Source organism: Protopterus annectens, chromosome 9.part0, assembly GCF_019279795.1.
Source record: "Protopterus annectens isolate FY-2018-M chromosome 9.part0, PAN1.0, whole genome shotgun sequence".
Lineage (NCBI taxonomy): Eukaryota > Metazoa > Chordata > Ceratodontiformes > Protopteridae > Protopterus > Protopterus annectens.
This window is the reverse complement of record NC_056743.1, coordinates 896,661,599-896,805,777: the sequence shown is the minus strand read 5'-3', so window position 1 is coordinate 896,805,777 and position 144,179 is coordinate 896,661,599. Positions and strand designations below refer to the sequence as shown.

At 38.6% G+C, this 144,179-nt stretch overlaps 1 pseudogene; it reads right to left on the bottom strand.

Annotated features, from left to right (window-relative positions):
- Positions 1-104,405: 104,405 nt before the first annotated feature.
- LOC122812416 lies at positions 104,406-104,532 on the bottom strand (annotated as a pseudogene).
- Positions 104,533-144,179: the final 39,647 nt, after the last annotated feature.

Here is a 144,179-nt window from a genome sequence, read left to right as displayed (position 1 = left end):
AAAGACCAAGTGAGACAGTGAAACTTTTTTAACTGAAAAAATAGTTGAACTTAATCAGGGATGCACTGCTACATAACATGCAAGGTTAAGAATTTCAGTTCTACAACAGGTTGCAAGATAGCACAAGTACCCCCCACAGGATGTGCACATACACATGCGAGTGCACGCGTGCACGTGTATACACACACACACACACACACACACACACACACACACACACACACACACACACACACACACACACACACACACACACACACACACAAACACACCTTGTATAAAACTGCATTTTGTAAATTGGCTGTCTTGGCTTGATTTTATAGTGGGGGTAGAAGGTGGCCTAGTCTGTCTTAGCTTGATTTTCTAGTGGGGGTAGAAGGTGGCCTAGTCTGTCTGAGCTGGAACTTGCACAGGAAGGCTTTAAGTCAGTCTGTTTGTTTGGTAAGAGAGTTATTTGCATTATTTAGTCAGTTTTCTCTGCATGCCAAGAATACCATATCCATGGGACCTGATAATATCTCTGGTTGTGTCCTACATGAGCTACAAAATGAACTGGCACCACATCTCTGTGCCCTGTTCAATCACAACCTTACCTCAGGCTATGTCCTTACTGAATGGAGCACTGCTACAGTCAACTGGCTCCATAAAGGGGGAGCAACTACAGACCCTGGGAACTATTGCCCTATTAGCCTGATGAGTCTGGTATGCAAAGCTATGGAGAGCATCATCATGGACCTACTTAACAAAGATATAGGCAATCTCCAAACTCTTGACCCCACACAGTTTGGCTTTGTCAAGTGGAGATCCTGCCTGCTGAACCTGGTTGACTTCTTCGAGGCAGTCACTAAGGTTGTGGATGAGGGTAAGGCAGTGCATACCGCCCTGCAACAACCTGGCCAAGGCCCTTGATACCATTCTCCACTCAGGTATCCTTCATAAACTCACCAAACTAGGCATCAATCCTTACATCACTAGGTGAGTAGCAAACTGGCTCAAAGACAGGACCCACAGAGTGAAAGTTGCAGATTACAAGTCAGACTGTTGACCAGTCATGAGTGGAGTCCCACACAGCTTGGTCCTGGGCCCTCTCCTGTTTGGCATCTACTTTTCAGAAGTCCAGGCCAACACAGAAGGACTCTGGCTGACCAAGTTCACTGATGACTGCAAGCTAGGAGTCATTATCAACTCCTCAGGTGATGCAGACATCCTACAAAAGGGCCTCTCTGAGACCAATGACTGGTGTCAGAAACATGGCCTGAAGTTTAATGCCAAAAAATGGATTTGTGACACCTGTGCACTGGCCAAGCAATCAAGGAGCCTCAATCCTCACCACTAACACCGGTGTGGGGCATCCATATAGGACAAGGATAATAAATACACACACAGTAAAGTACAATTTCCCTTAAGGGCACACAGAGATCACAGTCAGCCTGGGGCTGGTTTCTCCCTTCCTCTCCAGGTCCCCAGTAGGACTCCCCATTGCCACAGCTATAGGGTCCAGATCTCAGCCTAGTGGGCAAGCTAAAACCTCCAGCACCCTCTCTGCCCAACCAGTGCTTTGTGCCCCTGCCCAAGTAGCTGACACACACACACACACACACACTTTGAGATAAGAGTTATATACAACCACACAGACACTCCTGGGGAAGCCTGGCACAGGTTCTCCAGCTGTGTCCTAACCCACACTATACGGTAGTACCACTTGCCACCACCACTAATATTTATCAGCTACCAAAAGACCCTCATGAAACTGTGTCCATTTATCCTGTGCAATATTATTATCCAAATGATAAGTGTAACTGAACAGTCAAGGCTTATTTGGAGTGACTTTGTACAGTATCACTATATATATATATATATATATATATATATATATATATATATATATATATATATATACACAATGTACTCTAGCGATTAAATTATCTCTACACAAAACAGCCATAGGTGAAAGGTTTAAAAATATTTAATAATAAATAATAAAAACACAACACAATACTTCTTACTACACAGTGCTAGTCAAGAGTTCAGAGATCACAGAGAAATACTTAAAATAATACATCAATACAGGAAAAAAAACTAATCTAATCTTCTTAGTTCCTAGCTATATCTAAGAGAAAACACAGTTCTAAAATAAACTTACACATAGAGCAAGACAGTGCTGGTGATGTTGGATGTTCTCAAGACAAATGATCAAATGCTCTGATTCTTTCTGTTCTTAAATTGATAGCACAGTACCACTAATTCATTTCAGATTACATCATTTCCTACTAGTTCCCAGGCTAACAGAACTCAGAGGTTAATAGCCCTTTTGATCTTGCAGCTGGTCAGGAAGCCAGAGCAATAAAAGAAATTATGCATGTAAATTCTAGCCATTAACCTCCTTTCCTTCTCAGAAACCATTAATAAAGCACGGGACTCTGGCAACATTGTTTCTACCCTGCTACTGGATCTCTCATAGGCCTTTGACACTATTTCTCACAAACTACTCTTAACTAAACTCTCCCAACTTAACTTATCACCTTCCTCACTGAATTGGTTCTCTAGTTACTTATCTAATAGATTTCAAGCAGTCAAATGGAAAAAAGCCACCTCCTCATTCCTTAATACCCCTACAGGAGTCCCCCAAGGTTCCATATTAGGTCCTCTTCTGTTTAATATATTCATAAATGACTTCCACAACTCTATTCCATTTTCCAATATCATTCAATATGCAGATGATTCAACAATTATCTGCTAAGCCACAACCCTCCAAGTACTCCAAAAACTTACACAAGACGCATTCTGAATCACTGAACAATGGATGAAAGCAAACCACCTAGCTCTCAATGCCTCTAAAACCAAATTAATGATATTTACCCCTTCTAAGCGCAACTCTTTCAACACAAACTCCTTTTCTATCACCAGCAACAACAACACATCCTTGGAACTGGTGCCAGAGACCAAGTTACTTGGGGTACAAATTGACAGTCAACTCAAATTCAACTCCCACATACAACTTAATATCAAAAAAACTCATCAAAAACTAGGCATGCTCTACCGACAAAATCACTACCTTACACCCTCAACTAAAATCACACTCTGTTCTACATTCCTTATCCCCTCTCTTCTATATGGAGCCCCACTCCTAACTAGCCTTCAATCTTCCCTCAAAACACAACTTTCCTCATGCTACAACAAAATAGCCAAATTCGCAAACAGTCACAAAGCATCTACCCACCACTGCTCTTCTCTCCACAAACTAAACTGGCTTGAACTAACCAATCAACTCATCTATACTCAACTTTCTCTAGCTCATAAGCTCATTTTCAAACCCTCCCTTTGTCCATCCCTTTCCTCTGCCTTTAAAATGCATCTTCCCAACAGAGCTCTCAGAACTAATAACCAAAACCTAATTGAGTTATACAAACCTACTTGTCCCCCAGGTAAAAACCTCCTATCCTGTGGTCTAGCATGTCTCTGGAACTCTCTACCTCCATCCATTCGTACCACTTCCAACCACTATTCATTCAAAAAATCTCATCATTCTTACCTACTAACCCAATGGGAATGCTCCTGCACCCATCCATCATATCTACTAACCCAATGGGAATGCTCCTGCACCCATCCATCATATCTACTAACCCAATGGGAATGCTCCTGCACCCATCCATCATATCTACTAACCCAATGGGAATGCTCCTGCACCCATCCATCATATCTACTAACACAATGGGAATGCTCCTGCACCCATCCATCATATCTACTAACCCAATGGGAATGCTCCTGCACCCATCCATCATATCTACTAACCCAATGGGAATGCTCCTGCACCCATCAATCATATCCACTAACCCAATGGGAATGCTCCTGCACCCATCCATCATATCTACTAACCCAATGGGAATGCTCCTGCACCCATCCATCATATCTACTAACCCAATGGGAATGCTCTTGCTCCCATCCATCTTAATACTACACTGCCTTACCTCCTCTCCCTCTTTTCCAACAACATGCTTGCTTCTGCCTCATAAGTAGGGACTTCTCAGTATTTTTTCAGAAATGTTTTCCTTTTTCTAGTCTATATCATCTGTAACTGTCTGTAACTGTCTTCTGAATGGTATTCTCTAACTGCATAATCTTGTAAATAACGTAATGTATACTTATGTATTTTCTGTAATGTTCACCACCAGTTTGATGCTCAAGCTGCATAACTTGTAAATATTGTCTCATGCTCACACTGCATAATTTGTTAACATTGTTTGATGCTCAAACTGCATAATTTTGTAAACATCGTAACACATATTGTAACCCTTCTTTCTGGAGCTTTTCTCCCCAGGACTCCATTGAAAATGGGTTCATATTGGCCCAATGGACTATCCTGGTAAACCAACTACAAATAAATAAATAATAAAATAAATAAACTCTGGCCACAAAACAATAGGCAGAATGCCTCCCTATAGACAGCTCAGCTCCGAGTTTTAGATCAAAGAATTTCACAATGCTTGACTTATCAGCTTTGTTTCAGCATAGTGCACTGTTACATTTTTGCAGTTTCACATCAAACAGCATTTTCTTCCATTTAAGAGAACAAGCCTGTGGCTTATATTAATATTTACAAATGACAGAATTATCTACAAAATTCTATCTGGCTAGGCTGGCAGCCTTCACCTATCTTCACAGCGTTATCATCCCCTTTGGAAAAAACTCTGTTCCCATGAATTACCACATTGATTGGAGCCCACTGAACACTGAAGGGGCCATGAGAGATCTGGGCACCCAGGCTGACAGCCACCTCACCTTCAACCACCACACATTGCCACTGTGGTCAGAAAGTCCTTCTATGTGGCACATCTTATAACCAAAGGTTTCACATCGAGGAAGAAAGAGGTCATCATCCCTCTCTACTCATCACTCATTAGACCAATCATCGAATATAACACCTTGTTTGACATGTACCTGACCAGACACCTACAATAGCTGGAGAGGCCACAAAAGTACCTCACAAAAGTGATCCTGGGCCTAAAGCACATGTCCTACATGGACAGACTCAAGAAACTTCAGCTGTTCTCAGTCTCTTATCGTCTACTTAGAGGTGATCTCTGCTTGACTTAGAAAGCCATGTCTGACCCAGCCCTACTTGAAATGCTACAGCTAAAGAAATCCCAATCCCCCATGCCACACACTCCAGAGATCACAATCTCATTACCACAATTAACAGAACATGCTGGTGGGACAGGTTCATCTCCCAAAGACTGCCCATGCTCTGGAATAAGCTTCCCATTCATGTCAAGCAGAGCACCTCGCTGGCCCTCTTCAAGAGAAATCTTGATGAGTGGATGGGTAACAGAAAGTTCACTCCAGGGATCATTCCAGTTGCCCTACTGGATAGGGCACTGTGAACTAACATCAGGTAGCACAGTGCCTGGGCAATTTTTTTGGGCTAGGCTTCTAAAGGCTCCAGGGCCATTAGTCTAGTACAGACCTGTGAAACTATGAACCTATGTATAAATTTGATGTATTTGCACAGTTCTTGGCTTATTTCCACAATGCCCAGCAAACACTTGGCTTGTATCTAGTCTAATCTTAGCAAGTATAAGTACTTTAAGTTAATTTTTTGTGATTTTATAAGATAAATAAGAGTAGTGCTGGAATACTTTTAAGTTATGTGTTGTATTTTTCTGTCCATTATCACTGTAAAGGGCCCTGCTTTTCACTGACCTTGCAGCTGGTTTCTGTATATTGTAGTCATTTGAAAAGTGTGTGCTCCTAGCTAATTTGTTGAATTGCCCTGTTTGAATTCACTTTGGGCTAATTGTTGTGTGGTTTTACACTAATAAGGTCTGGGGCTGCTTTTATAGTGGGAGTGGTAGGTGGTCTGGCCTGTCTAAACTGGGTAACACACAAGGAGGATTTGTGCCACATGAAAGAAGGATTGTAACTGTCATCCCCCTGCACAATGGCAGACCATCAACAGATCTCAGGAACTACAGACCCATTAGTCTGACTAGTCTCATATGCAAAGCCATTAACAATGACATAGAAAACCTTCAGATACTGGCCCCCACCCAGTATGGTTATCTCAAAGGCAGATCATACCTACTAAACCTAGTAAGCTTCTTTGAGAACGTCACCAAGGCAAATGGTGTATACTGCCTACCTTGCCCTGGCTTAGGCATTTGACACAAAATCCCACTTGGACATTGTGAACAAACATGGATTTAGGCATCAACCCCTATTTAACATGCTGGATAGACAGCTGGTTCACAGTTAAGACCCAGGAAGTTAGGATCAGAGAGACCACCTCCACAAAGAGGCTGGAAGTTAGGATCAGAGAGACCACCTTCACAAAGAGGCAGGAAGTTAGGCTCGGAGAGACCACCTCCACAAAGAGGCAGGAAGTTAGGATCGGACAGACCACCTCTACAAAGAGGCAGGAAGTTAGGATCTTAGAGACCACCTCCACAAAGACGGAGGAAGTTAGGATTGGAGAGACCACCTCCACAAAAAGGCTAGCCACTAGCAGAGTTGGCTCTGCTCTTCTTTGGCATCTGCTTCTCAGAAGTGAAGGCCAATGTCAAGGGCAGATGATTGCAAACTAGGAGCAGTCACAGAATCCCCCAAGATACTAATATCTTACAGGAATATCTAATGAAAGCAAATGATGGGTGCCAAAGCCATGACTTAAAACTTGATGCCAAGAAATGCATAATTGTACCTTTTGGGAAGTCAGACACTCTAGGAAACTTCTTCATCAGTAAACTACCCTAAGAGTACACTCAGTAGTCAGGGATTTGGGGACACATATAGCTGGTAACCTGGCTGTCAACCAACATGTGTCTAAGGTAGTAAGAAAGTCATTTTTGCTCATCTTAGCATAGGTCCAGGAAGGTCATTGTGCCACTATAGTTGGCACTCATCAGACCCATCAGTGAGTATAACACCCACTTTGGTATGTACCTGACCAGGCACCGGTAACAACTGGAATGTTCAAAGAGGTTTCTCACAAAAAGAATACATGGCATAAACAGAATGTCCTATACAGATCATCTCAAAGCCCTGTGTCTATACTCTGTTTACTGAGAGGTGATCTATGCCTGACATACAAAGTATTATTGAATCACACTCTGATGGACCATTTGCATGTCTCCAGAACAAACTGCATCAGGACTACAAGATTTAAAGATCTAAACTTTGCTTACAACATAAATAGGACATATTGTAGGTACAAGGATATATTTCAGAGAATTCCCATTTTCTGGAATAGACTTCCCATCTATGTGAAGCAGAGCCCCTTCTCTAACCTTATTTAACCATAACCTGGACCAGTGGATGGGAAATCAAAAATTTACCCCAGGTCTGGCATCTATGACTCCGATGGACAGCAGCAACCATTAAATCACACCCTAGCTAACATACACCTTTAGAATAACCTCTAAAGCATAATAACCCATGGTATGACTTTGATGAGGCTTATTAAGGCTCTAGTGCTCATTAGCCTATTATATACCTATAAACATATGAAATTATGAACACAGCTGTACTGAACTTAGAATTTATCAAACAGTATTTTTCCAAAATTATCATCCATATCATATCACAATCATATACTTACTGAGTTTACATAATCATTATTTTATAAACCTATCAACATTAAATCAGTAGACATTTACTAACCGATAAACCTACATGTCATTCCTTACTTTTTTATATTGCACCTTTTTCAAATCTCTACAACATCACTTTGCTCCCCATTGTGAAGGCAATAGTCTCATACATTCCATTTAAGAGTATGCATCTTGTTCAAAATTCTGATATAATTAAATGACTTTTACCTTTCTTGATCTTACACCTTGTGAAATGTTTCAGATTTGTAATTTGATGACACCAAATACCTCTCTAGCCTTTGTTTTGAACCACATGTACATTTTTTATGTAAAATGATCTATGTGTAGTATATGTAATATTTTGTATCTATCTTCCTAGTTACTTTCTCTGTGTTTCTGGTGCTGTTTTAATTGTAGTCCATGATTCCCATCTTAACCATTGTTCCATATTGCTCCCTTATAATATCTGTTTAGGAACATACCATAATAGACCTGGTTCTGTTCAAGTACAGTTTAAAACATCCCAGCAAAGAATTATATTTGCCATCTGGCTAGCAGGATTATGGTACTTTCTTCTCTTCATTTTGTTAAATTCAGATATTTTCTTTTCTGTGTTTGACCTGTTCTCATAAATAACCTATAAGCTGCTTTTGACATCTCCTTACATAGAGAACTATGATTGAGTCTCTGGTTATAATCGATTTATTTTGTGTTCAACACATGGATGCCAAGAAATTCACCTCAAGAATGAAACTTGAGAGCTGAAACTTGATATTCATGTTAAGAATACATAGTAAAGGGTTATGATCAATGAGATCCAATCATAATTGTTTGTAGTATGTGGAGCTACACCTGCTCCATGTATTACTAGTTACAGGAAAAAAAGTGGAGGAGTGCGAGTGTTTTACCAGCTTTTAAAGCTTTTGAAATCAGGTAAAGCACTTGTGCTGTCATATAGGAGGCAGAAACAAAGTGCTTCTCTGTAGAACTAATGGCTTTAAAACCCCTTAGGCACTCTGTTTTGCCACACATTTTGCAAGTTTGGCAGAGTGAAGTTCTAATAACTTTTAAAAGTTGTTTTACCTTCTTCTGCTGTTCTTTGCTTATGGACACTGTCCATTGTTCAACCCTAGCATGAGATCCAATCTTAGCAGTGCTTAGGGGTACTTAAATGTTTGTTTGTTATATACCTTTCTGACATCATAAAGGTACTTAACAAGCTTGTCTTTTTCCATTGTTATTGGAGTGCAAGCACAGCATTCCATGTACTACTTAAGCTTCTATTAGAACACGTGGTGCCATCCAGAACACACACACACACACACACACACACACACACACACACACATATATATATATATATATATATATATATATATATATTGCTAAAATAAGACACTCATTTAATGTCTCCTTAATAAAAGGAGTTCTATCATCAGTAAATAATATGCTTAAAGAAAAAAATATCTTTGCAAAGAATTCATACTGGTATGTTTAATATTCACCCCAATATTGTATGCCAGGAATTCCCTATTGCATACTATATTGATTTGTAATTTCAAGAGAAAATATTTTTTTCCCCCATTTCCATGATATCGGTTTATTTTGAAGGTGTACTCAGAAAAAGCTGAAAATTCCTCCATCTGTTGAGACAAATATTTCAGTTACAGTTCTGCTTTTTTTCTGTGTAATTAATTACATCATTTGTTTGAAGTCCTTCTAATATTCATTATCACCAATGTTTCTTCTCCTAATGGTTTGACTCAGTTGTACTCTCTATATCTGCTAATGGTCCACTACATAATGGAGACAGAAACAGAAACAAAAAAAAAACATCCGTGTGTAGTACCTCTTCCTAAAAGGAAAGTGCCACTCAAATTCCCATTAGCTTTAAACTGCACCAGTAGCTTTTCATAAACTCTAGCAACAGGCTAATAGGGCTAATACATTTCTTATGAAACCCAAAGCCATTTAAACTAGCATATAGAAATGGCCAAAGAACCTAATTAAATGCTTTTACTGGACATAACTTAGTAACAATTCTGTACCTGCTGTTCAAGAACAATATTTAGAAAAAAATGGTTTTAAAAACATAAAAGGCTGCTTACTAGTGTAGGGTATGTGAATGGCCAGAAAAGGGCATCTAAAACAAGTATCTGTGATGCATTACCTTTTATTGCTATCAAAGCAAACTGAGCAGATGAAATAAAAAGCTGCCATTTCACCCATTAGAAGGTTATCTATGATGGCCTTTCATATTTCCCCAAACAGAAAAGAAAAACAGGCAGACTGACATAGACACAAACTCACATGTGTACACAAATGTCCACACACACACACACACACACACACACACACACACACACACACACTCACACACAGACACACACACACACACACACACACACACACACACACACACACACACACACACACACACACACACACACACACAAGAAAATCATCTAATAGTTTAATAGCTTACTCATAACTGGCATTGCTTATAATGTACTTGTAATCTTTAGATCCCTAGTTCTCTATCATACATTTACGAGTCCCACCTCTAAACTTTTTCATTTCTGCTTTTAGAATAATGTTTTATCTAATACCTCATAAAGTAAACACGCTTGTCTCACCTGACTTATGATATATCAGTTTGACTCTTTTAGTAATATTTTATCTAACAACTCATAAATTAATCAATTTTCTGTTACCTGTCTTAAGATATGCTTCAGTATTTTACATTGTTTTGAAAGCAAAACATCTGCTGCTCAGTAGAGGAGACTGTTTCTATACAAATTATGGCCTTGTGATAACATTAAAAAAGTTACTAATTAAAATTAGCCTCATCCCATGTCTGCAGAGCTTTCTAAACAGCCATATTTAGTTCTCAAGTTTACACATAAATCATCTCTTCTCACTATAGCTATGAATTGCAGACTACATTAAATGCTACGAAACATTTACACAGAACTCCCAGCTTTTGCTGGTATGCATAGGCATTTCCCCAAATACCATAATTTTTTCATTTCTAGTATTTTTATTTAAGATTTTTAACATGACATTCAAATACTTTCTTTATGAATGATGCAAATGACTGCAGAAATTCTTGTGAAAAATCATTTTATTGTTTTGATATGAATCCATCTTTAGATGGTAACATGTTTCTAGTACACTACAGTGTTGGATCCAAGAATTTGCAAAGAGGGCATGCAGTCTGGTTAGTTGACTACCAAGGTGGTAGTGGGAAAGAGGGACACTGGCTTTGGTGGTTGTAAAAAGATCACCTTAAGAAGCTCTCACATCATGTGTGGAAAGACAGCAAATACATTCAATTGCACATGATTATGCTGTGGATGTAGTAGCAGAAACAGGTATCGATAGTACAAATATTTTCAATACATTCCTGGAAAAGATGGTTGGTTGCCCATACCAAGTCACAGTCTCCTTCCATGGCATGAGCCCCCCAAGCCCTTCTGTGTTGGAGAGAAGTCTTCTAGCTTAACAGTGGGAGTGGTAAGCACTAGGTAACCTATCTACCACAGGAGGAGTGGTTTCTGGTCCAGAAATTATAGTTTATTGGCCGTTTGGGAAACTTTTCCATCTCTTTCAACCTTCTGATTTAAAAGCCTGTGTCTGTGCTTGTTTCCCATCTTTCCTGTAACTAGTCTAGTCCAGGTACAGATTTGCTGTATCCAGGACTCTTTGTAAGCTTCTGAGCCCCCCCAAGCCTTTCCGTGTTAGAGGGAAGCCTTCTGGCTTATCATTGGGAGTGGTAAGCATTAGGTAGCCTATCTAACACAAGAGTAGTGGTTCCTGCCCCATAAATTGTAGCTATTGGCCGTTTGGGCAGTATTTTTCATCTCTTTCAATGTTCTAGCTTGAAAGCCGCACTTGCACTTGTTTCCCACCTTTCCTGTAACTAGCCTAGTCCAGATACAGAGTTGCTGTATCCAGGACTGTTGGTAAGCTTCTGAGCCCCGCAAGCCTTTCTGTGTGGGAGGAAAGCCTTCTAGCTTATCAGTGGGAGTGGTAAGCACTAGGTAGCCTGTCTACCATGAGAGGAGAGGTTCTTGGCCCAGAAATTGTAGTTTATTGACCATTTGGACAGTTTGTCCATCTCTTTCAACTTTCTGGTTTAAAAGACCACATCTGCGCTTGTTTTCCATCTTTCCTGTAACTAACTTACTGGGTAACACTAGAAAGCCTTAAACTGATACAAGCCTTCTAGCTTAGAAGAGAGACTTTGGAGTGATTAAGCATCAGTTTTCTGTACTTTCTTGCTGTACTTAACTGTTTTCCGCCTAAACACAGATTTCCCAGTGTTTATTGTGATTTAAAAGCTTGTTTTTCCACATATTGTACTTATTTGACAGCCTGCACTTTTAAAAAGTTGTTTTTTGTTTAAATAATTTGTTTAACTGTTGTAGGCTACACACTAAAGTGCGATAGCCTTTTCTGATCGTTTGTAGTCGTTTAAAGCTGTTTTAAGTGTATTTTTTACTGTTTTTGCCTTATCTTTTCAAAAAAAAAAATTCCTTGTTTCCCACCTTTATAAGATAGTATAGTCCAGTTTTCAGGCTAGTGCTGAATTCAGGGCTGTGATACTAGTTTCTGAGTTGCCCATACCTTACTTGGATAGAAGGAAGTTTCTCTGTTCACCTGTGAGAGAGGGGAGCTTTGAGCAACCTATCTGTCCCTGGAGGAGTGGTTCCAGCCCAGGAGTTAGTAGTTTATTGGCCATTTTGGGCTAATTTCTATCTCTTTCATTTCCCTGCTATAAAAACCACGTTTGCATGGTTTTGCAGACCGGTTAGCTACGGTTAAATTATTCCTCAAGGCTGATGTCCTGTTTGGATGCAAGTAGCACTCAAAAGAGGTCCATAAAAATGAAAAAGCTTTCTTAAAACAAATTTAATGAAAATGAATTTAAAAACAAAAAATAAAGTCCCTTTCTTTCAACAAACGATAAGCGCTTTCGAATTACTCTTCCTCAGATCGTAATAAGACATGGGACAGTCATTTGCTTAAATAAAACCTAACAATAATTGGTCATCCAATACAAATATGATAAATGTGGTTTAGACCAATCACTTTTAAGATAGTTCCATCTATTTTGCATAGCTAGAGCCAATGGCTTTCACTTGTTAGTGACGCACCTCCTATCCACTTTGAGAATCAAAAACCCTATATTGAATGTAAATTAGCTGATATGAATAGCCAATTAGGGCTCTCAAAATGCGACAATGGCCAATCACAATACGGCTCAACAGCAATTTCGTGTTGTTCCACTAAGTCAACATAAACGTTGACATATGGACATATACATTGATTATATAGCTTGTTATTTATTTAGTTTATGTATCTTAAAAAGTATAAGGACAGGACCAGATCCCCAGTCATGTTTCTCTTCACGTCAATTGAAAAGGGAAATTGTAGAATATAAATAGCCAATCTGGACTCTCAGAATATGGAAATCGCCAATCACAATTGGTGTAATCTTTTCAATAGCCAGTTCGCATCACTTGACAAAATCAGCACAAGCAAATATTTCCGTCTCTTACAAAACACCGTTATTAATCTCTCACAAGTCATTTTCTTTTTAGGGCACTTATATCAGCTTTCCATTATTTAATAATCAGTTATATAATTAATATATAGGAAGTATTCAGATCTCTCAACGTTGGATTACCAACAGTGAAGTGCCGTAATTTTTCTACACAGGTACGTCACATATTGGATGCAACTGTTAAGCCATGATCATCTTTCGGATCAGTTAAATAATGGAAAACTGGTATAAGTGCCCTAAAAAGAAAATGACTTGTGAGAGATTAATAACTGTTCATATGTCAACATTTATGTTGACTTAGTGGAACAACATGAAATTGCTATTGAGCCATATTGTGATTGGCCATTGTCGCATTTTGAGAGCCCTAATTGGCTATTCATATCAGCTAATTTACATTCAATATAGGGTTTTGATTCTCAAAGTGGATAGGAGGTGTGTCACTACAAGTGAAAGCCATTGGCTCTAGCTATGCAAAATAGATGGAATGATCTTAAAAGTGATTGGTCTAAACCACACTTATCATATTTGTATTGGATGACCAATTATTGTTAGGTTTTATTTAAGCAAATGACTGTCCCATGTCTTATTACGATCTGAGGAAGAGTAATTCAAAAGCGCTTATCATTTGTTGAAAGAAAGGGACTTTATTTTTTGTTTTTAAATTAGTTTTCATTAAATTTGTTTTAAGAAAGCTTTTTCATTTTTATGGACCTCTTTTGAGTGCTACCTGCATCCAAACAGGACGTCAGCCTTGGTGAATTTTCTGTCGTTGTTTTGCTGCTACTTTTCTTTAGGCAGTTTACCGCAGCAGTGAGGAAATTTACTTTTTTTAGTTAAATTATTCCTGGCTCCACTAAGTCTCCTCTTCATTTTTTTCCTTGAAATTAGTCTAACTCTCAACCTAAGAACTCAAAAAGCATCTTACAACCCATCACTTGCTCAAACCTAATAGCAAGCACTAATATACCCTGACACTGATTGTCCAGCAGGGCAAGGCTTTTATTCACCTCTCACCAACCAAGCGACTAATCAGCTCTGCTATTCAGGCATGACCAAAGGGCAACTTCAGGTGTACTCTCCAGTCCATTTGGTGAATCTGAGTATCCTGAGGCAATGTTATAACTGCCTCATGTACACAGACAACCCTCTCCTCCTACCACAAAACATTAACATATGCGAGAGATGCAATTATACAGCCAAACTGGAAGCTAAGCTGTCTCTACCCAAGACTGGAACAGGCAGTCAAGAGGAGAAGGTTAACACTTGCACCACAACTCCAGCCACACACAGACCTACTAAAACAGCACTGGCACAAATACACATAAATACACAAAATCATACTCGGAGGCTCTAAATAAAAACCTGCAAAAGCATCAGAGACCTCCAAAGCAGACACTGAAACAACCTGCACTTCCCGTCACAAACCAGTCAACACATAAAACACAAAATCAGTGTGCCGCACAATCACAGCCCTTAAGGCAAAATAACATACCTAACACACTAGTAATAGGTGACACTATAGTCAGGCACACTGACATCCCACTCACAAGGCTGGACAAGCAGGAGGTTACTGTTAGCTGCCTGTTGGGAGCCAGAATCCGCCACATAACACAAGCACTCAGGTCACTCCAGAGCAAGTACAAGTATGACTCTGTCATTGTTCATGTTGGTGTGAATGACCTGAGATGTACCTCCCTGGACTACAGAAAGAGAAACATGGAAGAGCTCTCTGATCATGTAGTCCAGGCTGGTATGACCCTGACTCTGAGTAGCATCCTGCCCTCACCAAGAATGATACCTCAATATAAAGAAAAAATTATCAATTTCAACAATTGGCTAAGCTTCTGGTGTCATTCAAAGGGGATCCAGTGTCTGTCAGCCTGGGATGACATGCTCGACAAGCCACGCTGCTTCACTAGAGACGGCTTGCACCTTTCACCCTTAGGCTTTCGAATACTGGCCAAGGCTCTTGCTGCCCCCATAGTGCCTTTTTTAGTCAAACCCACCTCCATAAACAGCACAATTAACAAAAAACTGAGGGTTATGCTACTGAATGCTGGGAGCTTAAATCTTAAAATGCAAGCGTTCGAAGCACTCCTCAGTATGGAGAATGTCATCTGTGCAGTAACTGAAACCTGGTTCAAGGCTCCAGACAGCACCCCAGCACTACCAGGCTACAACTCACCACACGTTTCGGCCACAGAATACAGACCGAAACACAAAAGGAGGGGGTGTATCCATATTCATCAAGGATACCTACACCTCCAGGTTAGTGGCGCAACATGATACCTCTAAGATCATCCATGTGCAACTAACATCGGGCAAATCTGCAGTGCAAATTGTGGCCTGCTACAGATCACCCTCCATGACCCAGGACCACCCTCCACCTTTCTGGAGACACTGGAAAACATGAAGTTCCTACTGAACACCTTGATATTGGGCGATTTCAATTACCCTACCATTCACTGGGAAAACTACTCGAGTACAAATTCCCAGGCCCAACGATTCCTGGAATTCATCAACTCAAATGCCCTGGATCAGCTGGTAAACTCCCCTACCAGAGGTGAAAACATATTGGACCTGGTCATCACCAACATGGGCGACAGGTGTTCTACCCTGGAGGTCAACCCATCACTGGTTAGATCAGACCATAAACTAATCACTCTGGATGTCCACACCCCACCACCACCCCCAACTAAGGAAACCACAGTGAAAAACTTTTCTAAAGCAAACTTCACCTTACTTAAGACAGAGGTGGTATGTTTCACAGCCCCCACACTAAAGGATAACGCTGCCCAAGATGCAGAAACCTTTACAAATGCACTCTCTGAGCACCTACAAGAATGCATGGATTGTGCCATCCCTAGAAAAACCAAGACTCACTCCTCTAAGAGAAGGAAACCAGTTTGGTGGACCCCTGCAATAAACAGGCTATACAATAGAAGGAGGAAACTAGTTCAGAAAAAAAAGCAAATCCCAAGAAGGAAAGACATCCCTGATCAGTATCAATAAGAAACCCAGGTCCCTCATAAAATCATCCAAGGCTAACTTCGAAAGAAAAATAGTCAAGGATTCAAAAGATAACCACAAAACCTTCTTTAGCTATGTTAAGAATCTAAGTGGCAACTCGCAGATATGCGCTGAACTAGTGCAAAATAGCGCAAAATATACTGAACCTACTGATATTGCCAACATCCTGGCAGATAGATTCAGTGCAAACTTCAAAACCCCTCTCACCTCCAAAAAGACCCACAACAATACCAGAAAAGTGTAGTGTCCCAAAAATCACAGACGCACAGGTGAAAAGAGCCCTTTCAAAAGCCAAAAACACAGTGTCAGTGGGACCAGATGGTGTCCCAGGCTGCGTCTTGCACAAACTACAGAACGAATTAACCCCCCACCTAAACACGCTGTTCAACCTCAGCATCTCCACAGGCTACGTGTCCATAGAATGGTGCACAGCAACAGTTATTCCTCTCCACAAAGGAGGGGCCACAACTGACCCTGGTAACTATTGCCCCATAAGCCTGACTAGCCTGGTCTGCAAGGCTATGGAGCGCATCATCATGGAACTCATTAACAAAGACACTGGGAACCTCCAATCACTTGACCCAACCCAGTTCGGCTTTGTTAAGGGCAGATCATGCCTACTAAACCTGGTTGACTTCTTTGAGACAGTCACCAAGGCCATAGATGAGGGAAAGGTGGTTCACACAGCCTACCTTGACCTCGCCAAGGCTTTCAACACCATTTCCCACTCAGGTATTACAGAAAAACTCAACAGCCTGAACATAAATCCCTGCATCACGAGATGGGTTGCCAACTGGCTTACAGACAGAACTCACACGGTAAGAATAGCAGGCTCCAGGTCCAACTCTAAATCAGTCACAAGTGGTGTCCCACAAGGCTCGGTCATGGGACCCCTACTGTTTGGCATATATTTCTCAGAGGTACAGGCAAACACAGGAGGACTATGGCTAACCAAGCTCGCTGATGACTGCAAACTGGGAGCCATAATTGACTCTCCGGCTGACACAGACATCCTCCAAAAGGGCCTTACTTAGACAGACACCTGGTGTCAAAGTCATGGCCTCAAGCTAAATGCCAAAAAATGCATAGTCATCCCGTTTGAGAAAAACAAAACACCCACAAATTACCACATAGATGGCAGCCCCCTTAATACAGAAGAGGTAATAAGAGATCTGGTGACCCAGGTAGATAGTAATCTCTCCTTTGACAATCATATTGCCAAAGTAGTTAGGAAATCCTTCTATGTGGCCCATCTAATTACTAAAGGATTCGCATCTAGAAATAAAGAGGTTATAGTGCCCCTCTACTCGTCACTCATTAGACCCATCATAGAGTACAATGCCCCATTTGGGATGTACCTCACAAGACACTTCTAACAGCTGGAAAGACCATAAAAGTACCTCACCAAGAGGATTACTGGCCTCAAACATATGTCCTATGCAGCCCGACTGAAAAAACTCCGGCTGTACTCAGTGGCATATTGCTTACTCAGAGGTGATCTCTGCCTGACTTACAAAGCCATGTCCAGCTCAGAATTGATGGACATGCTCCACCTAAAGAAATCCAAGTCACTGTGAGCCATGCGCTCTAGTGGGCTAGAGGGATAGATTCCTGTCACAGAGACTCCCCATGCTTTGGAACAAAATTCCAAATTACATCAGGTAAAGCCCATCACTAACACTCTTGAAGAGAAACCTTGAGAAGTGGATGGGTAACAGAAAATACACCCCTGGGATCACTTCATTGGCTCTGCTTTACAGAGGATCAGTTAATTAATCAATGGGGTGGCGAAAGCCCACACACTCTGGCTAGGCTTATAAATGCCCTCGGGAGATAGCCTAGTACCCACCTATGAACCTATAGTAGGCATATGCAGTGTTATAAACTAGGAAAGACTCCCACTGAAGGTGAAATTAGCCACAGTGAAAGATTTAAGTATTTTTTTTTAAATGAAATAACGATTTCTCCGGAAATCTATTCTTTACCTCCAGTAGATGTTCATTTTTTAATATTGCTCAGCTGAAATCTCACTGGCCTGGTCATTTTTCTTGTTTTGTGTAAGTTTAAACTTTACAGTGAGAATTGGATGGTCTCTGCCATAATTAGTTCTGCATCTTGATTTTGTTGACTGTATAGAACTCTTTCATCTCTGATTGACAAGGATATTGTTACTATTATTTTGGTAATGTCCATCTGATAATATCCATATGAAAAGCCACGTCTTAGGCTGTTGCAAGATAGAATTTGCTGTGGCTTCTGAATTACCTTGGCAGAAAATTAAGTCTTATGTCCACTTCATTTTATATACTGATGCCACACCTGCTGAAATTCCAATTGTAGTTTTTATAACAACTTTAGCATTTCGATCAGCTACAGTGAATGTAGTATCTTCTTTTTTTTCTCAGAAGGTGCATAAATCTGTGTTCATCTGTTCTTTTGCTGGTGTTGAAAACAGCACATAGTCAAAACAATACAGGCCATCCTCTTTGACTTGCTATATCACAGAATTCAAGTCTTCCAATAAGTGCTGACATTGCCATACAGAACTTTCAGATTTACTTCATTTTTCTATGAACACCTTGAGTGAACACTAGGAAGTGTGTGGTTTGCAATGTTGTAAGACAAGTTTCTACTTTCTGTAATACTGGTACATGTGATTTACTCATGAAGATCCTTCATTGAACAAGTAGTGTCATTGATTTCAACTGGATGCTTTATGCTGATTGAACTGCCATGACTGACTTCACTGAAGGTACTTCTCTGACCTTTTGTGTTGCCTGTGGAGTAGGTGACTGCTGTGATGGTAGTGTTATGACTGCCTCCATGTTCTTTTTTGACTTTCTATGCTGCGTGTGGAGCAAATGACTTAGGTTATGGTAGTGTTCTGACTGACTTCACCTATGGTACTTCTCTGACTCTTTAAATAGATAGCCTGTCGAGTAGCTAACTTCTGTGGTGGACATACCTCTCAACCTGTTAATGCAAAAAATCTGGACAAAGCTTGACAAAATGGGGGTACAAATAGGGACATATTTTAAATACTGCTCTTATAAACTTAGAAAGTTGCTAGAATAACAGGATTTGTTTTAATATACATTTTATGAAGGATTTGAAGTATTAAACTCAAATGTATGTCATTATTTAGTGGCTTCAATCCTTAGATCATTCCAGTGATTTGCCAGGAAAAAAGAGGAACAGGCCAAAAATTAGCCAAAAATCTGGACATTCAACAATAATCTGTACAGTTGAGAGGTATGTGGTAATGCTATGACTGACTTCAGTGGTGGTGCTTTTCTGACTGATTATGTGTTGCCTGTGGAGTAGATGATGTCTGTAATGGTAGTAGTCTGACTGACTTCACTGATGTTACTTCTTTGACTTTAAATGTTTTTTTTTTTTTTTTTACTGAAATGATTTTTATTTTGATGAAATAACACAATAATTTAATACATTCATAACATTCAATAACTATTTACAGTATTTACATTCAGCCTGACACAAAGGATTCATATAAAAACATTTGTAGTTAAATAATAAGTTAATATATAAACTATGATAGTTAGGAAGAGTTTGGTTCCATCTGTAGGGTATCAGTCAAATTCAAAACTCTCCTCCATGGACTATTAACCAATGGCTTAGGAAAAGTTCTTAACTCTTTAGTTCTTTTCTCCATTAGGATGAATTTCTTTAGTGATTATAGGAATTCCTCCATTGTGGGCACTACATTAGAGTTCCATCTTCTAGTTATACATTTTCTGGCTATTGCTAACATTGTCCACAACAAATATAGGCCATCTTTCTTTATATTATTACTATTAACAACATTCAATACAATTAAGGGCTTTCTCAAAACAAATATATCAGTATAGATAGCTTGACGAAATTTGTTAATCTCATTCCAATATGGTTTAATATTAGTACAGTCATAAAAAATATGAGACCAGTCAGCATTAGTGGACAGATGAGTTCTCCAACATAACTTGCTGTTTGAAGGGTTCATTTTTGAGTTTCTCAGGTGTCAAAAAGGATATGTGTAGAAATTTCCAATGAAAAATCCTCCAGAATTGTGAGTAAGAAGTTAGTTTAAAAATAAAATGTTTGTTTTATCTTCCATTGATAATGACACTTGAAACCCTTCAGTTAGGTATTGCCAGTAAGAATATTTAGGAGCTATCTTATAGACAAAGTGTTATATAGATATTATAATTCATTCTTAACATTGATATTATTATATAGAATTCCAAAAATCCAGTTTATAATTTTTGGTACAGTTTTGAAGGATGAGTTATGTATTATACTACACAGATCCTTAGTGTATGCTGTGACACTCTGAAGAAACAACCAGTCATTAGGGGATAGGCCATAAGTTGACAATATACTTTGTGTGTTCAAAGCTTGTTGGTTTTCAATACATTGCAACAAACAAAATAGGTTATTTTCCCATACACCAAAAATCTCTCTATGTGTTTTATCAGGGAAATCCCTTGTAATAGTAAATGGCATTAAAAATCTATGCCACAGTTTTATATCTAAATTTGTGTTAATGAATTTTCTAAACACATCAAAATATTGTTTATTAGTGTTAGTTTAGTTCATTTTATTGTACTATACTGTAAATTTAAACTTAACTAGTGCCATATCTTGTTATCTTTGTCAGTTACCAAAGCATTCTTTGATAAACAATTTTCATTCATTAGTATAATAGGTTCATAGGTTCATAGGTTTATACTAGGCTATCTGCCCTAAGGCATTTATAAGCCTACCCCAAATTTTTGTGGCTTACGCCACCCCTTATATGAAAAAATACTGTGCCCATTAGTTTGTTGTGCCTCTGTCCAGCAGTGACACAGAGATGATTCCCGGGGTAAACCTACGATCTCCCATCCACAGGTCTAGATTTCTCTTGAACAGAGTCAGCGAGGTGCTCTGCCTCACATGGACCGGGATTTTATTCCACAGCATAGGGAGTCTCTGAGTGATAAATCTATCCCTCCAGCACGTCCTATTTATATCCGTGCTAAGGTTTAAGTCGCTTGCTCTAGTGGTTTTGGTGGATTTGGATTTTTGAGGTGGAGCATGTCCATTAATTCGGGTTGGACATGGCCTTGTATGTCAGGCACATGTCACCTCTGAGCAGACGGTATGCGACTGAATAGAGCTGGAGTTTCTTCAATCTGGCAGCATATGACAGATTTTGGAGTACCTTTATCCTTTTGGTGAGGAACTTTTGGGGTCTCTCCAATTGCTGCAGATGTCGGGTGAGATACATCCCGAATGGGGCATTGTACTCGATCATTGGTCTGATAAGTGAAGAGTACAGGGGAACAATAACCTCACTAGATCTGGATGTGAATCCCTTCATGATCAGGTGGGCAATGTAGAAGGTCTTTCTAACCACTTTAGCAATGTGAGTGTCAAAAGAAAGGCCACTGTCAACCTGGGTCCCCAGGTCCCTGATAACCTCTTCTGTGCTTAGTGGATTGCCACCTATATGGTAGCTTGGGGTTACCTTGTTTTTCCCGAAGGGTATGACTATACATTTTTGGCGTTTAACTCCAGGCCATGGCTCTGGCACCAGCTATCTGTTTCCGTGAGTCCCTTCTGAAGGATATCCGTGTCTGATGCACTTTCCACTATGGCCCAGTTTGCAGTCGCCTGCAAACTTTGTCAGCCAAAGTCCTCCTATGTTGGCCTGTACTTCTGAGAAGTAGATGCCAAACAATAGGGGGCCAAGGACCGAGCCCTGTGGGACACCACTTGTGACCGGCTTGGAGTCTGACACAGCGCCAGCAACTCTAACCCTGTGGGTTCTGTCCTTAAGCCAGTTTGCAACCCATCTTGTGACATATGGGTTTACATTTAAGCTGGTAAGTTTTTCTACAATACCCGAGTGGGGTATTGTGTCGAAAGCCTTTGCAAGGTCAAGGTAGGCTGTATGGACTGCCTTTCCCTCATCAATGGCCTTGGTGACTGTTTCATGATCTTCCCTTGACAAAGCCAAACTGGGTCGGGTCCAATGTCTGCAAGTCCACTATATCTTTGTTTATGAGCTCCATTATGATCCTCTCCATAGCTTTGCAGACTAGACTTGTTAAGCTTATGGGGCGGTAATTACCAGGGTCCGTGAGGCCGCCTTTGTGGAGTGGGACAACAGTTGCCGTACGCCACTCCTTGGGCACGTATCCTGTGGTAAGGCTGAGATTAAACAGCTGCCTTATGTGCGGGTTTAATTCCTCATTTAGCTCGTGTAGCACACAGCCGGGGACACCATCCGGTCCCATTGATGCTGTGTTTTAGCTTTAGAGAGAGCAGCTTTCACCTGCGCATTTGAGATGTCTGGGAGGCTACACTCGGCTGGGATAGTTATCTCTCCTTTAGATGGGGGAGAGAGGGGTGAAGTTTGCACTGAACCTGTCTGCCAGTATGTTGGCAATGTCTGTGGGTTCAGTGATTTTTGTATCATTTTGGACTAATTCTGAGCATATCTGGGAGTTTCCACCCAGGTTCCTAACATAGCTGAAAAAGGCCTTATGATTGTCCTTTGAATCCATGGCAATTTTTCTCTCAAAATTGGCCTTAGTTGATTTTATGAGTACTCGTATATTTTTACTAATAATGATCAGGGGTGACTTCCCTTTTATGGATTTTGTTCTATCATGTAATAGCTTTCTCCTCTTATTGTAAAGTTTGTTAATGGCTGGGGTCCACCAGACTGGACGTTTGCCCTTTGTGGAAAGAGTCTTGGTTTTATTTGGGATTGCCTGATCCATGCAGTCCTGGAGGTGTTCATAGAAGGCATTTGTAAGGGCTTCAGCAGCTTGGGTTGTGGTTTCCACTGGCTCAGGGGCCTTGAAGGATACCACACCAGTCTTGAGTAGTGTGAAGTTTGCTTTAGAGAAGTTCTTCACTATGGTCTTTTTGTTTGGGGTGGGGGCGGGATGTGGATTTCCAGTGAGATTAGTTTATGATCAGATCTCACCAATGAGGGATATACTTCCGGTGTGGAGCATTTTGTCCCCATGTTTGTGACAATGAGATCTAGTATATTTTCTCCTCTCGTGGGAACAGTGACTAGCTGTTCCATGACATTTGAATTTATGAACTCCAGGAACCGTTGGGCTAGAAAGTTAGGGCTTGAGTAATGTTCCCAGTCTATATTCGGGTAGTTGAAGTCACCCAATATGATGTTGTTTGGAGATACATTTATACCCTCCAGTGTCTTCAGGAAGGCTGTGTGGGGTTCCTGAGTTTGAGAGGGTGGCCTGTAGCATGCTACAATTTGTAGAACAGTTTTGCCTATGGTTAGTTGCACCTGGATGGTTTCGAGCTTTGCGTTGCCACCAACCTGGAGGTGTGGGTATCCTTTATGAATATGGATACACCCCCTCCTTTTGTGGTGTGGTCCGGGTTTTGGGGCCGGAACGCATGATATGAGGTAAAACCTAATAGTGCCGGGGTGCTCTCAGGAGCCTTGAACCAGGTTTCAGTTACAGCACAGACATCGATGTTCTCCATACTGAGAAGGGCCTCGAGTGCGTGCATTTTGAGATTTAGACTAATGGAGTGTAACTGTTTCCAACTGGAAGAGCACCTAGGATTTATCCAATTCATCACTATTTTAATTATAGATGCCTTTATATAAGTTTCAATCTCTGGGAATTTTAACCCTCTTGTTCGCATTTTCTGAATATGATGAGAACATACCACTCTATTTCTTTTGGGGTACCATAGGAATTTCATCAGGGTTAAAGTGATTTCTTTAAGGATTTTTTTCCTGGTGGAAGTATAAGGGTTCGTGCTATATATAATACTTTAGGTAACAAAACCAATTTTATCAGTTGTGACCTATCATCAAATGTTATAAACAAATTATTCCATTTGCTTATTAATGTCTTGATTAAGTCTATGGTTTTAGCATAGTTAAGCTGTAAGGTTTCCTCTATATTCTTGCTTAGGACTATTCCTAAATAGTCTAGAGTTGAAATTTGGTTTCCAATAATATGATTAACTGGAACCTGTATGTTCTTTTTTATTTAATAATAAATATTTTGATTTAGATTTGTTGAAGGATAGTCCTGAGATTTTTTGGAAATTTGTTGTTACTATATCCACTTCACCTAACACTTTCTTAGAGTTGGGTAAGGTAAGTAAGACATCATCAACAAACATCATTATTTTAGAAGTATATTGGTCACGTATATTTATACCTCTTATCTTTGGGTTATTACATATTAAAATGGCAAGTATTTCTATGGCCAGAGCAAATAGGATAGGTGACATCCTTGTCTAGTACCTCTAGTGATTTGGATTGCTTTGGAAGTAAAATGACCTAATTTGACATATGCTAGATTATTTTCTTAGATTTTCTTTATCATTGTTATAAAAAAGGGGGGGAAATCAAATAACTGTAAGACTTTAAATAAATAACCCTAATTTAAGGAGTCAAATGCCTTTTAAATATCTAGAGCTATTATCAATGCTTCATGGTTTCCTCTAGTGAGGTAATCTATCAGAGTAAATACTCTTTTAATATTGTCCTGTGTATACCTGTTATGTATGAAACCAGTTTGGCCTTCATTAATTACTTTAGATATGGGTATTTTCAATATTTTCAATCTATTGACCATACTTGACATAAATAGTTTATAATCATTATTCAACAAAGAAATTGGTCTATATAAGTTGCAATGATTAGGGTCCTTATTCTCTTTTAATATAGGGGAAATTAGAGAATATCTCCAAGAAGGAGGAATATTTGCTAATGTTTGAACTTCAAGAAAGATTTTATATAGGAGAGAGATTATAGAAGAAGAGAACAAGCTATAAATTTTGATACTTAAGCCATCTATTCCAGGTGCTTTCTTAGACTTACTTCCTTTAATCCCATCTATAATTTCCTTTTGAGAAATGGGTTTTTGTAGCTCTAACTTAAGTTCCTCAGGAATTCTTGTTATGTTGGGAACTATATTCTCTAACTTCTCACATTCATTTGTACTTATTTTATCTTTATGATGGCCTGCATAATGATAATTAAAAGCCTCCAGAATATCCCCTATGTCTGAGACTTTTTTCCTTTTCCCTTCATGAGAGATACTATCAATGTTATTAATTTTGATTGTATCTTAACTTTCATAGACAGGTTATGAAGATGCTTAGGAGAGGTAGCATAATAATTTAATTTCAGTTTTTCCATAGCTAAATTAGTTTTATGGGATAATATTTCATTGTATTTCATATTTGCTTCTTCTATTTTCCTCTTATTATTTGTAGCAATTAAGTTTTTATTAGACTTAAGAGATATTTGATTTTGTAGTTGCTGCAACTCTGAGTTCCATTCTTTAATTTTATTTTTGTACCAGCTAATGGTTTTACCATATAGATAGGTCTTAAGAGAATCCCAAACCATAACTGTGTTTGCTTCAGGTTTATAATTAATCTCTAAGAAAAGCTGAAATTCAGAAGTTATCCAAGATTTAAAGTCTTTAATTTTTGTGATATATGAAGGAATCCTTGAAGTAATAACTAATTGATTGAATTCCAAGTTTATTGTTAACAACAGAGAATTATGATCTGAAAGGGGACAATGTTGTGTTGAAAAAATTCAAGATTTTAGAATAAAGATCTTGTGAGATATAAATTGTATCTATTCTAGTTTGTGTACCATGTCTATAGTCCCTGTGTGAGAATAGTAAAGCATTTGGTCCTAAAGCATTAAAGGTATCTTTTAATTTAAATATTTATGTCCATTTTTTCACTGTTTGGCTGAGGATAATAGTCTAGGAGATTTCCTACTGGTAGTTTCTGTAATACAATTGAAATTACCGCCTAGTATAATATTACCTTTAGAAGTAGTTGCAATAAAGTCTAAGTGTTTCTTAGCTAGTTCAATCCCCATTCCCGCGAACCAGTATAAATTAACCAGGGTCCAAATTCTATTATTAAACTTAAGTATAACTAAGACCATGAGTCCATCATTATCTACATGTTTGTAAATGATTTGGGGATTTAAGAAAGTCTTTTTCCATAGAATTGTTACTCCTCTGGTCTTATTTTTATAAGAAGATTGAGCAAGTATAATGTATTCCTTAGCGTCTCACATAAATGTGTCATTTATTTTAAAGTGTCTCTCTTGGAGAAAAACTACTTGAGCCTTGTTTAGTTTAAGATACCTTAGTAGGCTGGCTCTCTTATATGGGTTGTTTAAGCCATTAGAATTTAAGGATATCAAAGTTAAATCCATATCAGAATTCTTTAAAGATAACAAATAATAAAGGAACTTATATTAATAGAATCCTGTATACATAATACTCTTCCTGAATGGACAATCAAATATAAATTGTTGTATTTCTATTTATCTCAATCCAAATAACTTTCCCCATGAAAGATAAAAGTAAAACAATTGTGTCAGGCATTTAAAAACTAGAAAAACAGTTAAATAACAAAAAATTAGCATATTTCACTGTGATATAAACTTTAATACATCCTATACATGGAATGAGATAAATCCCTAATCTAGCAAACAAAACTAAATCTGCTAGACTACCTATCCCAACCATCAACCTTTGTTGGTTCGAGCCCATGAAAACAAAGTAAAAAATGGAGAATATATTATAAATTAAGAGAAAAACAGTAGTGATAAACAACTAATCAGACATTAATTCCAGTTAGGTTTTAGAGATGAGTTATATACACTATTATTAGAAACATTAAACATTTATACAGTAATTACAAGAACCAAACTAAGTATCACACCACAAAGGACAAACATGGAACTGTCCAAAATAAAACAATAAAAGCAAACAAATATCCAAGGGCAGTCCACGAACCTGGCAGGCAACACAAAAGTCCAAGCATATAAAAGTAGTAAATTTACTACTGCTCTTGGATATTTGTTTGCATTTATACAGTAATTATTCACTAAGGAAACAAGAGGCATATTAGGATATATATAATCTGAATTTAGTGTTTAATAGACTAAGGAAACATTAGCTTTATTAACAATCTAAATGAATACCCAAAATACCTAAGCATGTCATCTGTATTAGTTCTAATAAAAACTTCAAAACTGCAGAACAAATCAAAGAATCTTTTAGCATTTGTATTTACTCCCTCTGAATAAATCTTATCATGACAAACTCCCACTAAATAAAATCTTCATGAGAATTGGGTGTTAGCACATAGTGAGTGTGTGTCATTCCCAAAATATGTTAACATAGATTTTTAGAAATATTCCATAAGACATATTTGTCCTTAATTAACTCCTAAACTTTTGGAATAGCAGATGTTTAAATAACTAACTAAAATCAATAATAATTAACTGGCATTAGTTAGAATGACAAAAATTAGTAAAAAACATTATTTATATAAAACTTACTATGGATAACAGGTCTTAAAAGTGAATGACTCAAAGAAAAATTAAGATAGAGATAGCTGTAAATATCTCCCATAGTAATAGGGTAATACTGAAACTCATAACTTGTTTGTTGTGTTATCACAAGTCATAGATATTACTGGGCTCTTTCCCTGTCATAAAGTGCTAATATACTAAAAGACATGACTTTATAATAACTGAAAACATAACATCTGAAATATAAATAATATCTAGGATACAATAAGGAAATCAACATATTAAATGCAAAGTAATTATAGTTCAATCAAAATTATTCATACATATATTTGCTAGGATTTAGTATGGTGTCTGAGTATCCTTACAGTTATTACCATTAGTCATAAGCATTTCCTGTAAATGTATAAGCCTATACTAAACACTTGCTAACTGCATAGGAAAGTTATTTATAAAGATCTATTTATAAAAAACTCCAGTATATTCACTAGAAATAGTGGCTATAATTAACTGTTTACAAGAAAAAAATAACATTTCTGTATATATTTGATCACAAAATATAGTCTATTATAAAAGGGAACCTTGAATATGTTTGCAGACAGTGTAGCTCATAATTCTTGTAAAAGAAGCCTACTGTGCTATATTAACCAAAGAAAAGAACACACTGTGAACAACCACCAACACTTCACTCAGCTCGATGAAGAAATAAATATAAAAAGCCATTCTTATTCACTTTAATACCAAAACAAAATAAAATTAAGCACTTTTCGTTTGGGAAATATCCAAACTTCTTCAGATGTAGAGCAAGAACAAAAACAGTCAGCCCAGCAAAAATCATCTCAAAAAACTCCAGCTTTACTCCATAGCATATCACCTACTCCAAGGTGATCTCTGCCTAACATATAAAGCTATGTCAAACCCAGAGCTGTTGGACATACTACACCTAAAGAAATCCCAGTCCCTCTGAGTTACACACTCTAGGAACCTAAACCTTGTCATCATAATAAACAGGAAATGCTGGAGGGATAGATTCCTGTCCCAGAGACTTCCCATACTCTGGAACAAGCTACCCATCTATGTCAGGAAAAGTTCCTCATTAGCACTCTTCAAGAAAAATCTTGATAAGCAGATGGGAAATAGGAAATACACCCCAGGGATCACTTCTATGGCTCTGCTCGACAGGGGCACAGGAAAATAACTTTCTTGGGTGGCGTAAGCCAGGGGACCTTGTTGGCTAGGCTTACTTAGGCCCTTGGACCAATAGCCTAGTACCTACCTATGAACCTAAATGCAAAGTTTAACTGTCAGATACGTCCAAACAGTAAAATAACATTCAATGCCAATGAGAGGGAAAACATTACTTTAACATTAAACTCTACAGGAAACATAACTTGTAACCATTTAAAAACCTTGTGCCATAAAACATACAAGCATATAACTATCAGACAGACCCACTTTATGTCAAAAGCCAGTAAACAGCTTTTTGCTCACACAGGTACCAATATATATTCTGAAACAATCAGAAGTTATAAATATTAAAAAAAACTAGTTAATATATACTAAATCATAGCTATGCCCTATTATCTCATGTATCCAAAACAGTTTTGATAAATAATCTAAGCAGCGACTCTGCCTGTGTAATAACTCAGAAGAACATTTAGCAGGGCAAAGGGCTATATATTATTTGAAATAAAGCATGTCATCTTAAGGTCATAAAGCAAATATAGCTTACTGTTCAGTTATATCACTCAATAAACCAGTAATATTATACTAAAAGCATAAACAGTTATTTCATTTGTATGTGAACAAAAAAAAGTATAGAAATGAAAAAGCAAAAAGAGAAAGAAAAGCAATAAGAAAAATATTGTCATGACATACCTTACTTGAAGATTTAGCAAGTATAAAACAAATTAAAGTGCATTCTATGCAGAGTGGAATGTCACATTTCAGTTGGTCTACAAACATCCTTGCATTACACAGTGTTTTCTGGAAAAATAAACTTAAAAGGTATAAGAAAAACAAATGCAAATATTTTGCAAGCAAAGAAAGATATTACAGTGTGCAAATAGCAATGGTATAAGTAGGAAGTATTCCTTACTGTGATAATAATACATTCACAGTCTTTCTATAAATGTTACTTATTGTGTACATACACATAATTAGATTTTTGCTAAACTTTCGCAAACAAATTGTCATATCTTGAGACAGTACAACCTAGACATATATTGTTCAGTTGTATTAATCTGACATAAGTTATATCATGACAGCAAGAAATTCCTCTTTGAGAACAACATCATTAAAACTTTTTCAGACGAGTGATAACCCACCTTTGCTCAGTCTAATTGTGGTGGCTGCCAAAAAAATAATTACTGGAAAGTGGAAATCAAAGTCTAAACCAACTGTACTAGAACTAGTGAATATAGTAACAGAGATAAAACAACTGGAAATAAGATATTTAAAAAAGGGTAGGAGCAAATTACATAAGAAAAATGGGAATTGTGGGAACAATACATACATACAGAGGAGGAATGAAGTTTAAAAGAAGGCAGGACTTGAATGGGTTGTAATGTTTGACTGACAATGATTGGGTAGATTATAAGTAAAATGTTTGCAACTAGGATTGTGTCAATATGGTTTGTGATGTAAAAAGCTTGCAGTTGGGATTATGTCAATATGGTTTGTTAATATTTATATAAATGTATGATTTCTTATGTCGTAAGTGTTAATTTTATAAAGATGTTTCTTATTTAAAAAAAAAAACTCACCCCTCAACTAGGATTTAATGAATGTGTGTGTGTGTGTGTGTGTGTGTGTGTGTGTGTGTGCTTGCAAGTATAAATATGAGGTACCTCAATTGTACAGAATTTCGCAGTCTGTCCAGATTTCTGCCTTATATTTTTTATCTGATTCTCAAAAAAATGTCTTTTTTATGATAATTCACAGAGGGCTGAAGTCACTAAATAATGACATAGGAGTTTCATATTTCAGATCCTTTAATAGGTACATGCTAAAGCAAAAACTGTTATTCTAGTGACTTCAAAGTTTATAAGAGCAACACTTAAAATCTGTCCATGATTTGGGGCCTTAGTCCCTGCATTATCCTTGTATTTGTCCAAAGTCCTGCTCTGTGGCAGAGAGGTATTGTGTTCATTTGGTTTACCAGGTTAAAATATTGAATACATTTTTCATTATATATGCTATTTTCCAGCAGTTTAACATCTGCTTCTATGCTATGTTTATAATATGGTTTATAACAATTATCAAACTCTTTCCAAGATGAGCCTCCCCACCAATGTTCAATGTATGTGTACAGCTGAAGTTGAGAACTATGAGTGGCAGACAAGTTGATATAAACAGTTAATATTTATTTAATCTGGCATGACACAACTATTAGGAGTATAAGAAACATTTCCAGGCCGAGACTGAAACCGGTCTGTTAAGATTAGGGCTCTATCCAGGTCAACAAATTAAAATAAATAAACACGTGAATGCATTGCAATAATACATTTTTTTTCTCTTTTTGTGTGATTTAACTCCTGAGGTGACAGGCATTTGAAAAAGCAGCAGCAGCAGCCATGCAGCGAAGGCAATTATCAAAACAGTCACGCATTTAAAAATAAAATCACATTATCAATGACCAGATGTAATGAAACAATAAAAATAGTGAGAAAGACAAGTCACACCTTCTGGCTTCTAATTGAAATGTGTCATGGGCAAATGAAATCTAAAATTTTACAACTCCTGCGCAGTTTAGTTAAGGCAGAGAAACTGAATATGTTAATAAAAGGACTGATTATGCAACGAGCTGAAATGCAAGTATTTTGTTGCAAAATGGATATGTATGCCTGATATCTCCCCAATGCTCCCAAATTTGGCTCAACAATTTGCTCTCCTTCCTGTTATTATTATTATTATTATTATTATTATTACTTTGTTTTCTGAGAAATAGTGATGGATTACACTCAGTAAATACAGAATCATTACAACTACAGTCTTCAGAAAACATGTTAATTCACATTCTGTTCTCCACTCCACTTTCAGTGGAATAGCACCAGCCTTTAGAACATGAACCTAGTGTGGAGCTTTTCTCCTACTACTACTGCAATTCCTAAGTTAATACTTTATTTTCCTTTTGCACTACCTATGGTTTTTCAAAGGTGTGTACAGTATGGTAATATTTTTTCCATTTTGCTTAGCCATTGGTTGAGCTGCTTGCCAATCACTTCTGCTTTTTAGTAGCCTGTTTGGCAGTGAAGCTGCAGAGACTTCATGATGCTTCCGAAGGTTTACGAAGCAGCAGCATCATGGTATGGGACTGGAATTAGGAACACTAGCTCAACAGGTAGTGTTTTCAAACTGGAGTTAACATAAACACTGACTCCAGGAAGAGTGCAGACTGCAATTAATAGAGGGAATGCCATTATCTTTTAAAAATCTTCGTATTCCTGTGTTTGTATTTGTAGTGTGATAAAAGGAAAGAGGAAAACAAGTCCACCATTACATTTTGTCTTTGTCCAGAAAGAAAAGAAATATATTGATGCAATAAAAACTAATCGGCTCTCAGAGCTCTTCTTATATCTGACTGGTGTTTCTACTTGTGGCCATATGATTGGATATAAGAAGAGCTGTGCAAGCCAAGTAGTTTTTCTTGCATCAATATATTTGTTTTATGTCACCAGCAGACTTTTTAACAACAGAAGTAATGAAGATCTTGAGACTACTTGTAGCGAGCCTTTTGGTGGTTGCTGCAAGGGGTCACTTGCTAAGTTTCACCCATTGCTGTGAGAAGGGTTGGAGGGAACTTGTCTGTACTGTTCCTGAAGTTTGGTCTACCACTTGTTGGATGAAATGGGAAAACAAGTGGGGCAGAGGGTGTAGTAACCCCAACCTATAACAAGACCAGGATTCTGAAATCACTTTGTAAACAAGTGGGGTACGATGGGCCTCATAAAGTGGGAGGTGTCCTTGAATGTGGGGTTATAAGTTCTGAACACCCCTTGGATAACCATTGTAGTCTGTTGCCCTGAACCTGTTGTGTAGACATTAAACCTTTTTTTCTTTTTCTGATAAGCTTGACTGTATGAGTCTGTTTACACTGCCAACGACAATGCTCAAACATTGTTTTCCAGAGGATACAATTTTTAAAAGGTAGATGGTTGAAGGGTGTGAAAGTGACTTGTCTGTTATATTGGGAGTACTTGTTAAGCACCAGAGGCCTAGCTATGTTTTTTGTCACAAAATTTGACTTGAGGTGAAGGGCAGTGTAGAGAGCTTGATGTGATTACTGGAACCGCAGAAAGCAGCACAATTACTGTTTATAGTTGGGACTGCTCTCATACAGACACAGAGATATTAATCTGAGGGAGAAGAATTAGCAACCATCAAATGGCAGAAGGTCAGTGTTAGCCACTGTGGACACAAACTTCCAATACTTCCACGCTCCTTAGGATGCAGGCTTTAAGACGAGGTAAACTGGAAAACCATACGTAAACTTAGAAGTGATGGGACATGTGCATCAATATTTGATTAGGAAAGGATGTTATGATATATGAGTTACTTAAGTTATCTGCTGAGTACTGTTTTGTTATTCTTGGAATGCAAGTCAAAATGTGACATTTGGTGCCATAAATGTAAGTGATGACATAAAAAAATCTTTGTAGATATTCTGCATAAATTAGATCACATGGTTAAGCACTTGCTTTCCAAGGTTTTAAGAAGAGGCAAACGGGTTTGCACAATGGTTTTGTAATAGTCAACAAACTTCCTACATCTTCAGTTTCCTCCCCTTTTACTGTCCGCTTCACGTGATTCATTAAGGGATGCAGATGAGCTTGTGTGTGCTGTAAAATGCACAATAGCAGTATTTTATGACATTTAAATTTATAATGCAGTTAAACTGATATTAAATTAATGCACTTTTGAAAACTGAGTTTTGAACTGTACTCGTGTTATAAGAAATGTATTTTATTCAGGGTTCTAACATGCTTCTTCAGATTCTTGCTGAAAAGTGTAAATTAAGATGTAGCCATGTGCATTAAGTTTTCCTCATAGTATTTTGGGGTGTAATCTTCTACTACTTCAGAAAAATGGAAAAACCTGAATAAATGGAAATGGGTGTAACAGCTTTTAAGTAGGTGGGTAGGTATAGAGTTGTTTGTCTCTTCCTTTATGCATACTCGTGCATCATCATGAGTAAATGACAAAACAGTAAAAATGTGTTTATTACTAGTTTTCTTCCAGTAAATATAAAGCATGTTCTAAACCTGGGGGCAAAAAAACAGTGTACAATGTATTTGTAATACTCTACCGAGCAAGTGATAAATAGTTGACATTAGCTGAAATATCAGTAAAAGAAAGTTTTAAGTGTGTTCTTTTATTGGGGAGTTGCTTGTGCCCAAATCCATTAGCTGCAAGACGTAGAATATGCAGATTCCTTACATCTCAATCTTCCATCTCCAGAAGGTGGAAACACACCACCTTTCATATAGTAAGGAACAAATGGACAAAATGCTGAAACTCTTTTCACATCTTCAAATAAGTTAGGACTCCAGCGTAATCACTTATTCTAATTTATATGATACAATATTGTTTCCCGTGGATATTCGTGAGATCTCAAATCTAAAGTGCTCCACAACTGGAAATCAGCTATATGCTGAAAAGCAAGTTGTGCCAAGATACAATTGCTGCTCTTATAGCAAATCCATCAATGTGCAGTGTCAGGTCTCTACACAAAAAGTGTTACAAACTGAAGGTACGAGGCTTGGGCTTGGCAAATCTGCAACAGCTGATGAGTAATGATAATTTACTAAAGGTGGAAAATGTTCCAGTAACAGTGCAGTGGGATGGATGAAGAAAAGACAGAAGGGGCAGGCACATGCAACTACAAAAGCGTGAGGAGGTGGCAGCCAAGCTGACAGTGTGAGGACCCTAAAAACAAACAGGCAGGGGTGGCTGGCTGTTATTCTCTGGTCCCTCCCATCCAAAATGAAATGAGGAATTTATAAGTTTACTGAAGCAGTCTTTTCTCTTGGTTTTCAGGCCCACTTCACTGCCTGTTAGTAAACATGCGCACTGCTTCTGTAAACACAGGAACTGCCACACTGACATGAATGAATCGCCAACAATAGTAATTATGATTTAAAAGCCACTGGAGCATTGTTATGTCATGGGTGTTTTTGCTTGAAAGTGTCACAGGCACCTATAATGGATTAGTATTGGCTTATGAGGGTTTAAATTACATAATGTAAATACTTTAAAGGGATTTCAGTTTGGTTCTACTTCTCACAGAGACTTGAGTGTGTTCTTTCAGCCTTTGATAACCAAATAAGGCATGCAGAGCAATATCTTTGCCACTTTGCATCTTTGGTGATGTAGTCACACAGGGTTTAACTTTATCAGTGTTATCATTTTGTAATAGGAGATGAATGACTCTTACACTTTTTTAAATAAGAAACATCTTTATTAAATTATCATGTATGACATAGGCCATGTTGCATTTATATAAATGAAAATAAACCACAGTGACATAATCTAAGTTGCAAACGTTATAGATTCCAAACCATGCAGACACGACTGTAGCTGCAAACATTATACATCACTTTTAACATATTCAGTCATCAGTCAACCATTACATAGCTCATTCAAATCCTGCCTTCTTTTAAACCTCATTCCTCCTCTGCATGTCTTGATCCCACACTTCCCATTTTTTCCTATGTAACATGCTCCTACCCTTTTCTAAAGATCCCAGTTCTAGTTGTTTTATCTCCATTACACTATTTGCTACTTCTAGTAAAGTTCAGAATTTGATTTCCATTTTCTAGTAATTGCTTTTTTGGCAGCCATAATAATTCATCATAATTAGACTCAGCAAGGCCTTACTATGTCTATGCGATTCTGATTCTCCATCATAGGTAAAAAAACATTTCCATAGTTACCCCAATTTGCTCACCCAGCATCTCTGACAGAGCAGTCTACAAGGAATCCTCAAAGTCTGCTAACTCATTACACTCTGAGAAAATAAGTTCCCAGTTACCTCTTTCTTTCCCATCATATCTCCAGCATTTGCTGTCTACCTGAGGAAAAATTATTTGAAGTCTGCTTGGGGTATAAAAATACCTATGTTCATAGGTTCACAGGTGTGTACTAGGCTAAACACGTCTAGGCAAATATCCTAAATCTTCTAGATTTTGTTGTATATTTGGGAGGCATATATATATCTCCCATTGTTTCTTTGTGAATTGCTTATCTAATATTTCTTCCCAATCCTTTCTAATCTCCTCTGATTGATTATTATAGTTATCATTTAATATTTATATGCTGTAGTAATTATTCCTTTCTTAATGGCAACTTCTGTTCTAGATCCTATCAAAAACTCTACCAGTGCTGGTCTTTTATTTAAACCCCCCTATTTTTTTCTTTGCCTATAATCTGATATTAATCTTTGATATGGGCAATCTCTAACCTGCAGTCCACATAAGTTCTTGGAGTCTTCCAATTCTATCATCTTTCCCTCTCTAGTTATTTGCTCCCAATACTTTGGTTCCTTTGCTAGTTTTCTCCAATATATTCCCGCTCCCTTTTGCCTATTTTCTGTATCCCTAATTGCAGGCATCCCTATCAGCAGAATCTCCTTTCTGCATTCCCATGTTGGCTTAGTTCTTAGAAGACCTTCTGCTACTTTATGAATATACTATTCTGTATGATTATTGTTTTCCTTAAAGGTCTGCATCCAAAATTGCAGTCTCTCCCTGTTACTTGAGTTTCACCCATGTTTCCTCATCATCTCTTTCCACTTTGAATTATAGTTTTCTGCTTGCTTTATGTATAGGAGCCTTAACTATGTTGCTCTGAAATATCCCTTCAACTCAGGCAATCCCAATCTACCATGTTCTATTGGAAGAATAAGCTTATCCAACTTGACTCTTGCTGTCTTCCCCTCCCAGATAAAATCCTTCAGCTCTTTATTAATTGCTATCTGTAACTTCTTCTCTGGTTGATAAAAATACGCCTGACTGACCAGTGTATAAGACTAAAAGAATAAAAACATTTTAATTGCTTGTTTCTTACTATCAATATCCACATACTAGAGCTTCCACTTTCTCAGTTTTTGCATTATGTTTTGTTTATTCTCTTCCCACATATCCTTAGCTGCCACACTGGTATCATTTTTAATCCATACTCCTAAATACTTCATTTTATTATGTCCATATAAATATGGATATTGCTGAACCAATTCATATGTGGGTACATGAGTGACTGCTATTGCTTTTGTTTTAGCTTCATTCATTTTGTATCCTGAAAATTTTTGAAACTGCCTCAATATGTTCTACAGCACTGTAATGTCTCTTTCTGGTTTTATCAAGTATAAAATAATGTCATCTGCAAATACAGGCAGCTTTTTCTGACTACCATACCAATTATACCCTTAAATTTCTGAGTCCCTTATTTTCTTTGCCAATGATTCTAAATATAATGCAAATAACAAAGGGGGAGAGAGGACACCTCTACCTGGTTGCTCTGCTCTAGCAGAGATTATCAGAGAGGACCCCACCTGCTTTAATTTTTGTCTCAGATCCTTCATATATCCTCCTAATCAACCTTATAATTTTATCAGAGAACACAAATGCTTCCATTGCTCTGCTTATAAAATCCCAGCTTACTCTGTCAAATGCTTTCTCTGCAGCAAGACCCACCAGTAACAGTGGCATTTTCTTACATTCCGCTTCCGTCTGGATCATCACTGTTCTGTTTATGTTGTTAAATGTTTGCCTCCCCTCCACAAAACCACATTGATCCATATCTATCAATTTTGGCATCACTTTTGCCATTCTTTTAGACATTATAGACACTTTATAATCATGATTTAGGATTGAAATAGACCTATAGGAAGCTGAATCTGATGGATTTTTACCCTCTTTAGGTATTAAAGCGACTACCACTTTCTTCCAGGATGTTGATAGTTGTCCTCCTCTTAAAATGATGTTAAACAAAACCTTCCAGATCTTTATCAGTTTTTTTCCCTCTTAGCCTCCAAACTTCCACCAGAATACTATCTATTCCTGGGGACTTTCCACCTCTCCCTCTAGCCTTGGCATATTTAATTCTTCCATAAACATTTCCGTTTGTATCTTTTCTTGATTTCCATATTTCTCTGCTTTATACAGACTTTCATAGAATTTCCAAAATATTTCTAATACTTCTAAAGGATCCCATATTATCATCCTTGTTTTAGGCTCCCTAAGCCTGAGTCGTTGTGCTAAAAGTTTTTGTACTCCAGAGTTATTATAAAAAAAAAAAAACAGTTCTTTAACAGCAATCTTTCTAAAGTCATACATATTATCAAGGTAATCCCTTATTTTCTGTTTAGCATTGTGTAGCTGTTTCTCTTCTTGTTCTGTGAGATTCCTCCTATTTTGCAATACTTTAGTATTTGTCAGTCCCTCTAAATAATTCTTGTTACTTCTTAACCATACCTCCTTTTCTTTTATTTCCACCCTATTTTTGAATTCCACTTTAATTTTATCCTACTCCTTTGCTATATTTTCAGAAGTTTCTATCTTCTCTAATAGTTCCTGAATAATTTCCATTACCTATTCCTTAAATACATTTATCTCTTTTCAACAGATATGTGGGAAAGCACCAGTGCCTTATTTTTATTTCATTACCATGTGTTTTTATTTTAGTTATTATTGGTACATGATCTGAAATAGTTATTGGGTGTGCATCAAGGCCTTCAATTAAATGCACGTGTTCCTGTGAAATGTAAATTCTGTCTAGCCTAGTGCAGTTTTTGTATCTTGGGGAATAATATGTAAATTCACTCAGAATTCCTAGTACTGAATTCACATCCTCCATGCCAAATATTTTCATACATTTCTTTAAAGCTCTAACCTCCTTTGTTATATTTCCCTGTCTGAAAGAAAAGATGTTTCCCTCAGACACATCGTCACTGTTGCAAATCAAATTCCAGTCTTCACCTATAAGTAATACTCCTTATTGAAAGCTGATTATTTCTCCCAGAATTTTCTTTAGCTCCATTATAGCAGTTTTCTGTGGAATATAAATACATACTAGTGTAATTCTGCTCCCTTGCCAGTAGACCCCTAGCACTACAAATCTGCCATTATTGTCTTTTTTCCTCTTCTATTACTACTGGAGCTCCTCTTGCAATTAATATAAATGCCCCTCTCATCCTTTGCCCCAGGTTTTCTGCTGAATAGCAGTCCTGAAAACCTTTCTTTATCAAATTCACATGTTCAGTTCTTTCCAAGTGTGTCTCCTGTAGCACAGCTATTTGCACTCTACATTTTTAATATAGTTCACCACTCTTTCCTTTTTGTATTTATCTGTGAGACCATTAACATTTAACGACATTATAGAAAGAATCATATTCTTGAGGTATTATTATTCCCACCTTTTATGTATAACAGCTTTCATGTATTTCCAGCTTTTGTGTTACATGCATGCACTGGTTGGCAGGTTAATATTTTATACAGTTGTTTCTTGTCATGTCCATTTCAGCCTATGTCACATCTTGCAGAACTTTTTGTTTTATTGAAACCCCTCAATTAAACACACACACACACACTCACACACACACACACACACACACACACACACACACACACACACACACACACACACACACACACACACACACACACATATACTCAATGCCCACCTAAAACCTACTAACTTAATAACAACACACATAACTATGTACATCTTCAAATATTGAAGTTTTAGCCCCTTAATAGGGACAAAAGTTCCAAACTGACAGCCACAAATACAGACTTGAGATAAACAGAACAAAATATTATCCATGATAAGATGCATAGCCCCTGTGATTTTATTGTGTTGTCTGGTTTTGCTTTATGTTTATAGCTCTCCCAGCTGGCAAAATACTTGAATGCTTTTATAAAATGTTTTCTCCAAGCCATTTCTCTTTATCAGATTGTCTGCTAGTGGCATGATAACCCAATACAGGATTGTTTACTAGAAAAAAGACCTTATAATATTCAAAATTCCTTTTTTGCTTTCTGTTAAAACCTGTTACTGTAGAAAGCTGATGGCCTTAACCCAGTCATTCCCCTATGCAAGAATGAGAAAAAGCACACTGTTTTTTGTTTTGTCATGCTCTTTTAACCAGACCCCTTTTATTTTACATTGTAGTGCCTACATTTCTTAAAAAATGAGCAAGGGGAAAGAAAGAAGGGAGAAAGAAACAAAAAGGATAAACAGAAGCACCTGTTTATATTAGTATCCCCATTATACTTAAAAACAACTGAAAAAAAAACTTTACTTTATAGCATGCAGAGAAAATCATGCACCACTTAAGTAGTACTATTAAGAAAAAAATTGTTTTTCTTACAGTTAATTCTCTCCCTCCTCTTCTACTCTCCCGAGTATTTTTCCAAACATTAATGACATGACGGGAGCTTTGAGCAGCCTATCTGTCCCTGGAGGAGTGGTTTCAGGTCAGAAAGTAGTAGCCTATTGGCCATTTTGGTCTAATTTCTATCTCTTTCATTTCCCTGCTATAAAAAACGCATTTGCCCGGTTTTGCACGCCGGGCAGTTCCGGTTAGCTAGGGTATAACTATACTATTCCCGGCATCACAAAGTCTCCTCTTCAATTTTTCCCTTGGAACTAGACAAACTTTCAACTTAAGCACTCAAGCCATTCATTTCTCAGCCCGGCACTTGCTCAAAACTCATAGCAAGCACTTATAAACCCTAGCACTACAGAAGGACAAGGCTCTCTATTTGACCTTACCAGCCATTCATTAAAACAGTTTACTGTACCTATCCAGGTATGTCCAAAGGGCAGTTTCAGGTGTACTCTCCAGTCCAACTGGTGAATCTGTGCATTTTGAGGAAATGTAACAACTGCCTCATGTACACAGACAACCCTCTCCTCCTACCACCAAACACTAATACATGCGAGAGATGCAATTATACAGCCAAACTGGAGGCTAAGGTCTCTCAACCCAAGACTGGATCACAGTCAAGAGGAGAAGGGAAATACTGGCATCACACCACCAGTCTCACATAGACCCATTAAACCAGCACCGGTAAAAAACACATGTAAATACACAAAAACATACTTGGAGGCTCTAAATAAAAATCTGCAAAAGCAACAGAGCCCTCCAAAGCAGACATCCAAGCAATCCTCCATCCCCCAACACAAACCATGAAATAAATACTTCACAAAACCAGTGTGTCACGCAATGACAGCCCTCAAGGCAAAATAACATACCCAACATACTAGTAATAGGTGACTCTATAGTCAGGCACACTGACGTCCCACTCACTAGGCTGAATAAGGAGAAGGTTACTGTTAGCTGCCTGTCAGGTGCCAGGATCTGCCACATAACACAAGCACTCAGGTCACTCCAGAACAAGTACAAATACAACTCTGTCACTGTCCATGTTGGTGTGAATGACCTGAGCCATACCTCCCTGGACTACATGAAAAGAGACATGGAAGAGCTCTCTGATCAAGTAGCCCAGGCCGGTATGACCCTGATCCTGAGTGGCATCCTGCCCTCACCAAGAATGATACCACGGTATAAAGAAAAAAATATCAATTTCAACAATTGGCTAAGTTTCTGGTGTCATTCAAAGGGGATCCAGTGTCTGTCTGCCTGGGATGACATGCTCGGCAAGCCACGCTGCTTCGCTAGAGACGGCTTGCACCTGTCACCCTTAGGCTTTCGAATACTGGCCAAGGCTCTTGCCACCCCCATATTGCCTTTTTTAGGCAAGGCTAAATAGACAAACCCACTGCTGTAAATAGCACAAGTAACAAAAATCTGAGGGTAATACTATGCAATGCCAGAAGTCTAAACCTCAAAATGCATGCACTCGAGGCACTCCTCAGTATGGAGAAAATCGATATATGTGCAGTTACAGAAACCTGGTTTAAGGCTCCAGAGAGCACCCCAGCACTACCAGGCTACAACTCATACCATACATTTTGGCCACAGAACCCGGACCGAAATACAAAAGGCAGGGCAAAACTGCAATTCAAATTGTAGCTTGCTACAGATCACCCACCATGTCCCAGGACCCCCATTCCGCATTTCTGGAAACACTGGGTACCATAAAGGTCCTACCAAACACTCTAATATTGGGTGATTTCAACTACCCAAACATTAAGTGGGAGAACTACTCAAGTACTAACTCCCTTGCCCAACATTTCCTAGAATTTATAAACTGAAATGCCCTGGAACAACTGGTCAACACTCCCACCAGAGGTGACAACATATTGGACCTGGTCATCACCAACATGGGCAACCGGTGTTCCACACCGTAGGTCAACCCCTCACTGGTTAGATCTGACCATAAACAAATCACTTTGGATATCCACATTCCACCCCCACCCCCAGACAAGGAAACCACCGTGAAAAACTTTTCAAAAGCAAACTTCACGTTACTTAAGACAGAGGTGGAAACGTTTCAAAGCCCCCATGCTAAAGGATAACGCTGTCCAAGTAGCAAAATCCTTTACTAATGCATTCTATGGGCACCTACAAGAATGCATGGATCATGCTATCCCAAGCAAAAACAAGACTAACTCCTCCAAGAAAAGGAAACCAGTCTGGTGGACCCCTGCCATAAACAAGCTATACAATAGAAGGAGGAAACTAGTACAGAAAAGAGTAAAATCCCAAGAAGGGAAGACATCCCTAATCAGTATCAGCAAGAAACTACAATCCCTCATAAAATCATCCAAGGCAAGCTTTGAAAGAAAACTTGCCAAGGACTCCAAAGATAACCACAAGGCATTATTTAGCTATGTCAAAAATCTAAGTGGCAATGCTCAGATCTGCTCGGAGTTAGTGCAGAATGGCACAAAATACACTGACCCAACTGATATTGCCAACATCCTGGCAGACAGGTTCAGTGCAAACTTCAGCCCCCTCTCACCACCAAAAGGGCCCATAACCATACCAGTAGAATATAGAGTCCCTGAAATCACAGACACTCAGGTTACAATAGCCCTCTCCAAAGCCAAAAACACAGCATCAATGGGACCGGATGGTGTCCCAGGCTGCGTCCTACATGAGCTCAAAGACGAATTAACTCCTCACCTGAACACACTTTTGAAACTCAGCCTCTCCACAGGCTACATACCCATAGAGTGGTGCACAGCAACAATTATTCTGCTCCACAAAGGTGGAGCCACAACAGACCCTGGGAACTATCACCCTATAAGCCTGACTAGCTTGGTCTGCAAGGCTATGGAGCACACCAGCATGGAACTCATTAACAGAGACACTGGGAACCTCCAAAGACTGGACCCTACCCAGTTTGGCTTTGTTAAGGGCAGATCATGCCTCCTAAACCTGGTGGACTTCTTTGAGACAGTTACCAAGGCTATAGACGAGGGAAAGGTGGTACACACAGGCTACCTAGACCTAGCAAAGGCTTTTGACACCATTCCCCATTCTGGTATTATAGACAAGCTCATAAGTCTGAACATAAACTCCTATGTCACAAGATGAGTTGCCAGTTGGCTCATGGACAGAACCCACATGGTGAGAGTTGCGGGAGCTCGGTCTGACTCTAAACCGGTTACAAGTGGCATTCCCCAGGGCTCAGTCCTAGGACCCCTTCTGTTTGGCATATACTTCTCAGAGGTACAGACAAGCACAGGAGGACTATGGCTGACCACATTCACAGGTGGCTGCAAACTAGGGGCTATAATTGACTCACCGGCTGACACAGACATCCTCCAAAAGGGTCTCACTGAGATGGATACTTGGTGTCAAAATCATGGCCTCAAGCTAAATGCCAAAAAGTGCATAATTATTCCCTTTGGAAATAACAAAGTACCCACAAACTACCACATAGGTGGTAGTCCCCTAAATACAGAAAACGTAATAAGGGATCTGGGGACCCAAGTAGATAGTAATCTCTCCTTTGATAATCACATTGCCAAAATGGTTAGAAAATCCTTCTATGTGGCCCACCTAATCAGAAAAGGGTTTGCATCCAGATCAAAAGAGGTCATTGTGCCCCTCTCCTCATCAATCATCAGACCCATCATAGAGTACAATGCCCCATTTGGGATGTACCTGACAAGACACCTGCAACAGCTGGAAAGACCACAGAAGTACCTCACCAAGAGGATCACTGGCCTCAAACAGATGCCCTGTGCAACTCGACTGAAGAAACTCCAACTGTACTCAGTTGTATACCGCCTGCTCAGAGGTGATCTCTGCCTGACATATAAGGCCATGTCCAACCCAGAATTGATGGACATGCTCCACCTAAAGAAAACCTTATCCCCTCGAGCCACATGCTCTAGAGATCTAAACCTCACCACAACAATAAATAGGACGTGCTGGAGGGATAGATTCCTGTCCCAGAGACTTCCCATGCTTTGGAACAAGATTCCAATCTACATTAGGCAGAGCTCCTCGCTAGCACTCTTCAAGAGAAACCTTGACGAGTGGATGGGAAACAGAAAGTTTACCCCAGGGATCACTTCAGTGGCTCTGCTGGACAGAGGCGCAGGGAACTAATCTAGGGGGCGGAGAAAGCCAACACATTCTGGCTAGGCTTATAAATGCCTTCGGCCAGATAGCCTAGTACCTACCTATGAACCTATGACATGAAGTAGGGCACATGCTTTAGAGTCCCCTACAAGTTTAACAAAGTTCAAACAAATCCAATATTTCCACATTTTTTGTTCTGTCCTGTTTCACAAATATAATTATTGCTTTGTAATGTCACATTTTTCAGTTTCCAATTTACTGATTTTAGTCTCCAAATGTTAATGACATGAAGTAGGGAATATGCTTTAGAGCCCCCTACAAGTTTAACAAAGTCCAAGAAAGTCCAATATTTCCAGAGTCTCTTGTTCTCTTCCTGTTCATCTCCATCTCTGAAACCCTGTCTCTCTTCATCTCCAGTGCACCGTTGATTCTTCTAGTTAACTCTTGTGCTTTTTTCCCTCTTTCAAGCATTTTCCATTGAAACTCTGTGAAAGGATTCACTGGCACAGTCTCTCTGTGGTCTTTGTTACCAGAAGAAGAAGCAGAATCTTCTTCTGTTTCACAGCTCACTTTTTGTTGGTCAAACTTTTGTATTTCTTCCTTAGCATGTACTTCATCAAAAAATGTTTTTGTTCCTCCAGGGAAAAAGCTTTTGAAGATAGCTGGGTACAGCAGTTTGGATCTCACATCTGAATCTCAACATTCCCTATATAACAGAATAAATGTATTCCTCTTCTGCCTGGTGTACAATGAGTAGTCATTCTCCACAAACACTCTGCTGTCTCAAAATGTTAGTACTTTATCCTTCTGTCACAGTTTTGACAGAATCAACTCCTCCTGCTGGTAAGATTGCACTTTTACTATTAAAGGTCTAGGTTGTTTTCTCATAGCCAGATCTGGAACGTGCACACAATGTGCCCTTTCAATTAACAATTCCTGTTGTGGAATACCAGTCAAGTTGCTTATTTGTGCCTTCATGGAATTAATACAGTCTGTCCCTTCCAGCTTCTCAGGTACAGCAGAAAATCTCAGGTTTTCTCTATATGCTCTGTCCTCTAATTCTATTATTTTTTTTTAAACATCTTTTCTTGTGCAGTCTCATATTCAGCCAGCCTTTTCTTAACTTTGACTTTTGAGTTTAACAGTTTTATCATCTCATCTGAGTAACCGTTTAAAACGTCTTCCATTTTTTCCAGCCTTTTATTGTTTGAGTTGATGTACTTCATCAGTGTTTTATTTATTTTAGTCAGGTCTGCATGTGATTGACATTCCTCAAGGTTACTGGAAGTCATGTCTGGAGCTTAGCACTTCTTTTTCCTGAACAGCTACAGTACTTTTGATGAACAGCTACAGTACTTTTCCCAGTCAGTGTTTTTTCATCACCTTTTGTAGTTGAGTTCCTTTCGGTCTTTTGTGTTTTGTCCTGGCATCCAGGCAGTGCACTTACTAGTTAGTTAATGAAATTTACACAGAAACCCAGGTCTACTGTCTTTCTCTACTAAGTTTCTGTTTTCACACTGGGATTGCCAGAATTAAGCTGTTACTCAATGTGCAGCCATCTTGGATGTCCCTAGATGACTCTTACACTTTGATAGAAAATAGATGCCAACAAAAATAGCTGCCAAGCCCATACATGATCTGGACAGCTTAATGAGCACTGACTAACCAATATGCATGTAGTTGGGGTAACGGCTGGGATCCCAACCCATCTGTGTCTGTGCACAGTTTGTTCTACATAGTATTTAAACGTGCGTATGTGTGTGTGTGTGTATATATATATATATATATATATATATATATGTGTGTGTGTGTGTGTGTGTGTGTGTGTGTGTGTGCATGCACAGTTTGTATTTGCTTTTATATATATATATATATATATATATATATATATATATATATATATGTATACCCCACCTCCTTATCCACCTTACTCTTGAGTGTTTACCCTGTCCTTAACCCTCCCATAACGCCAACCCTACCCACTCATTACTTTATGAAAAACGCTTTGCCTAACAACTGCACTAAACATTCAGATACACTTCTCATACATTACACACACAAAACACTAAAACTAGCTCCCTACCTACCCTTAGTCTAACCCTAACTCAGAAACACTCTCACACACACATGCAGACTCCCACCTAATATGCAACACCCTCTTAAGGTCACTACCATATGCACAATCATCACCCAGCATTCCTACCTTCAATAATCTCACTACTTGACAGTGTGCTGCTGATAATATAAAACAGCACTTCACTTTGTCTGCAAATGCAGCAGTTGACCGTGAACTATTATCATGTATATATTAATCTATATGTACCCTTATGTTTTTCATCATTGTCTTTCACAGTAAATTGTCTGCATAATCATCAACAACCCCCTTTTATATCTACATTAAATTTTATTTAGTCAAATCACATTAAAATGAATAAAAACTGTTTTAAGAAAATAGGAACAACCCACTAAACAGCACTGTAGCAATTATTAAATACAATATACATAAAAAAGACATGATAGATACAGGAAATATTTTAAATGGCCATTACCCAAACAAGGACTCAGAGTAGAAGACTAGTAGTCTACAGGAGGGACAGCAAATTAAGAAAAAGTTGATCGTGTGCAATACACAGTACTCTCTCAACTATATCACTTCGGTCCCTTGAAACCAGCACTTCAATAAAGAAAAAAAATAACACCTTAGGGCAGAATCACTCACTCACACTCAAAGAGTTATTCTGCAAAATTGTTTGTTCGACTTGGATTATTTTAAAATTTAACTTAAAATTTAAAACAGTTTTCACACAATGATATCAAAGCTCTCACCAATGCACCTAACTCAACTGCAGTGAAGATGCAGTTTGAGAAGCAATTAAGAATCTTTATAAAAAAATCACCTGACTGTAACCTCAAATAGATCTCCAATGTATTATGTATGTTTGGTGACAGTCTAGGATTCATTGTGAGAAAAAGAATGCTTCTTATACTGAAGTTGAAACTGAAAAATGTACCATTTGGTGGTACATTTTTCCATTTTCAACAGAACATAGTGAGTTTTCTTTTTCACAGCTCATTGAAAGTTTCAATGAAACAAGTGTAAGTCGAAATTGGAAAATGTACCATTTTGGTGGGTACCTTATTATGATTTCAAAAAATAAAAAGGGTTTAAAAAGGGAAAAAAGGTGGTGGCGTGCACCCCTGAGCCTATGCCTAAATCTGTCACTGCATTATATGAGAAGGTCCTAAATCTGTCAATGAATTATATGAGAAGGTCCTATAAAATGAGAATGTTTAAAATTTGATAGAAAAGTATTATAAATAGTCACGCTAATAAAAATATGTTCAGTCTGGTAAATACACTTTTACATTTTACAAATCCAGTATTTGTATGTAATAGTAACAAAATAAAAGTTTATTTGGATAACATTATAAATGCAATAAAATTCCAATTTAAATTCTGGAGAGCACATTTAACTGTATCACATTAGCATGCTACCTACACTTTTACAAACTTTTAAATGCTTTACATAACAATGACAATTTGTGTCTTTCATATGTTTTTGCATTGTTTTATGCTGGAAGTGTTGCAGTAAAATAAACTATTCTTATCCTTAATCTCAAGAAAACTTAACCTGGCAGTGAAATTGTTTACATTTTGATGATCTAGACAATAATGTGTACATAACTTCAGTTAGAAGTTCTGTTTCTCTCTTTAACTCATGACCCAAACCTTTTCAGATCTTTTATTTTTATTGCTTTTAGTTTTCTTGTTTAAGCTGTGAGTTTTCTTCTACATTGCTTCTATGTTATAAGTTCATAGGTTACTAGCCACCTGCCCTGGGCCATTTTACACTTAGTCAATTTCCCTTTCACGGTGAGAATCAAACCCTGTACCTTATGTTTGTGGTGTAAACACCTAAACCATTATGCTAACCCACAACTCCTTATGCTAACCCCCAACTGCTTATGTAAAGTCAGTTTTATAACCAGACTTCTGTCATTCTTAAATTACTCTTTGGATGCAGGATGTAATTTGGTTTGGAATTTACCCCAATTGTTTTGGAATATCATTTTCACTATTTATTTTCTCTCTGAATGTCTGTCTGTCTTAATCTCTGCCTGCCTGTTGTTCTTTCTGTCTTTTAAGGAAATAAATAAGTATCAGATAATTGTACATTTGAATTATTCAAGACTGGAATAAAATCGGATGACTATAGGATTCACTGCTATGTATAATGCTGACTTTATTTATTCTGATGTGTTAAATAAATAAATATAACTATTTCTATTTATTTTACCTGAATTCACTTTGTATTGGAATACAGTAGAATACTGCATGCATTTTATGCGCACCTGAATAGAAGATATAATATGGTTCTTTATGGTTCTAAATTCTTCAAATATCTTCAAAAAATACTTCACTGTCAGAAGCTTTACAGACAAGCGATCCTCAGTAACAAAAAAACATCAGTAACAAAAAAAATGTATGATTTTTTTCTTACTGAGGATCACTTGTCTTTGATGAATAAAGCCTTGTTCCTTTGGAATACTACCTGGGTTTCATGATTTTTTGGAAATTATTGTGACTGAGTTCATCAAAGACATTTTAAGACCACTAAAAAACACACTCACATGCATGTGCACGCACACTCACACATACAGTCTTCTTTTGTGACATTAAAATATGTTGTGATGCCAAAAATACCACACTGTGACTTTGGGCTGGGAGAAGATAAGGAGTGACTTCAGTGATCACGGAATATTGGGGTGAACAGTATAATTCAGGTTTTTAAAATGAAATTCCAGAGTTATTAAACTGTAGGTTTTCTGTTCACTCACAAGCCATTGTGACTTCGGACTTGACTGTTATATTTACAGAAAGGGCAATGGTACAGTTATTTACATAGTAACCATCAGTAGGCTTTGCCCCAACAAAATAATGATACTTCTCTTTTGTGATCAAACACAGCTTTTGCACAATTGATTTTGAATGAGCACTGCATTCAGCCTAAAACTCTTTGTATGATTAGCCTATATACAAAAAGGCAACACCCACAGATGAAGTTGACACTCCTTTCTTGCTCTTCTTAGCAGTTGTTTTCATGTTTCTCACAGTAGTAAAGCAGTGTTTTGTTTGTGGTGTTTACTTGGACACTGGCCAGCCTGCAGGCATCCCAAACATCTTCAACAGAGATATTTATATAAAAGCTTTTGTCATTTCTGAATGTAGACTTGCCCTGTAGACAAAATGAAAAATTGCAGTCTTGAAAGTCTGGATGACATTGCTATATTGTTAGTTCTTGGGAGATGTAGAAATGAGCATGGTTAACAGCTGATTTATATCTATTTATGTTACTAAACAACTGTACTGATGTTTTCAACAACCATACTGATCTTTTTCCAGGCCATAGAAATCCAAATCAATAAAAATATAATTATATCCCCATCCTCCCAAGTAAAATTATACTTATGCATGCAGTATTATTCAACATAGCCGAGTTTATTTCAATCCCAACATTCACAACGTGGGGTTGATGCACTGCAGTTTCTCCACTTAAGTTATAGGTCCACTTCTGCTTCAGGTCTCTTTGGACAGGTTGTGAGACCCCTCTTCTGGGCCAGTAATCAAAGAGACTCAATTCTCACCACAGACACCAGTGAAGGACATTCACTTGGAACAAAAATAGATACACACAGTATTTCCAGAAGCAGGTCTCTGCACCAAGGACAATTTCCCTTAACAGCACACAGGGAACACACTCAGTCTGAGGGCTGGGTTTCTCTTTCTCTCTCCCCCAATAAGACTCGCCACTGACACAGCTTTAGAGTTGAGTCCTCATCCGAGTGTTCCAAGCCAAGTCCTCCAACACCCTCTCTATGAAACCAGTGCACAGTGTCCCTGCTCCAAGTAGCTGACACACACACTCTTTGATATTTGATTTTCACACACACACACACACACACACACACACACACACACACACACACACACACACACACACACACACACACACATAAGTGCACACACAAACACACACACACACACACACACACACACACACACACACACACACACACACACACACACACACACACACACACACACACACACACACACTCACCTGGGAAAGGCTGGTACAGATTCACCAGCTATGCCCCCTTCTGCCCAGACTAAAAGGTAAGTACTGCCACCAGAACTCCAAAGCCAGCTGCTCTAAGGATCTTACAAGGGTACCTGATTATACTGAGTAGAATTAATACTAAAACAAATAGTGTTTGACCAGTGCAACAAGGTCTTCAGGAGCAGCCACAGTGTCACCAAATAAACATAAGTAATCTCAAAAGTTAAAATATTCTCTAAAAGACCAATCACAATGAAACATTTAAATATATTTAATAATAAATGATTAAAGAACATGTAAATACTAAATCTATTTACAATGAACACCAAAGTTTCAATTACAGGAAATATTAAAAATAACACAGGTGGATAGATTCACACAGTTACAGAAAAAGTACTAATCTCACTATATTTTCCTGACTGATCTAAAGAATGAATATTCCCTGGTTACTTACTAAAGCAGGCAAGATGAAGTGGGTGAGTGGTGTTTCTTCTTGGGCAGGTTTTAAAAACAGACTGCCCTGAGACATCTGTCTAATCTAGTATTAAAACATCATTTCAGTGCTGGATTACAGAATGACATCACAAACTTCTGGTCATCTGACTCTGGTTCTCACACTACCCCATTTACTAGAAAATTAGCCAGAATCTAGCACATATGTGTTACCATATACACAGACAGAGCTTTGCTGAGATGTGTTATAACATCTGAAAGTTGTAAAACTATTTCAAAACTTCCACCCTTCCAGGGTAGCAATTACTTCACCCATAAGGACAATACAATAGGATTCCTAGTCCTGGTTTTCTACAGACATTTCATCTCTGGCTGCAATCAGAACTGTAAGATACAATCTTTATGGCCTAAACCAGGTAATTTAATTTCAGACTATTTTTCAAAGTTAGCTGACTGAGATTAACCTCTTCTCTTCCAGTATTTCCTGTTACAATATATTCATTTCAACAGTTACAATGCAGTCTGACATGCAGGTATATTTCTTTTCTGTCCAGCAAGACCCACTGTTGGTACATTTTTAAGACAAGCAGCTTTACAAATACATTTTCACACAAGCTCCTATACAAATCAGTTTGATATACAAATGACATCCAACTAGCTCTGCTGGCATATGTTAAACATCCACTGCCTTACTTCTCCTGGCATAGCTGGCAATATCTCACATAATCACACAGGTCACTTTGGATTTCCACAGATAACAGTTTTGATCCCAGTTCTCCTGGTCAGTGTCTGTACTGCTCTTTTTTATTTATTCAGAAATATGAAAGTCTGAAAGAAACTGTTGCAAATTAGTTTACTGAACTGAATCTTTCTTAGAATCTGCATAAGTATCTCAAAATTTGGGGTTAGCAAATAGTTCTTGTCTATGTCTCTTAAAGCAGTATACGCCTAATAAATATGTGTACAATACATTATTAGTTTGTGTCACCCAAATCTAAAAACAAATTAAATCATCTTCTTCCATGAAAGTATATTAGATTATCATTCCAAAAAAAGATGCATGTAAATTTAACTTATTATTTTGTTCACCAGGTTCATCACATTCTGCCTGTGTCCTCTTTTCAGGGGAGATCCAAAGTAGTATTCATACTGGCCAGTGTGAGTTTGGCCAGGGCACAGGGAACTTCCTCTACTCTATCAGTAGGTGGTACTGGCAGTTCAATGGAGGCCTGTTAGTGCAGCAAGTGAGCAGAAAACTTCATCAAGTCAGGAGAGATGATTCTGACTCATTTGCTACCTAAAGGTTTAACTACACAACAGTTATTAAAGATGGATGTACAGAATGAAAACAATTCCATGGGTGAAGTGTTTTTGTCTAAACCTGAGGATAAAATGACTGACAACATGGTGGTGGCCAGTGACTAAACAATGGATCTTGACTTACTTCTCCATTCAGGAGTTTTTTTCACCCATACAGACTGAAATTGAAGTTTTGACAGAGAGAAAACAGGCCGCATTTAATGTAATCAGTAATTCCCAATCAGAGGAAGTGATAGCTTGTGCTTTACATCAGAGGTCATTTACTGATGTAGTGAGAAAGTGGACAGAGAAACATGAACTGCATAGTCAGACCAGTGTTCTGTGGTAGTCACTTTTATTTCACTTCAAAATACTTCTATATTATACAGAGTGTAGTTAAATCAGGAAGAAGTATAGCTGATGTAGAAAACTGAATAAATAAGTGGAGAATAATTAATGAGTATGCCTGTATGATGTCACCTAGAAGGAGACATATATAAGATAAAACCTTGAAATGTATTTATACACAAAAAAGATGTCATATGGGGGTGATTTTAATCCCAGTTTGATAGTGATGAAAAATAGGAAAGGAAAAGAGTTAGAAGATGTGGATACTAGATTTTGCAAGGCTTTTATAAATAAAAACAGATTATGTTCTAGGGAGCCTGAAGAATCTATTTACTTCAGTGGGAATGCAGACTAGGATATATCTTTATTAATGCTGAGTTTTTTGAACAAATAAGGGAAAATAGTGGGAAATGTGTTCTCGGATCATAAGGCTTTGTAAGTAAACTTGGACAATAACATAACATGTAAGCAGGATGGCCCTGGGCTACGTGAAGACTTATATCAGAAATATGTTGTTTCAGTTTACTTAACTTTTTAAAGGTGTTTATTATGGTTTTTAAAGCAAGTTAGTTTAAAATGCATTTCTTTCTGGTTGAGTATTAGTTAATTGTGCATTAGCTTGACTGGCAGAAATAGAACATGTATTTTTAAATTAAGAAGCTGTTGTGTTAATATGGTTCTAATGATGTTCTTTTGCATTATTTTAGAATGAAAGTACTTAAATGACATTGCTTGGTTTAACTGTGAGTGTTGTATGCCTCATGGGTAGTTTTTTTCCATTCAGAGATATGGTTTGCTTATAAAAATAGATAGAATAGTATAATGGTCATAAAATAAGTTAATTATGGAAAGTAGGTGGGGATACATAATGGGATTAATGAAGTTAGGCATGAGAATCATTTTGGGTAAAAGTGAAGGAGTTAGAAGGAGTCTTTCTATTCCAACAAGTTTTCAGTTTTGAGAATTATTTTGGGGAACAATTAGCATTTAAAATTGGGGAGATATTTAAGTGAAGGTGCAAGCTACATTTCCAAAATAAAGAATGCTTTATGTCATATGAAAATTGTTCCTTTATATTTTTCCATTAGGTACATATTTATCAGGGGTGTAGTTATTTCATGGAAAGTTAGAACCAGCTATGATGGGGTTAATTTTCTGGAATATAGGGTAATAATTTACACTTCATAAAATGAGGAAGACTATAAGTGGATGAGAAAATGGCAGATTAAGAAATCTAAATGCACATTTACATTATTATGCCATTTTCTTAACTGCATTTGTGAAAGTCAATAATATTTTTCAGCAATACTTAGGAGAGTATTAGGGAGAGTTAATGATGGGAAAGGATGATTTGCTTTTCACAAAAAAGTTCAAAAAGATACAGAAGTGTAATTTCTTTAAAAAGTTAGAAAATGGGAAATAATAGTTTCCTTGGTTTTAGCATAGATTGTAAAAGGGACACAATAAGTGTTATGTAAATATTCCTTCAAGACGGGATGGGAAGTTTGAACAAATCAAAGTTAATAGGCATTCAGAAAATAATGCTTATTTGAAAAAATCATATTTTATGAAACACAAAAACCAAGTCAGCAGCACCAAGACCCACCACAGGAAGTATCAGGAATCCAAAAAATGTAAAATAAAACAATTTATTGAAGTGCTTTTCGTTGCTTGTAATGTGGCAACTTCTTCAGGAAAGATAAACAGTTTCAAACAGTAGTTTATAAGTAATTGAGACATGTCATGTGATAGCCACACCTCCAGTAAGTCAAGTTCTTAAAGAAACATTTGCTAAAAGAACACGTGTTCATAAAACCTAAATACAAAAGCTGCAAGTTTGTTAGACTAAAAGTGTCATCAAAACTGTTATAAATAGTTATACAGAAGGCATTAAACTGTTGGACTCAAACAATAACAAAGTTAGACTAAACTTCAAAATTACGGAATAATCAACCGTTGTTATTTCATTTCTCTAAAATATTGTAGAGCTAAAATGAATAGAATTATATTCAAGCACAATACCAGTTACCGTTTCAAACTTCTTAGTTTCAGAAGACAGGCAATGTTACAAGCATCATTTAAACCTGGTACAACAAATGCATTCAAACGGATTTGCCATTCAAGCACATGTTCCTCTAAAAGTAAGTTCAGTGGGCCACCTCTCAAATTAGCTTGAACTTGATCTATAGCTTTAAAGGTAAATTTGTGGCCCACATTATTTGCTATATGTCTTGCTAGTGGGTTGTCAATTTTATTGACTGAAATATCATAGGTGTGTTCATAAACCCTGTCCCGCAGTCTACGTTCAGTCTTCCCCACGTAGAATGCGGGACAGCAGACACATCCTGCTATGTAGACTACTAATCTAGAATTACAGGTGAGTTTAAATTTAATCTCATACTTGTTGTCACCTATACAAAATGTATTGCCCACTTCCATGAATCTACACATCCTACAAGATTCACACAAATTCATTCCAGCATACCTATGTGTTTTAAGTTGTTGCCCCCCACATACAAGTAAGTTTTTAAGGTTGTGGCCTCTACGAAATACAATATTTGGAACTGGACCTAGTTTACTGAATAGTGAAATATCACTCAAGATAAACTGCCAGTTTTTACATAAAATACGTTTGACTTGGCCACTATCATTACTGAAGGTAGTGATAAATCTACCTTTGAAGTTAGGGTCTAAAGTTTGTAATGGAATTTGTGTTGGGACAAATACACTGTTTTGACAATCTACCGTGTGAGGAACAAGACTGTCCTGTTCTAAACTATTTAGCCCAAAGATGGGAGAGACGATTCCAAGTCTTCTTTTGTCAGAAACTTCACTGACTAAAGTTCCAATAAGGTCGCTAGGATACCCACGCATTTCAAACATCATCCTAAGTAAATCACACTCTTGGTGGAAATTGAGCTCAAGTGTGGTCATTCTAGCTGCCCTTATCAATTGGCCTTTTATAATGGACCACTTCTGGTGGAACGGATGGCAGCTAGAAAAGTGTAGGAATGAGTTACAGTACATGGGTTTTCTAAAAATCTATGATACATACCCCCTATTGACTTTATCTTTTGAAAGTTTCACATCTAAATAGTCAATCGTGGCTGTATGAAATGTTGATGTAAATACAAGGAAATCAGTTGTAGAATTCAAAAATGAAATAAAAAGCTCAGCCTGAATGGCATCTCCATTAAATAACACGAAGATGTCATCCAAGAAACGGGTGTAGTAAACTAGGTTCGCCCAGAAGTGCTCAGCTTTGAAAACAAAAGTTCTTTCCCAATACGCCATCACCAAGTTGGCAAAGCTGGCACCACAGGGCGACCCCATAGCGACCCCTCGTTTCTGTAAATAAAAATCCTTGTCGAATAAAAAGTAATTATTAGTAAGAATGATGTCTAATAAAGACTCCACTAAAGTAATTTCGTGTGAAGGAGCTTTCTTAGATTTAAGCAAAAGACTCACCCATTCTATGCCCTCTAAATGTGGAATAGATGTATACAAGTCCTTAACATCAATAGTTAAGAAATTGTGATTTGGTCTGCAGCTGTGAACTGAAAAGTGTGGGACTACTTGGGTTGCTGCTGGTTCCAGATGCCATACTACAGGTAAACCAGGGAAAGGAAGCCAACAAACTACTGAAACACAAAAACCAAGTCAGCAGCACCAACACCCACCATTAACAGATGGGAGGGGTTCATTAACTTACCCTTGTGCAAAGGTAGTGGACAACATTTTGAAAAAATACTTGGTGTCAGAACCCCAAGTATGCAAAGACTCATGGACCTTCCTAGAGAATATTAACAACTTGGAATTTAACCCCAATCACAATTTCTTAACTATCAATGTTAAGGACTTGTATACATCTATTCCACATTTAGAGGACATAGAATGGGTTTTTATAAATTGATTTTATAAAATGAATGTAATTTCATAACTTTGCAATATAAAACATAATTTACACAGGTTAACAACTATATACCACCAACAACTATAAAATCTAAGCAAACTATTTACAAAGGTGTCTATGTTTAAAAAATGTTACACATTTTTACATTTAAAACTTAATTCCAGTAGGTATAACAGTCATCTCTCTCCATTAATTTCATTCACTTTCTTCCATGAGTTGTAATAAGATGTGGCTCTTTCTGTTCTCATTCTAATAGTTCACATTTCCATTCATGATACATTCAATACAATGTTTTTGTATTCTTTAAATGTGGGTGAAATTTCACTTTTCCAATTTGTAGTAATGGTTTTGCATGTTAGATACAGTAGTGTCCATAACAGTGAAAACTTTGTTCTGACAACACATTGGGGTATGGAAGCATTAAACAAAATCAGAGATTTAGACAAATGAAAATTATCATTAAAAAATATTTGCAAGAAAAAAATTTACTTTATCCCAAAATGGTTTAAGTAAATGACAATCATAAAATATATGCCTCCAATTTGCTCTTAAGTTGCTTTACATCTTCAACATCCTACATTTGTTTATACATTATTTCTATGTTATGTGGTGTTATAAAGGACATATGAATGAATTTCCATGTGATCAGTTTCTATTGCAATGAAAGAGATGTTTGTGTTGTGGAGAGGAGTATTAATTTCTTGTCATTTTTATTTGTCATTTGATTATTTATTATTTTATAGTAGTCCCAAAGATTCTCTGTATGATATAATTTCATTTTCTAAATTTTTATAGATGTTTGATAAGTAACCTTTCCAATGAACAGCTTGTTTTGTTGAAAAGACCAAGTACTCAATAAATTTAGGTTCATTGTCTCTATTCTTATATCATATATGCTTAGCTATAGATCACTACCTAAATTAAATTTGTTCCTTATTTGTTCCATTGTTAAAACTTTTCCAGAGTCTAGTAACTGATGCCAATAAGTCAGTTCATCCTTTCTAAGAGTATTGATTATATCTACATCAAAAGTTTTATGTTATTTTGCATGTATGCTATAGGATATAGCAAGAATGACCAAGCTTTTATGTTGGGATTCCTATTCGTAAGGATTTTATATCCTTTTAATATGTCTTTATAAACTTAGAACTTATGTGCTTCTGTTTGTTTTCTGTAAAATGTTCTCTCATCATCCAAAGAAGATTACTCGATACCAACTCAGTTTATCGTGATAGTTACACAAACCAAAAAGAATCACTGTTCCAATGTTCACCAAAACACCAAAAATACAGAACAGATGGAAGAGGCACAAATCCGTAATCCACATGAATCCCTTTATTAAAACGACTCTTCAGTTCAATAAAACGCAGAAACAATAAGTTTGACTATACAGTCCACTAACGCGATTTCACCAGCACTGCGTTTTCGTTTAAACCACTTCATCAGATGGAGACAAATGCATACCTACACAAAAAACACTCCTTATATATTCATCAAAATAATTAAACAATTAGTTAATTAAAGGGAACAAGATACTTAAACATTTAAAGGGGTAAGACATAATGCATACAACACATACATTAAAATATATTATAATGGATTCCCCACACTGACCTGATACATTAATGGATTAATAAATTAATATTATTATCAAAATTTAATAAAAACTTTATAATAACTTAATCTAATAAAACAAACTAAATTCTTTAATACAACCAGCAAAAGCATTACAGCTTGTGGTATCCTATACTACCAACACTTTAATGTAAACTGATTTTAATACACATTTAAAATAAGATAAAATATAGAAAAAATAAAAAAAACATAAAATGAAAACACTTAAAGCTTAGCTGATCTCAGCTTGAGTACAGGTGCTAAAGAGATGGCATCATTTAGACCTGGAGGTTTATTCGCCTCCAAGGAAAGCTGCCACAACAGCTCTTTATACTCAATCAAGTTTCCCATAGCCCACCTCTTACATCCTTTTCCACTACTTCCAACACAAAGAAGCTAAATTTAGCTTCCTGGCAAATTAATTTATGTCGGTATAAAGCATTATTAGTACAGTTTGTTTTATCTCATAGTAATGCTCATAAATTCTATTTTTAGCTTTCTTTCCGATTTCCCTATATAAAATGCATCACAATGATCACACAAACCTAAATAAACTATCCCAGAGGTGTGACAGTTTGCAAAATATTTGCTCTGGATCAGTCTGTCCCTGCTCTCTAAAAAAATTGTTTGCTTAGTACAAATAAATGGGCATTGGGAACACCTTCCACATTTAAAGGTTCCTAGTTTCCCTTCCTTAACTTTTTTCATACCATATTTACCTTCCAGAATAGTCTTTAAGCTTTTGCCCCTTCTATATGTACATTTCAAAGGTTCTTCAAAGATACATTTCAAATCCGAAATCTGACCAAACCTACACCATTCTTCCTCCATAATCTTCCTAATTCTAGGTGCACTACCATTATAATCAACTACAAAATTGCCTGTACCCTCACTGTTAAGCTTTGTAGATTTCATCTCATTCAAGACAAAATTTGAACCCAAAATGGGTTTAAATTTGTCATATCTACCTTCCCTAACTTCTCTTTCTATAGGCTCAATAAAATCTTTAGGGTAGCCTCGATCCATAAACATATTGTGCAAAATCTTACATTCAACCTCAAAATCACTCTCCCTTGATGTCATACGGCTACCCCTCACATATTGTCCCTTAACAATACCTTTTTTCTGATGGTAAGGGTGAGCACTATTAAAAGCCAAATAAGAATTCGAAAATGTTGGCTTTCTAAAAATCTTAGAATAAAAACAACCCTCACTTTTGCCTATAGAAATATCCAAATAATTAAAAATTCTTTATCCTTATTATAAGTAAATTTTAAAAATCAGTGGACTCTGAGATATACTTAAAAATTCTAAAATTCATCCATCGTGCCCACCCATAAAAAGCACATATCATCCAAGAAACGCTTGTAAAATTTCCAATTATGGGCATATTTTGAATTAATAATAAATTTTTCTTCCCAAGCTGTTAAAATAATATTAACATATGTGGGGGCACATCTTGCACCCATCCCTACTCCCTGAATCTGCTTAAAAATTCTCCCTCATAATGAATAAAGTTGTTGTTTAAAACTAATTCCATAAAACTAGGATCAAATAAAATTCATTATTATTAAATTTACCATAATTTATCAGGGCTTCTTCAAACCACATCATCCCCTCATTATGGGGTATAGATGAAAAAGGTCCACTATATCAATAGTTATAAAAGTAATATTGTCATCATACAAATCCTGAGTTATACTACACAAGAGGTCCCAAGAGTCTTTAACAGTCCCCTGGCCTCCCATAGATAAAGACTTTAGCTTTACATCCAACCATCTCGCCAGTGGTGCAGTAACTGAGCCCTCCGAAGCAACAATAGGTCTCAAAGGGGGGTCTTCCAAGTCTTTATGTACTTTTGGTATCCCAAAATAGAGGGACCTTAGGTTTCTCAACATGCAGGTATTTAAAAGTTTCAACATCAATAGAGCGTTCCATAAGCAAGTAATTTAAAACCACATATATTTTTATTACCTATATTAATCTCATTTAAAGAGGCTCTGACATATTTGTCTAAATCATCTAAAATTTCCATCATCTTAGCTTCATATAAAATATTATCCATAATAACAGAACCTCCACCTTTATCTGGTTTCATAACTCTCACTGTAGTGTCCTCCCTAAATTCCTTTAATAACTCATATTCTTCCTTAGTAAGGTTATATGTAATATTGTTCCTTGGGAGCTCAGCTCTAAGTCTACTCTCCATTAAGGCCTCAAAATTTCTTAATTGTGGGTGTAAAGGTGGGTTGAACAAACTTTTCCTTTTCAAAACCTCACATTTCTCCCCAGTACTAGCATGTCCCTGAAAAAACAGTTCTAAATTTTTCTTTCTTAAAAATAACTTGAGGTCAATCAACACCTTACTAATATCCGCCGTGTTAGGAACAAATTTAAGACCTTTTGATAGTAATGAAAAATGTGCTTTATTTAATTCATATTTACTATAATTGTAAATAGTATAACCCTGATATTTATTGATGCAGCCTTGGGGAAAAAATACAATCTGTGTTGATACAATTGCTAAACATATGTTCTTCTATCAATTCCACTGCTGAAATCTCTTGTTGCTGCTGTTGTAGTTGTTGTTCTGCATGCCCCTTGCCCCTATATACCCCCCATACTGGTAGTTTTTTTGCTGGTAATTTCTTATTCTCTCTGACCTCCTTAAAGGGGGGTATTCATCCAAATTATTCAGATCACCTACTTCATCTTCTCCATTTGGTACAAAGTGCTCATTCCCTCTCCTATCCGTACCAAAATCATTATGGTTTCTGTACGAAAAATATCTTGGTTTGGGATAACACACTTTGTCCTTATATTCTTTAATGTCTCTATCTAACTTCCTACTTTTCCTAATATATGCTTTATTAATATTATTATCAATCTTCTGCAACATATCGTAATACTGTCTCTGCCCTTCCTCTACTGAAAATAACAAATCTTCTGTAATTTTCTGGTTAATACCTTCAATTTTACTAGATAGAATTTTCATTTCCCTTTCATTTTCTCTAATAATGGCTTTTAATATTTCAAACCCACAATTATCAAAAATTTCTAACAATTCCTGGTGAACAATACTTCCTTCCTTCACTTTATTAGGATATTTCACCACCCCCAAGCCTTTAGGCACAATTTTTAAACGTAAACATTCCCTCAGGTATGCATTCTCCATATCATAATTTTTGTATTGAAATAAAACATCATCTAACAATTTTATATTATAGTCAAACTTCATTTCATAATCTCCCTCATGCTGTGAGGGTAATTTAAAGTCCTTAAAACAATATTGCTTTTGAAAAAAACTTTTAAAATCAATTTTGCGACTCTCACCAGTCTCTTTGTGTCCATTATTATTATTTGTCCTTTCGTTGTTAGAGCCAGCACCCACAGCGTTTTCTGACCTAAAAAACATTGGTACATCCGAACTGATATCACCATTAGTAACGTTTGCATGAGATTTCTGTGTTCTGTTACGCCCGTTAGCGAAAGAGACTCCTTTCGCGCCATTCTCGTGCTTCAACCTAGTGAGCATTTCCTGGTTCCCTGGAACACCAGGAGATGATGTCAGAAAGGGCTGGCTTGCAGGAGTCAGCAGCTCAATAAGCTGCGATAACTGGTTCGAAAGCATGTCAAACTTGTCAGATTCCACGCCCCTCCGCTGAGGAGCTTGCCTAGAATTTGTAACCTCTTCAGATTCGGAGGGCTCAGTTACTGCACCACTGGCGAGATGGTTGGATGTAAAGCTAAAGTCTTTATCTATGGGAGGCCAGGGGACTGTTAAAGACTCTTGGGACCTCTTGCGTAGTATAACTCAGGATTTGTATGATGACAATATTACTTTTATAACTATTGATATAGTGGACCTTTTTTCATCTATACCCCATAATGAGGGGATGATGTGGTTTGAAGAAGCCCTGATAAATTATGGTAAATTTAATAATAATGAATTTTATTTGATCCTAGTTTTTATGGAATTAGTTTTAAACAACAACTTTATTCATTATGAGGGAGAATTTTTTAAGCAGATTCAGGGAGTAGGGATGGGTGCAAGATGTGCCCCACATATGTTAATATTATTTTAACAGCTTGGGAAGAAAAATTTATTATTAATTCAAAATATGCCCATAATTGGAAATTTTACAAGCGTTTCTTGGATGATATGTGCTTTTATGGGTGGGCACGATGGATGAATTTTTAGAATTTTTTAAGTATATCTCAGAGTCCACTGATTTTTTAAAATTTACTTATAATAAGGATAAAGAATTTTTAATTATTTGGATATTTCTATAGGCAAAAGTGAGGGTTGTTTTTATTCTAAGATTTTTAGAAAGCCAACATTTTCGAATTCTTATTTGGCTTTTAATAGTGCTCACCCTTACCATCAGAAAAAAGGTATTGTTAAGGGACAATATGTGAGGGGTAGCCGTATGACATCAAGGGAGAGTGATTTTGAGGTTGAATGTAAGATTTTGCACAATATGTTTATGGATCGAGGCTACCCTAAAGATTTTATTGAGCCTATAGAAAGAGAAGTTAGGGAAGGTAGATATGACAAATTTAAACCCATTTTGGGTTCAAATTTTGTCTTGAATGAGATGAAATCTACAAAGCTTAACAGTGAGGGTACAGGCAATTTTGTAGTTGATTATAATGGTAGTGCACCTAGAATTAGGAAGATTTTGGAGGAAGAATTGTGTAGGTTTGGTCAGATTTCGGATTTGAAATGTATCTTTGAAGAATCTTTGAAATGTACATATAGAAGGGGCAAAAGCTTAAAGACTATTCTGGAAGGTAAATATGGTATGAAAAAAGTTAAGGAAGGGAAACTAGGAACCTTTAAATGTGGAAGGTGTTCCCAATGCCCATTTATTTGTACTAAGCAAACAATTTTTTTAGAGAGCAGGGACAGACTGATCCAGAGCAAATATTTTGCAAACTGTCACACCTCTGGGATAGTTTATTTAGGTTTGTGTGATCATTGTGATGCATTTTATATAGGGAAATCGGAAAGAAAGCTAAAAAATAGAATTTATGAGCATTACTATGAGATGCACACAAACTGTACTAATAATGCTTTATACCGACATAAATTAATTTGCCAGGAAGCTAAATTTAGCTTCTTTGTGTTGGAAGTAGTGGAAAAGGATGTAAGAGGTGGGCTATGGGAAACTTCGATTGAGTATAAAGAGCTGTTGTGGCAGCTTTCCTTGAGGCGAATAAACCTCCAGGTCTAAATGATGCCATCTCTTTAGCACCTGTACTCAAGCTGAGATCAGCTAAGCTTTAAGTGTTTTCATTTTATGTTTTTTTATTTATTTTTTTCTATATTTATCTTATTTTAAATGTGTATTAAAATCAGTTTACATTAAAGTGTTGGTAGTATAGGATACCACAAGCTGTAATGCTTTTGCTGGTTGTATTAAAGAATTTAGTTTGTTTTATTAGATTAAGTTATTGTAAACTTTTTATTAAATTTTGATAATAATATTAATTTATTAATCCATTAATGTATCAGGTCAGTGTGGGGGGAATCCATTATAATATATTTTAATGTATGTGTTGTATGCATTATGTCTTACCCCTTTAAATGCTTAAGTATCTTGTTCCCTTTAATTAACTAATTGTTTAATTATTTTGATGAATATATAAGGAGTGTTTTTTGTGTAGGTATGCATTTGTCTCCATCTGATGAAGTGGTTTAAACGAAAACGCAGTGCTGGTGAAATCGCGTTAGTGGACTGTATAGTCAAACTTATTGTTTCTGCGTTTTATTGAACTGAAGAGTCGTTTTAATAAAGGGATTCGTGTGGATTACGGATTTGTGCCTCTTCCATCTGTTCTGTATTTTTGGTGTTATCGTGATAGTTGTAAGATGTGATTTTAGCCATATCTTTTCATGTACGCGTTTCCATATGGGAGAATAAGCATTATTTACCCATAATGATATTGTTTTATACTAGATGGCAGTGCATATATTTCTATATCTGGAAGACTGATTCCTCCTCCTTCCCAGTCATTTAAGTGATGATTCAGAGCTATTCTGGTTTTATCGGGATACCATAAGAAGTTTAGTATTGGTTTATTAAATTGTTTTATGTAAGGTTTAGGAGGAGGTATAGAAAAAGCTTGTATAAAATATATTTTTGGAAAATAATCATTTTACTTATATAATTCCTGTCATCCATTGTAAAAAAGTATGTATTTTATTTCTGAATGAGTGTTTTAATGTTATTCAGGCTATTAGAGTAGTTTATTGTTATTATCTTATCTAGTTCATCTCTTAATGTAACCCCTAAGTATTTTATTTTGTCAGCATCTATATATTTAGAAAAATCCTTATCTATCTTTCTTATTAGAATTTATAGGTAATATCCGTGCCTTATTTTCATTAAATGTAAGGCCCAAGAGTTTGGAAGTGTTCAATTAAATTTAATAGAGTTTTTAGAGAGGTCTTATCATCCTTTAAGGTTAATAAAATATCATCTATAAACAACCGAACCTTCATTTCCAGACTATTGTTAAGTTGTATACCCTTAATACTCTCATCCATTTAAGTATAATTTGCAAAAGGTTTTATTACTAAGGCAGATAATAATGTAGACAAGTGGCATCCCTGTTTTGTACCATTAGTAATGTCTAAAGATTTAGAAAAGCATAACCCAATATTTATATATGTTAAGGATTTTTCATAAAGTAATTTAATTAATAGTGTGAATTTTGAGAAAATCCATATTTGTAGATAATCCCAGTGGACAGAGTCAATGGCACTATTTATGTCTAAACTGACTATATTCATGTTATTTTTTGTATGATTCATGTAACCAGTTAAAATATAATTCTTTGAATGTTATCATATGTATTTCTGTCATTTATAAATCCAGTTTGATCTTTGTCTATTAATAATAGGAGTGATTGTTTGATTCTAGCCACATGTATTGTCATAAACATTTTATAATCAACATTTAGTAAAGATATAGGTCTGTAAGATGAACATTCCTTTTCATTTTTATCTGGTTTCAAAATGGGTGATACTACTGTATACTTCCAAGAAGGAGGAATATTTTTACTTTCCTTTAGTAATGTAAACACTTTTAGCGCAATCACTTTAAAATGTATTAAACCAAATAACTGATAAAAATAAAAATAATAAACTCAGTGATAAACCAAACTGTGCTTTAATGCAGAAATTCAGTAAAAATCCAGGAAGCGCTTTCGTCTTTTCATACACAAGACTTCTTCAGACTGAATTAAAACCTCTCACTTCATGTATATTCCAACCATCCCAACTCCTCCTCAGCATTCAACTTGATCTCATAGTCAGCAATATTTCCCAAAACCAAAAATTTAAAATTGATTTTACAACCCCCCCATTTTATAATGTTTACCTAAAGCATTAGCTTCATTGCCAGTTTCCACAGCTCTTTTGTGTTCATACATTCTTTTGAACAGCTCCCTACTAGTACGGCCAACATAGAATGCATTGCAAGACTGACATACAATTAGATAAACAACAAACTTTGATTTGCATGTGTAAACCTTGTTGACATATAATTTACATGATTAATAACAATTTCACTGACTCCTTCATAAATTAAATCACAGAAATTGCATGCCAAACATTTTTCCATCCTGCCTCTTGTACTAAAAGACCTGGGATTCAAACTGCTTTGGAAAAAGTTTTTAAAACTCTTCCCCTTTTTGTACAGAAAGCGTGGACCATTATCAACTGCTTCTAGTACTTCTTCACTGCTCTTCAAAATTTTCCAATTTGTTCTGATAATCTGTTTGATGGCTTTCGAATTTACACTATTCGATATTTGCATAGCAGTTCCATTGTCATTATTGATATTTTTCTTTAAAAAAACTTCTAAATTTTCTCTAGTTCTTTTGACTTCATTTAGTTTACTTCTCACTAATTCATTTGAATAGCCTCTAGCTACAAACTTGTTACATATAGCTTTGCTCTCTTTAATAAAATCAGCATCATCTAAAATAAGTTGATGTGCCCTCATCAGTTGACCCTTAACAATATTTTCTTTCATATATCTGGGATGCATGCTTGAAAAGTGTAAATATGCATTGTTTTGCACATTCTTTTTGTTAATTTTAGTCACTTGCCATTTTCTTTATACACTACTACATCCAAATATGAAATACTTTTGTCATTCAAAACTGAAGTAAATTTCAAATATGTACAAACCCTGTTTATATACAGCAAGAAAGATTCAAGGGACTCCACCCCCCCTCTCCAAACAATAAACAAATCATCTATAAAGCATTTGTAACAAAGTATATAGTTTTTGAATGTATCAATCAAAATATGTCTTTTCTCCCAACCATTCATGAAAATGTTGGCATAACTGGGTGCCATCGCTGCACCCAATGCTACTCCATTTTTTGATGGAAAAAATCATCTTTAAACTTGCATTAGTTGTAGCTCAAAATAACATCTAACATTTCCATAAGTAAACTAGTAGTATTATTGTAAAACAAATCTGAACTTAAAAGCTCTAATCTCACTGTTTCCATTCCTTCTTCATTGGGAGTAACTGTATATAAAGACTTCACATCTAAAGTGACTAAAATGTCTGACTCAATAACATTCACTTTTTTGATGTGTCCAATAAAATCAAAGGTGTCCTTAATATAAGCACTACCTCTGACCACTACCTTTTGTAAATGTTTGTCTACAAAAATAGAAATTACTTCGGTTTTGGTCCCTTCGTTTGCTACTATAGGCCTGAACATAGGGTCTTCCAGATCTTTATGTATTTTAGCCAAGCCAAAAATTTTACTAAATTTAGGAGCTGCATTTGAAATATATTTCTTAGTTTCCTCTGTGATCCTTCCTGTATAAAACCATTCCTTAATTAAGGAATCAATAAAACAATATGATTTTTTAACAGCAGAAAAACTTTTTCATAGAATTCATCATCAGCCAACATGTGATACATTTTCATATCATAATAATCTATATCTAGTACTACCAAAGCATTTCCTTTATCTGCTTTGCTAACAAGAATTTTGTCATCATTAACTAAATCAAAAAACAGCTTGCGCTCATTTGCAGACATATTATATTTGAAACTACTTTTGTTGTTCAACAATTCAATAATTTCAAGCTCAGTCATACTAAGAAACATTTCCAATTCCTTTCTCAAATGAGGATTAAAAGTACTTGGTCTACTGAACTCTTTACTTACATTGTTGTTACTATTTTTAAACAAAACTTTGAAATTCAGTTTCCTGACAAAATCTCTCAGCTCATTCAGCACATCACACTTGTTCGTTCACTCTAGTAGATGGAACAAAATTCCAACCCCTACTCAGAATGTCACAAGTCTTGGCATCCAAAAGTTTGGATTATAAACTGGCAATTAAGTAACTGCTCAGATCAAAAGTACCTGAAAAACCAGTTATTTCTTCCATTTCTTCCACACCTTCTTCTTGGACTGATAGTTGTAATTCCCTGTGGTAGATGATGTTACTTCTGCCCAAGTCCTTTGGCCATTCGGCCCTTTCTGATAAACCTGCACCTTCTGTGCCTGCTGTCACTGCTGAAAATTTTGTGAAGGCATAGGACAAGCTTGTGCATTGGAAATCACCATTTCATTTTGTTGCCCACGCTGCGCTAAACGTTCCGAGCATCTTGGCCCTTCCTTGTCTCCACTTGCAGTCAATGCTGCCTCATTTTCGATTCTCAAGCATGTTGCATCAGCCGCTACATCAGTGCGCCCTGTTGTTACTCTAATATAAGTGTTCCCTTCCTCATATTCTTTAAGGTCACTCTGAAACTTTTTAATTTTCTGTTTGGACAAAAGGTCATTTTCTTTTGCTAATTTGACTTGAATAAGACAAAATTTGGCAATAAAATTGTCAGCAGACAACTGATCTTTAAGAGAAAATAAACTAGAATTTATTTTATTATTCAATTGTTCAATTTTTAGTTTATTGAACTCAGACAGCATTTCAACATATTGTAGCCCCACCTTTTGGTTTAATTCAACCCATCTGTCAATAAAGTCTTTGGGTAAATCGTTCCCATTCGGCATTTTTGTAATTCTGAGGCCCTTTGGAACCCTCTTAACACGCAAACAGTTATCAAAATAAGCAACGTCCCACTGAAGATGCTTTAGCTTTATGAGATCTTTTTCTAGATCTTTAAATAGTTCATAAGCATCAAAAGAATAACTGTTACTGGTGCCTTCATTGCTTAGAGTCAAAAAAACATCACCTGGAGGGGCTAAACAATTTGACAACAGCTCATTAGTTCTTTTTGGTAACTGTCCATGCCTTGTTGCTCCAACATTCAGCAAGCCTTCCTAATTTAACATCAGCGACCCACTTGGGCCATCATGAAGAATACATCCAGTTGGAATTGTCAAAAAACTAGAACCTGCTTGGCTCGTCTTGAAACGTAACAAAAAAAAAAATCACTTTAAAATGTATTAAACCAAACAACTGATAAAAATAAAAATAACAAACTTGGTGATAAACCAAACTGTGCTTTAATGCAGAAATTCAGTAAAAATCCAGTAAGCGCTTTCGTCTTTTCATGCACAAGACTTTTTCATACTCAATTAAAACCTCTCACTTCATTCATTAAATACTAAAATATATCATCACATGACATTCCCAATTAATGTCTTAACCCTTTCTTTCTCAAATAGGCTACAAAATCTTCCCTGTTGTTTAGCCCAGGGGGATTGCAGGCATTCAACTTAACCTGCCATGTATATTCCAACCATCCCATCATGCCTTTGATCCCTTGTGTAAAATAAGTGCCTTTTCATTGTAATATTTATTTGGGGGTTACACATTTCTCTAAATTTACATTTTAAGCACTCAGGGTCTTTCCTTGTTTCAGCCTGTACCACTATATGGCGGTCTACCCCCTGCCCTGCAAACACAGCGAGTGCATACACAAATGAATGCTCTCTTTCAATAGCCTTTGAACCATAGGTTCATAGGTTCATAGGTTCATACTAAGCTATCTGCCCGAGGGCATTTACAAGCCTAGCCCATAGTTTTGTGGCTTACGCCACCCCTTTAGTATGGGGAACTATACCCATTATTTTGCTGTGCCTCTGTTGAGCAGTGACACTGAGGTAATCCCTGGGGTATATCTGCGATCTCCCATCCATTGGTCAAGATTTCTCTTGAACAAGGCCAGCGAGGTGCTCTGCCTCACATATACCGGGATTTTATTCCACAGCATAGGGAGTCTTTGGGTGATGAATCTATCCCTCCAGCACGTCCTATTAATAGCCGTGTCGAGGTTTAAGTCTCCGGCCCTTGTGGCTCTGACGGATCTAGATTTTTTGAGGTGAAGGATATTCATCAAATCTGGGTTTGACATGGCCTTGTATGTTAGGCAAAGGTCACCTCTGAGCAAGCGGTAAGCGACTGAATAGAGCTGGAGTTCTTTCAGTCGGGCAGCATAGGACAGATGTTTGAGACCCTTTATCCTTTTGGTGAGGAACTTTTGTGGCCTCTCCAGCTGCTGCAAGTGTCGGGTCAGATACATTCGAATGGGGCATTGTACTCAATCATTGGTCTGATGAGTGATGAGAATAGGGAGACTATGACCTCCCTTGATCTAGATGAGAATCCCTTCATGATAAGGTGGGCAATGTAGAAGGTCTTCCTAACTACTTTAGCTACATGGGTGTCGAATGACAGACTACTATCAACCTGGGTCCCCAGGTCCCTGATAACTTCTTCTGTACTCAGTGGATTGCCACCTATTTGGTAGCTAGGGGTAACCTTGTTTTTCCCGAAGGGTATGACTATGCATTTTTGGCATTTAACTTTAGGCCATGGCTCTGGCACCAGTTATCCGTTTCTGTGAGACCCTTCTGAAGGATATCTGTGTCAGATGTGTTTTCTACTATGGCCCAGTTTGCAGTCATCTGCAAACTTTGTCAGCCATAACCCTCCTGTGTTTGCTTGTACTTCGAAAAGTAGATGCCAAACAAGAGTGGGCCCAGGACTGAGCCCTGTGGTACACCACTTATGACAGGCTTTGAGTCTGACATGGCGCCAGCAACTCTGACCCTGTGGGTTCTGTCACTCAGCCAGTTTGCAACCCATCTTGTGATGTATGGGTTAACATTTAAGCTGATGAGTTTTTCAATGATACCCGAGTGGGGTATTGTATCAAAGGCCTTCGCCAGATCGAGGTAGGCTGTATGGACTGCCTTTCCCTCATCAATGGCTTTGGTGACTGTTTCGAAAAAGTCAACCAAGTTTAGAAGGCATGATCTGCCTTTGACAAAGCCAAACTGGGATGGATCCAAAGTCTGCAAATTCCCTATGTCTTTATTTATGAGGTCCATTATGATCCTCTCCATGGCTTTGCAGATAAGGCTTGTCAAGTGCAGATAAGGCAGTTAAAGTAAGCAGAATAAATACCTTTGTACATGCATCTTTCTCAGGGAAAACAGCCTGTATGAAAATACAATATGCCTGCTCAAACACTCTCCAATTTTCTGCAATATTATCAAACTCAAGCAGTGCAGGTCTGTGAAAGCCTTCTGCCATGCCCACAGATTATAGTAAAACACAATGCAAAATGGCCCTTGTAATTATGTATGAACATTCACACACACACCAAGTACTTGTAATAATATGCAAATGCACAATAAGCTTTTTGAAATACTGTACTCTGTGAAATAGTCTTTGAAACAACTTTACTTTACAAAATAACTGCACTGTAATACTACACACACTTGCAAACACTTTGCACACTTTGGATATTTTGAATAGCTTTACTAATACAAAAAAGTAGCACACAGTGAAAACATACGGTTGTTTTCCCTTTGATTTGTACATTTTATGTGATTCGGATAATGTTTCAAACATTTTCATAATTATTTTGAATATTTTTATCAATATGTCACAGTTTTGGACATTTCATTTAATAAGAAATTTGTTTTGAGCATTCTGATTGCTTTGTTTTATATTTATAGCAAAATAAATAATTTAAGCAAGTTTTAGTACCTGGAGTTTGTTTCTGACTTGTTTTGTGAGTGTTTTGAGCAGTAGGGATGATCCACTCCTGTATATTCCTCCAACTTTAACTGGTTGCCTCATGGCTATAACTCTAGATCCCAGTTTGACACCATGTTGCTCTTCTTATGTGCATTAAGAAGATGTTCAGGCTTGGGTGTTCGTTTAAGTTGTTTATTGTATACAAATGCATCAGGATGAATGGCAGGAACATTAAACTTAAATGAACTGTCTAACTAACTGGCTGACTACATACTTGCATGCTCTCACTCTGGCTGCACACTCAAAATGGCACTCTTGTTTACACGTGCTCAGTACTTATATGCATGACTGACTCATGGAAAGCATCTTAAAGGTATATCACATACTCTGATCTACATGTATTGCTCTTTTCTGCCCTGCCATTTTTGTTCTGTACCTATTAAGTAATCAAATCATTTATTCATTTGTTCAGTTTGGTAACTGGGGTAGACGACTGATTCAAATTGACCTATTTCAGTCTTAGCCAGGACAGATATAAATTACATTAGACAAGCAAGTTTACAAGAAGTATTAGGAATACAAACAAAATGTTGTGTGAAGATAGCAATGAATCAATAACAGTAATAATAATAAAGTGCACAGTATAAGGAACAGTAAGAAGAAATTATTAGAGGAAGGAGAAAAAAGAAGAGGAGAATGAAATAATGATGGGATAGGCCACAAAGTGTAAAAGATAGCAAAAGTGAGGTAAGGGCACTCAGAAATTTTATATATATATATATATATATATATATATATATATATACAATGTGCAAGAGATGCCACATATTAGTATTCAATTATAAAATCTACCATTTGCAGTTTAACAAAATTACTCTCCAGCCTCCACATATTTTTCTTGAACTGTAACATTAGTCCTGTATACACAAGTTGATCTCAGTTCAATAACTGCAAAATTGTCCAGTTCAATCCCATTTTATTATCTCCTCTGCCAAAACCTCACTTCTCTGTTCTTTCTTCTCCAAATGTTCATTACATATTTCTTCTATGTGTTTGTTTTTATATAGTATAACCTATTGATGTTATTCTGTTTTTTAGGGTTTAACTTCCTTTAACATAAAAACATGCTTAATAAGTTTATGTACGTAAAGCTGTAAATAATACCCTTTATATTCCTTTCCTAGATCTGCCCAAATACATACCTGTGATCCTACTATTACCTTGTTTGTCACTATGTCTTTCATGTGCTTCCATATGGGCATATATTCTGTGTTCTGAATGAAATATATTAATCTAAGTTTGTTGGCCTTATTGTATGCCTAATAACCTGGAAGTACAACATCACTCTGTTCCTTTGTCAGTATTCATTTTTCTCATTGTACATTTTCTCTTTTGTTATCTGAAATAAACTCCTTAATTTCCTTTTTTCATTTTATTCCATATATAATCTCTCGGTTGATACATATAAGCCTGATCTACATAAAGTACCAGTGGGACCAAAAACACCTTTTATTAATGCCCAGGAATAACAATTTCCATAGTATAACTCATTTCACAGATCATAGGTTCATAGGTTGTTACAAGGCTAACTACAACTAGGGTCCTTACAATTCTAGCCATGCACTCCAAACCATTTGGCTCATGAGTATCATGGGCATCTATATGGGGGGATCATCTTAGTAGGGTGCTAAGTAAGGATTTGTAGGGGGTTGTTTATTAGAATAATACTTTTCTTATTGACTGCCTCTTCCCATAAGAGACATGGTGTCCAGATCAGGGGTACATTTTCAATTTCCCATTCAGTTGTCAAAATTTCATTTGAATAGGGTCAGAGATTAACTCTGTTTTACATGGATGGGAAGCCTTATTCCATAGTATGGGGATCCAGCACATTCTGTTTATGTCACAAGTGAAGTTCTGATCCCTGATTCTAGTATTTCTGGTGCTATTTGTTTTGCGCATGTGCAACAGATCCATGAGGGTTGGGTCTGAGGAAACCCTGTAAGCTAGGCAAAGATCCCCTCTCAGCAGCTTGTAGGAGACCAAATACAGAGACAGAGCTTCTAGATGACCAGTACAGGATAGGGTATTCATGCCCTGAATTCTCCTGTTGAGAAACCTTTGTGGGCATTGCAAATGTTGCAAGTGTATGGTTAGATACTTGCCAAAGGGGACATTGTATTCAATGATAGGTCTGATAAGGGAAGAGAAGAGTGGTACTATAACTTCCTTGGACCAGGAGGCCATACCCTTACCTATACGTTGGGTGACACAGAATGATTTTCTTAGTATCTTAGCTACATGTTGATCAAGGACAGATTGCTGTCGGTATATGTCCCCAGATCTCTTACTGTTGGATCATCTCTTAGGGATGTTATATCGATGGAATAATTAACTTGGATTGAAAGTTTCCCAAAGGGCATTATAATGTATTTTTTGGCATTCAGTTTTAGGCCATGGCTTTGGTACCAGTCATTTGTCTGTGTTAAACCTTCTTGCAAGATGTTGGTGTCCTGGGGGAAATTTATAATAAATCCCAGTTTACAGTCAACTGCACACTTGGTGAGTCAGAGGCCTTGAGCATTAGCCTTGACTTCTGAGTAGCAGATACCAAACAGGAGTGGGCCCAGCATGGGGTACAACTCTGTTGATCGGTTTTGTGGTGGAGATGGGCTCACCAATCCTGACTTCTTGGTTCCTGTCTGTGAGCCAGCCAGCAATCCAGCAAGTTATGTATGAATTTTTTAGCTCAGAGTGCTTGTCAATAATGCCCGAGTGGGGTATTGTATTAAATGCCTAGACTAGGTCAAGATACTCAGTATGCCCTGTTTTATCCTTGTCCATTGCCTTGGTGACCTTCTCAAAGAAGTCTAACAGGTTATTGTTTATCATTTCCATTATAATTCATTTCATGGCTTTGCATATTATGCTTGTTAGACTGATGGGTCACTCGTCTCTTGTGTCAGCTAATGGTCCACCCTTATGGAGGGAAATGACTGTTGTGGTTCTACATTCACTTGGAACATAGCCCATTTCAAGGCTGTAGTTAAAGAGCACCTCAAGTAGCCATGATAGGTCATGCTTGAGACTGTTCAGGAGGATGTTGTTGGCACCCATAGAGTTGGTATTCTTGGCTTTAGTGAACACTGTCAGAACCTGGTCCCAGCTAATAGTTGGGGATAGTATGTTGGAGGGGATTTTACATGGTGGAATGGGGAGGAGTGGGGCTGAAGTTTGAGCTGAATTTATCAGCCAGTAGATTTGCTATGTCACCCTGATCTGTGAAGGTGGTACCATTCACCACCAGTGCAGCACACTACTGGTTGTTACTTTTACAGTTCTACACATAGCTGAAGAAAGCCTTGTGATTGTCTTTAACCTGCAAGGCTATCCTGACTTTGTTGTATTTAATTAGACCTCTGAATTCCTTGTTTAGCTGTATAAGCATTTACCTGTTGAGGCTACACACTCAAGTGCGCTAGCCTGTGTTACATATTTGTTGCATTTTCCTGCTGTTTGTTGCAAAAAAGAAAAAAAAAAAAAATTATCCTTGTTTCCCATATTTCCTGACCTAGACTAGTCCAAATACAGGCTTTGGTGTATTCTGGACTTTTGGAAAGTTCCTGTGTTGCCCATTTCCTTTCTTGGATAAAGGGAGACTTCTTTGTTCACCAGTGGCAGTGGGGAGCTTAGACCAGCCTATCTATCCCTGCAGGAGTGTTCCCAGCACAAGAATCTGTTAGTCTATTGGCCGTTTTGGGCCAATTTCTAGCTCTTTCAAGTCCCCCTGTATAAAACCCGCTTTGGCGCGATTTTGTGCATAGCACAGCATCGGGCACCTTCGCTTAATTGGGTTTAAACCATTCTCGGCTCCACAAAGTCTGCTCTTCACTTTTTCCCTTAGAACTGACCTAGTTCTCATAATAAACACCCTATTCCTACTCTAAAGCCTGGCACTTGCTCACTAAAGCAATTATATAACTCAGCACTAACAAATTAAAAGCACTACACCCTCACAAACTCCCCTTGAGTACCTTGTTCCCCATTGGCCCTTTTTTTTCAATTATAAAGGAATTCCCAATACTATTCTAGCATGTCCAAAGGTCAGTTGTCAATCTCCTCTCCAGTCCAGCTGGTGAATCTGGGAATCTTGAGGCAATGTTACAACTGCCTCATGTACACAGACAACCCTCTCCTCCTCCCAACAAATTCCAACATATGTGAGAGATGCAACCATATAGCCAAACTGGAGGATAAGCTCTCTCAACTCAGTACTGGCATAACCAGTCAGGAGGAGAAGGAAACCACACTCACTACAATTCCAGTCACACATACACCTACTACGACAGCAAACCAAACACATAAACACAAAAACATACTCGAAGGCGCTAAATAAAAACCTGCCTAAGCAGCAGAGACCTCCAAAGCAGACACCCAAGCAACCGCTACTCCAAAACAAAACACGTGCAACACATAGCTCACAAAGCCAGTGTGCCGAACAGTCACAGCCCTTAAGGCTAAACAACACATATGATACACTTGTAATAGGTGACTCTATCGTCAGGCACACTGATGTCCCGCTCACCAGGCTGAACAAGGAGAAGGTCACTGTGAGCCGCCTGTCGGGCGCTAGGATCCGCCACATAACACAAGCACTCAGGTCACTCCAAGGCAAGTACAAATATGACTCAGTCATTGTCCATGCTGGTGTGAATGACCTGAGACGTACCTCCCTGGACTACATGAAAAGAGACATAGAGGAGCTCTCTGAGCATGTAGCCCAGGCTGGTATGACCCTGACCTTGAGTAGCATCTTACCCTCACCAAGAATGATGCCACAATATGAAGACAAGATGATCAATTTCAACAATTGGCTCAAGTATTGGTGTCATTCAAAGGGGATCCAATGCCTGTCAGCCTGGGATGACATGCTCGACAAGCCACGATGCTTCGCTAGGGATGGCTTGCACCTGTCACCCCTGGGCTTTCGGATATTGGCAACGGCTCTTGTCACCCCCATAGTGCCTGTTTTAGGCAAGGCTCAAAAGACAAACCCACCTCCATAGGTATCACAAGGGATAAGAAACTAAGAGTAATGCTACTCAACGCCAGAAGTCTAAACCTCAAGATGCACACACTTGAAACTCTCCTTAGCATGGAGAACATCGATATCTGTGCAGTAAAAGAAACCTGGTTCAAGGCTCCCGAGAGCACCCCAGCACTACCAGGTTATACCTCATACCATGCTTTTTGGCCCCAAAACTTGGACCGAACCACAAAAGGAGGGGGAGTATCAATATTCATCAAAGATACCCACACCTCCAGGTTGGTGGCACAGCACGAAGCATCAGAGACTATCCATGTGCAACTAACAGTGGGTAAAACTGCCTTCCAGTTTATAGCCTGCTACAGACCACCCTCCCAAACCCAGGAACCCCACTCAGCCTTCCTGAGAACACTGGAAAATATGAAGGTCTTTCCAAACACCATTATATTGGGTGACTTCAACTACCCAAACATAGACTGGGAGCATTACTCTAGCTCCAACACCCTAGCCCAAAGGTTCCTAGAATTTATAAACTCAAATGCTATGGAACAACTTGTTACCACTCCCACAAGAGGGGAAAACATACTGGACCTGATCATCACCAACATGGGGGCTCTATGCTCCAGACCAGAAGTGTATCCCTCACTGGTAAGATCAGACCATAAACTAATCTCACTGGATATTCACATCCCGACCCCACCCCCTGCCCAGAAAACCACAGTGAAAAACTTCTCTAAAGCAAATTTCACACTCCTCAAAACTGAGGTGGAATCCTTCAGAGCCCCCGGGCCTGTGGAAAATACGGCCCAGACCGCAGAATCCTTTATAAACGCATTCTATGAACACCTTCAGGAATGCATGGATCATGCAATCCCAAATAAAACCAAGACCCAATCCTCCAAAGGCAGGCATCCTGTCTGGTGGACCCCAGCCATAAACAAACTATACAACAGAAGGAGGAAGCTACTACATGATAGAGAAAAATCCCAAAAAGGGAAGGCATCTCTGATCAGTATTAGCAAAAAACTACGGGCACTCATAAAATCGTCTAAGGCCAGCTTCGAGAGAATAATTGCACAGGACACTAAGGATAATCACAAGGCTTTCTTTAGTTATGTTAGGAACCTGGGTGGGAATTCCCAGATATGCTCAGAATTAGTCCAAAATGACAAAAAATACACCAAATTCACAGACATTGCCAACATCCTAGCTGATAGGTTCAGCGCAAACTTCTCCCCCCCCTCCCCACTAAAAGGGCAAATATCTATCCCAGCAGAGTGCTGCCCCCCTGACATCTCAGATGCTCAGGTAAGAGCCGCCCTCTCCAAAGCAAAAAACACAGCATCAATGGGACCAGACGGTGTCCTGGGCTGCATCCTACATGAACTCCAAGAAGAGCTAAACCCAAACATAAAACTACTGTTCAATCTCAGCCTTACTACAGGATATGTACCCAAAGAGTGGCGTACAGCAACAGTGGTCCCTCTCCACAAAAGTGGTGCCTCAATGGATCCTGGAAACTATCACCCCATAAGCCTGACTAGCTTGGTCTGCAAAGCTATGGAAAGGATCATCATGGACCTCATAAATAAAGATATTGGGGACCTACAGACACTGGATCCTATCCAGTTCGGCTTTGTTAAGGGCAGATCCTGCCTCTTAAACCTCGTCAATTTCTTTGAAACAGTCACCAAGGCCATTGACGAGGTGAAGGTGGTCCACACAGCCTACCTGGACCTCGCAAAAGCCTTCGATACAATACCCCACTCGGGCATTATAGATAAGCTCACCAGCTTAAATATAAACCCCTATGTCACTAGATGGGTTGCAAACTGGCTCAAGGACAGAACCCACATGGTTAGAATTGCTGGAGCCATGTCAGACTCCAAACCAGTTACAAGTGGCATCCCACAAGGCTCAGTCCTGGGACCTCTCTTGTTTGGTATATATTTCTCAGAGGTACAGGCCAACACGGAAGGACTGTGGCTGACCAAGTTCGCAGATGACTGCAAACTAGGCGCCATAATCGACTCTCCAGCCGACACAAGCATCCTACAAAAGGGGCTCATAGAAACAGACAACTAGTGCCAGAGCCATGGCCTCAAGCTAAATGCCAAAAAGTGTATAGTCATCCCCTTTGGCAAAAACAAAGTGCCCACAAATTACCACATAGGTGGTAATCCTAATCCATTAAGTATGGAAGAAGTAATTAGGGACCTGGGGACCCAAGTTGATAGCAATCTCTCATTTGAAAACCACGTGGCCAAAGTGGTTAGAAAAACATTTTATATAGCCCACCTAATCATGAAGGGATTCACATCTAGATCAGGGGAGGTCATCGTGCCTCTTTACTCATCCCTCATCAGGCCCATAATTGAGTACAATGCCCCTTTTGGGATATACCTTACCAGACACCTGCAGCAACTGGAAAGACCCCAAAAGTACCTCACCAAGAGGATCAAAGGGCTCAAACAGATGCCATATGCTGCCCGGTTAAAGAAACTCCAGCTCTACTCAGTGGCATACCGCCTGCTCAGAGGCGATCTGTGCCTGACATATAAAGCCATGTCCAACCCGGAATTAATGGACATGCTGCACCTCAGAAAATCCAAATCCCATCGAGCTACGCGCTCAAGAGACTTGAACCTCAGCACTGAAATAAATAGGACATGCTGGAGGGACAGATTCATAACCAGAGGCTCCCTTCACTCTGGAATAAAATCCCAGTCCAGGTTAGGCAGAGTCCCTCATTGACTCTCTTCAAGAGGAATCTTGATGAGTGAATGGGAGATCGTAGGTTTACCCCGGGTATCACTTCTGTGTCACTGTTAGACAGAGGCACAATATACTAACCTCGATAAAGGGCATAGCAAAATTCATTTAAAATGGGTGGCGAAAGCCAAACACACTCTGGCTAGGCTTATAAATGCCCTAGGGCAGATAGCCTAGGATGAACCTATGAACCTATAAGAAAGCATTTGTCTTTAAGGGAATTGCTCTTTCTGATTTTTGCCATGAGTTTTCTTCTTTTATTATAAACCCTGTTTAGGTGAGGATTTCACCAGTGGAGTTTGTTTTTAGTGTTTATTTTGGTTTTACTTCTGGTAGGTATAGCAGCTTTTATGTAGCTATTCATATATTTTTAAAGGGGGTGTTTGAATAATTCTGTAGAGGTAGCTGTGACTCCAGGGTTGTTTATCACAATAAAGTTTTACTTGCTTACAAAACTTAATTTTAATCTGGAGCATTTCTCCCTGGGCCTCCGATGAGAACAGGCTCTGTGGAACCTAGTCGGACTTTCCCAGTCAACAAATGTTAAATAAATAAAATAATAATTTGTATAGGTATGTTGTCTGACACTATCATCAGATGTGTTATCATGGTTTGTACTATGTCATAGTATTCCTTCAATATGTAACGTCTATAGTTTGATAAAAAATGTGTATATTCCACTTCATTCTGCCTTATTTTCATTACATTCATAAGCCCATATACATGCATGTATTTCTGCAAGGATTGGCTCTACAGTTGTACTTTGTGGTACTTTGGTCCTCTAGAAACAGCTTATTTATTTCCTGTGGTTTTCCATTCTCCTGCTACTACCATACAACATTGATGAAAGGCTATAATTTCTCCCATAATATTCTTTTTATCTAGTCTCACTGCTTTCACTGGAGCATATAGTGCATTCTTGCAGTGTAACTTATAATGCTGTCAGTGTAATTCCTGTATCCTACTAACAACCTCTCACCACTATAAATCACCCTTCATTTGTTCCCCAGTATGGTATTCCTTATACCATTTTTAATTAATATTAAAATCCCTCCTATTCCAGCAAAGAAATCCTCCTCCCTGCTTTTCTTTAGAAAACATTCATTTTCTTTACAATTCAGATGTGTTTCATGTCACATTATTATCTATGCATTGCTATTGTAAATATTAGCATCTTTCTTGATTTTTTTCCTGTCAACCAGCCCATTAACATTCCAAATCAAAGCAAAGTACACCATAGTCAAGCTTATGTTTTGTTCTACTTAACTTATATTCCTTGTCTTTCTGTTATAAAGTGATTCTTCACAGTCTGTTTCTATCTCTTTTTATGTCGCTTTACATGCTTTTGTATACTATCCCAAATGAACCTGATCTCTAAACTCAAATGGAGGGTCAACCTGCTTGTCTTCCTTCTATTGCCAGCCTTTAGCCTCATAGAGCTTTTGATATTCTTAGTGTACCAACTATCTGATGCTAACAGATATGAATATATACAAGATATTCTATTTATGATAGATGGAACTATTTCATTAATATGGAGGCCTCACATTCCCAAAAGGAGCTAGATGGAGCAGCACACACTTCCACAACAGTCTACACCAACCAACACTAAAATTCTTATGTTGAGGCTGTAAAAAAATCCTTGCTAAAGCCTCCTATATTCATAAAGACTAGGTCTCAGTGAAAATCTCACACCACCTTTTGATACATTTCCAACAGTCACCATGATTTAAATAATCCTAAATCTACTACATAGAACCATGCTACAAATAAAAACATTCTATTAATCTACAAGTCTATAATCAGACAAACTGCACTCAGAAGGCCGGATAAAGACAGGATGACAGTTAATTGTCTTTTAGCGTCCAGGATATCTGACATCTCACCTACTAAATATGACTACAACATGGTGGTGGTCTATGTGGGTGTTAATGTCTTGTCATGCAAAACCATGAGGGATATGCAGAAAGACATGCCAGAATTCTCCACGTCACAAATGCAGGCAAGACTCTGGTCCTGAGCAGAATCCTTCTTTTTCCAAGAATAGTGCATAGGTTCAAAGAAAATATAATTGGCTTACACAATTGGTTAAATAGTTGGTGTCATTCTAGGGGGATCCAGTATGTGTTAGCATAGGATGAAATGCTAGACTTGATTTGCCAAGGATGGCCTAGCCCTCTCATTCCAAGGATTCCGCATACTGGCTGAAGCCTTTGCTGTCCTATTGTGCCTTTTTAATCAGTGTCCGGCTGATGGACATTCCAATGAAACAAACTTCCTAAATCCAGCACAGGATCACATTAAGGTAGATCTGCTTTAATGCCAGAAGTCTCAACAACAAAATTCCTTGCCTTGAGGTTATCCTGCATTTAGAGTGCATCCATGGCTGTGTAATTACTGAAACTTGATTTACATATTTAGAATGCACTCTCTCCACACCTGGATTTTGCACCTATGACACTTTAAGGCCCAATGTTAACTGTGGGGGGCATCTCCATAGTTGTTAGGAACCATATCACCTCTAGGCTGATCAAGAGGGATCCACAAGCAAAGCTCAGTGTACTCCAAATCACACTAAACAAAACCAACTGTCAGTTTATAGCTTTATGTCACACTTATGTCCCCTAAAATTCATGTAAAATTCCTTGATGTAATTGATTACACCTTATAAACAAAAACTGCATGATTTTGGGAGACTTTAATTACCCATCAATAAACAACAGCACCTATTCCACAAATGTAGGATGCCCCCAAAAGTTACTGGATCTCATAAATAAAAACCTCCCTGGAACAGATTAACAACCGTTCATGAGGGCAAAATGTTCTTAACCAGGTCCTTATGAATATAGCTTCTTTATGTAGTATTCCCCTGGTATCACCTTCCCCATTTGTTGGATTATAAACTTGTGACCTTCCCTAGTAAAACCTCTAAACCTGAAGATACCAGTAACTTTGGATTTAAGGATTTCAGATGTACAAATCTTATTAAATTCTCTGATGAAGTTTCAAAATTCACTTATTCCAGCATAACCCCTCCCATCATCTCAACAGGAAACTACACAAAAGAATGATATGCCCACTTAGATAAATGTACAGAATTGACAGTACCAACCCGACCTAAAGACAATGGGAACTTTAGCAGTAAACCACTTGAAATTACTAACTAAAAACAAGCAACTAACATAAAAAACTCTACAATTAAAAAAAAAACTCCTTAAAGTGTTCAGTAGATCAAAGGATTCTCAAATCAAGAATAACACTAGGAAATTGATATGAAACTTGGAAAGAATTATTAGGAATACTAAGGAAGCCCATAAACTGAGGTTGTCATCTGAAAGTAAGTACAACTACAAATCCTTTTTACTTATATTAGGAAACTAAGAAATAATACTCAGCACTATTCAAGATGACACCGCCTACTCTGACCTGGCAGACATTGCCAACATACTAACAAATTCAATGCCAACTTCACCCTGGGAATGATTATTCAGAGCCGACCCATATCCGAAGCCCTTCAGACATCCTGTCATCACCAAAGATCAAGTTCTAAAGGTGCTCTGAAAGACTAAAAATACAACCTCCATGGGACCTGATGCTATGACTGGTTGTTTAATAAACAATGCCAAGCAAGCCATAGTTGGGCCACTCAAACTGTTTAACCTGAGTTTAATCACTGTCTTCATTCCTGAAGTTTGGCACCCAGCACTGGTGATGCAACTCTAAAAGGGTGGCCCCACCACTGAATCCAGGAATCCCAGGCTCCTCAGCCTGAGTCTCATATTCAAATTCTTGGTGCACATTATTTATTTATTTGCAGTTTGTTTGCCAGGATGGTCTGTTGGGCCAAAAGAGCACATTTTCAATGGAGTCCTGGGGAGAAAAGCTTCATAGACACAAAGTATATATAAAAAAATAAATAAATAACAGGGTGTTATAGTAAACAGAAGTGTATGAAGCATACATGAAAAACAAAGCATTTGATAATACAATCCAGAAGATAAAGAAATTATATAACAATTAAAGTTTACAAATATATAGTTCCTATCATTGCTACAAAAGTAGTTAAGTCTGTTACATTAAGTAGGTATATACAAGCCAGTTACAACTGTCAGTAGCTATTTACAATTAAATATATTCCCACATGGAAAATATGAATGGTGTGAGGTGGGATATATAGGTTAAGTGAGGACAAGGGAGGGATGAGTTAGGGGAAGAAGAGACAGAGAGGAAAGTGGGGAGGTAGATAGTTGAGTTAGGAAAAAGGAGAAAGGGTAGGTAGTAAGGTAGCTATGTGGATGTTATGCAGGATGGGAACATGAACATTCCCAGAGTGATGCCAGGTGTGAATGGAGCAGAGTTTTGAAGGTGGTGGGTCAGCTGCTGAGGCGAATATGGGGTGGAAGGGAATTTCAAAGATGTGCTAAGGAGAAAGAGAGTAGGAGTTTGCCTGCTGGGCGGGCTGGTTTGTGAAGTTTGATCAGATTCTGGGCATTTGTTCTTAAGAGTCTGTTGGGTAGGTGCATTGTAAAGGTTGAGGCTAGAGAAGGGCATAGGGAAGGACTGAAAATGAGTTTTTGAGCATAAACTAGTTGGGAGTAGATAAGATAGTTGGGCAACTCTAGCCAATGTAGTTTGTGGAGGGTAATACAGTGATGAGTGGGGGATCTGTGGCCAGTGGAAAATCTGGTGATTTTGTTGTAGCAGGAAGAAAATTTGTCTTGGTGAAAGATGATAGGTTGGCTAGGAGGAGGGCACAATAAAGGAGAGAAGGGATGAGATATGTGATGGAGAGAAGAAATCTAGTAGATGGAGTAAGGTAGCAATTGTGGTGATAGAACATGCCAAGTTTCTGGTGTGTTTTTTTAATTTTCTTTTGTATGTGTGTATCAAATTTAAGCTGATTGTCAATGAGGACACCTAACAGTTTAGTACTAGATACTATTTCAAGGGAACTATTATTCTGACTGGTGATGGCAAATGAGTTTTTATTGATAATTGTGGTTTTGGAAGGGGTGACTAGCATGAGTTTGGTTTTTGCTGCACTGAGTGCCAAATGGTTATCTAGCATCCATTGTTCCGTGGATGAGAAGGTATTCTGAGTTAATTTTATGAGGGTGGAAGTGGACTTAGCAGAATAGATAATTGTTGAATCATGTGCGTATTGGATGATTTTAGCATTAGGGATGGCACGGCGGAGGTCGTTTATAAATATATTGAATAATAGTGGACCTAGTATGGAACCCTGGGGTACTCCAGTTGGGGTGTTGAGGAATAGGGAGAAGGCTTTCTTCCATTTGACTGCTTGTTGCCTATTGGAAAGGTAACTGGTAAACCAGTTGATGGAAGAGTGTGATAGATTTAGATTAGAGAGTTTGGTTAGGAGAAGGTTGTGAGACATGGTATTGAAGGCCTTTGAAAGGTCCAGGAGGAGGGTGGATACAATACAGTCAGAGTTGCGCGCTTTATTCACAGTTTTAAGGAAGAAAAGTAGTGCTGTAGTAGTGCTGTGTCCAGGCCTGAATCCATGTTGTGTGGGGGTTAGCAGGTGGTTGTCAATGAGGTAGGGTAACACTTGTAGATGGATACACTTTTCAAGTAGTTTGTAGATGGGAGATAAGATGGCGATGGGTCTGAAATTTGTGATGCTATTATTGCTTCCCCCTTTGTGGAAGGGAATAATAAAGGCTTTTTTCCAGAGTTGGGGTATGTAGCCTTCTTGGATTGACCAGTTAATGAGAATAAAAATGGGGAAGGCAATGGCGTCAGCAGCTATCTTTAGGAAGGAGGAGGGAATATTGTCAGGGGCACTGGAGCCTGGTTTTAATTTGTGGAGGAGTTTTTTTATAGTGCATACTCGGATGGGTTTCAGAGAGAAGAGAGGAACTTGGGAGGTGGAAATACCAGAGGATGGGGAGATATTGGGAGGAGTAACTGGGTAAGTAGGGTTGTTTGGGAAGGATGATATTAATTTGGATATGGAGTCAATGAAGAAGTTATTAAATTGTGTGGCTAGATCGGTATCGGAAGCATTATAATCAGGGCAAGGATTATCCTTTCTGCCTGGGTTGAAGAGAGTAATGATACTATCCCAAAATTTGTTAGTGTTAGTCTTATGGCTGTTTTGGAGTGTGGTATAATAGGATTTTCGATCTGAGGTAATGAGCTTTTTAACTTTGTTGTGGAGTATTTTGTATTCATTTAGGATGAGTTGGGTTTTATATTTATGGTGGTGTTTCAAGGCTTTATCATGGAGGTGCATGACAGCTAAGGTGTTTTTACTTAACAAGGGGATGGTGTTGCTTTTAATTCTTTTAGTTTTAAAGGGGGGCAAGGGTGTCTAAAAGGTTTAGAAATGTTGTATTAAAGAAGGAGATGGCATAATCTAGGGGAAGAGTTTTTAAGCGGCTCCAGTTGAATTGTTTCAGTAAGTCAGTGAAGGTGTTGGGATTAACGTTTTTAAGGAGCATATAGAGATGATAGTATGACACCATTTTAGTGAGGGAGAGTGACGATGAGTGAAAGTGGGAAAGTGATCACTGAGGGAGTCAGGGAGGGTGCCACTGTGGGAGATAAGATGTGGGTGAGATACCAGAATCCAGTCAAGAGTGCTTCCACAGGCGAAGTCCTTTGATGGTCTGGTTGTGGAGTTAATAAGCTGATGGAAGTTGTAGAGGTTTATGTTTAAGGAACTAGTGGTGGATTGAATGGAGGTCTAGTTAATATTCACATCGCCTAGGATTATAGTCTCATTGGTTATGTTGGTGGAGAACCATGAGAGAATATCCTTAAGAATAGGGATATTGTTGCCAGGGGGGGATATAGACGGAGGCTATACATATGGATTTGTGCCTGTTTAACTGGAGTAGGGCTAGTAGTAGTTTGGCGTTGGCAAAATGGGGGATGGGCTTAGTGTATGGGGTAACTAAGAGGGAGGAAGACTAGAGGAGAGCAACTCCACCACCCTTTTTATGGGTTCTATCTTTTCTGATGATACTGTAGTTGGGGGGATTTATTTCAGAATCTTTTAGGAAGGGTTTTAACCATGTTTCAGAGATTGACAGTATGCCAGGTTGGTTGTGGAGAAGCCATGCATGTAGGTTGGGGATTTTGTTACATATACTTTGAGCATTAAGTGCAAAAAAGGAGAGGGTTTTTCCTGATGAAGGGGAGTTAGGGGGCAGGGTTGCAGTGTTAGTGGGAGAGGGGCTAAGGTTGGGGTGTATATCACCAGATAGAAGGGTGATAATAAGTTGGTGAGCATGGAAGTAGACGTTTTTAGTTTGTATAGTGTCTAGTTTAAGGGTTGCGTGTTTTATATGAGTAGTACTAACTGGGGTTAGAGAGATGTGTTTGTAGGTAGAAATGAGTTTATAGGGGAATAATAGAGAGTAGTTAAAGGAGAATAGATATGAGCTAATGGTGATAGAAGAGTATGTGCGTTGCCTAGGGATAGAACTTGTATGAAAAGGTGGAGAGTGATTAGTATTTAGGGGTCTGGTGAGATAGGATAGATGAGATAAAGTATGAAGTAGTAATGTAAGGCATATAGTTGAGGTTGGCTTTGTAACCATGATGGTAAATTAGGGTTTCAGTGGGGGAAGGTTGTTGATATGAGTAGATTCTGGATGGGTGTTAGTGTGATTGACTGAATGCAGTGTAATGACTGGGGTGTGGGGGTGGGCAGTAAGGGGTGGTGAATGGTTTGAGTTTATCTGATTAGATGGGTTGGGTGTAATTGAGAGGCTATTGGATTAGGTGAGGTGGGTGTGTATATGAGGGTATAAGTTTAGATGTATTGGGGGCGGGTGGAAATTGGGAGCAGGGGGGAGCATAGTGGGCAAGAGCAGAGGCAGAGGACTGCCCCAAGAAAAACAATCAGAGAACTGTATTTACAACATGGGAAATGACTGTTCATTTTCTTCTTAAGGAGTACTGCAAATGAAATCTAAGCTGGTTAGGGGAAGGGTGGGCCCTCAGGTTGCGTGCTCGCTGGGGCTGATACTCAGATAAGGTGCATTGTACAAGTCAGCATAGAATGAATAATTACTGGTACATACACGAAACAATGCAGTTAGGGATTGTTTCACTATATAGCTATTTAGGAGTGCCACACTGTTGTCATTATAAATGACCTGATTAACTATGATGTTAAAAAACTCATCAGGCTAGACCTTCAGCAGTTTGGCTTTGGTAAGGGTAGATCCTGCCTACTAAATATGGTTAACGTCTTTGAAAAAGTAACACAAGCTGTTGACAGTGGCCATTTGTACACACAGCATGCCTTGACCTGGCCAATTCCTTTGACACTATACCACATGCTAGCACACTTTGTAAGTTAAATGCATTAAAATAGATTTCTATGTAGTAAGATGGATAAAAAATTGAATAAGGGACAAAATTCATCTTTTGTGGGTAGCAGGTGCTTCATGAGAGGGTGTGTAGCCAACCAGTGGTGTTCTGCAGGGCTCTGTGCTGGGACTACTTTTGTTTGGCATTTATATTTTTGACCTGTAGTGCACAAACTAAGACTTCTGGCTAGACAGGTTTGCTAATGACTGTCATTGTCATGGCACCCTCTGACACCCAATCCATACAACAAGAACTTATACTTGCAAACATCTAACAACGGGCTTAAATTAAGTGTTCAAAAGTGTAATATAGTCATATTTATTCCCCAGGATACAATGTAGACAATACCCCACTGCAAAGTGAGAATGCTGTTAGAGATCTTGTTGTGTGGGTTGATAATTCCCTTTCATTCCATCATTATGTAACAACAGAAGGTCCTACTACTTAGTGCCACTGACCACTAAGGGGATATCTTCCAGATCCAAAGAGATTATTCTATTATATTCAGCATTATTTAGACCAATTATTGAATAAAATACTCCCTTTGGGATGTACCTTACTATACATATCAAACAACTACAAAGACCTCAGAGGTTCCTAATTAAGATCACTGGCTTAAAAGCCCTAAACTACCAGAAAAGTCTGGAATTGTTGTTCCTTTATTCAGTGCCTTATATACCCCTGAGCGGAGGTCTATGCCTTTTCTCTTTTGCCATCAGGAATCCTGTAGTCCAGCAGCTTATATATATCCACAAACTGAATAGTTCCCCAAATGCCAGAGCACAGGATCTAAATCTTTGCCTGCAGATAAATGGAAGAAGGAGGAGCGAGAGGTTTATTACACAGTGCCTTCACCACCTCTAGAATAGACAGACTACCACTGCAAATTAACCAGTGGGTTACATTATCATCCTTCAGAAAGAAACTGCATGATTGCATGGGCAGTTACAAATTTACCTTTAGCTTTAGTGGTCTGGACCTCCTCAACAGAGAGATAAAGAGAGAGGAGGTTCAGTCTGAAAGAGGATACTGGTAAGGCATAAATTCTTGCAAGACTCAATTGCCTTGTATTTCTTATTATCCTATGATCCTAAAATCCCTTGTTAGAGCATGCAATTTCCTATTGACCTAAGTAATAAACAGCATGTTAACTACATACATATTTTCAAAAGGCAATAGAGTTGGCACTCGGCAGAAACAGTAGTGTAAAGCTTCTTACAGTCCTCTCTAATCAGACTAAAACCCTGATGCATTCATTTAGGCTAGAGAACAGCGATTATTAGTCACTGATCTGGTTATTTCACTTGCCTGCAGCTGTCCCTCTATATTTGTGTTGCTAGATAGGCAGGCTATCTACATGTTTTCAAATTCATTTCTACAGCTTGTTCATTACTGTAGTCAGTGCATTTTTTTTAACATATCTCCTTTACCCTTCATTAGATCTTTCAAAAGCTGTAAACTTATCAAAAGGTCAAGCTTACTTATCCAAAGACAGCGACTCCACCCTCTTGAAACCATTAACAACTGGTCAAATAAGGCAAGTTTCATTCTAATGGCACCGGAGACAGGTCAGGCTTTAGAGTGAGAATCTCCCATTCTGAAGCCTGACAACAAATGCGACTTTAACAAAACAACATATAAAATTAAATTAAGTAGTTATTTCTTATTAATAGTTACTGCTTTCAGTTGTTTTAGAACATCTTTCAGAGTGCATCTTTTACATTTTAATTATACCAAACACCCTTGCCTCTACATATATTTCTCTCTATTAAATCAATTTCACTCAGTCAGTGTTTCCAGGACATTATTTTGTGAATCTTGATATCTATCCTACTTTCAGTTAAGATACTTGTCTCATTAGCACTGTATGCATTCCTTGACCTAGTGCATTTATTATCAGAACTAAGTGTATACCATATTCTCTTTTGGTTTCCATCACATTATATATTACTTTCCTTTTTCATTCAGCATACAACTCCTTCTCTTCTTCTTACTTCCCCCACACAGTTTACGGTTTGAAAACAGGTACTTTTATCAGTATGCAGCATAGCTCCCCCTTAAGATAAATATAAGCATTCAGTTTTAGTACAGTTTAAGATATAGTGCTTCTATTATTACACTTATATTAATCAAATAGGTATTTTCTGTCTGGTGCTCACTGAGTTCAGTGGTTTTAAGGTATCATTTAGCATGCAAATCTTACATTGATCATAACAGATTATTTTACCTATAAACATTTATCCTTTTTTTGAGTACTGTTCTCACTTAATGTTCCCAGTGCATTTTTATGGAATTGCCTTTGTTTTATCTGTCTTCTTTTGGAAAACAAGAAAGGGCTTTGTCAGAATTCTCTTCCTTAAGGTGTCAATAGTTTGCTTTTCTACACCATATTCCAATGCCACTGTCTTCTGCCTCCCAATCTTTTTTTTTTTTTTTTTTTTTGGTCAGTTCATCTTGTGACTGACTAGTTTTTTTTAATCCAAATGGATATAAAACTCAAGGTAATGCAGGATACAGTAACTTGAATGAAGTGTAATTTCTCTATAGACTATTATGGATGTAAGAAAATAATTTCTATTATTTTTTTGTTTCTAATGAAAAATCATTACACACATAAATCCTTTTGATTCCAACCTTTAAAATAGTTTTCTTCTTCCACAGAATAAAAGGAATGTCTTCCTTTAGCTAGTATGTCTGCAGTTTAATCAATATAAATCTGAGCTGCTTTCTTAGTTTTAAATTAGGAATATTTTTTCTGTGTACTTGTTCTTTTTTAATATCATCAACAGAAAGACTAGTCAATATGCTGAGGCATTTTCTGATAAAGGCTTTAAAATCCTTCCGTCACTTTGTTCTGGTACTTTTGTAAGCCTGAAGTTGTTTCTGCATCACCTATTCTCAAGTTTAGCTAGTTTCTGTTCCATTTGTTTATAATGTAATTGCTGTTCCATCTGTTTTTCTTTCTTCTCCTTTTCAGCAGTTTGCATACCAGTTATTTTCCCTGAATGCCTGGTTAAAGCATCTTTTCTCTCCTGCAGAATTCTATTTTTTTTTTCTATTTTAGATAACATTACTTAATTTTCAGTATACACTCTATGCAATGAAAGGGGAAGACTAAAAGTCCATAAGTTCTCATAGATATCTAAAGGAATAAACTTTCTCTTAAATAATATGAAGTTAACATGGAAGATATGCAAACAAACCACTCCTCAAACTATAATACATTTATCCATTTAAGATGAACAGGAAGAAGCACTTTCAAAATTGCAAAACATTTTTTTTTCAAAGACAATTAATTTAGGTGCTGCACATAAATTTGGGCTAAAACTAAAGAACATATTCTCAATGACACTTACATTGTAACCATTGCATAAATCAAGTATAAAAAAAACAGGAACGACATATAACTATAAATACTCTTTACTTTAGTACTGTAATAAATTATAATCTCACAATAAGTAACATTCTATACCCTGGTTTATACAAATCAAACAGTACTACACAGTCCTTACATGTTTTGCTTCAAACAGATAACTTGTTTCTTGAAGAGATATTATTCAGAGCACTACCACATAAAGTTCCTAATATACATACATAACTGCAACCTTATTTTCAAAAAGATGACTCCCACATATCCTGAAATATCTCATTTTCTATATTTAATCTCTATTTCAAGTAATATGTCATCTAAGGAATAGAAAGCAGTTATAATTATTACCAAAAGTTCTACATGCACAGTTCTTCTGATTATAGACCAGAAACAAGGGTACCATCTCTAGCTAAAATGTCTGAAAAATGAATATACAATCAACTAAAGGAAATATCGACCAATCATAATACAGCATGCCTTTAGGCAAGGTTTCAGTACTCTTACAGACCAATACTCCATAGTAGAATCAGTCAACCATACTTATGATGAACATATGACTAGGCTCTGTTCGTAGACTTAAAAAGGTGTTCCACAGTCCACACTCTTCATATAACAACTTACAATCTTACAATAGGCAATTATTATTTGCAGTAGTTTAAAGACTAAACATTATTTTCTAAAATATATGTTATTACAAAATTCAGTAGCACATTGTTAAAAAGAAATTCCTTTACAACAAGTATCTTGCAGGAATCTGTTCTACTGGTTTTCCTGTTTCCATATTTGTTTACAATCTACCTGTTTATGTCTTGAAAATGAATATGAACTTATGCCTATAGACTCTTAGTTCTGTATATATACAGAAATCTGCAATTCATTTTCATTAAGTTAATTCATTGCCTAAATAATACCAAACTATATGTCTGTAATATAAAATAAATTAAAAAAAACTATGACATTTTGGATTGCTTAAAGATTCTCCCAAAAATTAAACAATCAGTGAGTTAGATATCTGTTGTAACAATCCTGAAACGGTATTCATATGTGTGCCTGAGCTGTCAGTTGTATCTACATTAACATTTTCTAATTACACTTAATATATAATAGACAATGATCTGTAGCAATGAAAATCTCATCTATACAATAACCATTCTAGCTCAAGAAGCAACAGTCATTACAAAAATGTGCTCATTCCCAGTCTAAAACATACCTTCAGACTACTAACACTAGCTTTGCCTTAAACCCCTCACTTCTTGTAAATTATACTAACTAAAGCTGAAACATTAAAACTTACACGTCCAAATGAACATCACTGTGGGCCAGGTCCCAAAAGTGCTGCCCTGATTTTGAAACACCTACTTTCAGTGTAAGTGGTTACAGCAGTGTAAGGCCTGTATATAACAGGCATACAGCAGGGGTCAGATCACAAAACACCTACTCTCTGCCTGCTCTCAGTATAGGTGACTTACAGCTGTGTAAAGCTTGTCTATAAACAGGCTTACAGCAGGGGGTCAGACTCCAAATCACCTGCTCTCGGTGTAAGTGGTCAATTACATCAGTGTAAGGCCTGACTATAAACAGGTCTACAACGGGTGTCAGATTCCAAAACACCTGCTCTTAGCCTGCTCTCAGTGGAAGTGACTTACATTAGTTTAAGGCCTGTCTATAAACAAGCATACAGCAGAGGCCAGATTCCAAAATACCTGCTCTCAGCCTACTCTCAGTGTCAGTGACTTACATCACTGTAAGGCCTGTCTATAATCAGGCTTACAGCGAGGGGTCAGATTCCAAAACACCTGCTTTCATCCTGCTTTCAGTGTAAGTGGTCACTTAGACTGAGAGTAAGTCCTTTGTAATCGGGCCCTGTTTGTCTCAGTTTGACTCTTACCCATAACTTAATGAGCTAGCTTTTCTTTATCCACTTTTAATTCCAAAGCAAAACTGTCAGGACATGTCCCAAAGAAACTGATCAACAAATGAATAAATCTCCAAAAAATGAAACTTAACCAGTAAGAGCTTTCTTCTCAAATATCATTAGTAACAGACTTTATCAGTGCTCACTGATCACGATTTTATTTTCTGATGTTTTTGGCATCTCTGGTGACTTTCTATATTTCATTTCCACAGTTTTACACAGTTTTTTTTTTTTGGGGGGGGTATTTACTTTTGCCTATGAAATGCTAAATTGTAAATTTTGTCCATCACTAACATGAAAAAAACAGACAGACAAAAAAACAAAAAACAAACATGCAAATGTTAATTGTGCAGGTGCCCACACCATTAAATGCCCAGTCTTTAGCAGTCAAATATAAAAAAATGGTTGGTCTTTATTTGAGTAACCACATTTTGAAACTCAGTTAGACACCTAATTATGTGAAATTCTCCTCCCCAGCTTACTTTGAAAATGACAGTCCTAAACTGCCATCTAATGGATCGACATGTAGCTCACTCACCATTGGTATTGAAACATAACTTCAAATGCTTTGATAAAGGTTAATTCTGCTTTCACCAGAAGATGTTTAGTATGCACTTTCAGTCACTGTTAGTGGTTTAGCAGGCAGCCTTCCAGCCTTTGATCCTAGAATATCAAAAGAGTGACACTTCTATTCTCACAACAGTTGCTTCTATTCTTTTTCCAGTATTATCACTGCTGTGCTTCTGGATTGGGGGGGAGGGGGGACATTAAACAGAGGCCCCACCAGCCTATGTTGGATGTAGCTCAGGTGAATGTAATACATCCTGCAGCACTTATTGAAAAGAGAAGGGGTAATTTATTAAAATATAATATTTATGCAACATTATTACATTTCCATATAAAACAATATCATTCTTTTTTATCCTCAATCCCTTTTTCCACAAACAAAACTTAGTTTTTGCTAAAATGGTATTTGAATCGCATTTTCTTGTGATATAATAGCTTTTACATCTTGCTTTTCACACAGACCGTACAGAAGACATTTTATTTGCTGCATTTCATGCATTTTTACTATTCACCCCCTCGTTCACCATAAAAGACCACATCCAACTTAATTTCTTGTATTCCACCTCTGTTCTACTTTCCTTTTGTAGCATTCCATAGCGTTTGCCCAGTTACAAGATAAAAAATGTCCAATAGTTTCTTCTTCTCTACAAGCATAATACTTTCTGTTACTGTTCATGCATAATTAGTCTGTTAATAGGCAATCGCTATTACTTGACTCTACATAAAAAAAAAACTTCTGTTCTCATATGCATTCTAACCCTTTCTTCCTTCATAATAATACTTTGCTATCACATGCTCATACCATTTTGTTTTTTTTTTTCTTATAAAATGCATAAATTTGTTTTCCATAATGGATATTTTATAGTACTTGCCTACAACTCATTTAACAACCAATAATTTGCTTTCCCATTGAACCTGTTATATTCCATATTTCCAATATTGCTTTCCTCCTGTATTTCTTTTTCTTCTGTTTTCAGCCTTCTGCTTAAAAAGTGCATCTTCCTTCTTTTCATTTTACTAAATACCTTTGTATTATTAACACTGCTCTTAATCCTGTTTAACCCATGTACCTTCTCTCTGTTTTTGAACCGCTAATATAATCTCTCTCCAACGTTCTTTCATAATTCTCTGTCATCTCCATATATATTTGCACGTCCATGCCATTCCATCTCTGTGGTTAAATAAAGCAGTTGATGTCTCTCTTTGTAACCTTTTAATCATTCAGTTCAATTCTTAAAAAAAAAAAAAAAAAAAAAAAAAACCTGCTTCCTACATGATCACTGCATAACTTCCGCTAATCTGGCATTATTACATTCAGTATGCTACACAATCCTTTGCATCTTTAACTTATTCTCACTTCCTTAATAATTTGATTTTTCTCTCCAGGGTTTTAACATGCTGTCCTGTGATAAATACAACCGATATAACTTCCTTTAGTTCTCTCAAAAACACTTTTTGCATATTTCATCGTCTATACATATATCCAATTTCATTCCTAATACTTAACAAGCCATAATCTTTTATGTTCATCATATTAATCACTGCTGCTGTAGCCTTAGCTATATGGGTTAAACCCTGCCATGTTTCAGGGCTTTGTTTCCATGCACCCAAACTGTTAGACAGCTTGAGCAGAGCTGACTAAAAGATAAGTTTGGCCACCAAGCCTTTCAGAGCTTTACTGCTGCTGAAGAGTATGCTCCTTTAAGCCTTTGGACAATTGAAGGTTGGCTTGGTGCTGTTCCTTTTTGGGGCAGATAAGTTATCTTTGGGGAAAACCTTCCATTTTTTTAAATATTGTTTGTGTTTTATCACTTTCTTTTTCAGGAAAGTTATTTTAAAGCTAGGAGTTTTGTGTTTTAATAGACTGTGTACTGTATTTTTAAATGGGAGCAATCTTTTTTTTCGTGTCAACTTAAACGTTGTGTAAAATAACTGAAAACCATTTTTTTCTGTGGAAAATTTGTTTTTATTTTACTTTTTGGGGCTGTCTAAGTGTTTTACAGTGCTTTCCACTATGTTTTTTTCTGTGAAATAAGTGACTTTTATAGACTTGTAGGTTTTACTGGCATTTGCTGCATGTCTTCCATAGGAAAGAGGTACCATTTTCGGCTTGACCATGGAACAAACTACCGGTCCCACAGGTGGTCCTTCTTCCAGCCACAAAAAGAAAAAGTTAAACAGACAGCTTTTGCTACCACAGCAAGCTAGCAATTTGCCTCAGCCACAGGTTGGTGACTCTGTTGTGACTATTTGTTGTACCTCAGACCATTTGCCTTTTACCCTGGATTCCCCTGTTGTGGCACCTATAGCCACTATGGACCAGGGGCTAGCCATGTTCTCTGTGGCTGTTGGGGTGCCCTCAGTAGGCAAGGGAGAGACACTCTTGGTCCTGTGAATGGGAACAGGGAAGCCTTCCCTGTTGTTGTCAGAATGCTATGCCCATGCCTGGGGAAGCTTCTGCTGCCATTAGTAAAATGGATGGCTCTACTTTTTCCTGTCAGAAAGAAAACTAAGTATGTGTTTACTCCTCCTCAAATTTCATTAGGCAGGAGTAGTTTACTGGGTTTGACTCAGGGTTTAATTCAGGCTACTGATCCTTCTTATAAAGTAGTTTCTGGTAAAAGAAAGATGGGATCCTCTTTTCCCGAAGAGGTTAAAGATTCTAAATCTGAACAGGAACACAAAAGGACAGATACAGGGTTTTCTCCTCATATTTCTGATTCAGACTCAGAGGAGAATTCAGTTACTGATTCTCCCTGTAGTGGTTTCTCTTTTTCTGAAACTATTACTAGAATGTGCTTGTGTTTTCAATGGGAGAACACTGAGGTTTCTCAGTCCCTCAGAAAATAGTATGAGTTGTTACAGAAGGGGTTTCTAGAACCTACGCCTATCCCTCCTGTTCTGTCTTCTTTAGAGAATGTGTGTTATATCCTGCAATTTTCCAGATAGTCAGCCAGCTGCCCCTAAAAAGGCAGATAGGATATATAAAGTTCCTCAAGGTTACAGTTTTTAAACACTATTCTCAAACCTGACTCAGAAGCTATTGCTTTAGTTGACCTCACTGCTCCTAAACAATTAATTCTAATCCTACTCTTTATAATAAGGATGGGTCAAATTATTGGTAAGTATGGGGAAAACGTATATACTTCTGCAACTTTGATTTTTCAGAATTTTCAGTTGTCATGATAATATGCTAAAGTTTGCTCTAATTGTGAAACTATGAAGAAGGTTTTGTATTGTGAGGAAAAATCTGCTTTAAATAATTTAGTTTCCTCTATTGCACAAGTCACTTCTCATTGTTTGCAGTGTGTGTATGACTCTGTTAATATTTCTGCCAGGACTATGGCTAATTGTTTTGTTTTGAGGAGTCTTGCATGGCTGCCTTTCCAAAACCTCTCAGATGATGTTAAAAATGAGATTTTAAATTCCTCTTTGGATAGAGATTTAGTTTTTGGCTCTTGTACTGCAGAGGTGAAAAAAAAGTGTGATGAAAAGGGGTAAGCTGAGTCAGGGAATCTCTTAAGATTTTCCAACCTTCCTTTTCCAAATTTTCTAAGAGATCCTCTAACTTTTTGGCAACTAACAGAATAAATAGTCTCAACAAAATACAGTTAAACAGACGTTAAAGAAGAAACGGAAAGGGGACTCCAAATAGAAGCCTTATACATGCTAAAACCAAGGACAGTCCAACAAGTTCGAATGACTAATCAAGAGACCATGTGACCCCTTTCCACCCTGGCCCCTTTTTTTCTTCCTGAAAGTCTGAATCTCTGTGTTTCTCTTTGACAATGATAGTGTCACACAAATTGGTTCTGAAGATCATCTATCAAGGTTACAGATGACAGTGGGAGGAAATTCCTCAACTTTCAGATCAGACTCTTTGTTTCCACTTGTTCTTCATCACATGCTGTCCCAAGCAGTAATAGAAACAGTTCCTCCTTTCTAGTTATTCATGGACATTCTTAGTGCCACAGAACGAAAATGTTTAGAGACCAGTTCTGGACTTTTTTCCTAAATCTGTTTGTGATAGTGCCCAAATTCAAAATTATATCACTTTACAACCTGTTACCTATTCTTTTTCTTACAAATTTCCTGGTAACACTAGACTTAAAAGATGCTTATCATTACATCCCTATTCATCCAGACTTTAGACGTTTCTTAAGGTTTTGTGTGTCTGGATCACGTTATTTGTTCTGTGCCTTACTCTTTGTAAACACTCTTGCTGGAGTGGATAGTCCAAAGTGTTTGGCTCCAGTTTTAGCTCATTGCAGTCTACAGGGTATCCCCATTTTTCCATATTTAGACAACTTGCTTATCTTTGCAAATTGTCTTTCAAAGTGTCAGGAGTCTGTCTGTCTTGGGTGAGATCTGTGACAGAAATTGAGATTCCAAGTGAATATTCAAAAGTCTTTCTTGACTTTACATCTATATCTAGATCTATTTCAAAAGTGTTCCTCTCAGACTCCAGTCACTGTAAAGGAATACCTCAAGATTTTGGGACTCATGGCTTCTATGATTCTCATGAAACCCCTGCCATGACTGCACATGAGAAGGATACAGTGGTATCTGAAGGCTTTATGGTCCCAGAACCAACATTCCTTTTTTCATATCCCAGGGCTGAGGTTTTCAGAAGAGAAATCATTTGGTGGAGACAACATATATCTTTAAATCCAGATCTCCCCTTCTCCATCCCTGTTCCAAAGCAATCAGTTGCCACAGATGCCTCAGACTTTGCTTGGGGAGCAGTTTCAGGTGGGATAAAAGTGGAGGGTGTGTGGGACACCAAGAACAGATGCAGGCACATAGATCTCAAAGAGATGCTTGCACTGATCAAGGCACTCAACTCTCTGAGTCATATTTGGTCCCCATACCTCTTCAAGTTGTTACAGCAAGTTGGTACATCAACAAGCATGGGAAAACAAGTCACACCCCCTTTGCAGACTAGCCACATTAGCTTGGAATGTAGCACAATCTCACACTACAGGCATCCTACATTTTATAAGAGCAAATCTGTGTAGCAAACAAGCTGAGCAGGACCAGGGAAACCCTCATGATTGGAAACTAGATCAGGAAGTCTTTCAAAATTTGACCCATATGTGGGGAGGTAATCAAGTAGACCTCTTTGTCTCATCTCTTAACAATCAACTGGCAAGATTCTGTTCCAGGACCCCATGCAAGAAGGCCTGGGAAACAGATGCATTTTTATTCCTTGGACAGGAATATTCCTGTATACTTTTCTACTCTTTCCACTAATATTTAGTGTACTTCTGAAGATTCAGAAGGAATCCCCTAAGATCATTGTGGTGCCTCCCTTCTGGCACAGGTAACCATGGTTCTCCCTTCTTTTGGAAATAGCCAGGGGCAATTACCACAAGCTTCCTCAAAGATCGTATCTACTCAACTTCAATCAACTTAATTGACTGTCTGGATGATAGGTCTTAAGTGCTTTTATGCACCTGTTTAGTTTACTGAGGATGTGCAGCAGGTACTAAAGTAGGTAAGAAAGCCTGCTACTAGAAAATCATATATTAGCAAATGGAAAAGGTTTTCTCATTGGTGCCAACAACACAACCAGTACCCATTCAGGGCTAGTGGTTCTCTGATTTTACAATATTTGTTTGAATTACTATCTTGTGGTCTTTCTTATTCCTATATCAAGATTCATTTATCAGCCATTTCAACATGTCTGCCCATGGATTCTCCATTTTCAATGAAGTTTAATGTCAAACTGTTTTTGAAAGGGGTTTTGCATAAGAGGCCTCCAAATAAGCCTGTAGCCCATCCTTGGGATTTTACTTTTGTGTTACAGTACATGCTAAACTGGCTAACTTGAGGTTCTTAATGTTGAAAACAGTTTTTCCTCATTTCTCTGACATCTCCAAGAGTATCATATCTCAGTTTCAAGCTCTATTGGTGAGTCAACTCTATTTCATCTTTCACAAGGACAAGGCTTCTTTGAGAACTAATCCTTCTTTATTGCCTAAAGTGGTATTCAAGTTTACTTTAAGCCATGCTATCCATCTTCCTGTTTTCTTTCATGAGCTTATAAATGAGGGAGAAAGGATAATCCATAGCTTGGATGTCCTCAGATAACTCAGGTACTCTCTTGACAGAACTACATTTTTCAGATCTTTGGATCAATTGTTCATTTCTTGTGAAGGTAAGAAGAATGGGCAACCTGTGTCAAAACAGACTGTTTCCAAATGGTTACCTAATGCTGTAAGTTTTGTTATATTCAGAATAACAAATCTATTCCAGGCAGGGTCAAGGTCCACTCCACCAGGGCCTTGATGTCATCTATGACTTTTTGGAAAGGGCTAGATTCTTAGTTCTCTGTACATACTTCTACAAAGCACTATAAACTTGATTCCTTCTCTAGGTCCAGGTCAGGATATGCTAGAACCATTCTCCAGGGACTTCTGGACTCTTCTCCTTTCACCTCCCAAATGTAGTAAGCTAGGATAATCTACCCATATAGATAAGGCTACTGCAGCAATGATCAATATAATGAATATAATACAGCTGTATAAGTAAATGTACCATACTATTGCAGTAGCCACCCCCTCCCTCTATCCCCTTATTTTTTGGTGTGGACATTTAGTCTTTATTGTTCTTAGTATTATCCTTTCAGGGCTCAGACTCCCTTGCTCTGTTGGCAGGAAAGGTCTGAAGGGCTAATGGTACCAAAACTTGTCTTTAAGTCAGCTCAGCTCAAGCTGCCTGAGAGTTTTGTCATGTGGAAGGTACTCTAAAGCTCTGAAAGCTGGTTAGCATTTATATCCTTGGCAGGATATAACCCATAACGCTAAGGTTACTGCAACAGTGGTCATTCAAACATCTACTGTTATGGTAAGTTTACTTACACAACTGTAATATTCCTCTACATGCTTTTTCTCCCTTTTTTCCTGAGGTCATAATTAAAATCCTCCAAAGTTACTACAGACATATGTAATTATTGAAGGAAATGTATGATACTGGAATAAACTAGAAATAACTGAAAGAAACTGGAATGACGATGGAATGAGTGTCTTTATCTTCTAATCACCCAGAGCTATGCTGAATATGTGTTAGTCTTACCTTTATGTGCCAAATCTCCTTGCATCTTTCAGAATAAAAGGCTGCATACACTGTAGTTTGGTTAAGAATGTTTTATTATGTACAGTGGAGGTAAATGCCAACAGTATCTGAATCAAGTCTCACTGTCTCCAATAACAGTGATAATAAATGGAAACAGACTGAATTATACTGTCCATAGGTTCTGTAGTCATTACACTGTCTGTAAATTCTGTACTCAGAATGTCAGATCTTACTGTCTCCAGTAACATTGCTGATAAACTGGTATAGACTGAATTGCTATGTTCATAGCGTCTGCACTTGTTATAATCAGAATTATTTCTGTTCTCCTGAATAATATAATTAGTATTCTGGAATGTGGACTGCACTGCAATGACTGAGTATTAGTCTGAACTAATTAATTCACTTACGTCTGTATTTGAAGTATATCTCCTAAATAATACCAAAATCCTGTAAATATTCTACAAGTTTTGCACACCTCTATAACCTTGGTTCCCAAGCCTGTTTGTACTTAATGTACTGCACATTCTGTTAGCAGATTTTATTCTTATCAGTATTCTTGGCTGAAGGTTACTGATATAGTCCTTTCTATTGAATCTGCATGTAAAATGTATATATCTGCTTTAATAGATTCATAGGTTCATATATGTGTACTAGGCTAATGGCCCTGGAGCCTTTACAAGCCTAGCCCATAGAAGTGCCCTGGCATCGTGCCGCCCAACATTAGTTCACAGTGTCTCTATCAAGTAGAGCCACTAGAGCGATCCCTGGGGTGAACTTTCTATTTTCCATCCACTCATCACAATTTCTCTTGAAGAGGGCCAGTGAGGTGCTCTGCTTGACATGTATGAGAAGTCTATTCCAAAGCATGGGCAGTCTCTGGGTTATGAACCTGTCCCTCCAGCATGTTCTGTTGATTGTGGTAATGAGGTTGAGGTCTCTGGAGCATGTGCTGTGGAGGGATTGGAATTTTTTAGAGGTAGCATTTCTAACAGCTGAGTCAGACATGGCTTTGTAAGTAAAAGCAGAGATCACCTCTTAGTAGATGATATGAGACAGATAATAGCTGGAGTTTTTTGAGTCTGTCCATGTATGACATGTTTTTAAGGCCTAGGATCCTCTTCGTGAGGTACCAGCTGTTGCATGTGTCTAGCAAGGTACATACCAAATGGGGCATTATACTCAATGATTGGCTTAATGATGGAAGAGTAGAGAGAAATGATGACCTCTTTCTTCCTGGATGCAGAACCCTTGGTAATGAGATGTGCCACATAGTACCAACCTATGTGGCAATGTGGTGGTCGATGGAGAGGTTGCTGTCAACCTGTGTCCCCAGATCTTTTATAATGCCTTCGGTGTTCAGTGGACTACCATCAATGTGGTAATTAGTGGGAACTGAGTTTTTCCCAAAGGGGATGATGACGCATTTTTTGGCATTAAGCTTAAAGCCATGGTTTAGACACCAGTCATTGGTGTAAGTGAGGCCTTTCTGTAGGATGTCTATATCACTTGGGGAGTTAATAATGGCTCCCAGCTTGCAGTCATCTGCGAACTTGGTCAGCCAGAGTCCCTCCGTGTTGGCCTGGATTTCTGAGAAGTAGATGCCAAACGGGAGAGGTCCTAGGACCGATCCCTGTGGGACTCCACTCATGACTGGTAGGCAGTCTGACTTGGAGTCCGCTACTTTCACACTGTGGGTTCTATCTGTGAACCAATTTGCAACCCACCTAGTGATAGGGGTTGATGCCTAGTTTGGTGAGTTTTTCAATAATCCCTGAGTGGGGAATGGTATCAATGGCCTTGGCCAGATTGAGGTAAACTATATGAACTGCCTTCTCCTCATCTACAGCTTTGGTGACGGACTCAAAGAAGTTAATCAGGTTGAGCAGGCATGATCTACGTTTCACAAAACCAAATTCCGTGGGATCTAGAGTTTGGAGATTCACTATATCCTTGTTAATTAGGTCCATGATGATGTGCTCCACAGCCTTACATATCAGACTCATCAGGCTAATAGAGCAATAATTCCCAGGGTCTGTAGTCGCTCACCCTTTATAGAGGAATGCTGTAATTAAATCAAAAGGTGCTTCAATAAAGTATCAGTTTAAGGGTGTGCACACTTATGCAACCAGCTTATTGTACGTTTTTTATTTTTTATATTTTTCCCCTAACAGATTTGTTTGTTTTTCATAGGTTCATAGGTTGATACTAGGCTATCGGCCCTAGGGCCTATACAAGCCTAGCCATAACAATTCCCTGGATATTTCTTTCCACAATATTTACTTCCCTGGACCCCTGTCTAGCAGGGTGACTGACATGATCCCTGGGGTGAATTTCCTATCTCCCATCCAATTGTCAAGGTTCCTTTTGAAGAGGGCCAAGGAGGCACTCTGCTTGAAAAGTATGGGCAGTCCATTCCAGAGTATGGGGAGTCTCTGGGTCAGGAACCTATCCCTCCAGCATGTTTTGTTCATTGTTTTTATAAAGAAAGATATTTTTACAGTGTATGAATGGTATAAAATGCAAGACAAGATATTATTTGTTTATTAGATGTAAGATTTATGAATACAGAACACAGGTTGCACTTTCAATGTTTGTGGGGAAGTGCAATGGAGCATAGGGAAGTAAGACTACTTTGCGATTGCTGTGTTAATAAATAATGCTGAAACAAAGATACTGGATTTAATAGCAATTCCATGCAAACTTATTGTAAATGATTGCCACCTGGCAAAAGGTGGTAAAACTAAGGGTGTTATATGTATACACACAAACAAAAGAAAGAATAAAGACATTTGATGAGATGAAAAAATATTTTTTTGTGCTTTGCAGATATTACTACAGAAAGACATGCTGTCAATTTATGATTTTTGGATAATTTTCAGTTTGTTTTGTCAGTTTCAGATTTTTGGATAATTTCTATTTTGGTATTCCAGAATGCATGCTTTTCAATACAGTCAGGAAAAATCATTATATCTGCCACCCAAACTTGCATCAGAGATAGATGGGGAAATTGGAAGACCTAATTGTATGAATAATCCATGGAAAAGACTGACTTTAGGGTGGCTCTTTTCCAATATCCCAGCAGTGACTTGGGACAATATAGAGAAAGGCTTATTTTAATTTTGCAAGTTCTGGGTTAGTCCATTCATGTTTTACACAAGACAGAATACTACAACACCCAGAAGTGAAGATTATTGTTTTTTTTTTCAATGTTCTTTAAATATAAATGAAATGTAATTAACTATATAAATTATTCAGTACATATGCTAATTGAATTTATGCAAATATATTTTAGTTATCTAAAGAAAACTCAATTTCAAGTTATGTTTTCAGACAATTGTATAAAAATACCAGATGTCAGTTAATATTTTTATCTGTGTTCAAATGATACTGGAAGGAAAAAAGGTATTCCTTTAGTGACAGTTTTCAGAATATAACATTTACCAGATTTCAGTTTATGATTTTATCTGCTTTCAGATAATATTGGCAGAAAAGGTATTCATTTAGTATTAGTTTAGTTAGTTTCCAAAATATAACATTTATACACAGCTATTTTAGATGCGCAGTATAAATATGTATCACTTTAGTGCAATTTTCAGTCAAGTTTCAGAATATAACATTCATACTCATTTATACATTTCTGACAGGATTACTAGATAGTTTACAACATGCAATTACATCACACCTCACATTAGTCAGTCTGTTTTAAAGGTCAAGTGACAGTATTATTTGTAACTGGCTTACTGGTATAAGTTATCTAAAGACTAAGCAGTAATAGTTATTTAATATACATACAGTGGATATAAAAAGTGTACACACCCTTGTTAAAATGCCAGTTTTTTGTGATATAAAAATGAGACCATAATAAATAATTTCAAAACTTTTTCCATCTTTAATGTGACCTATAACCTGTACAATTCAATTGAAAATTGAATTGTTACATAATATATATTACATAATATTGAAAAAAGAGCCCTTTCCTTTCCTTATATTTTAATTCATCTTTCTTGTCTATGTTTTATTGCTTTCTGTCTATTATATTTGTTCTTTTTTATTTTTATACATATATTTGTTTTACTGAGTCTACCTGGTGCATTGGAGATAAAATACCTGAATAAAATTATTTACCTCTTTCATTTTCTTTACTGCCTCTCCTATACAATCTTTTTTAGTTTCTTCTTCAAAATATTTTTCTTCTTTTCATTTTCCTCTTTCAGTACTTCAAAAATATCTCCTATTATAAAACAATCTTAACTTTGTTTTATTAATTTAACTTGCTGAATATAATTCTTTTTAGTTTCAGTACATTCATTCATTCATCGTTTGATATTACTTTATTTTCTGAAGCAATCTTTAGCTAACTCTTTGTTACCTTCAGTGTTATATTTTCCTTCTAATCTTCATAATGAAACCAGATATGGTCCTCTTTTCATGCATTATGTACATTTCAGATTGCAATTTCTTTCTCCACGTTGATTGCATCTTCTTTTATCACAGTCACTACTAAGATGTGTTTCATTTCCTCAAAAACATAATCGTTAGCAAAAAACTCACTGAAAGCCATTTTTACTACACTCCCCTTAACTTATATACACTAACTCCATTAAACTGATAAGAACAGATACTACACTTGATCTTAGCCAAAAGGCCAAGAAGCGATGGTCTCACAAAAGTGGAGAAAGGGCAATACTACATGTTTGCTGAAAGTGACTGTCAGAGATAAAGCCATTGCACTGTTGTTATTCAGGCAATCAGCATTTGGTTCAAATACATGGTCCAGTCCTGTGTAAGGTTTGCAACAGCAAATAATATGTGCATAGATTATAAGATATGCCACAGGGAACTTGAAGCTTTCATTAAATTGGCCACAGAATGTGCTGCTGAGTCAATTGGCATCTGGCCTAGACATTCATGCATACATACATTGATCCCTATGTATAACCCACAGATGTATACATCTTGATATGGGCCCAAGGGAATGACTGACTGAAGAAGTTCACCACATAAGATACAGAGGTGCTGTTACAGGCCCTAAGGCCTACATTTCCTTGAAAAGGGTAAAGTGGAAAAGGACTTCATGACCAGGTACACCAGAGACTATTGCAGGACACCAATGCTGTGTGTGACCATTATATGGCAGTAGTACCGGTGCATCACAGAATTACCGATATGACGCTGTATGCCAAAACCAAGGCAAAGAAAATTGTCAGACAGCTTCTCCACAGGGTGTGGACTGTCAAGATGGAGGCATGCGACAAAGATGTAAGAATTCCTGGTATCCCCCTTTGGGGAAGGTGCGATAACCATCGTGCCCATCCATAACCTAGATGTAAGAGCTGAGCTGGTGATGATTGCCCAAATGTCTGCAGGAGATGCAGATATTTACTACTAGAATGTTCTAGTACAGTGACTTGCAACTGTTATTGGCTTACTCATAAAAAGACATGCACAAAACTTATCATCTACGAACATTGGGGCTGTAACAATAACAATCTTTACCACAAGGTATATATATCTGCCCATAAGGTATGTACACAGTTGGCATGTAGCATTCTGTGTGCCACATGGTGTTAGGAGTCAAATTTGAGATCCAGAATTGCCACAACTATGTTATCTGTATGAATACACGTTTTGTTGTTAGAGGCTCCAACACAACAGGTCAGAACATGCCTGAAGTCAGCAGGGCGTTACTGGGTTATGAGTGGATGACAAAGAAGGATCATGGACATGGCATAGTCCAAAAATGCAGGGACAATGTTACCAACATCATTAAGTTTAGAGGGCAGACTCACATCACTCACAGCTAGGATGACAGTGGAAGGGCAAGGTGACCCACTCACATCTGCTTGTGCTGCACACCTTGTCCATGTCAGCTCAATGCAAACTGTGCAAGGGTCACCACAACAGATGGCATCAGAGGGCCACACTGTCTCTGAGGTATGTGCATCTTGCACAGGGGAGAGATGTGTAAGTAGCCATCACTGCCATGTCTCCAGAACAAGCCTTGACTAATCAGCTGACCTGATGTGCAGATCAGTAATCCAGGCAGAGATGACCAACACTCACACAATGTCCGACATGTTGAGGGTGCTGTATGGCCTGCATGAGGAACTACAACCACTCCAGGGTGTGTGGGTCCACATGTAGAGTAATAAGGCATATATATAGAAGGACATGCAGAAGACTTGCCTGTTGAGGTTGAAGTGGCTCAAATATCAACCATGGTTGCCTCTTTGAGGATACAGGCAAATGTATGCCATGGCCAAGCTACGGGATTGATGTGCAGTGCATGATTACACACCCAGCTTATGCATATGGCATAATCCTTTCCAGAGAGAGCATTACTGTCCACACTCTTTAAGGCTATCTCTAACCCTTGACCTGGACATTCACATGGTTATGTCTGAGCTCTTCTGGCTTTACTGTGGAGATATCCCATTGGGCAAGCCACTCTTGATCCTGCAGTTTAACACCACCCCTTTCCCCTTTTGCTCTAAAGTGCAACAACTACTGGTGACCATTCTTGGGGTCATGGGGGCTAACATTCTACTGATACATCAGTTGCTGTGTCACAGTGGGGTTCTCATATATAACCCCAATATGGTACACCATCTATTGAACAGGGAGCCTCTAGTCCTGATCCTGCAAGGTCATATGTTACATCCAGTCAGGGTTTAATTCATGGAAGATCTATACCATTACTGGAGTATGTGAACCCTGACCACCATCCCAACCTTCTAGTCATGTGTGCAGTTATTGCATCCACCAAGTGTAGTACTTCCCTCTATGCTAGCATTTCTGTCTCCTATCACTGTGCCCAACCCCATGTGTGCAAATGATGATGTGCATGGTAATGCCAAATGCATATATGCAGCCTGCCGTCTCCATGAGCTACGTAGGGATGGTAATGCCAGATACCCAGTGTTGCCCTATTCTGCATAGTTTGGGGATGTTGTTGCATGCATCAGTTTTATTCTGTGTCACCCTTATCATGGCCCATACTTGTGGAATAGGCACCAGTGCTGCAGCATGCTGCACATGCTTGTTCCTTCCAGGGGACACCGCTGCAGCTGATTCTTCCAATGATTCCTTAACCAATTCTTGCTGCAGCCAGTCTCATTGGTGTCCCCACATTGTACCTGCTAACAGAGCACCATATTGTATGCCCTGGTGTAGATCATAAACATCTTGTTAGAGGTTTCCAGAGCATACTACAGTGTACCAGCAGATGTATGTAGGAAATGGAAGTTGCCTTCAGAAGTCAGAATACATGTTCAGCAATGTTCCACATCTGCAACAGTTCAGTGCTATATGCTATTTTCAGCTTGGTCTGGAGCTGTGAATGGAGTCATTAGCTATGGTTTCAAGGTATATCTTTTAATACCTGCAACATACAACAGTAAACACTACTATGAGTGTTGCACTGCCTACATTCATGGGACTAGAATACTGAAGACTCTATCTGTGGGAATGTGTAGCATGTAGATAATCCTGTGAAAAGTCACCTTGTATACAGCATTGGTATAAATCTCATGTCTGCCAAATGTAGAAATTATGGGAACTGTTTGGATGGCATGCAGATACATTATATATAACACATGGTATACTGCATATCGCCTGGCAGCTGACAGAGTGGAAGCCCTTGTGGCTTGATATAAAAGAAACTATATAGATCAGGTGAGGCCTTGATAGCATTGTTAGTGGTGATAATGGCTCCTAGAACCTCAGGGAAAGGGGCTATGTTGTAGAATGGGGTGACTCTGTCCTCTGCTGTCTGTAGAAATCAAATATGCTCCACTACATGCTGTAGCACCATGTTAAGGAACTGTTGTAGAATTCATGAGCCTGACATCTGCAAAACACCTAAAGTGTTCCCTTTTAGATGCTGAAAATTCCTTGTAGCAAGGGAGATAATGCTACACAAACCTTCATGCCACTAGGATAGCTATTCCACACATCTCTGTGAAATTCCTGTGAAGGTGGCACGTCTGCTAACTCTCATATGTATGTAGATGATGCCCCAGTTGTGGAGGTGATGGCATGTTAGCCTCTGTTGCCCCCATCTGCAATGATGAAAGCAACAGCTTGTGACATTACAGGCATTAGCTGTGAAGGCTGTCACCAATGAATGCTAATGCTGATGCTATTCCTAGCACTGTAATTTGCCATGTTTGATTTCATCATTTACATATGTGATGGTTCTTATTACCATGTTAGCACTCATTTTGTATGCCATTATGTGGCTGTTTGCATACAGTGTATACTGTACTATTTCACCAATAGTGTTGTCGCACCACTTGTCCCCATGTGTCACCATTTATCATGGCATTTTAAAACTCTGTATGTTATTTCCTTTTGAATAATCCCATAATCTTTCTTATCCCTCTTGAATTGTTGATAACTGCCATTGTGACAGTCACAGCATTTTTACTGATTTCAGAATTCATGATGTATAGAAGAATTTTACATTTCAGATCCTGTTACACTATTTCAGTTAACTTTAGGCAAGGGATTTTACAAGGGCTCCCTAATGAAATTATGGCACTCAAAATGTCAAGCGCCATCAAGCCAAAAAAAAAAAAGACAACTTAAAAAAAAAAGAGTGAATCTCAAAGATTGTTCTCCTTTAAACTTCTTTTTTGCAAGAGGACAAGCCCCCATGCACCCCCCTCCCCCCGATGTGAAGGGCAAACTCTCCACACCCCACAAACTTTTTACAAGCCCTTCTTCTACTATTAACACTTTTCTTTTGTATTATTTGTATTTTTGTTAGCCAGGTTAGCTCTATGGGAACAGCCCAGTTACGACTAGACCCAAACAGAAATTTTCCCAAAAGTAATAGAAAAAAGTTCAGTGATAAAAATGTACTAAAATACAGTCACAATAATCTACATTTTAAATAAACATTTTAATATTTTACCAGTTCTAGGCAAGCAAATATAACAGACATGACAAAAACAAGGTACACTGAGGAAGAGTAACAAAACAATGTAAAAATGTTAGCAACTCACACAGTCTAATTAGATATCCATTCTGACAAGAGTTATTAACTCAGGATAAACAATGCCTGCATTTGTGAGCAACTGTTAAGGTTTGAACTTCACTCTCAGTAAGAGCTCTGCGTCAGTTTTTTTTCTTTTGAGCTATGTCCTGTGGGCTTTCATCCAGCATTGTGCAATTTATTTTAGTATTATTTCACACATCATTATCACAACCACCTTCACTAACAGGTTCATTCTGACTTCTAGTTGTGTTACTTCTTAGTCTTAACGGCTCATTAATATCCACTATGACAATATGCTCAAAGTCATTTAATAAGAAGTATCATCTTTCTGCATGACACTAGCATTGCTATTAATATCTTCATCAGTTACCTGCTGGTTATTTGAATGTCTATTGCCAAGTGTATTTACTTCATCAGTAAGATATTGTTCCAGTTCCATACACTGTAAATGTACCTCACATTTGGCTTTTAATTATATAAATGGAAATCTGAGGTTATTTTCCACCTTTGTGTCAGCTGTTTTTCTACAGGACTATTCCTTAAATGGATGTTATTCACCAAATGTAATTTATTTAAACATTTGCATTTAAAGCATGTAGATGCACACACACACACACACACACACACACACACACACACACACACATATATATATATATATATATATATATATATATATATATATATATATATATGGTTATATACATACATATATATATTTATATACATATACATACATATATATATTTATATACATATACATATATATATATATATATATATATATATATATATATATATATATATATATATATATATATATATATGTGTATTTATATATATATATATATATATATATATATATATATATGTGTGTGTGTGTATTTGTGTGTATGTGTATATATGTAAAAATTTGAAAACATTCTGCATATTGTAGATTGCAAAATGAATCTATATTTCAGCAGATCCTGTAAATAAAATTCTTGAAAATGTTTATCATAATATGTCCTATAACTAGCTATCATTTTTCCTCCTTAATAACTAGAAATTACTGTACGACTTTCCTGTGTACAATGACAAACAACCACATTTTCCCTTGTGTATCTATATGCAGTTTAGAAAGTCGGAGTTCCCACAAAAGCTTTATTTAACTTTTCCCTCTCCTTTTTTATTGGATCTTTTAAGTACTGGTGCACTGCTTAGAAGACTAAATCATTCACAGAAATATTAGTCACAAAGGAGCATACCATTTCTACCTTTTAAAATAATTCACAACTCAGCCTGTAGTGGTAGGACAGAAAGATAAAGCCTGAGTACGGTCCAGGAAGCTGGAATTTGATTAGCAGCTTGGATACTTCATGGCATAGGCAGTGTGTATGGGCATGTCTATCCTGGAGGACAGGGATGGTGGTCCTGACTGGCTCACACTGCTGCTCCACTGACATAGCCACTGCTGGAGGATGATGGTGTATCAGCATACAGGAAGGCAGTGTAGGATAGATGTAGGTGTGACTGCCCAAGTCAGAGACAGTAATCCATGTCAAGAAATAAGCATATATGGAAAATACAGCACAGACAGTACTTGCAGTGATGCAAGGATTCACATTGCCATCGAGGAGGGATTTAGGGTATTCACAATATAAGCATTCTTTTAGCAGGGAAGTTGGTAGGGGCACAAGCAACCCTAAAGTCTGCCTGTATGACCTACCCTACCCGGACAACTCTCACCTCAATGGATCTGGGGATTTCCCAGCACTGGGGAATGAATAGGCATCCAGTAATGGGAGGCTTGAAGGTCAGCAAGCAGAGGGAGGAGGACTCAAAAAACTTAATTCACAAGAATATGATAGACATTTATTAAACATTGTTAAATGTCCTAAAATCAGCAAATATAACACAATAAACTTAGAAACAGCTGGAAAATGCTCTCTAATTTTAAATTATAAACAGAAATGTTACTTTTGTCCATGACATATTTTACAAACAGTACTCCAGCCATAAAAAAGGAAGTAAAGTACCATATTTATTTTATTATTAACGGACCTGTTCAAAACTTATGCAATTTTAAAGTCACTGACAAATGCTTAACCAAATTTTCCATATTAGACTGTCTACCTTTCCGTCTTTGACCTGTCACACCCAAAATACCTGTGATGTCATAATTTTTAAAGTTATTGGCATCCACTCAAAGCTCAGAGCTGCTGACTTTGTCCATTTATTAAATAAGACCTCCTTTTAAATTTAAATGAAGAAGGGCTTTTCCCTCATAAATTTCAATATTCCATAAGGTTTCCTCTCTAACAAGATGGCATATCTGAGGGCTAGATTTTTAGTTTTTTTATAATGCAAGGTAACACCTGCCTTAGTCTGGCCACTGATTATGACAATAAAACTGCATTATAAGCATTGGAAGGTGAACTCTCATGGAGAAACATTTGACATGAATTGTTGTTGGAGGAGTTACATAAAATATAGTTTGTTATAGTCTGCCAAGGTTAAAATGCAAAATATGCATCAGGTTTGTGATTGCTTTCATGAATATATGCATAGAAACCAGATTACAGATTTCTAGATGTAACAGCTTTTAATTTGCAGTATAATATAATGACCAAAGCAATTTCAAGTACCATATATATAGGTCTACTTGAAATGATTGAATCCCCACTTACCTGAATCCGAAATGAACAAGATGACATCACTGAAGTTGCAAAACACTGACACCACATATTACTAAAGATTTTTACAGGGAAAATGAACAGTTTGCCAATATTGGGAAATTTGCCCTTTTCCCCACTGTAGTGCGATCCCTGAGTTGCTATATTTAGTTAGAGAAGTGTGGAGGGCATAGCCCCCCCCCCACCTGGGTGGTTTTTGACATGATGCATTTCGGTGTTTTGCAAGTTCGGTGATGTTGTCTTGATCATTTCAGATTCTGGTAAGCAGAAATTTGTTGTTTTGAAGTAGACCCATGTGTGTGTGTGTGTGTGTGTGTGTGTGTGTGTGTGTGTGTGTGTGTGTGTGTGTATTCTACAATGTCAAATGCCAAAAATTCAAACCTGAAAATATGGAGGGTGTTTCTGACAGATCTCTCAGTATGGGTATACCACTCTGTATGGATAGTTTTGGTGTTAAGAGCATTCTTTGATAGAACTGGAAGATTCTTAAAGTGTGATGCGGAAGTAGCTGAGGTTCTGGAAGATTACCCATGTTTCCACCACATTAGGAAAAGCAGCATGAAAGATGCCTTCACCAAATAAAGAAGAAAAAGACCTTAAACAACTAAATTGGACTGAACTTCTACATCACCTCCACTACAGTCAGCTACTACTAGCTCATACTCTTATATACTATGCTGATAAATATGCAGCAATAAAAGGCATTGCACGATTAGGTTTCAGTTAAATGTAATTTGTTAGACATAAACATAGTATTCTCTTTGCATAGGCCTGGAAATGCAGCCATATTAAAGCAGATGTACTCATTTTACATGCAGATTCAATAGAAAGGAATATATCGGTAACCTTCAGTCAAGAATACTGAGAAGAATAAAATGGCTAATAGAATGTGCAGTACATTAAGTACAAACAGGCTTCGGTTATAGAGGTATGTAAAACCTGTGGGATATTTACATGGTTTTGTTATTTGTTTGTGTCTTTCGGCTTTTCCTGGTTAGGGGTCGCCACAGTGGAACTCCGGTCTGCTAATGATTGGCAGTAGATTTTTATGTACCGAGTTGCCAGCTCTGTCGCACAACCTTCAACGAAGGTACGCCCATTCACGCATGTCTCCACACAGAAGACGTTCTAACTGAGAATCGAACTGAACAGCGTCTTACTGTGAGGCGACAACGCTACCACTATTGTTTAGGAGATATACTTCAGCTACATAAGTAAGTGAGTCAGTTAATTAGTTCAGACTGATGGGGATATGGCAGGGTCATTACAGTGCAGTCCACAGGAATTTGGTACAGACACTCGAGAGTCAGTGCAGAAGTCATTTCAAATATCCAACATTCCAGGATATTACTTATATTATTCAGGAGCAAACAAATCATTCTTACTATAAGGAGTGCAGACACTATGGACATTATAATTCAGCCTATTTTTGTTTATCAGCACTGTTATTTGAAACAGTAAGATTTGATTCAGATATTGTTGGTATCTGCCTCCACTGCAGATAATAAAGCATTCTTAATTGAACTACAGTGTATGCAGACTTTTATTCTGAAAGGTACAAGAAGATTTGGCACATAAAGGAGAGACTACCATCTGTTAAGCACAGTTCTGGGTAATTAAAAGATAAAGACATTCATTTCAACCTCATTCCAGTTTCTTTCAGCTTTTTCCATTTTATTCCAGTATCATACAGTTCTTTCAGTTCTTACAGGCATGCTTCAGTACTACCACCTTACCAAAGCTCTTTGCTGTAAAGACAAACTCCTCCTCCTTCTCTCTGTCACTAAAGCCCAAAATGCATTGGGAACCTCCTTTTACTCAAACTCTGCAGCTACCCTGTGGAATGTCCTCCCATATGCTCTCAGGCTTCTTGAAAACCAACAGGCATTCAAAGCACATCTTTAGGAACACCTCTCAACATCCTGACTCTGTCACTGTACATATCCAGGATAAGTATAACATCTCTGCTTTCTTACACCTCTCCTACTATACCTCTACTCTCCTTGATTCTTTTACCAGCTATCAGTCATCTGTCTTCACCCACCCTCCCATCTACCCTTGCTTCTCTTAATTCTCTTTTGCCAATCACTTCATTTATGTCTCAAATTTAAATCAACCTTTTGTTATCCACCCTTTGTAAGTAACACAGCAGTCTGTAGTGTTACATCTAGCCTACTCCTACTGCATAGTTATTTATCTAACTATGACTGTCTGGAGTATAATTAGTATAAGAAGCCTATAAGAAGCCATACTACTGTTATGTATAGTTACTGGGCCGGATTCACAATGGCTTGCATGGAGTCTAAGAGTAGAGTAACACTCCATGCAGCCATCATGTCCGACGAGCAATCCAGGAACAGCTTGTAGGGGCGTGTAAGAGAGCTCCTAAAACGGCTCTTACACGGACAGGGCAGGGATATGCAAATTACCTCAATTGCAGGCAAAAGGCATGCAAATGAGGTAGATTTGCGATTCAGGAAACCCGTACCTGTCCATGTAAGAGTAGTGTTATTTGCAGAAATGTACTCAGTTGACAACTGAGTACCATTCTGCAAATAGCAAAACAGAGGAGTGACAGCTCCAAATAAAGGTTGCATCCAGTGCAGGAAGCATGCCAATGGCCAAATATATGGCCATTGGAAATGTTTCCTGATGCAATATAAAATAAAAATATTTTTTTTTCGTCGATTTCCGACGTTTAAGCGTAGCGCAGTGCCGCGCAAACAGGCTGGGGTCTAAAACCCAGAATACTAAAAGTTAAAACCCACAAATGTGGAATTTATAGAAATTGTTAATGTACAGTGCAAGGGAATGGCAGGCTGAAGACAACATGGCCACCAAGTAGCGGTTGCTAAGGGGGGAAGCTCAGTCTAAGACATGTAACCAAGCATTAGTAGGCAATCCTATGTAAATGAGTGTTAGGATAGTGAATCAACAAGTTTACATAGCAAATGAGAACAGTCAGTGGAGTGTAGGAGTAGGATATGGGGAGTAACAGAGTAGAAGATAGGTGACATCACGAGGGGGGTATGTATGAAAGAAATGAAGCTCATTGGAGCAGAGTGGCATGTGTCAGCTGTCATTTATACATCATGGAAAGAGGTGAGTCAACAGGTAGGCTAGGGAAAGGCAAGAAATAGAAGGTGTATGCCGTGGATAACACCTAAGTTTCTTGCTGAGCGGGTATGCACACGTGTGCGCGCGTGTAAACCCAAGTAAGACAGTGTGCACGTGTGTAAGCGTGAGTACACGCGTTTAAGCCGGAGTAAGCATGTATAAGGCTGTTTAAAGAGTTGTAAGTGCATTTGCACTGGTGTGCGCGTGTTGTAACCTGAATAAGCAAGTTTTAGTCCATGTAAGCATGTGTGCGTGCGTGTTAGCTGCTGTGCTCGTGTTTGCGCTTGTGTGCATGGCGCTCCCCCCTGAAGAAACAGAAAGGAAAAAGGAAGCACAACAAATAGTAGGAAGCTACCAGGGAGTACTAGCAGAGCTAGCAGGTGAAAACAATCAGAATCAGGCAATGACACAGGCAGTACACTAGCCCAGCCCAGCCTAGCACTTAAAACTCTGCAAACAACAGTCCATTATGTTTCTCACAAGAGACACTGCAGTAAGCTAATAGAAGTGAAAACTGAAAAAGCTTTACTGAGACAAAGAAATGTTAGGGGCTGCCATTGCTGTTATAAGGCAACATATGCAACATGCTGAGGGTGGTGACAATGTAAATGCTGCAGGACAACCCACAGTGAGGAGACAGTGAAGAGTGTACAGGCCCAGGGTAACCTACCAGGGGCTACATGAGCTGGAGATAGTGGAGCGCTATAGAGTGGACAGAGACCTCCTGCAGCAAATTGTTCAGCTGTGCAGGCCACGCCTCACACACAGAACCAACAGAGGGGAACCCATCCCAGTGGAAACCAAGGTATGTGTTGGCCTAAGAATTCTAGCAACAGGTACCTTCCAGAGACCAACTGGTGATATGATGGGGATATCACAGGCATCAGCATCCAGGGTACTACACCAGTTTCTGGATGCCATGTCAGCACATGTCAGTGATCATGTATATTTCCCCAATTCCCATGAGGTATTGGCCAGCAATATGCGTCTCTTCCAGCAAATAGCGGAATACCCTGAGGTAGTGGGTGCAGTAGACTGCACGCACATACGCATCAAAGCACCAGCTGGCGAGCAGGGTAGGGTCTACTTCAACCGCAAGGACTTCCCCTCCATCAACTGCCAGGTCATGTGTGATGCCCAGGGCATAATACTGAATGTGTGTGCAGGCTGCCCTGGAAGCTGCCATGATTCCCATATCTGGCATCTGACATAGCTGTACCAGACATTTGCCAATGGGGACATCCCACATGGTCACCTAGTGGGGGGTGCTGGCTATGCACTGGAGCCGTGGCTGATGACACCCATCAGAAATGCACACACACCTGAACAGGAACGCCACAATGAGGCACACGCACAAACACATAATGTAATAGAGTGTGTGTTTGGGCTGCTCAAGTCACGGTTCTGGTGCCTGGACACATCTGGTGGAGCCTTGCAGTACTCACCAACTACATGTACCCAAATTGTCATGGTATGTGCTATGCTACATAATATGATCCAGCGAAAACAGCTGCAGCAGGACCAGCATAGGCCTGGGCCAAACAGCACCCCACCATTGCCAAGGCCATCACAGGCAGAGCATGACTCGGAGGAGGAACAACCTGAGCCTGTCCCAGTAGGCAGAAGGAGGTGTGCCCAGTATGCTTTGGCCTTGGCAAAGCGGCAACGCATAGCACATACACTGGCTCAGTAGGAACTCTGGAAATTATACCTCTCTCCGACTCGCACATAAAGTAAAAGGGATGCCTAAATTGACACTACCTGCTTCCAAACAGGGAGTGTAGTATGTGCATCTGACATAGGCAGCCCTGCAGCACCACCTAAGGCATGAATGCCATGTGTTAAGCAATATAAAGCAGTGCTAAACAGCAATTACCACCATGTAGTATATGCAAACAAAATCGCACACACCAACTAGCACAACTGTGGTCAATGTTCAGTAATATTGGGCAACGTCCAGCAATGTTGGTGAATATTGAGCAATGTCGGACAAGCCTGGTCTAAGTAGGGCATAGCTGAACAAAAGTCAACATGCTCATGTTTGCTTAACAGGCCCTTAAGCAGTCTGGTCTGCTCAGTATGAAAATATAAAGCAGTGATGAGCCTCGAACCCAGGATAGCCAAAGTACTGAACCACTAAACCATGACAGTATTGCAGTGGTCCACCTGTATGACAGAATGTTGATAAGTCTATGCAAAGTATTCCATGGAAACCCTGCAGGCACAGCATAATCCTTGTTGAGTTATGACACAAAGGTGAGTCCTGCAGTGAGAACAGAACCTGACTTCCAACACACACAGTATACATGTTAATAGTGGTCATGTTCGCACACATCAACAAATGTAGTAGACCTCAGATAGCAACATACTGAAGGGTCACACTGGGCATGCTCACACACTTGAATAAATGAGACAAATGTCAGGCAACAAAACATGGAATGTCAGAACTGGGCATGCTCACACACTTAGGCCATGTCTGAGTACAGCAGTGGGCCACGCATATCTGGAAGTTGCATGTGTTAACCCAGGAACCTGTCACTATACAGCAATCTGCCCTGTGCACACAGTTATATGACAACAGACACATCTATAATATAGTGGAACCCTGTCATAATCAAAAATGTTCTGCAGATACCGAAGTTGTTCATGGAAACTGGTAAAGCAAAGATGATAAAGACCTGCAAACAGTATCAGCAATAAACATTGTGCATCTTGAACATTAGTATAGGTTCAGAGGTCGATACTAGGCTATCTGCCCTAGGGCATGTACAAGCCTAGCCAGAGTGTGTTTGGCATTCGCAACCCTGTCAGATTACTACACTGTGTGTGTAAATAGTAGGTCACACAAGATAGCCCATGTACATTTAGGCTAGTGTGCCTCTGTCTAGCAGGGACACAGAAGATATCCCAGGGGTAAATATACGATCACCCATACAGTCATCAAGATGTCTCCAGTAGGTGGTCAGTGGGTGGCTTTGCCTATGTGAAACTGAGATTACATTCTGTAGTGAGTGGAGCCTCTGTGATAAGAATCTGTCCCTCCACAATGTCCTATTAACATCTGTGCTGAGGTATACATCCCTGGAGTGAGTAGCTCCATGGGAGTTGGATATCCTGAGGTGGAGCATGTCCAGTAATTCTGGGTTGGGTATATCTGTAAACAACAGGCACACATCATATCTGAGTAGGTGGTAAGCGACTGAGTAGAGATTTAGTTACTGCATCTGAACTATGCAGGGCATCTGTGTGAGTCCCTAGATCTGCTTGGTGAGGACCATCTGTGGCCAGTACAGTTGCTGCAGGTGTCAGGTAAGGTACACCCCAAATGTGGCATTGTAACCAAGCATGGATGTGATGAGTATAGGGGCACAATGACCTCACTCGATCTAGATGTGAAACCATATGGGATAAGGTGGCCCACATAGAAGGTGTGTTCAACCACTTTGGCAATGTGAATGTTAAAGACGACAGTACGAACAAATCCTGTCCCCAAACCCCTAACAATTCCTACCGTATGTAATGGAGTACTACCTATGTGGTAATGTGTTGGCATGTTGTTATTCCCAAATGGGATGACTATGTAACTAATGGCATTTAGCTTTAGGCCATGGCTCAGGCACCAGTCATCCATCTCTGTGAGACCCTGATTGAGTATGCATGTGGCAGCTGGAGAGTTGAGCATGGCACCCAGTTTGCAGTCAAGAACAAACATGTTCAGCCATATTCCCCCTGTGGTAGCCTGTACATAAGACAAATATATACTGAACGAGAGGTCCCAGGACCAAGCCGTGTGGGATGCCATGTGTAACTGGTATATAGTCAGACATGGCACCTGCAATTCTGACCATGTGGGTGCTATCCCTGATCTAGGTATCAATCCATTGTGTGAGATATGTGTCCATATTGATGCTGGTGAGCCTATGCATAATGGCCCAGTGGGTTATTGTGTTGAAGGGTTTTACAAAGTTCAGGTAGGCTGTGTGGACAGCCATCCCTATGTCGATGGACCTGTTAGCCATTTAAAGAATACAAACAGGTTCAAGAGGCAAGATCTGCCCACAACAATGCAGAAATGTGTAGGACACAGTGTCTGTAGGTTCCCGATGTCTATGTGTATGAGTCCTATGAGAATATGCTCCATAGCTTTGCAGAACAGGCTACATAGGCTTATAGGGCAATATTGTCTGTGGTATGTTGTAACACCAACTCTGTGGAGTGGGACCAATGTCGCAGTACGCCATTCCTTGGGTACATATCCTGTGGTAACTCCAATATTGAACAGTGATGTAATGTGAGGGTTGCATCTGTCATGATGCTCGTGTATGATGCAGGCTGGGACACCATCTGGTCACATTGATTCTGTGTTGTATGCTGTGGGGAGGACAGCACTGACCTGTTACTGTGTGATGTCAGGGAGGTTATACTCTGTTGGGATGGATAGTTGCTCCTTAGGGGGGATGGGTGGGAGACATCTGCACTGAACCTGTTTGCCAGGATGTAGTCAATGCCAGTGGGTTCAGGGTAGGTTTAGTCAGTATGCAGTAACTCACAGCATATCAGTGAGTGTCCACCCAGATTCCTGACATAACTGAAGAAGGCTGTGTGATAGTCCTATGTGTCTGTTGCAATTGTCTGGTAGAAGCAGCCCTTAGAAAAGTCCATGAGTGATTGTAGCTGTCTGCTAGTACAGATCACAGATGCCTTCCCAGTCTGGGATTGTGCTCTATCATGTAGTAGCTTCCTCCTGACGGTGTACAGCTTAGTAATGGCTGGGGCCTACCAGACAGGTCCCCTGCCATTGTAGTAGGTCCTGTTGTTATTTGGGATAGCACAATCCATGCAGTCCACTAGGTGTCCATAGAATGTGTATGTAAAGGATGCAGCAGTGTGAGCCGTATATGCCACTGTCTCAGGATCTCTGAAAGATACCACCTTGCTTTGGTGAAGTGAAATGTTGGCTCATGAGAAGTTCACCAAGATTACCCAGGATGGGTGTGTGGAGAGTATATGTATATCCTGTGAGATACATGTATGTTCTGACATTACCAATGAGGGGTATATCGCTGATGTGGAACACAGAGTCCCCATGTTGGTGATGATCAGGTCCAATATGTATTCCCCCTTGTGTCTGTGCTGACTGGTTGTGCCATAGCATATGGGTCCACAAATTGTAGCGACTGTTGGGTGAAGGTGTCGGGGCTTAAGTAGTATCCCCAGTCAATATTTGTGTATATGAAGTTACACAATATAATGGTGTTTGTGGAGACCTTCATATTCTCCATAGTTCCCACGAAAGCCGAATGTGGTTCCTGAGTTTGGGAGTGTGTTCTGTAGAAGGGAACAAACTGAAAGGCAGTATTGCACAATGGTAGTTGTATATGTATGGTCTGTGATGCTTTGTGCAGTGCTACTAACCCGGAGGTGTGTGTATCTGTGATGTATATGGATACTCCCCCTAGTTGTGTTGTCTGTTCCAAGTCTTGTTGTCAGACAGCATGGTATGAAACATAACCTGGTAGTGCTGGTGTGCATAAGCGAGCCTGAACCAGGCATCTGTCAGTGCACAGATATTGCTATCCTCCATACTGAGGAGAGTCCTGAGTGGCCACAATATGAGGTTAACACAACTGTTGTTGAGCAGCATTACCCTTAGTTTCATTTAACCTGTAATGTTTATGGAGGTGGGTTTGTCTTCTGAGCCCTGCTTGGAAAAGGCACTATGGTGGTAGCAAGAGCCTTAGCCAGCATTCCAAAGTCCAAGGGTGACAGGTGCAAGCTGTCCATAGTGAAGCTACATGGCATGTTGAGCATGTCACCATACGCTGACAGACACTGTATCCCCTATGAATGAAACAAATTTGTTAGGCAACTGTTAAATGTGATATGTGTGTCCGTATACTGTGACATCATAATTGGTGGGTGTAAGATGCTAGACAAGGTCAGGGTCATACTGGCCTGGGCTACATGATCAGAGTGTTCCTCCATGTATCATGTCATGTGGTCCAGGGAGTAACGTCTGAGGTTATACACACCAGCATGGACAATGATGGTGCCAGTCTTGTACTTGCTTTGGCGTAACCTGACTGCCTGTGTTATGCGGCAGATCCTGGCACCCAGCAGACAGCCCAAAGTGACTATTCCCTTGTTAGGACTGGTGAGTGGTACGTCAGTGTGTCTGACAATAGGTGTCACCTATTACAAGTGTATTAGGCGTGTTGTTTAGCCCGAAGGGCAGTGACTGTGTGGCACACTGACATTGTGAACATTGTGATATATGGGTATTGTAGTGGGGTAGCAGGTGTGTGTGTGTGCCAGCTTTGGAGGTCTCTGCTGCTTAGGTAGAGTACATTTACAACATCCGAGTATGTCTATGTGTGCTAATGTGGTTTGAGTGCTGTTTCTAGAGGATATGTGAGACTGATATGTGGTGTGTGTGGTTACCTTCATCACCTGATAGACTGTGCCAGTCATGGGTTGAGAGAGTTCAGCTCCCTGTATGTCTATATAGGTGCATCTCACACATATATCTGAGTTTGTCGGGAGGAGGAGAGGGTTGTCTGTGTACATGAGGCAGATGTGACATTGTGTCAATATCACAATATCCACCAGCTGGACTGAAGAGTACACACAAAACTGACCCCTGGACATGCCAGGATATTATCATGACATACTCTGTAGCCTGATCATAAAGGATCAGTAGGGTGTTAAGTGTGTAAAAGAGTATAACAGGGATTAGTGCTCATGTTCGTTGGTGTTTTGTAAAGAGTAGCTGAGAAGGAGTCCAGACTGAATCATACCACCTCCTTCAGCTATGTCATAAATATCAATGTACACCCATATATGTCCTGAGTCAGGGCCAACTGTACCTGAGTGACAATGCCGACATCATGACAGACAGGCCCATATCTACATACCCATCCCCCACTGACAATAGTCCACATCAACATACCAGAAGATATCACATGTAGAATGGATGAGCAGCTACCCCCACTGCCAAAAGCATGGCAGCAGGTGGAATATGTTGGCTCCCAATATGTGTCATGCACAAACTACAGAACAAACAGATCATGCACCTGAACGGTCAGCTGAACCTCACCCCCTACACAGGATGTGGAACCGTTGAATGTGTCACAGCTACATATGGCACTCCCCACAAGTGTTGGTTTACAACACACCATGGGAAGTCAAGTCCAGTACGGCTATGAGGTTTAATCAGCAAGGTCATTGAGTCCATCATGGTTGCAGTCATAAACAGAGCTATTGGAAGCTGACATGCACACAACCCTACCAGCTGTGGTATGTTCATGTGCGGATCATGTTTCCCAAACATGCTAGACTGTTTGCAAGGCAGCCACCCAGGACATACATCGATGAACACATCTACACATGTGTCACATAGACTTTGAATAGCCCTTTATCAACACCCCAGACACATGTAGTATCCACAGAACCAACAAGCTGTGCATAAATATGTGTTGACATATGACGGAACGTCAATGTGTCCAAAGATAGATCACACAAGGTAAGGATTCTGAGGTCTTGTTCAAGCTGTTGACACCTGCTGACCCACATGGACCATTCCTGGAATGGCATAAAAGAAAGTTTACACACATCACCATGTCCAGTCTGATGATGTCACCATCCTATAAATACAGCAGGAGAAGGAAAAACAGCTAGTAAAGCAAATAGCGCACCATGTTAATGCGTCTTTCACTAGTATCATAACATAGGTAGGGGTTTGAATCCTGCAAACAGTGTGTGTGTATGTGTGTCATTGTCTTTGAAAGGAGTGTCCTTTTTGGAGACTGTGAAAACACACTAAAAGAGGTACATTCCTCTTTGGAAAGTCTAATGATGTCACCATCCTACAAATACAGCAGGAGAAGGGAAACCAGCCAGTAAAGCAAATAGTGCACCGTGTTAATGCGTCTCTCACTAGTATCATAACATAGTTAGGTAGGGGTTTAAATCCTGCAAACTGTGTGTGTGTGTGTGTGTGTGTGTGTGTGTGTGTGTGTGGGGGGGTGGTGTGTATGTGTGCAATTGTCTTTGAAAGGAGTGTCCTTTTTGGAGACTGTGAAAACACACTAAAAGAGGTACATTCCTCTTTGGAAATTCTGATGATGTCACCATCCTACAAATACAGCAGAAGAAGGGAAACCAGCCAGTAAAGCAAATAGCGTGCCATGTTAATGCGTCTCTCACTAGTATCATAGCATAGTTAGGTAGGGGTTTAAATCCTGCAAACTGTGTGTGTATGCGTGCAATTGTCTTTGAAAGGAGTGTCCTTTTTGGAGACTGTGAAAACACACTAAAAGAGGTACATTCCTCTTTGGAAAGTCTGATGATGTCACCATCCTACAAATACAGTAGGAGAAGGGAAACCAGCCAGTAAAGCAAATAGTGCACTGTGTTAATGCATCTCTCTCTAGTATCATAACATAGTTAGGTAAGGGTTTGAATTCTGAAAATGCTGACTGTGTGTGTGTGTCAATGCAGTGTGGGTTTTGCTTTTACCATGGTATGACATAGTATGATGACAACAGTAAGTGCATTGCACACATCAGGTATCTGCATGGCAAATATATATGTGTACATGTCCCCTCAATCAGTACATAGGTGTGAAGCCTGCATACTACATGAATACATTTGTTTCCATTGACAGGTTGTGCCGCTGCTTCTCAGATCGTAGGTCACATATGTATGTATGTGACACAGCTGTCCACTGTTGTGTTCTGTGGCCAAGGTCATCTGTGGCACACACACCCATGACAGTTACTTAAGAGTAGTGTGAGTGAGGGTATATGCCTGGGGTATATGTCAGACATGGTCATACACAACAATGTCTACCAAGAATGGACAGTCTTTATAGGTGTACGACTACCTTGTGGATATGCATTCAGGCCTCTAATGTCTTATGTGATACACCTTGGGACTCCACAATACCTATGGATATGTGGATACCAAGGGACACATGACATAACATGGGTCTGTATATACACTATGCTACCCAACATACATGTTGAGGACTACCACCTGTGTGGTACTGATGGGATAGTATGTATAGTACATGAGGATGACTATGCCATAGTCGGTTTACTACTATACAGCATGTATCAGACAACAGGCATCTGTCTGTATGATACCCTTGTGTAGGATATGCGTCCCATCCAGGGAATGCATTGTAGGCCAATCCATGCATACCCAGATTTGAATGGACACATCCCTAGTGTGTCTGCATGTACCTAAGGGGGCTATATGACACACAGGTGTGGTCACAGTAATGGGTGATGGTCATTACCACTGGTTAGTGTTATAATGTAGCACTGAAAGGATCCAATTGATACTGGGTCCCCTACTACTGTGTGCCATTTGTCAGGACATCATCCAATGATTGCTTATAGTCATGCTGTTGAGGTTGTGTATACTACCAGACCACAAATCATTGACAGATATTAACGGAATCACCCACAGCATAGTGTCAACCCATGTCATATACACGTCTACCCATGTTAGTACATAACTGTAGTAGAATGCATACTGGCCATTGAAAGATGCTATGAGATGTTAACAATGTGTACAACAGGGTATGCCACATGTCCCATGTGTCCACTATGGATGTACATCCAGACAGTGCGCACCCACCATGTTCACAGATGTACATTTGCTATTCTGTACTGCACACATCACACACGTACTGTCCACTCACTAACACATGCTGGCAACACATCACACATCAGCCAAGTGGCACATGGGTGGATAATACATACTGTTGTCTATGGATATCAGACGCATGCCGCCGGACATATCTAATTAAATCACTGCAGTGATGGCGTACCTGCTCATATGTCCGGTTATGCATGCCTATGTCATTTAGCCGATGAACAAAATCTTGCCACAGTGCAGTATGCTCCTGCTGGTGCTGGCTGGTCCTGGAAAACAGCAGGGTATAGTGCTGAACCAGGCTGTGGTGGCTTTCCTGTTCCTCTGTGGCTGTGTAGCAGGGATTCCTTTGATGAGCCATAAGCCTGGAAGACAAGTAAACGATATGTGTGAGCAAGTCATGTGGCACACTTAATATTATACAGTACAGATATCAGTTACCTGCCATATATAGCATCTGTTCGTCTGTCAGAGGATACACACATTCAATACCACATATCAGTGCTCAGCCCACAACTGGCTGACAGTGCCTGCCACACTCCATATAACAAACCAGTATACACCAGTACTCGGCACAGTGTTTGGGATCCAATGCACAGCCTTGCCACGGGGGTACATATCAAGCTAATGCATGAAGAAATATGTCATCCATTGCAATGAATGTGAAGTACAGCTACAGTATAACCAGTAACCCACCCTAGTTGTTGATGCCATATCCCTACCTAACATATGTGCACAGTTGTTAATATAGCTGGCATACTGCTGTAACAGAGTATACATGTTGCTAGGTACACACGCAAACCCTGCAACACACATGTGATTGCGGACATGGTACAGGCATCATTACACACACATCAGACATTCATACAACACACAAATGTATGCTGACACAGATGAGCATTTCCTGTGTACCTTACAGAACTGTGTACCCCTACTTACAGATACCTATGCCTGAGGTATGTAATCTGTGCAGACTACAGGAAACACACAAGACAGTGTTACCAGGGAATGTGAACATACACCATACTGTGCTGTTTAGGCCTACAGCTTCAGTTAGTACAACAGTGCAAATGTCAGCACTGGTGACAGCAGTACCACTTACTGAGCATACATGTATTGCTTCAGCCTATGATGGGACACCACTTTCCCTGGCCTCACACCTAGGACACAAACAACCATGACAGAAACAACCTCACACTAAGCTATCACACCGTTACAGACCTTGCACACATTCACTGTCACACTCATTCCATCTCACATAGCAGGTATTGCACTGAGTACATGTGTGTGTGTGCATTGTGTCATAGGTAGGTAATACGCCATTGGCCCTAGGGCCTACAGCAGCCTAGCCATATGCTACCCTGGCCTTTGACACACATGTAATTTGATTTCACTTGCTCCTGTCAACTGGATACACAGAGGTGATTCCCAGGGCATGTTACCTATCCCACAGACAATCATCAGGGGTATGTATGATATCTGCTACTGAGGAGCCTTGTTTGTTAATGCTGTGTGGTTTCCTCCAGAGTATGGCATATTTGCCAATAGGAGCCTATCCCTCCAGCATGTGCTGTTTAGTGAAGTGGTGGGGATTAGGGACCTAGGCCGTGCAGCCTGGTGGGATTGTGAGGTGTTGACATGGTGGTTGTCTGACTGCTATGGGTATGTTTGTCAGAGGTAACCTCTGGGTGGCCGGTATGCAACGCACTGTAGCTGTGGTTATGTGAGTCAGCTGCATAGGGTATATGTTTCAGGGCAGTATTACTCTTTGTGAGGTATGGCTGTGGCCTTTCCACTTACTGTAGTTGTCATGTGAGGTACATACCACATGGGGCACTGTGATGAGTACAGGGGAACACTGACCAATATTTCCGTACATGACACATCGTTTGTGATGACACGTACCATGCAGACAGATTCCAAGACTAGTGTGGTACTGTGAATATCAAAGGGGAGGCTACTATCCACCTGTGTCCCATGTTCCCTTCTGACACCTTCAGTGTTAGTCAGGCAACCACCTATCTGGTAGTTAGTGGGTAAAGTGTTTTGGTATGGGGTATGGCACTGCAGTATCAACACTGGTGTTCAGTCCATGCCTTGGTCACCAGGCACCTGTTACAATACATCTGACCCCGTGTCTCCTTCTCTCACTACATACATAGATATATATATATATATAAATATAAATATATATATATATATATATATATCTATATATATATGTATGTATCTATATATATATATCTATATATATATATATGTATATATATATATATATATATATATATATATATACATATATATCTGTATATATCTATATATCTCTATATATATCTATATATGTATATATCTATAGATCTACATATCTATATATTTATATATATCTACATATGTATATATGTATATATATATATATATATATATATATATATATATATATATATATATATATATATATATATATATATATATATATATATATATATATATATGCATACTTGTAAACATCCATTGCTGGACATATACATGCACATATAGGCACATATACTGCCCACCTTTCATGGTGGGAATATCAATTATGAAACAGTTGTGAGGCATACAATTATGTAATAATATTGCACAGTGTTGTGCAGAATGCATTTCACTGTCCTCAGGCCGTATAGCTGTAGCAGACCTCACCGGCTGTAACTCAGTCCCACAGCATTTAACCACCACATGACATATACCTGCACTGCTTGCTATTTTCAATGCCACACACTACAACCTACATAGATATATGCACATAGCAACCTTCAAATACATATATATGTCCAGCCTTCACTAACAGTTGCAGTATGTCCCTTGCTCTATGCACATCTGCATATACATATAGATACGGACTGCTACCACATATGGAGGGTTCACAGTATGTAGAGTACCCTTCAGACACATCATTCGGATTCCAGCAAATACATCTCTGTTACATACCTTACCTTTGTATTTCTAACCTCTGTCTGTTGAACCTGTTGACGTTTCCTTTTTGGTTGGTGTCTCCAACTGCCTCTGTTTGTTTTGTTTTTTTTTTTTGTTTGGTTGGTGTCTCCAACTGCCTCTGTTTTTTTTGGGGGGGTTGGTGTTTGTCTGTCTGTCTGTCTCCCTCACTCTCTCTCTCTCTCTCTCTCTCCAGTTGCTTCAATGATATTATTGCATGTGTGGACAGCAAGTACAGGCTGCTTTTGTAGGTATCTGCACATGTGCATGTGATGGCCTCTGCACCAATTGGTGCCCACCATTTAGTAATTGCATGCAGCCTGCTGTGTGGTAATTGCAGTTCTCACTGTGATTTCAGGACACTGCTATAAAATGATAGGTTAGGTAGGCATAGGCCTTTCAGTTTTGCAAGGTGGGGACCATGCTTGTTTGCTGTGGACACTGTTGTCAGTCAGAAGGTTGGTATATGTGTCATATCTGAAGCTGGGTTGTAGCCAGGAAATGCATGTTGTACTGAAACCTGACTGTTGCTTCTTCCAGTACACTCTTCTCAGTGTGTAAGTTTACTCACACCTCCAAATGCTAACACTGGATACATGGGTGTATGTACTTTCTTTTGGAATTAGGGAATTAACTGGCATACAACAGTAGTTATTGCAATGTATTCCTATGGCTTTCCTATTTTCCCTTTACATTCACTCCTTGTAATGCATGTTATATTTCTTTATTGCAATGTATTCCTATGGCTTTCCTATTTTCCCTTTACATTCACTCCTTGTAATGCATGTTATATTTCTTTATTGCAATGTATTCCTATGGCTTTCATATTTTCCCTTTACATTCACTCATTGTAATGCATGCTATATTTCTTTATTGCAATGTATTCCTATGGCTTTCCTATTTTCCCTTCACATTCACTCCTTGTAATGCATGTTATATTTCTTTATTGCAGTGTATTCCTATGGCTTTCCTATTTTCCCTTTACATTCACTCCTTGTAATTCATGTTATATTTCTTTATTGCAATGTATTCCTATGGCTTTCCTATTTTCCCTTTACATTCACTCCTTGTAATGCATTGCAATGTATTCTTATGGCCTTCCTATTTCCCCTTTACATTCACTCCTTGTAATGCATGTTATATTTCTTTATTGCAATGTATTCCTATGGCTTTCCTATTTTCCCTTTACATTCACTCCTTGTAATGCATGTTATATTTCTTTATTGCAATGCATTCCTATGGCTTTCTTATTTTCCCTTTACATTCACTCCTTGTAATGCATGTTATATTTCTTTCAGCACCAAGTTATTGTATATCTGCTGTGGCTGAGTGGTACATCATGCAGACTGGTGAGTCCAAGGTGTGGGGCTTGAGACTGACAAGGGTATTTTATTTTGCTGCTGAGCAATATAACGGCCTTGTCATACAGAGTGACTAAGGCACTTTTAAGCAGTTGTAAGCGGGTTTGCGGGGGTTTGCGCGATGCTTAGCTTATTGTATTGTAGCAATACTAAGCTAAGCTTAGCTTAGTTCATTGTATGTTAGCAATACTAAGCTAGGCTTGGCGTAGCTTATCATATCTTAGCAATGCTAAGCTAAGTGCACACATGCGCACACTGGTGCAAACCCGGTTACTACTGTTTACAAGTGCTTAGCTTATTGTATTGTAGCAATACTAAGCTAAGCTTAGCTTAGCTCATTGTATGTTAGCAATATTAAGCTAGGCTTGGCGTAGCTTATCATATCTTAGCAATGCTAAGCTAAGCGCACACATGCGCACACTAGTGCAAACCCGGTTACTACTGTTTACAAGTGCTCACTCCCGCTAGCCACTGTGCTCATGTCTTTGACAGAAAAGTAAATGGGGAGATAGGAATTTGGTGATAAAGGGTGCACAAACAGGGGAAGACAGTAGGGAAACCAGCTTGGGATGTACACGGTGGGTGTGGAGAAGGTCCATAGCTGCCCATTTCTTTACCAGCAACAGCTGTGCATATGCAATACATTAGGTGGGATATTTGAAACCTTCCACCCCTGAGAGAGGGGTGAGGACAACTAAGTATGTTGTACTACCAGTTATGAATATCAGGCACATGCACTGTTTGCGAACTGCTATACTGTCATCAGTACATTCCTCACTTCTGAACAGTTTGTGGTTTGTGTTGACATTAGCACAGTCTGCTCAGGACAACTGGACATATTTCTGTACTGTGTATGCCTACCTACACCCTTGGTTGTGCCTGACTACACGGGTATATAGTACCTTTGGGTAGGGGTGCAGAACTGCAGAGTGCATTATGTATTATCGTGTGATGTTTATCTTACTGAACATGCAGAGTTGCTGTGTACCTGTAAGTCTATGAAGGCTTGTAGTCTGTCTGAGTAGATCCCACCTGTGGACATATCCAGATGGTAGACAGAGGTCAGCCTAGTATTTTTTGACTGTGCACCACAGCAGTCTTTTCAGCACCTGAACAATGGCATTTTCACAGGTGGTTGCTAGCAGTACATGGCTACATCCTTTGATATTTCTGTGTTGTACTTCTACATAAGGGCATGCTTGTGGGATTCATTCTACAGCTATTTGCAGAGTGTGTAACAGCAGACAAGCTGTTATGCCTGTGTGTTTCTGACTCTTCCAGGCCTCAGATACTCTCACGTATATATTTGCACAGCCTCTGGGAAAGGTACATATAACTGGGTTACAACTGTGATATAGTTCAGACATTTTGCAGTCCAGACTTTGGGGGATTCAGAGCATATGTATTACTACGCATTTTCTGACGTGCAAGCGGTGTCTACTCTCACCTATTGACATTTGTCATTAAGTGAGATTCAACACTTTTCTGCCTACTGTTAGTACATTTCACAGGGAGTCAGAGGGGCACAGCTAACATTTGTTTACAAATCAGGGTCATCACTGTAGAGCAGTCACTGTTGGGCGGTCTGGCCTGTGACCTATGCAAATATGCCACTGTTTATCCCGCTCTGATACTGTGTAGGGTTTGTAAGCTGCAACTGTAACCTTATTCCCTACTAGCATGGCTGATTCTCTTTTCACAGTCATGTCATGCAATTCCACAACACCTGCTGGTTAAGGCCCACAGAACAAGATTTGTGTTATGCCATTCCTATTTTCCCTTTACATTCACTCATGGTAATGCATGATATATTGCTTTCAGCACTGAGTCATTGTATATCTCCTCTGGTGTAGTGGTACTTCATGCAGACTGGTGTGTCCAAGGTCCCGGGTTTGAGACTAATAAGGGTAATTTATTTTGCTGCTGAGCAGCACAAGGGCCTTGTCATACAGAGTGACTAAGGCACTTTTAAGCAGTTGCAAGTGGGTTTGCACGACACTTAGCAATCCTTAGCTAAGCGCACACAAGCTCACACCCGCGCACCCCCGCTAACTACTGCTTAAAAGTGCTTACTCCCACTAACCCCCATGCTAATTTCTTTTAAAGAAAAGAAAATGGGGAGATAGGAAAGTGGTGAAAAAGGGGGCACAAAGAGGGAAAGACAGTAGGGAAACCAGCTCGGGATGTGCAGGATGGGTGTAGGGAAGGTCCATAGCTGCCCATTTCTTTACCAACAGCAGCTGTGCATATGTATGAAATTTGGTGTGACATTTGAAACCTTCCACCCCTGAGAGAGGGGTGAGGACAACAAAATATGTTGTACTGCCAATTAGAATTATCAGTTTACATGTCCAGTGGACATGTGTGTGAATTGGGCAGCTATGTATGGGGCGTAATTTTTTTGTGGGAACAGATTGCCCTTTTTTTTATTTATTTTTTTTTTCAGGTGAGAGTGGAATGTGAGGTAGAGGAAGTAGGTATATTTGTGGAGGTAGGTTGGGGAGGTAAACAGACAAGACAAACAAGACGCATACAGGGGCGGAGTTTGACACATGGGGTGGGTGAACACAATTGACGGGGAAGGATGTTTGGAAATCGCAAGCCCATGAGCCCACAGATGGTAACATTGGAACTGAGATCCCCACCCATTGGCAGTCACCACTGCACCTTCACAGCCCCGAGGGTGGCTGTGCTGGGGGCTGAGTAGGACGGGCAGGCTCACCCGAGAGATGCGCCACTCTTGCCTCAAGCTGGGGTAGGGGATCAGCGACTGAACGTTGGATCTCCCTACGCACCACAGCCCGGACCCTTCGAAGGGTGATGGGTGGCCCTTCTCTGCCTACACTTGCACAGGGGGATGAGCCCCATCCCCTGCAGCGCTTCCACCTGAAGGTGGCACAGGACCAACGGAGGAGGGGAGCCCAGGCTGGGCACCGGAGCTGCTGGTGCCAGATGCACTCGCCAACTGAGGAGGGACAGGTGGGTCCGCTGGGACCGGCCTTCCCATACGTTCTGTGATTAGGTGTGTTTAATTACAGCATAAACAACAGCATTCCAGATTAGTTGTAACAGCATGCAGTAATATTCCCATTAACCCAACACACCAAGGTTCCAACATTTGAACAGCAAGCATAACACATGCATATATTGAACGACAGTGGATATTCCAACAGCATGCAGGGATGTTTGGTAGCAACAAGCTACCATGAACGTGGTGTTTGAACAGGGCACATGCATCAACATCAATGCAAATATTTATAAAACAATAGGACATATGTCCCAACAAATATTTAAGGTTACACATACCCATTGAGGTGTGGAATTGCATGCTTTATGCACATACGGTTGGGTGTAGAAAAAACCTCGGTTAACATCTTATAATGACCTTTTAGTCTACACTACATTCCCAGTGACTGCAGTTGTATATTCCCTACCTGTATTATTACACTTGCCACCATACATTAGGTTGTGTCATAGGTTTGGCTAGTTCAATATATGCCTGACCCATATCTGAAATACTAACTGACAAAGGTTGCAGGTGTTACTGCTACATATTTCTTGTTTGCATTTATATTTCTTTATCTACATATCTGGGATGTTTTCACATGACATTTTCACTTCAATTTGTACAGAACCCTGCATTTCTTAACACACACTCACATTTCTGGTGAATAATTACATGCTACATGTGTGCCAGGTTTACTTATTCATGCCAGCCAGTAACTGACTATTGTGGACTGTATATATGTTTCACAGCTACTAGCACTTCCATCACCCACTTTATATGGGACTGCAGAACTCTGGGTTGCCAGCACATTTTCAAACAGTACTGTTTGTATAATGCAAGGGTAAAACAACATTTCAGACTCTGTGACACAGACACACTCTGGGTTTTAGACCTTTATTAATGACATTGCACACTTTTCCACAGGCTCACTCCTTTATTTGTTTTAACGGTGTTTATGGCAGACATGTTCAAGACATATTATACCTTTATTAATAGGTTAGAACAATCTTTTTTCAGGCTCACTCACTTATGTTATATGACAGTGCCTGCAGAGATATTATTCCAGACATATGTTACCTTTCGTAATGGGTTACTACACTCTTTTTCTGCCTCTCTGACGTTTTTATCTGACAGTACATGCAGAGAACTTATTCAGGCAATTCTATGGCTGTTTTATTGGACTACAACACTTTCTTTCATGCTCTCTCCCATATTTTATATAACAATACATGCAGAATAATCACTAACCTGCCTGGTGGTGCAGCCTTAGCAGCCTATCAGCATAGGCTTGCTGATTCGTAGCACGGTCACCTGCAGCTGTAAAGTAAATGAAGGGATATTGAGACATACCTATCCGTTATACATACTCCATTATCAATTCTTACATACTGCATTCCATGGCTACATACTGAGTTGTGGGGCATTCTGCATCCCACGGGCCTCCTGTATCCACTGGTTCAGGCGATCCTGCTTTCATCTCTTCAGGTCTGCATGGTGGTGACGGACCTGCTCACCAGTACGAGGAACTCCTGTGGCACTGGTGAGGTCACGAGCTAACCGGTTCCAAACCTCTGCCTTGTACTCTGTCCCTTGGAACTGGCCCTGCAGGAGTCTTGACTTGTGACGGTGGACAAGGAGCCAAACCATGTATTTGGACTCCTCGATGCCCCAACGTTGTGCTTGGAAGCATGAACCCTCTCCTGCACCTGCCATTCTGACTGCAAATGTGAGCTACAATCAGCTATGGTGAGTATTCCCGCCTATGGGGCTTAAATATGCCGCATTTCCCGCACTTTTTTGTGATTGGCCATTTTGTAAAATTCTCGTCTGACTGCAGACCTGCTTAGTAGTAGATAAACTACCATTCGTAAGTTTATGAATGTTAATAGTGGCTGCTTCCCCTATGTTGTCATGGCTTAGTGGTTCTGTATTTTGATTACGATGCACAGGCTCCTGGGTTCGAACATTGTCATTCTTTTATTTTAATACTGTCTAGACAGGCTAGGGGGTGTGGCTGCATTTAAGCAACTTAGCTCTACGTTGCTCCACGGTGCCCTACGGTGCCCTGGTTGGCGTGGTGCGCACGTCCATGCAAACACATTGCGCTGGGTAAAGCGCTTTTAAACTTTGGGCAACTCTATTGCACTGGGTAAAGTGCTATTAAACTATGGGCAACTCTGTTTAGCTGGGTAAAACGCTATTAGACTATGGGCACCTCTGTTTAGCTGGGTAAAGCGCTATTAAACTATGGGCACCTGTGTTTAGCTGTGTAAAGTGTTGCTTAACAGCAGGCTATTATATATCCGGGTCCTTTAAAAATATTTAGTTTGTTCATTGATACATTGGTCATGTCACTGCTTTTAATAAAATTTTAATCATATATGTCTGGTATTATTTCAAATACTGATTTAAAACATAAATAAGAAGGGAAGTGGTGGGACACGAACCGTGAATGCCTTCTCTTTGTGCATATGCTCTACCATTACACTATTGCAATTTTGTGTGATTTGCATAAACATTCTTTCTTATGCTCTTCCATGTCAGAATTGCTAACTCTAGCTAAGCAATGGGCACACCCGCGCACACACGCGCAAATACGGGCAGCTATATCGTGGATTTAAAAATATATATATAATTATTTACTTTATATAAGTGTGATGGGGGTTTACAGTGTCAGGGAGTGTGGTGTTGGGTGCAAGTACATTTGAGTGAACTCGCTCTTGTGTGTTGACATTATGCTTTTTAAAACCTTGCAGGGGCATGTACATTTAGACTGCTCAGCAGTCGGACACGCCCCCTGTTTTCCTACTCAGTCCGTGTAAGAGTTACGGTTGAGTCAGCGTGCCCTCATGAATATTCATGGCACACTGACATCAAACCGTTCAACTGCAGCCTCCGAGTAAGACTTATTAAGTCTTACACGGAGGATTAGTGAATCCGGGGGACAGTTTAGTAAACATCTCAGACATACAAGAGTTTTTTTTGTTTTTGATTCATTGTCTGGAAACTTGAAAATGCATATGAAACTTCCTCCTTTAAGGATGGACAAATAGTTTTTGAAGTTGAAAGGGAGTATGGAAGTCAGTTGGACCTGTACTGAGAGGGCTAAAATTTTTTTGGAAGTATTTTGTATTGTTGATTATGCACCGCCCATGTTGCCGAATGCCTCCATGTTTCTAGAAAAATCTCTTAAGCAGTTGAAAAATTCCTGCCATATACTAGAAGAGGAATGAGAAACACTTGCTTTATAGCAGCCGACACTTTTTGTTTTATTTTATTTTTTATTTGTTAATTGTGTACATGGACCCTGTTTATGGCATGACCCAGGCCAGAGTCACGTAGGAAATGTAAGCAGAACATAATCTGAGCATGTAGTTAAGAAAGGGAGAGAGAGCGAGAGAGTTACAACACTGCGCAAAGTTATTACAAATATTATAATCAGGGAAGTTCCTAGGAAGCTTTTCACTTTTAAGACATTTTTTGCTATTTTTCCTGAGCCATTGAGAATATCTTTTTGGCTGAACAAGTCATTTTCTGGTTTTAACAATGCATTTAAATATCTACTTCAACATCCTCTAGGAAGTTCTTGGTTTCAAGCCAGGCATGCTTCCTTATAGTGACTACACTGCAGATGAGATTTTGGAAGCATCTATAGCAGCACCAGCTCATTCAGTTATGTGTTGTCTAGACTATCAGTAGTAAACTCAAATTCTAGAATGTTCTTCTTGATTTCAGAGTCACAGTTGGATTATATGGTGTATTCTACTTGCTTTTGTATTTAACCACATATGTTATGTAGTTAATTATACTAATTGGTGAGTCTGATAGCTGACTGGTGGCATATTTTCAGAGTGGGATTCTTTAAATCGTTCAGACTATTGAAGCTCACTCCCAAGTAAATGTAACACACATTCCCAGTAAATGTAACACACATTCCCAGTAAATGTAATACACATTCCCAGTAAATGTAACTCACATGGAAGTGGCAAGATCTCATGTTCATGTCCAAGTTCAGTTTTATCTGCTTATTTTTTCCTATTAAATGCCTTTATTAAATTATCACTTAAGGCATAGGAACACATAAATGAATAGAAAATAAACCATGTCAGCATTTTTTCCATTTACACACATTATACTTTACGTTTCCTTTCTGTATAACAACTGCCTTTCAGTCCAGCATCACATAAATCACTCAATTCCTGTCTTCCCTTAAACCTGACTTCTTCACCCGAACATTATTATGCATGTATTGATTCCACAACTTCTATTTTTTCTATGTAATTTACTCGTTTCCTTTTCCTAAAGATCCTTCTGTCAGTTGTTTTATCTCTTTTACAATATTCAGTACTTCAGTTGGTATAGATTGTGATTTCCATTTTCTAGCAATTGTTGTTTTTTTGGTAGCCAAAAGAATTAAACTTAATAAGGCCTTAGTGTGTCTAAGCAGTTCAAATCCCATGTCTCAGCTCAAAAGAATCATTTCCTTAGTAGTAGCCATTTCAAACTAATTACATTCCCAAAATTATCTCCTTCTTATCCATCACACCTGCAACATTTGCTATCTGCCTAAGAAAAAATTCTTTAAAGTCTGCTTGGGGTAAAAAAATATCCATGCAAACACTTTCAAGCAAAAATCCTAAACCTTCTGGACTTTGTTGCATACTTGGGAGATACACATATGTGCCCCTTTGCTCTCTTGCAAATTGCATTTCCAGTTTCTCTTCCCAAACTTTTCTAGCCTCCTCTGATTGATTCTTATAGTTCAATATTGTATATGCCCTACTAATTATCCCTTTTAACAGCAGCTTCTGTTCCATATTCATGTAAAAACTCTACCGTAGCAGATCTTTCACTTAGAACTCCCCTATTCCTTTTTCTTTGTCTATAGTTTAACATTAATCCCAGATAGGGGAAAGTAGTCTCTAACCTGCAGTACAAACTTTTTTCTTGGCCTCATCTCATTCTATTACATTTTCCTCTCTAGTTATTTGCTCACAATACCTTGGTTCCTTTGCCATTTTTCTCCAATAAATTCTAGCCCCTCTTGTCTATTTTCTGTACCCCTACTTGCAGTCATCCCTATTGGTAAAATCTTTCTCCATTCCTATGAGTTCTTAGTTCATACAATAATACTTTTTGCAACTTTATTAACATAATATTCTGCATAGTGATTATTATTCTCCTTCAGAATCTGCATCCAAAATCCCACTCTATCCTTATTGTTTGAACCCCCCATCATCATCCCCTTCCACTTTTAATTATAACCTTCTGCTTGTGTTACGTATATATGCCTTAACTGTATAGCTGTAAAATACCCCTTCAAATCAGGTAATACTAAACCTGGTTATTATTATTTGTAGCACACCTTTCTACTTTTTGTTGCCTAAGTAGTTAGTTTTTATAAAAAAAAATAGTTGTTTACCAGCAATCTTTCTAAACTCATGCATATTATCCAAATACTCCCTTATTTTGTATTTAGCACTCTGCAGTTGCTCCTCTTCTAGCTCAGTGAGAGTTCTCTTATTCTGCAGTACTTTAACCTTTGTCAGATCCTCTAAATTATTCCTATTCATAGTTTCATAGGTTGGAACTAGGCTATTAGCCCTAGGGCCTATACAAGCCTAACCATAACAATTCCCTGCATGTTTCTTCCCACAATATTTACTTCCCTCGACCCCTGTCTAGCAGGGCGACTGACATGATCCCCGGGGTGAATTTCCTATCTCCCATCCAATCATCAAGGTTCCTTTTGAAGAGGGTCATGAAGGCGCTCTGCTTGACATGTATGGGCAGTCTATTCCAGAGTATGGGGAGTCTCTGGGTCAGGAACCTATTCCTCCAGCATGTTTTGTTCATTGCGATGACAAGGTTTAGATCCTTGGAGCATGTGGCTCTGAGGGATTGGGATTTCTTTAAGTGGAGCATGTCCAACAGCTCAGGGTTTGACATGGCTTTGTATGTTAAGCAGATATCGCCTCTGAGTAGACGATATGCCACAGGGTATAGCTGGAGGTTTTTTAGATCGTCAGCATATGGCATCTGCTTTAGGCCTGTGATTCTTTTAGTGAGGTATTTCTGTGGCCTTTCCAGATGTTGCAGATGTCTTGTGAGGTACATACCAAACGGGGCGTTATACTTTATAATGGGTCTAATGAGGGATGAGTACAGTGGGACAATGAACTCCTTTTTTCTGGATGAAAAGCCCTGTGATGAGGTGTGCCACACAGAAGGATTTCCTAACTGTTGTGGCGATGAGGTTATCGAAGATGAGATCGCTGTCCATCTGTGTCCCTAAGTCTCTCATCACAATTTCGGTGTTTAGTGTACTGCCACCTATGTGGCAATTCATGGGTACATGGTTTTTCCCATAGGGGATAACTATACATTTCTTGGCATTAAGCTTGAGCCTATGGCTCTGGCACCAAGCATCTGTTTCTGTAAGGCCCTTTTGTAGAATATCCACATAATTTGGGGATTCAATAATGGCTCCCAGTTTGCAGTCATCTGCAAACTTTGTTAGCCAGAGTCACTTAGTGTTGGCCTGTACTTCAGAGAGGTAGATGCCAAACAAGAGCGGTCCCAGGAATGAACCCTGAGGTACTCCACTTGTCAATTGTGTGGAGCTGGATTTGGAGTTGGCTACTTTTACAGTCTGGGTTCTGTCAGTAAGCCAGTTGGCAACCCATCAAGTGACATAGGGATTTATGCCCAGCTTAGTACGTTTATCTATGATTCCAGAGTGGGGGATGGTGTTGAAGGCCTTGGCAAGGTCCAGATAGGCTGTGTGGACTGCCTTACCCTCGTCCACAGCTCTGGAGACTGATTTAAAGGAGTTAATCAGGTCCAGGAGACAAGATCGGTCCTTCACAAACCCAAACTGGGTGAGGTCCGGTGTTTGAAGGTTGCCAATGTTTTTGTTTATAAGTTCCATGATAATGCATCCATGCCCTTGCAGATCAGACTCGTTAGACTGATGGGATGGTAGTTCCTGGGATCCAAGGTGGATCCCCCCTTGTGGAGTGCAATAACTTTTGCTTCCTAACTTTGTATCTTTCTGTTTTATTTCTACCCTATTTTTAAACTCCATTTTCATTTTGTCCCAGTTTGCTATCCCTTCAGAAGAAATTTTATTTTCTCTTATAACTCTTGAATATTTCCACTACCCACACTTTAAATTCCTCTCTTTTTAACAGGTAGGTGGAAAATCACCAGTGTCTCAGTCTTATTTAATTACCTTGCATTTTTATCTTTGTATTCATTGGTGCATGATGTGAAATAGTTATTCAATGTCAAAGGTTTCAATTAAATACACATGTTCCTGTGAAACAATTTCTATTCAGTCTAGCCCAGTTACTGGGGAATAATATATACATTCTGTCCACATTCCTCCTACTGCATTCATGTTTTCTATACCAAATATTTTCATAAATTTCTTCGGAAATCTACCCTCTTTTGTTATATTTCCCTTCTAGGTCACCCTGATATATCCTTACTATTGCAAATCAAGTTCCATTCCCCACCTATAAATAATATTTCCTGCTGAAAGCTGATTATTTCTCCCAAAATTTTATTAAGCTCCATAATAGCAGTTTTTGGTTGCTAAGAGTTTAAGAAAAGGAGGTTTGAACAACAGACTAGAAATAAGGGAATATGAATGGATCCTCCAACTACAAAATGATTGCTTCCCCAGTATTAATCAGACTATCACACTGAAACCAATACTTAAACCTAAACAGTAGTGTCTAAAATAATTTTTTGTTACACTCCTTTAATTTTCTATATGGTTTAATTGCTTAATTGTTAATGAAATGTTATTGGCTATGTGACTTTTAAATTCTTCATTAAGAGATGTTTGGACTGTGAATTTGTCTAGCAGTGAGGAAGGTTTGTATATCTGAAAGCTTTGCATTAAGGTTTTGTTTTATCTGCACGTTGCTGAGTTCGTTTTTACCGGTGGTAAGTCTGTAGTTGCCAAGATCATTACAGTCTAATCCTGCTTTTCTCAAGACAAAAGTAATCAGAATGACCACAGGTTCAAATGATACCTGTGGGTAAAATAAATTTGAAGAGTATTGGGAATATTCTGGTACAGGAATGGTCGTAACTTGTGTATACTTGACAAAACTAGTGGAGTGCAAAGCCTGACCTGAGTCAAGCTTGACAAAAAAAAAATGGCCATGCTGAATTCTTCAGATGAAAAGAATTTCTGAGTCACCAGACAGACTGGACTGTACAGCTTATCCATCAATTAGAAAAAAGTAGCCAGTCACTAAGCTGCTTCGGAGATCTCCCGAGACAAGCATGCTGTCCTCTTCTGAGTGATCCCTCCATCGTAGAAAGAATACTTAATGTCTTGGATGGCCATATTCTCAAGTCTTCTGGAAAAATGCTAACTGTGTTCTAAATGTCAGTCAGTCCTCCTGAAATTGTGAGGCTTAGGATCATGTCAAGGTTTACAAAATTTGAAATGAAATAAACATGCAGATCTAGTGGCCAAGATACCCGAGTGGTTTTAAGTGCCCTATTATAAATCTCAGCCAAATCCTGGGTATCTCTAGCACTACATTCCTGAAGGTTCTGGAATAGCACAGGGATCCCATTATCAGGGGTGAGTAAATTAATGTTTCTGATGTAAACCCGACCCAGGTCAGGGGACTCCAACCTGGGTATGTCAATCTCAAACCAAGGAATGTGGAAGTCAAGCCAAGTTACAGGTCCCACCACCAAGCCACTGTCTGTGGATCCTAGCATGAAGATCACGTCCTGTACAAGGGCAAGACAATTGCTAGCAGATGTAACAGCCAAGCATGAATCCCTTTATTAAACAGATAAATTATTTTACAAAAGCCACTGACTCATTGACTCTAATGCTGAAGTTACTATAATTAACCACTTAGTCGACAGGAAAAAGGTGAACTCAAAAAGCTGAAAAATCTCAAGGTAGGTTACAATAAGCCGGGAACTTCATTGATCTCCCACTGGTAGGGTTGCCAGATAAACCATAAGCTCCTCCTACATAAAAAAGTCAGCAAAACAGTTCTGTTACATTTTTCACCAAATCTGATTTTATTAAGATATAGTGGGCACTCCAAACTGTTAAGCTGAAATGGTTGTAAACCTTCCTGTTCTAAAATCCATCTACAAACATGGTTCCTTGCTTGATGTGATGGTGGCAATTGAAGTAATTTTATTCTGGTGCTATAGAAAAGTCACAGAAGGGATAGCTGGATCTGTAGTCAAGTTCCTGAAAATGTCATGCCTACTCAAAGCAGCCCTGTGCAATCTATTTGCCCTTTAGAGGTCACAGGTTGAGTGAAAGAATGAGTAATAGTGGCTGTACTGAGGACTTGACTTTTTTCGGGGAGTGGGGTATATGTCACAGAAATGAGGTGTTCTGATTTTAATAATTTGTAGTACTTTATTGTTTTAATATATCTGAACTCTTCTAAAGAGTGGAATCTAATGATACATCATTTAGATCTGTAACAATATCAAAGGAAGATAGAGATTCTTTCATATGGAAATCATTGGGAATTACTTTCTCTTCTTAGAGAAAGTGGTAACAGTGTAGAAGACAGTTTGTATTACAATTAAAAGTCCTGGCAAGAACCTTCACTGAATGGCTTTCAGTAATGAATCATACAATTACTTGAAGACCACTTGCAAGATTCCTAACTGATTATGTCCAGTTGTGAGAGCTACCTTTTCAGTGGAGTCACTACATCTTTTTTTCTGAGATGCAGGAGTATATTTAAGTGTGGGGGGGGGGCATGCAGGGGGTACTTGGATGGGTGAAGACACCCACTGGAAAATAAAATAAAATAAAAAAAAAATATGTGCATCTGGGTAAATGCCCCTTTGGGAAATCTGCCATACCATTTTAGGCTTCATGCAGTTGCTACATCCTTCAGTGGTTTGGGGTTAGTAATATTAGCACAGGTAGTAGTTTTTACACTTCCATAGCAGCCTGCACTACTAGAAAACATTCCTCATTAAAGCTGCAGCAATCTAATGTTAGAGCCAAGGCCTGCATCTGGACCTCTGTTGGTTCATGCATTGTTGAAACTCTGCAGACAGGACAGGGGACTTTTCAATTACCTGTGAATGTTTTATGAAATATCAAATACAACATTTTTTTCCAGAATCTCATTCTTTCCGGACAGATTTTAATCAGTTCCATGAACAAAACAGCTATAAAAATGACTTTTGCTTTATGAATGAATATTTATCTTGGACATTTGTCAATGAAGTACGTTTATGATTCTTTCTCCCTGCTAAAAGATGTGGGTGATGATTCTGCATTACATTTTTCTATAGTGGGAGCCATCAATCATGTATCACTAATGGAAACAGGGATTTTTGTTTTACTTCTTTTTTTCTCAGCATTTTTTCTGTATTCCTTCAAAAAGAGCATCACCCCAGTTTTATGACATGTTCTTCATACTTGCTTGGTTTGCCGTTACCTCCTTTTTCCAATTTTATTGCAGAAGAAAAGCTTCCTAGGCTTTACCTTCTATTTTAGTAGTGTTAAATCTGTTACAGTGCTCATAATACAGAATATTACAGTCATGTCACCAATTATAACTACATTTCCAAAATAATCTAACTGAATCACCTAGAGAGTGAAACTTGAAAAATGACTCACACTTTAAAACAGTTCAAAAATGATCACGAGAGTTATAATTGGTAGACACCCAATCATAATGCTTCATAGTAAAACTAAAAAAAAGTATTAAAACAGAGCATGCACTATATTTACCAAACAGGGACGTGCAGTTTGGTCAGTAATTTTACTTCTTGCATTCTAGCTGTTGAATCTTTCATTCATTTTGTAATTGGAGACACCAGGTGACTGAACTTTAAACCAACCTGGCATTTAGCATCATTTAAATATAAATTGTACCAACTGGAATGCAGAAAGTGCATTTACCTTCCTGCCTGTACATCCACAAATTGACTGTTTTATTTATTTTGTAATTCTTGTTACCTGCTGGATAATGATGTTTGCAAGTAACAGCAGTTATGGCATATTTACCTAATCTGTGACACTAGAGTAAGTGTAGCAATATTGTCATATAATGGTGACACAGCATACACTATTATCAAAATCACACAAAGTCCTAAGACAAAAATGAACTGCAAGTTAAAAGTCTTAATATGTTATTTTGTCTACCACATGCACTCACAAATATATGAGCTGTTACAGACACAATTTCTCTCAGAGAACTAAGTCCAATAACTATTCCTCAAAGTATGAAAGAAAAATATTCAAAACCTTTAGTAATACTCACCAGCTGGAAAATAGAAAGGCTTTCTTACACATGCTCAAGGTAAAATAGCTCAAGTGTCAGTATCATGCAGAAAAAAAAATGAATGGCATAACGCTATATGCTTTTTCCCATAGAAATCATTGTCACTGCAGTTTCTAATTGTGCTCCGGTAGTGATTCGCTTCTTTAATGGGATTTCATTCTTCTTTAAGTTGGTGCAATAGTGGAGTTAGTATATATAGCTTCAGTGGTCTTGCCCCCAACATCGTGGGGTGGGGTGGGGACTTGCAAAAAATAAGGAAAAATTTTTTTTTTGTCCTGCTGGATTTCAGCATTTTTTTTTTTCGTTCTTTTCGAACATCAGCTTTCATGAAGTTGGCATTTTATAGTAGAACCAAACAGAAAATGTAGCCATATTACCAAAAGTTTAAAAGTGGTGAAAAGAAGTTTTGCAGGACACAGCTACCCAAAGAGGGACTCCCCTCGCAAAGTGGGACAGGTGGTAACCCTAGTACTCAGTACAGTACAAACTGCTTAGAGGCGACTTATGTCTGGCTTACAGGGCTATCTCTAACCCAAATCTTATGGAAATGCTGCGCATCTAAAGGTCAAATGGGACTAGAGTCATCGTTCCAGAGACCTCAATCTAGCCTGTGGCGTAAATAGGACCTTCTGGACATACAAATACATTTCTCAGAGGTTGCCACTCCTCTGGTATAGGCTCCCAATCCATGCCAAGCAGAGCACCTCCATGACCATGTTTAAGCACAACCAGGACGACTGGATGGAAAACCATACGGCATAGACGATATCTCTCATCTAGTTATTAGACTGGGATTTAATTGCTAGGCTTGTAAAGATCCTTGGGTCAATAGCCTAGTAACATCCCGTGAACCTGTGAAATGAACATGACATGGGGTAATGTTGCTTTATATGGGGCATCTGCCAAATGATACCAGGGAACTAGCAGAATGAAAATGACACTACCCTAATGCAGGAGAAATGTTGGCTCTTTAGAAAAATCAAGAAGAATGACAATTATAATTGGTACTGTTACATCGCTACTTCGAGGATACACTTATAACTAGAAAGACTGTTTAATGTCCTAGAAATGGTGATGATTGCAAAATGGTTGACTCTCTGTCTCAATTAGACCAGTGTGTCTACTTCGCCAGTTTGTCTGTTGTTTATGAGCTGAATTCAAAGACTTTGATTTCAAGTTCAGAAATATAGTAGGTGAG